Below are 143,331 nucleotides of genomic sequence, written 5' to 3'. Positions count from 1 at the left end.
ATCCCTGTTTGAAAACTTCTGTGCCAAATTAATTAACACGCAGCAATTTTCCAGAAGCCAGTGGTGGGAGTGGAACGGCACAGAAATGCATGTGCTTGCCCAGTGAAAACATTCAGGGTTAAAGGGAAGAAGTCTTTTCTCCACCTGGGGGAGAAATTGCCAACAAGAAAGAAAAAGAAACATGTCCCAGCTTCCCAGTCCCAGCAGGCAGGGAGCAAGGAGGGAAGGACCTGCTGCTCAGTCCAGAGAGCCTTCCCCTGGCTGCCAGCTCTACCCACTGCTTTAACAAATAAGTTCAGCATTTTAAATCATGAGCTACTTACTGTAAAATTCAGAGACAAGTAGAAACCAGTGGTTTTGCCCCAAAATGGTCAGTAGCCTCCAGCAGCAAAACTCTGGAACAGCCTGCCCTGAGCATCTGAACCTGCCAGACCTCCTGCCCCAGGGAGGCTTCTCTGGGTTAAGGCAGAAGCCTAATTCAACACCATCCCATATCTAAGAACCCTTCCAACTGAAGGTATTACTCAAATTGATACATTCCTGGAAAAAAAACAAACCCCTGTTACAAATTATCAGTGTTTTCCTCAAACCAGTTTTGACTAAAATATTTCAGACTCGCTCTGGGCATGAGGGAGGCTGACAGGCCTCCAAAGGTGGCAGGTAGCAACCCAAGAGCTGAGACAAATAAAGCAAGGAACTCTGTAAGGAATGAGGAAAACTGTGGCCAAAGTCATTTCTGTGGGCTACCAAACGACTTATGGGAATTAACACAGCTGCTGCCACAAGTCCCTTTTTGAAAAGCCATCCCAAAGTTTTACCTTTATCTAAACTTCCCACCTGATAATATGACCAGCTTAAGCATTTTTGATAGCTCTGTTTTAGCCTTATCTTACCCTTTTATCAACATACCCATTCACAATACAAATCTTTTTTCATCTGTTTGACATACAAGGGTTTCCATTCTTGTAGCCTTGCCAGGCTTTTATCAATTTGCTCCCTTTCAGTTTATTTTTTTTAATCATAGATAAATTAATATTGCCATTTCCTTTTACCCAAACTGATAATAGGGATAATCATAGATAGACTCTTACTGAAACAAAAAGCTACTTTTCTTTTCTTAGAATACACAAACCCTTTCCAGCAGGGACATAAAACTGCTGTACACTCAAAGAGCCTAAACCCCACTGGGTCAGTGGCCTCTTGCACAAGGCAGGGCTCCTCTCTGCAGGCAGTGTTTGCCACTGGAAGGGTGTGCAGAATCCAGCCCTTCCAGCTCATATTTGAGCAGATTCCTTCCCAAATTCCCATGTCACTATTGCATTTAGGATTTTTGTTAATGCAATGCCAGGACACACATACAGTTGATTCTACATCCATTTGCTGATCAGCAGCCTCTAGATCACTGGAGAGGTTTTTTTAAAGCAGATTCTCTGTTTTTAGAGTGCATATTAATTACCCTTAAGCAGCTGCAAAATCAACCTGTTCATTATTGTTTCTTCGAATCCTTAATGGTAGTTGCAAGGAAATAAATCCAGTTAATGCAATAAAAGGATTTATTGTCATCTAAATTTACGCCAACAGTTTAATCATAACACCTTTCCATCTGACAGACTTCCTCGGGAACAATTTGCCCCACAATTTGTCAGCAAGGAAATGGCCTTGTATAAATGCTGGGAGAAAATAAATGCTAATATGTGGCACAGTCTTTCATTCTTCTAATTGCCCAGGGAGTTTAAGGGAGACAGACTTATTTACTCACTGTAGGAAGTGTGCTGTAATAAATTATCACTATTACGAGCCTAAATAAGTCCCTGACAGTGACAGAACCAAGGGTGGAAGGGAAGTGAGGGGAGGTGTCAGCATCCAGAAGACATCCATGCTGGGGAGCAGGGGTGTGAGGGCACAAACATCCACTGCACATCCACATTGGAGCTTCAGCACCAAGGGATTAATAATCAGGATCCACACAGGAGCCCTGGGAGACATTCCTTGCATTTTAAAGGGATTCTTACAGGCTGTAACATCAGCATCCTCCTCCCTCCTTGAGCACTTGCTGAAGGATTCCTTGCCCTCTCCAACCGCCAGACCCATGGGCTGTGCAGCAGCATCCTGGCAGCTCCCACCCCGGGCATTGCCTTTGGCCCAGCCTGGAGCTCACAGCCCTCAGGGACAAGGTGAATGCACCCTGTGCTCGGGATCCCTGCACCAGTGCCCCGTTTGCAGCATCCTCTTCCTCCCGTCTGGGGAGGCAGGAGCTGGGGGCAGTGCACTGACCACAGGGGATCTCCTTGGGTTGGAGCCTCCAGAGCTGAGCCTGGCTCACAGCAGGGAGTAGCAGCCCCTCCACATGAACCCAGGCATGTATGAACTCAGCTTGAGAAGTTTATCTGCCCCCAGCCACTGCAGCCATTTGTGAGCTCTTTCAGATGTCACCCACGCCCCATAAATAACTGCAGGTGCCCCGGCGAGCCAGCAGGGAGGTGAGGGAAGCAGCAGAAACAAGCAAAGACAAACTAATGCTCCCATCCCAGACACCTCCTCCTGGGGTCCCTAATGAATGCCAAGGACCCCAAGCCTGTCCTTGAAATGAGATTTGCCTATTGCCATGACAACAGGCTGGTGTTGCCACAACACAGACAAGCTTTAGGAACTCCCCTCTCTTATTATTATTACTTTATTTTCTCTCCTTTTCTTTTTATTTTCCTTGTGTCCCTCTCTACAAAGACTCCCTCATTTCTCTGAAACAAATTGCCTGCAGCTTTCTTTCCCATACATCACAGAGTGGGGACCAGGCCTTATCAACGCTGCTCTGCTTTTCCCATCTATTACCCGGTTTGTTTGCACTTTTATCCCATCGTCCTTGCACAAGGGAGAAAACATCCATCATCCATACATCTGCCAGCTGTCACAGGGCTGTCAGCACGGTGACAGCCAACATGACAAAACTGTTGTAACGCTGCACCAGCGCTGGGGCTGAGTTGAGATTAAACAGGCAGGAAAAAAAAAAAAGAGGAAAAAAAATTAAAAAGTAGATTTAGCTACAGAGAGTAAAAGCGAAAAATTAGGAACTACACTTTGTGCAAAGAGAAGAGAGGAGTGAGGACACAGAAGCAAAGAGGGAGGCGAGTGAGTGAGTAGCAGAGTGAGGTTTGTTTCAAAAGATTTCAGAGAGCTGGTACAACACAGAGAAGCTGTGTTGTGTTTGTTACCTGGCTCACATGAGCGTTCCTGAAACACAAATGGAGTGCCCACCACTTCACCCTGTGTGGCCAGGAGCCACAAATCTCCTGCAGGAATGTGGCACGACTCAGGGGGCCAGTGCTGGACCCCAGGTGACACAGGAGGGACAGGACACCCCCCACAAAGCAACCACAGCAAACTACGGGGTTGGGGATCTTTGCTGCTGCTTTGGTTTCTCTCTCAAGCACTTTGAACAGAGCCGTAGGCCCTTCTTTCATGGCCACTTCCTTCCTGCAAAATCCTTCTTCACAATTCAGTTGTAGCTGTGCAGAGCCCTTCCCAAAGCTCTGAGCCAGACAGTGGGAAGGCTGTGACCCAAACCCTAAGGAAAACATTTTTATAGAAGCATTCAATGCCTTTAGCATGATTACAGCCCCAGTGACATGAAAATGCTTTTGAAAGCTAGAGTTAACTCCTTCCCATCGGAGGAAAAGTTGCACCAACATAAAACCTTTGGCTAATACAGCTGTACCCTAAATTTCATAACTACTGTCCAGCCATGCCCTGTTTTGAACTCCTGGAGGGTTCAAGACCTGCTGAGCATCTCTCATTCACTCCTCTCTTGATGGTACCTTACTCTCCTCATGCTTTTCCTTACCACCATCCAAAATAGGAAGTGCTTCGCCTCTGTCACCCCTTTGGCCACAGTAAGAATAGAAACCAGTAATAAATCCTCAGGATGCTCTTGTGCTAAAGTGAAGAGAAAAATCACCATCCATGTGGCCAGGGGATGATCCTCAGGTTGTTAAAGACACCTTCCCCTAAAACACTCAAATGGCAACGTGTCAGAGACACAGAGCAGCACTGCTGTGTTCTGGACAGAGAGAATGCACAGCACTCCTAACACCAGGAGTGCAGGCAGCCAAAGCCAGTTTGAGTTCAAACCTGTAGATATTTCTTTTCTGGTGATACCAAAATAGAGCTGGAAAACTTGCCCATGTTTATTTTTTACTGATTTGTTCCAAATGTACCATCTGAAATATATTGTATGGGAATATTCATTTAAAAAATAGAGATTTTCAGCTCACACTATCTTTGCAAAACTTTGGTTTTGCAACCAAAACACCACTCACTCAGGGATGCCTCTTTGCTGGCTTCATTTTTTCAGAACTTCTGAGTGAAAAGTGTTGAATTGAGCTTTAACCCACCCTTGATGCCAATGCACAAGAGTTGCTGCTTCAGCCTCCCAACCCCACAGCCTGTGAAGCCAAGCCCACCCTGGGGCAGCACCACATTCCCTCGGGAAGGGTTTTTGTCCAAAATCAGTAATCAGCCTGGGCTTCTCAGACTGGGAAAGGGATGGCCAGACAAGAGAAGGGTAGGAATCTTTAAGCTCACAGGCATCACTGGGCAGCTAAAGGGGTGGTGACAGAGCACAGCTCCTTGCAAAGCACAAAGTGGGGCAGCAGGTGAAGAGAGACAAGAAAGGAGCCTAAAAGTAGGAAAAAGGAGGGTTTTTTTCCACCACAGCACACGTTGCAGAGGGGAAGTCATGAACGTACATATGTTCAACTCAATAAATTCACAGAGGGAAAAATCCATCAAGGGCCATTAACAAACGTGTTCCCTTTGGCTCATAAGTTCCCACATAACAGATTGCTGGAAGGATATATTGAGGGAAATATGTGCATACACAGTCATACTGTTCCACTTCCAGCCACAGTGGACCACAGGTCTGAGACACAACAGCCACTTTTATATCATTTTTCAAATATTCCTACTATATTTTTTTAAAAAATTCTGAGGAGCAAAAATTATTCAATTTGATCTAAAAACAATCTTTCTTCCAATTTACAAATCAAATATATGATGCAAATATGTTCAGAGCCCTTAAAAAACATTAAGGGGTGAATAAAAAAGGGAAAAGCAAAAAAGGAGTAGATTGTTCAAGACAGAAAAGTCCAAGTCAGAACTGAGGTGAGAGCTTGTTCATCTGCCCTGTCAGATTTACAGTTAACAAAGCTCTTGTTCAATGTTTCCCTCTAGGCAAGACCATCTCATATTCTTTTTCTTTCTTATATTCAGGGATATGCAAAGTGGATCAAAGTGGACCAAGAAAATCCCTTGAGAACAAAATTCTTATTTATTAAAAAAAAACAAAAGGAAATTGTTTTTATCATACCACAACTCAGTGTTGATTTAAGCCATCAGAAACTTTGTGCCACCAGCAAAACCTTCTCAAAAAACCAGATGGTTTAGCCATGGAAACATTGACAAAGGTTATGGAGAAGAAGAGGAGAACCTGGACAATCCCTTTCCCCGTGCCTTGGTGGCACCACTTCCACAACACTGGGAGGGCCAAATTCAGCCAAGCACTGCCAACATTCAGCTTAGAATTCAGAGTTTCTTCCAAGTTCCCTCTGGTTTGGGACTACAACTAACCACAGCTTAGCCAAGGTTGTGCCTGACGCTGCAGCTCTGCAGGAAATAAGGATTGTTATGCTTAGGAAAGCATGGAAAAGCTTGTGTGTTCCTTTCCCCAACTACTTTAGTGTTTCTGCTAAATAAAAATCCATTTTTATCCTTAAGGGAGCTGAGCAGAGAGATGTTGTTTTACGTCCTGCTTTTTGCCAGTGATGATGTATGTCCCTTTTACAAACTTATCTCTGGGTTTTTGCTCAGTTTATAAGCTAGGAGCAATCTTTCTTTCCTAAAGCTTCCTTCTCTCACAGTCTGGAGGAACCTTGAGATTTCCTGCCAGTGATTTAAAGGGCTATAATACTCGCAGGCTAGATTTGTTTTAGTGTCCATAAAACTCAAAAATTTCATAAAACAATTGGTGAAAATAAAATTACCAAAAAATGATGTACTGCCAGCAGACTGTATAATAGTTACGGGGGAAATGGAGAATATGATTCACTGGGGTGTAAAAATGACAATGTATTTATTGCAGAGCAGTGACAAGAAACTAATTTGTCCCTTTTACTTTTCAGACAGGACTTGAATTCCGATTTTTCTCCTTTCCCTCTGCTGTGGCAACGTGCACATTGGCTGGAGGGACAGTGACAGCTGTGGCCACAGTGCCAGTTACTGTGTCATTGCAAGAAGAAATGGCAAGAGGAGTTGCTCTCTAGAGCTAAATAGTCATGGAAACTGCAGAAATGTTAACTACAAACAAACACCTTTGGCTAAAATAACTAAGTGTTCAAGTGTTAACACAGAAATTGGTCTATTTGTGCAGCTGAAATAGAGTTAATTCTCCCAAACCCATTTTCTCTTCTTCTTTAAGTCAAACCACTCCCAAGGCCCAGATGTTTTCCTCCTTAGGCTTCTCCAGAAGCTCACAGGAAAAACAAGCAGACTTCAAAAAACCAAAGGTCCAGAGTGAAGACACAAGCAGCAAGTGAGGGATTTGGCTTGAGGGACCACACCTTTTTCTCACCTCAAATTGTGCAATACTCAGCTCCTTCCCACCCTGCAACCTTTGGACATTTTGCCCCATTTTTCTCTGGCTGTATGCTCAGGATGGGGAGCTGGAAAACCTCATTAAAACACAGATCCAGAATGAGACCTGGAAACTGGGAAAGGGGGTTTTATTCCGTGAAAAAAATGAAATTATGCAACTTGAAGTATAAAGCAATAAAAAAACGCATTTGGTATTTCCAAACAAAAAATTCTTAGGGGAATCGGTACACAACAAAATTCAAACACTGCTACAGAAACTTCAACAGCAGGAAGTGGAGATCCCTGGCATAATCAAGCAAAATATGCTGGGCATGTCATCTTCAACTGCCTTTTTTTAAGAGCATCTCTCTTGTTTGAGCTGTATTACCTAGTGTAAGCAAACTTTAAAAAGTTCAGGTCCTGGAGAACAGAGAAGTTCCCTCAAACCTTGGGCTGCAGGAAGAGGCTCTGCCCATGCCACAGCAAAGGTTATTTATGTCTAAATATGCCTTTCCTATTGATCACAAAGGTGAGCACAATGGCTCTGCTCTATGTCCCATTGACATTTCAACTCTATATCATAAAGTGCTTCTGCTGGCAGTCCCTGCTCTGGAAAGCCCAAAAGAGAACAGGATTGATTCCAGGACTGTATAACCTGGGTTTTATGAGGCAAGCAAAGCAGCTGAACACATTGCCCAGGTCATTGTCCTAAAACGCACCATAAAAGTGCTCTAAATTCTCTCTGTTTTGGGGATGGAGTGGAAAGCTCACTTTTCTCCCCAGGTCCCTGAAGTTAATAAGTTTCTGTGGATTATAAAATCCCAGAATTGGATTTCAGCACAATTTCAATTTGTTGTTTCATTCTGTGCTATTAAACGTATTTATTTTTATGAGCCCCCTTACTCTCCTCAGTCCCCAAAAACGAAGGGCGCATCCTGCCTTTTGCTCCTGGCCCATAACACCGTAAGTTCTCCTGGGTGCCTCCAAGTCCTGCCAAGAGCTCCTGAGAGCGGCTCTGGACCAGCTGAACACGGGCTGAGTACAGGCTGATGGTCTGGGGATAACTCCAAACGTGGGATCGTAACCTCAGGAAATCCAGTCACTGTCTTGCAGCAGCACTGCCTCTGGAAAAGGCCCTGCACACCAGCCTAAACACATATCCTTAAGAAGTGCAAGTACTGCATAATTCTTAGCATTTTTCCAGTTTCCATTTAAGTCAGTGGGGATGAGAAGGAGGGAAGCTCCTGGCATCTCACCAAGCAAAGCCAGAGCACTGCACCCACCTCCTTTTCTCCTAAACTGAGTGCTTTGGGCTCATGTTGGTCATTTCAGCATTGCCATGGACAGCAGAGCATCACAGCCAACTCCTCTGGGTTCAGAGTGGCAGGAAGAGATGGATCACTCCCAGCAGCTTGAGAAAATACATTCTGCTGGGCACAGTTTGAGATTATTTAGTCAGAGAACCTGGTGTTTGACATTCCAAACCAGCTTGGAAGCACAGAAGCACAAAATCATTAAGGTTGAAAAGGACCTGGTGAGAGCATCTGGTCCAACCATTAACCCAGCACTGCCAAGCCCACCACAAAACCACGCTGAGAAGCACCACACCTACCTCAGCCAGAGCTTCTCCCTCAGCCAGTTAAGGACTTCACATATTTCCTCCTCACTCTTTCTCCTTAAACAAGGAGGTGCCAGATTTTCCTCTTACCAAATTGCTTAGCAGACATGTTTATTCTGTCATTGTCCTTGAGATTTTATTCATTTATCTGCTAATTTTGATTCTATTTTCCACTGTAGTCCTGTGAGATGGAAACTTAATTGAGGTTCCTTCCTCAGCTGTAACCTGATCAGAGAGCAGATCACACTTGACACAGGTTGCTTTTGCCAAAAGTGACTTATAAACAGGGAGGAGGCCAACAGTGTTAGTGTATAAACTGCCATCCACACTGCTAATCACACTTGTTCTAAAATTTAGGGAGGAAAGGCTCCATTTTTATAGTTATTTAATTCAGCTCAATACGCAGAAGGCAAGAATCAAAAGGTTGGCTGTTGCCCACAGAAGACGAGTCCAGGTGAAGCTGATACTCTCCCAGGTACTCTGCAAACTCCACAGCAGCTGCTAAAAGCTTTGCCTGCAGTAAACCAAGCTTCTGGCACTCCCAAACTTTCAATCCTGCCATGGCAAGATCCTTATCCACCTAGCAGGCATAGGGGAGCTATTTTGTGACTATTTCTAAGCAAAGAAGAGAGTTAGTCATCCATTATTTTGCTTTTTGCCATGATGTGTAGATGGTTTTGATTTTGGGTTAAGGGGTTTGGGTTTAAACTGTTGAAACCCAAGAAAGCTCCTTGTACAAGAGCATGAAGCACTCAAACAATTAACATTTTCCTGAGATGAAGCAGTTTGGCTCTTGAGCATTTTGGAGGCAAAATCACTATTTCTCACAGCTGAAAACAAATTAGACTGTGCTAACATGTGTCTCTTGCTCTCCACAACAATAAAAATTAAAAACATTTTCACAGGAGAGCTGGCTTTAAACCCAGAGCCAGCACTGACCTGTGAGGCTCTGGCAGGGCAGCAATGTTCGTTACCCCACTTTTCTCAGCCCACACCTGATTCTCTCCCTTCTCTCAGTAAAGAAAGTTTCAAAATTACATTTGTTCTTTTTTGTACTCTGCTGGCCAAGGAGAGCACTGGTGCAGAGTCAGATGTTATCAGATCAGCACAGATTGTAGATGTGCACCGTTTCTGTGTCTGATGGGGGAGTTTGAAATCAATACCAAAGCAAGAAAAAGGGGTTTATTACCAAAAATCACAAGTAGCCCCTGCCTCAGTGATGTCCAGAGCATCTCACAGTCTACACTGTTTTTCTGGAGGATTTTAGCATTCCCCTGCATGGATTTTTCAAGAAGCATTTCGGGATTACAGGTGTATTGCCACAGGCAGGTAACTCACTGCAAAGCAAATCACTGCCATGAGACAGGAGAGGGAGGAAGAGCTGAGTGTGACCATCCCACGCAGCCACTGAACCCATCTGCCTCGACTGCTGCAGCTGACCTGGCCAGACAAACCAGCTCAGGCAGGGAACATCTCCATTGCCCACCTCTCCCTGTCTCAAACACTCTCTTTTCTGGGCTGGCTCAAAGGGCTGACACAGAAGTAGCAAGCAGTGTGTGGCAGGTCCGTGGTGGGTGCTCTGCACAGGGGTGTGCAATGATGAAATTCCCCCCAGTGCTCCAACCCTTGGCTGCCCTTTCCTCCTCCCTCCTCTCCCCTCCAAGAAGTTTCTTTTCAGATGTTATTGTATTTGCACCATTAATGTCACCATCTGAGCTCCTCAACCTGCACACAGCAGCCCTGAGATGGTGGATTTATTATCCAAATGCCAAGAGTCTTGTTATCACTAATGAACTTTGGGAAGCAGGAGGACTCGTGCATGATGGTCTGGGTTTATTTACCCAGCTGGCATCTTTTAACTACTGAAAAATGTTACCCCTTTAAGTCATGTAGCACCAGATATGTGTGTCTGCTTAAAGCCTGGTAACTCTGCTGACAGAACACGAGGTGACCTTCCCCAGCACAGCTGATGACTTGCAGATATTAAACAGGATCCATTGTCTTAGACTTTGTCTGAAATCACTTTCACGGCCAGAAATCTGAATTATCCCAGTCCAAAGAAAGGAAATCTGTGAATTTACATGGGAGATGAATTTCCTAAAAGACCAGGAACACAGGCATGTGGACACTGAGCTGAGCAAGCCATCCACCTCACTTTGTTACCAAAAAAAAAAAAAGTATATTTTGATCAGCTAATAATTTATCCCATTCAAAACACTTGATTAATTTATGCTCTTTCCAGCAGCAAGTCTTGCTACGCTTCAGATCCCAATTCCACAATATATGAGGCAGCTTTGTGATTGAACAGGTAAGTGACACACTGAATGTGTCACGTTATAAACATTGGCTTTGCTCAAAAACTGTGAACTTAATACTTTGATTCTCACATGCAAACTATTAGTTCGGGATACAGAATACTGCTGCACACAACTTTAAACTTTATAGAAGAAAAAACTTTCATACCAGCAGGGTTTTATAGTCCCAATTTTCATGGGAAGTACTTGACAGAGTGGCGTGAACACAGCTGAAACAAATTCACCTAAGATGTTACACACTTCCCTCAGATTGCACATGTGTTTAAGGGTTCTGCTGGGCTATGGACCAAAAAAACAATCACAGAAATCCTTCTTATTCACTCTGAAATTTTGTTTTAGTACTTCTGGCCCATCCACACACAGGCTGAAGTTTCTGAGAGAGGTCTGCAAAAACAGAGTTAATGTTCACCACAAAATTCTCCCATTTACATGGTGGGGCAAGGCCAGCTGCAATAGAATGGATAAAAGGTGTTGGGAAATGTCCCATACCAGCAATACCCCCCAAATTCAGCCTGGTTCTCTTTAGAAACCAAAAACTTTAAAGATCAAAAAGTGTTCTGGAGAGATGGCAGGTACCACAGCTTTCTCACCAAGAGAACAAGAGAGCACTTTTGTGAACAGAAAAATTCACAGATAAATTTCTGTGAACAATTAACTGCCCCAATTCTGTTTTCTTCACAAGTATTTACCCTCCAGCAGGCTACTCTGACACTCAGCAAATCTTCAGCTACCTCTGATTGTCTGCATGAAGTGTAACATGACAAAAAAAACCACAGATGCAGAAAAATTAATTTATACCATTTTCATGCCTAAAAGAAAACAAACCCCAAAACCAGCACTGGTACAGTTAAGACTTTTTGGATAATAACAGTCAGTTCTTTTTTGACCACAATCATCATCCAACCACCACCATCTCCAAACCACTCAAGGTCACGTCACCTCTTGCTCATCCCTTTAGAGCCCAAGGTGCATTTCCTCAATTCCAGTAGCAGAAGTTCCTACAGCCACTTCCAACTGGACATAGATTCACCATGAAAAGTCATTTCCAAGTCCAGCATTCAGCTGCTTTGGCTTGTGTTGGATGTGGAGCAAGTGAAGCAGCACAGGGGGAAAGCAGTTTCAAATATTTTTGTTGTAGTTCATGGTAGCTGCTTGCCAATTCTTTACATTACACACAACTTTCCAAATGAAAAAAATCAGAAAAAATTGGAAGTGAATAGCTCCATATATATATTATGATATATATAGACACATATTGTGAGTATATTGTCCTCCCACCTAATAAAAACAACATAAGTAGCTCAAAAATTAATTGGGTTTGTGCTTTTTTTAACTTCAGTTTTTATTTGTCTTCTAGTTCCTGACTCTTTACAGTGGAGCCAGATCACATTTTAAAGCCATTCTCACATACCACAATTACTAGAAATGCTTAAAACAAAAGCCAAGATTCTCTTGTAGCCCCTTGCCTCAAGGAGCTGGGATAATAAACACGAACCCAAATAGCCCAAGACTCAGTAAAAGCACAGGAACAAGCAACACTGTCTCCATTCTGAAGCGTTTAAAGGTATTAAAAGCCCTGGTCGCTAGAGGGTATAAACCAAGCGTCACAGGATCTGTGACTGGAGATCCTATTACTCAAATGGATTTGTGCAGCTCTAATTTTATAGCCAAAACTAGAAAAATAAATATGTCCTGCAGAGTGTTATTGATAATTCACCCAGGGCAAGGGAGCCCTGTAGATGGGCAGAGGGAGATGTGCCAGCTGGGTGTGAGCTCCAAAGACTCAGCTTGGCTTTGGGGGTGCAAGATCCAGGCTGGCCCCTTGTTGGACTTCATTTGGCCAACTTCAGGGATTCTGTTTGGTTTTCTTCCAACTGCTCAACTTCTTTTGGAAAACAGAAAAAAAAAAAAAAAAAAGAGGAAACAGAGGGGAAAAAGCAGGGGGGATTTAGAACAAGATGGGTATCTGGGCAGAGTTTAAAAGCCTCAGCTGAATGCAATGGGAGTTGGCACACCCAGGTTTTATCGTTGATTTTACCTTCACAAAAAGTTTTACAGCTGCAGATGACCCAGCCAGCTGCCCTGTGCCTCTTGCCATAGGCATGCTGGAAGTGACCTGCCCACTCTGCTCCCACATCTCCTGCCTCTCCACAGGTGATTATTGACCAGCTCAGGGCTGAGATTTAATCCTCATGTCAGTTCACTGTAAGAGAAGAGCCGGGGGCAGCAGGGATGAGGATTTCCCCACTTGGGATGTGCATTAGGACTAAACTCTGCACCCCGGTGTGACAGACACCAGGCCCTGAGCATCACCTCCCACCACAGCCAGGGACGGGCCAGGAGTCAGCCTGGGGTAGGGACTGTCCCCACTCCTCTCCTGCCACGTTGATAACTGACTGACCTCTGTGTCCACCTGGCAGAGGTAGAATCATTGTGGAGCAGCTGCCTCAGGCACGACTGAGATGGACTGAGGATTCAAACCAACTGCTTATGGAAGTTTGGGAAAACAGTTAATCCTTTCCAGCACACTGTTCTGAGAACTGGAGCAGAGTGAGGTCATTGCCCAGTGAAATCCTGTCAGGCTTTCCCCTGACACTGATGGTTTACTCAGTAGCATTAATCACCTCCTGATCGATGACTGACTTCAAAGCAGGACACCCCCTTCACTAGAGGATCTCCAAGACCTCTGCCACCATTAATGCCTTTCACAGGATTCTCCACTCCACTTTAAAAGGAGCAAACACAAGTTAGGAGGAGGCCAGTGCTGCAGCCCCATTTGAGGGGAAGAGCTAGGAAGGAAAGGCAAGAGCCCTGACTCCCAGCTCTGCACTGCAGGTCAGCATTTCTGAGGCTCAGCTCACGGCACTGGGAATAAACATCCAACCACCCAGCTTGGGTTACCCCCTGAGGATCCTCAAAGTGCTAAAAATAAATCTGAAAAACAAAAGCTCCTGCCTGGCGCACCAAAACACAACAGGCATCAAATTGCATTAGAATGTTTATATTGAGGAAAATTGCATCCTGCAAACTTAAATTATCTCTCTCCTCCCTCTCCCCTCCCACCTGCCATAGCCCATTTCCTATTATATTTTTCTAACAAACCAATAGATGCTTGAAATCATGGAAAGCCATAAAGAATTGGAATCAAATTAAGTCTACATTCTAACTGCATTAGGTGCTGTCAAGCATAGTTTACTCACTCTTCACAGTTCTATCTAGAGGCTAAACAATTTTGTACCCTTTCTCTACTAATCAAAACTGATTACTCTGATAATGGACCCCTGACGCTGAACACTTTATGAAGGTAAATTATGCCATATCGAACAGGAAGGGGAATGGAAAAATCACCCGGAGATGAATAGGCCTAAAGACGCATATATTGATCTCACACTCATTCCTTCTCTCTCTCTCTCAATGTCTCTATGGCTAAAGGTTCAATCAATACCCCCAGTGCTGTAATGCCATCCTTTATAATCCCATCATAACTGGCTGTTACCATCCTGTGCCCTCGGATTGGCTCGAGCTTTTTAGAGCTGAGATCTTTTGTTTCTTCCCTTCCCAGGTCACGTTACTGAAGGGGCAGGTTAAACCCAGCCCCAGAGGTCTCTGAACCAGGACCTGCCTGCAGACCAGGGCAAGGGAGGGCAGGGATGCTCAGCCACAAGCTGGGATGGCTGGGAAATTCTGCCAACAGTCTTCCAATTCATTCACCAAGGAATGCTCAAGTACAAGCAGATCTTATGCTTGGGCATGTTGATTTTTGATTGAGAGAGACAATACACCTTCACTCTTCTGGATCTTCAAAACTCTTCCTGTCCCCAGAGAAAAGGATGGCTTTGCTTTACAAGGTTTGGCAGTTGGCAGAACAAGCTGCTCAACGGAAAGAAATGCTCATTTGGTGCCTACCCACCATGAATTTCAATAATTCTGGACTGTTCTGGCAAAGGACAAAGAACAGAACTACTTCCCAACCCTGCCCACGCAAATTCCCAGCACAGTGCCCCAGTGGCCTCCCCTGGGGTAGATTTAGGGTTCTCAGAGACAGGGTGCTACAGGGAGCACAGTGCACACATCCAGAGGGGAGGGGAGTCAGGGAAAGGTCTGTGAGGGGGGTTGTTTTCACTGTGGAAAACCTGTATTTGGTCACACCAGGCTGTGGCTGTACTGGTTTCCAAACACCCTCCAAAGCTTCTGCTTGAGACACCACTGGAACAAAGTTGTGTTACCCTGGGGTAGGAACCCCTCTGGTTTTGAACCAGGCCCAGCATCTTCCTTCTCATCCAACTGTTTATTCACTGTAAGAAGATGCTGTGTTTTTACAGAAACCAAGAGCATCCCAAAGGGTGGCACATCAGATGCTGGTTTCACTGCTGCCTCTCTGGGGCAGAGTCAGAGGTGCTGGGTTGTCCTGCAAAGGCCTCACCTTGCTGAGCTCAGTTCTGATCAACAGCAGAAGCCTCTGCTGTCAGAACAGCCCAAAATCCTCCACAGCCACAGAGGGCAATACAAGCATGAAATTCTCAATATCACAGGTTAGGGCATGATATGAGCTGGTGCAGGTATCAGTAAACCTCTTATTGGGAATCAGGTAGCAAAAAAAGAAACCCAGGTAGAAAATAAGAACAAAACAGAAAAACTGCATGAAAGCACACACTCCACAGAATAAAAAGGAGCCTTGATAAAATTCCTGAATTGCATCTATAAATGTTCCATAGGATTCCTTCACTGCACCTATAAATATTCCACATGTAACTCACATACGAGACAAGAGAGATTATAAATTGTTGGGATTTCTTGGGCCAAGATGTTTAAGCATCACCCAAAACAAGAGGAAAGTTTGTTGCATCACATACAAATTCTACTACAGAAGGTACAAGCTGCTCTTTGCTACCTGGATGTGGCCAAAGAATTCCACTCCCCCTTACTGATTCAGGGATTTAGACTGTTGCAGGTGTTTAAAGGCATCACAACAAACTTGATGAAACAAAATAAAAAGGCTCAATAAACAAGAGCCTGGTTGACCTGATACTGGGCTAAATCTTCTCTCTCAACCCATCCAGATTTCTCGTTTATATGTCTCTCAGTGAAGTAGGAATTTATACTCCACTCTCCACCCTCACAAAACATCCTGTCCTCTCCCCACGCCTGTGAATCTCCAGGAGGCTAAAATGCTTTGCACTTCACTAGAACAGGATCACTGACTCCAAATTACACCATAGGAAAGCACAGGGAGGATCCCTCTGGGAGGCCAGCAGGACTATTCTGGGAACTTCTTGATCAAGAGGAAAAAAAGGCAAGGAACACTCTCAGAACGCAGGTTAATGCATACACACAAAATAAAAAGATGCATCAGGGTTCAATTTCCCACCCATAATTACACCCAGCCTAGACAAGACCATGGAATATCCTAATGAAACCCTCATGCCTCACCAGCTGAAGGGTTGTTTTAGATCTACGTCTGCTGTTTGAATAAAGATGTCTGCCCTGAAAAGTCCAGGATTATCTTTGGCTCCAATAAGAGAAAGTTACTGTTTCAAACAGTTTGATTTGTTAAACTAACTCTTGGAACAATTGGGAGATTTTGCTTATCAAGGATGAGCACAGTAGCTTCGGGTCTCCTGGGGAAATGGCTTTCAGAACAATTGTGGGCTTGTTGTGGAATATTTAAAAAATTAAAACATGAATAACTGGCACTTACAGGTCAAAGCAATCTTAAATCCCACCACAGTCCCCACCCAAGCCACCCACTCAGGCAAACAGCACACACCAGCAGCCAGGGCTGCTCCTGCATGCTCAGCCAGATCAATGTCCCCCCTCTCCAGGATGAGATCCCCATCCCACAAATCACTGCTCTCTTACCCCTGCACCACCCCTTCCCTCTAGGCCTCCTCCATCGCTCATCCACCAGAAGAAAACGCAAAGATTAATGATAATTAGACAAGTACAAATAGCAGGGTGGTGCTGGGGATGGTGCTTTCCCATAAATACCCAGCTGTTCCCATACCAATGGGCCTGACTGTGCTCACAGACCCTCCAGGGCTGGCACAGCAGCCTTTATCCCCCTTCTGGGGTGGCACTGCCCAGATCCTCATGTCGCCTCAGTTTCCCTTGGACTGGTTCTCCTCAGGAAGGAGATCTGGGAAAGGCTCCATGTGAGCAGCCCATCAGGAGGTGGCTCAGCTTTGAGAGGGGGTACAGGCACAGAGAAAGCAGTTATGGGATGGACCTTGAGTCCAGAAGTAGGGGTGGGACAGCCACACTCTCACCTGCACTTCTCAATGTCTGCAGACAAGCTAAGCAGGATGTCTAAGCTGCATGAAAAAGTGGGTGCTCAAAAGGAAAGGAAAAGTGCTTTGTTTTAAGAGCAGATGTGAGAAACCCCCTTTGGGATCCTGCTAGCAAGGTTAACAAGTCAACTTGAGATATTTGGGGAAAAAAGCCTAGTGCAGGGCAGTGATGCTCTTTGGAGCACAGCAGCACCCTCCTGCACCTGGGCTGCTCCAGGGTCATCTCCTTCATAATTTTCCCTGTCTGCCTGAGCATCTCACACCTGATTTCCTAGGAAATAAAATTATGAAATTTAACAGGCTCAGTGAGTACAGAACCCAACAGGGTGTGCAAGAAATACTTGTGCACCCCACAGTCACACGCCCAAGATCCCTGAGCTTTTAAAAATCTTGATCATTGCTCTGAACTTAGGTAGTGAAATCTGGTTGAAAGTCAACACCTGAAAACACCAAAAGAAGCACAATTTTACCTTTCTGAAGGGACAGACATGCAAAGGGTTGCAGTGGGGGTTTCCTCTTTTTCCCCCACTACGTGTTCCAGCCTTCAAGGCTGGAAGACCCAACAGCTAAAGAAAAATCCCAAAACACCAGAGTGCAGGTTACCAGTTTTTCTATCAGGTGAAGGGATGGGGAAATGGGAGAGGAAGAAGTCAATCATTTTCTAAACCTTTGCAAAAGTATTTCATGAACAAACTGTTGCTCCATTTTATACCCTGCAAAGGTAATCAATTTTTCTCCCCAAAGTTTTTATTTAAGGTTTTATTATGAGGCTTAGCAATCACACATTGATTTAATTTATCTCTCTTTGCTGGCTGATCTGACCTTGCTGTATATAAAACAGTCAACATCCCATTTAAATTTAATGCTTCCAATGGCAACCCTACCCATTAAAAAAACCAGAACAAAACCAGTCTTCTGTGTTTAGGGTCTTCAGCTAGGAATTTAAGGTCCAGTTGTTCCTACTATCATAGAAACCTGATGAATCCAGCAATTGCTTTAACCTCTCTTCCCTGCAGCTGAGGTACATAAATCCCTTCTCCTCTGTCAGCTTCCTTTGTGGACTCTTCCCCAAAAACACCTCCTTTGGGGGGACCTGCCCGTTCCTGTGCTGAAGTTATTCACAGCACACATGCTTTTAGGACACTACATCATCACCACAACAGGGATCTCATGTCTACCTTCAGTTAGCAAGTCAGTATTTATTTCATCTTCCTTTCCTGCTTCGCTGCACGAGGGAGGGGGGCAAAAGCCAGAGGAAAGACAGGAGCCAGGGGAAGCGATCTTTCAAAAGAGACTAACAAAAGGGTGGGGTTTTTCCTTTTCTTTCGCAAGTAGCTCTGTTTTCCCAGTATTCAACCACAATAAAGGCAGGTAAAAGTGCACGAAGAAAACAGTTCATGTGAACAGATAATGGTGCAAGTGCTGGGATAACTAAAATAGCTCAACAAAGCAGCCTAAACAGACCCTCTCCGTTGTTTCTGACTGGTTCTGGAACACTCCCCTTCCCAGACACACTAAGAACTGGAATAAAAGGGCAGAACGTTTAGTTCTTAACTCACTTATTCCTAAAGTATGTGAAACAACAGAGATTTTGTTAGAAGATAAAAATAGTAAACAAAGGAGCTATTCTGATTCACTGGGTTTTCACTGCACAGATACACATGCCCAAGAATTACTCACTCAAAATCCACATACCTGCAAGGGACTAGCTCAACCTGTGTGAAACCTTTACATCAGATATTTCCCAGCAGAGAGCAACCACTCAGAACTTCACTCCTTAAAAAACAGGGGAGGTGAAAAGACTCTCCTGATTCCTTTAATTCTAAGAAAACAGGAGAGGAGGTGTCTTCTTGTTTAACATACATCATCAAGACCCAAAATAAAGTCATTCCAGTCCCCCCTGTAGCCAAGAACACAACGCCATTCATCTCTAATTGTACCTTACCCAGACAACACCTTCAAACACATTTACTTTCCCCACAACTACTTACCTCTCTTTTCACACTGTCCTCTCACCATAAAAAGTATTTTTGAAGCATCTGGGAGTTGGAACAGTTGGACAGTTCCCAACACACAGCAGTGCACAAACACCCTCTCACCCAGCTCTGGGGCAAGTTTTGGTTCATGAGGTGGTCAAAGATAGCTGCAGATTGTGCCCGAGCCAAGCTGACCAGAGCCTACTTCAAACAGGAGATGAAAGCATCAAATCCTCCAGGCACAATTTGAGATGTTTCAAGGGGGAGGAGGCAGGGAATAAACTTTTGTTAATTTAATTATTGGTCCTATTTGAAATGCCTGTGTCCTGGGAGAGGCCTGTCCTTACCTGCCTCCCTCAGCCACGGGCAATTAGAAGAAATCAAGGAACACAAATCACCTGATGTTCCCTGTGTGAACCCATTCAGGGCTTGTGCTTTGGGGGGTGTTGAGGTACATGTGCACAGGTGTCAGCACAGGTGCTCAGGTGACCAGACTGACCCATGTAAGCCTTGGGCCAAGACCCAAAGCTCAGGTGGCTCCTGTAGGTGTCCTGATAGAGCTGCTGTCCCTCCCCAGCATCACGGGCTCCTCTTTTCTCTCCACACAAAATCCACTCAGTTTTCAAATAACACAGCAAACCTCATGCCTCTCCTCTGTGCCTCCCAACAAAGCTGCTCTGTCTCCTTTGCACTTAACAAGACAAAGAAGATGGTTAACAAGAACTTTTGCAGATATGTTTTATTTTTATTTTTAAGACCTTCGGAAGCCAACTCATCTGCTCTCATGGGCTTCTTGCTGATACGTCTCACTTTATTAGTGACTTTGGCCTTGAGTATCTCAGCTGTTTGATCAATACTGCAGGGGGTCAGTGATATTTTCTCACTTTTAGTGTCTCGCTGCCTTTAACTTTGTCACCTGATGAACAGCACTACCCCTGGAACGCTTATCTCGTATCGATTTTCTCCAGGCTCCTGCTGCATTTCCAGCTGTCCCACCATTTCCCTCCCTGTCACCACATGCCCATTTAATGTTAACTTATCCCCTTTCTCCCAGGCTTTTCATTCTTACAGGGCCTTTTGCCTCCCCCCTCTGCCCAACAGCAGATTGTCAAAAAAACAATTTCCTTTTTTCACTTGACTCATTGTTATCCTTCAGCCGTTCATTGTTTGTCAGCGGGTGCCCGTGGCTGGGCTGGGGAAAGGGGCTGAGTTGAAGCAGATGTTTCAAAGCCACCTGCACCCAGCCCGGGCTGGAGGGCTCAGATTTACCACAGAAAGTTTGTCTCCCTCACCAGCAGAACTTTTCCTCTCAGCTCAGTAGCTCAGAAAGCAAAACAAGATTATTTTTGCACAGCGAGGTAGAACAAAGAGCACTGTTTAATAGCTTCTAAATGATACCAATTTAAAGACCAACGGTGGTTTTGGGGAACACTGGAAAGCAGAGCACTCCTCAGGGCGTGGGGTGTTTACTCCACTGTGCCTGGCCACAGGATGGAGAAGCCTCTCCAGCCATGTCTCTGGAAGCAGGGAGATGGTTTCAAAACTACCAAGGTGCTTCCTGAAAAGAATCAACTCATTCCATGCTCAACATCTAAGAAATGTACCAGGTGCAGGAAGAACCACTCCTGCAAACAGGCTCGTTTCCAGAGCTCTGGGCTTTCTGCCCTGTGCACTTCACCCAGCATTTGGTAATGGCATTTGTTAAGGGCAGAGTACTGTTCACATCTTCAGGTGAGAGTGAGATAATCGTTTCTAGTGAGAGAACTGTAGAAATGTACCTCAATTTAGAGATAACTAAAAGCAAACCAAAGTAACTCATCTGGAATTAAAACCAAAAAATAAATCATAAGATCCAAACCGGTATTTCTGATTTTGCATTCCAACAGAAAATTAAAATGTAAAAGATGTTTCACCTGATACTTGCCATGTGAAAGTTCAGTTTATGAAGGAAAAAGATAAAGAAGCAATGACTTACACAGTTCTATTTTCAGTCACATAGGTGGGAGCCCACTGGTTTCAGCAGAGCAGATCTAACAGGTTTCTGTGTTGTTTCCCTGTTACCAACTCTGATCTTTAGCCTTTCAAAGTCCTGAGCTCAGGGCTGGAGAGATGGTGAAAGACAATTGCTTACCTTGTTCTACTTTTGTTGTATGTCGTTGGCTTGAATTGCTCCAGTTTTAGGCAAGTAGTACAGTAAATCTTAGGGAAACTATTCCACTGCCTGCATTAACATAGGAACAGTCCTCTGCAGTAATTAGCCCAACATTTTCCTGATTTATACCTTTTGAAATGTTTATTTTCAATGAACACACCACCCTTTAGCAGCTGAGTATCTTACCACAGGTTCAAAAGCTGCCAGTGAAATCTGGGGCACTGAGCAGTGAGTGGGGTTGGATGGTCCCCACATCCAGGAATTACCAGAAGGGAGAATTTATCTGTAGCCCAGCCAGCTGAACCATCACTAAGGAAGCTGGGGGTCAAGGTGAAGGAGGTAATCACCACGCTGTCGGTGAAGCAGCAAGGCTGGCCAGAGCATGCAGGAGGGCCAGGGAACAGTTTTTATCAGTGAAGGGGTTCACAGAAGCTTGTTTCCCCACTGGGACTAGTGGGACAGGAATCACAGGCAAGCAGCACACTCTGCCCAGCAGCAAAAGCAGAGTCCCAGCGAGTGGAGCAAGAGTGCAATGGCAAGAGCTGCTGACATCACCTCCCATCACTGCAAGGATGCTCCACAGATCCTGGCCTCCCAACTCCCTTCTACAGAAGCCACCCAGTCCCAAAGGAAGTTATGGACTGGTCTCACCTTCTCCTTTGCACCTGTGGTGGGTGAGGACAACACACACACCCAGGACTACAGGGCAGCTTGTCCCTGTCCTGCTCATGGGGAGCTCTCAAACCCCTGGTGTCTTCCCGTGCCTTCCCCCGAGCCATCCCAGAGGATGGAGCCTCACAGCTGAAGGGCCACCTGCAGGTCCCTGTCCAACACTGAGCCCTTCCCAGGGCAGCTTTACCCCTGCCCACTCCTCAGCGAGGAGCACAGCCCTGCACAGCCCTCTCAGTCCCTGCCATTAGACCCTGATTTAATGCCCATGTGCTCTTTTATTCATCTAACAAGTTTATTCCTTTGTCAGGTGCAGCCTCACGTCGGACTGCTGCGCTGGGACAGACACGGGGGGGATTTATTGCGCTCGCAGGTTTATTCCTACAGCAGCTATTCATTTATGCAGGCTCCCCTCTCCTGGCGTCCCTGTGCATAAGTGGAGGCAGGAGGCTCCTGCTCAGAGCTAGCCTGCATTGCCCTCCTGCGGCCAGCACCCGGCTCCCAGAGCCCGCACATTAATCATAGCAGCAGGAGTGTAAAATTCAATTTTACCTCTCCATTCATTCTGAGATGAGTTGAAGGCCGGCCTTGTACATATAAACCACACTTTACTTCATCAGAGCCCTGGTAACAAATGGAGTGTCTTCTTCAGGGAGTTTAACCATCAAAAAACACCGCGCCATTTAATTCCACGCGTGCCGAGGGTCAAAGAAGGAGCTCTTGGCATCAGCAAATGCTTCAGCCCTCAGCTGCGCAGTAAACTATGTTTTAGAGATTGTTCCTCAATACGAAATGATCAGCCCATTTATCTGCTAAAGCAGCCTGTCTCTTTGTTCAGTCTCCCAATATTTTTTCCGCTGACCTGATCTGGACAATAAACCAAAGTCATCTTAAGATATTCACCATTCAATTTGTTACTTGAGTGCCTCTGGGCCCGGCTGGCCCTGCTGTCAGCATCCCAGGCTCCCCAGCCTCCACCATTAACCCCAGTGCCTGTGCTAGGCACCCCTGGCCCTGGGGCTGCACCAGCTCTGCCCAGCTCACGGGGCCAGGCTCCAGTCCCAGCTCCTGCCATGTCCCAAACCCCCAGCCAAGTGCTCTGCCCAGCATCCATCTCACACCAAATGCACCCCAGTCCTTGTAGAAGGATTTGTGAAGCTGCTTTCGCAGAGGTGCAGCCTCAGTCCTTCCCCAGGGTGCTGTGATGGTGGTTCCCTTTTACAAGGGGGAGCTGGTCTGTACTCAGGGGGTGCCCAGGGCCCCTCTTTGCACCCTGACCTCTCTCCTGGAGCCGGTGAGTGCCACCACTTGCAGCTGAAGAGGGCTCGGAAGTCTCACCATATTTTCAGTGAGCACATCTGGGCCATCATGCAGGGCAGGAATTTATCACTTACCTATCTCCTGCTATAGCTGGAATTGCAACTGTTTTGCAGCAGTGTGGTGCAGGAACTCACCATCCTTGCAGTTCTTTGCACACTTACTAGCAAAGGCCAGTGAAATGGTGTGACTGTGTCCCTCTCCCTCAGAAGGGGATGTAACTCATGCACAGCCAAATCACTCCTGGCCATCAGCAGCTCACTGGTGTCTGAGTTCTGGGCTTCCACTTTTAGAACTGGTTTACCTCTCTCTACATCACTTTATGGGAGGCCTTTAGAAACTCAGTTCCACAAGAGGTTTCACAGTACCTCAAAGAGATGAGCTCTCACAGGCACTACCACCTCAAACGCTCTTTTCCCTGGCTATCTCAGGTATCTCAGTTAGCAAACTGGGTGTCATGCACCTTATCCTTTGGCATCAGCAGTCCCTTTGCACTGCATGGAAGATTAGACACCTACACAAGGCTGTGGTGTGCACTGCAGGAGCCAGACACCCAAAAGTCAGCCCTCACAGATCCCTGACTCACGCCCAGAGCCCTTTCATGCACGTAGCTGTAAACAACTAATGCAAGTTTACACTACAGTGGTGGAAGGATTTAATCTTTAAAGATGTTAAAAGACCTCCCAAACCACCAAACCATCCTGGCTGCACAGACAAGATGCTGCCCAAAAAAGCTGCTCCTTATAATGATTAATTTTGATTCACTTGCCATTTTTCACGCTGTGTTTGCCCCATGTTGCTCCATGAGCAGCTCCATATCACCTATTCAGCATCACATAAGCAGCAAGATTTTAACAGCAGCCTGCTGGCAGCAGGAGCTTTCTCAATGCTTCCCACCTTGGCTGTGCCACACCAACCCTTCAGCCAAAACAACACCGGCCTGCAGAAGCAAATGAGAGGGGCTGGAAGTCTCTAGAAGGGCATTTTCATCTCACTGCAAAGGCCCAGTGGGTTGGACTGTTGTGAGTGTGTGTGAAGCACAGCTTGGAGAGACACAGCTCAACAGCTGGGCAGTGGCAGACAGTGCCACAATCTTAATTTGTGGGTTTTTTCACTGAAATCTTTCATTAAAAACATTTTGATCTTTTTTTCCCAAGGAGGATTCTAAGCCTTTCTCCATGTTTTGAAGTTTCACCCTGCTTCTTTCACATTTTTTTTTGAACAGAAAGGGAAGGGAAACAAGCTTCCTTTGCAGGTCTGCATCTTTCTGCAGTGGAAAAGCACAGCGAGGAGAGGGCTGTGGCAAAATACTTTCTTCCACTCAGCCAGAGAGAGTGAAGTGAGGAAAAAAGTGTGACTGAAATCAAGCACAGCATTTAAAGATCAGTCAGCACTGAGAAATATCAGATGTCAGCAATCTGCTCCTTCCAGTTTTAGAAAGAAGGGTTTTCTCTCAAACAGCCTCAGCCAGTTTTGGTGACAAAATTCCAAACATGCAAACCCACTTGCCAAAACCATTTTTGCCTTCCAGAAAGCATCGTGTTTGTGGGTGTCAATAAATCTGACAGACACTGCCATCTCCTACTGCTATAGGAGATAAAATTTCACCCGTATTTACACTTCAGTAAAATGAACTACAAGTGGATTTACCCAGAGAGAGACAAAGTCAACAGCAAAATTCACATGTTCCAGTTCTTTCTGTTTCCAACCAAAAAGTCATTCCAGAATAAAATTCGGAGGGAGGAGGTGGATATACAATGTTTACCTACTAACTTTGGTAAAAATACACAGAACAGCCTACTCCAAAGTTGTCTATAGTGCCTCTGGAGTTCTTGAAGGTGTTTTTCCCTGGAGAAACCACCTTGGGAAGACCTGTGATGGTGACAGGCACTGCACCTTCCTCCTTGGCTGTGCCCTGGGCAAAGCTCTGTCAGGCTCAGCTCCACCCTCCTCCCACTGCACCTGATGCAGGAATTCTGGCAAAGCCTAAAACTCCTGTCTTGTCAGAAGTTATTGCTTGCTTAGGTACAAGGGCTCCTGGAAAGTTTCCAAACCCTAATGGGAACTTCACTCAAATGACTGAGTAGTGGGTTCCCACATATTTCAGCCTCCCCAGTCGCTGAGATTTCCTCCTACAATACATCTTCCCTCTGTATTCCACTCCTCACACTCACAAGACAACCCTTAAATAGACTCAAGAGGACTTTGTGACAAAGGGACAAGAATTAGGAGGTGTCTGTGAAAAGCTTTTGGATGGAGAGCAGCAGGAGGACATTGAGCAGATCCAGAGCAGCAGCTGCTCTTACCAGCATGTACCAATCACTGCTGCCATCATTCCCTGTTTAATGAGGAGTGCTTCCCACTTGGAGATCCTCACAAGCCTTCCTTGTGGCGCAGCACATCCTCAGGAGGTCTCCAATGGTGCTTACATTGAAAGGTGCAACGATGAATAACAGCAAGGGCACCAATACCCTCAGAGAGACCTGCACGGAGTGGGTGACACACTGCTCACCTGCTGCACATCCTGCTCACAACTTGGCACCAGCGGGGACACTTGGAGCAGGGCTTCACGAGGTTTGAATGGGGCCATTTGCCATTTGCAGACATCACTTTAAATTAGCCTTTTCTGTATATGTTTTGTGGACAGAATGAGAAACAGAACATAACATAAGTTTTGACAGCTGCTTGGAAAATCAGCGCTAGGGGATGTGAACACCTTACCAGCATCACCACGTGGGGACCCTTGGCCACACCAAGGGGCAGTGACAGCCTGGTTCCCCTCAGCGCAGCAAGAGAGACGTGCCCTGCTGCCAACAAAACACACACACACACACACCCCACCATAACTGCCTCCTTCACTCTGGTGAGCCCTGCAAGGCAGATCATGTGCCCAAACCCTGGGCTGACTCCCTGCCATGATGGTGCTCAGACAGGCAAGCTGTGAAGGCAGGTTTTGTAACAGAGCTAGGAATGAGCACCTCTGGAAATGCTCCAGTGCAGCAGGTTCCCTGCACACAGCTGCAGGAGGAATCACTTTCTGCTTCTTTATCTAAACCAAGAGGCTTAAAGGCTTCTCTGATCGATCCCTCACCACTGTAACATGCTGCTTTCCCACCAGTGCGATGCAAAGGGTTAAATCAGCACCAGCTGCAATTTCAAAAAAAACCAGATTTTGAGTAAGAAAAGGCACTTGTTCAACCCTGCTGCGGTTCTGACACAACCCCCCTCCATGTGCCAGACTGCCCAGCATCCCCAGGGAGCTGCAAAGAGCCTTCCTGGTATCCTGACTGCTCTGACAGCTCCTAATGGCCATCCCTATTTCACACTGTCCCAGCCTGTATTTACATCCAGAGCTGTCTCTGTGATCGATGCCTCCCACCAGCACTGCCCAGCCTGTGCCAGCACAGCAGCAGGGCCAGGCAGATCCTGCTCCCCGTGGCAGAACTAAGCATGATCCTGGCTCTTCCAGGTCCTAGCACATCCCAAAGGATCCCTTCCCCGCCCTGGCTGCAGCAGGATCTCTGCACAGCTTATGAAACCCTGGTATCTCACCAGACACCAAAGGGAGATGCAGCAGGACTTACATAAAACCTGGCTCATGGAAGATGTTTCCTGACATCAAAACATTCCCTGTCTGATGGGATCCTCTCTCTGCCAACAGGCATCTACAATAAACAATCTATTTCTCAGCCTGCAGGGAACCAAGAAGCTGTTGTGATTTGTTGGTGTCTGTCCTGCTCTCTCTCCTGTAAGTTTTCACTTTCCCAAGCCAATAGTACAGGATGGAAAGCCTACAGGGATCTGGTGGGTGATCCCTGGTCAGGTGGGAGACTTTGAAGGGAGCCTTGCAGGCAGAGGCTGCACAAGCAAACCCTCTTCCAAGCATGTGTGGGAAGAGATCAGAAACGCCCCAAGGACAGGAAACATCCACCTCTGACTGCTTCTACCTCAGCTCTTCTCCCCCTCTGCCTCTCCCCGCAGCACTCAGCTTGGGAGGAGAGCACGGGGAGCAACCTTGGACCTGGGAAAGCAAGGAAACAGCAAGGGTGGGATGTGCAGCTGCATCCCAAACATCTCCCAGTTCCACAGTGAACTCATCATCAGGGATTTCCTTGAGAGGTGCTCCCAGTGCTCCTGTGCACTCCAGGAACTGCAAGGGAGAGTTCAAATAAATCTGAGAGACAAATTAAATGCATTTAGTTATTTTAAATTCTAACTACTATTCTAGAAAGGAGAAAAGAGATTTTTTTTTTCCCAGGCGATTTTCTGATCACTCATAAGTGGCAACACAGCCAAATACAACCCCTGCATCTCACAGCCTTGTAAAAGCCAATTTTGGAATGGAGCAGGAAGGTACTCCTGCATCCTCTAAGACAGATCAAATATGCCATGTGGCCACAAACAGAACAGGGATTTTCTTTTTGTTTGGTTTGGGGTTTTGGGGGCTTTCTTGCACTAAACTGTTAATTTTGTTTATTACAATAGTGGCTAGAATCCAACACATCTCAAAAATTCCTTTGTAGTGAATATGAAGTGTGGACAAACTGCCATTTTTTATGACTCAGTGTGTAAGTGGAAGAACCACCACAGAATTTACCAGTTGGGAATTTTGGGGGGTTTTTAGGGCATTTTGTTTGTTTGCTCTAAACCAGCAGGACATTCAGAGCTCTGGGCTATTCATTAATCTCTGCATTTCAAATACTGCCTTTATCCCACAGCCACCAACAGCTTTTTCCTTTACCCTTTCTCATCCCACTTATCGTTAAACTAATTAAATGTTGAAACTGAAGAATAAGGGAAACTTTTGAAGAATCGGCCAATTCGTTTTTCCCCAAGACACTTCTTGAAACCGGTGCCTGCCATCTACTGGCACTTTTCTCAAAATGCAGCCAGTTCTAAGCCAAAAAACAGAGAAAACAGCTTTTCCACAAGCTACTTAACGTCCATCTTCCAGGAACTCGTTTATTCCAAGCCCCAGCCGAGGCACTTACTCTAAATGCTGAGTTGTGGTGTCGACTTTCTTTGCCAATTGTTATCGTATGATCACTTGATAGAGATTAACACTATTAAATTAGAGGAACAGACCTGGTTCCAAGCTGCTTTCAGTAAAATTGCCTGAGCCCAGTGACACTTACCAGAATCCCGGGATGACCACAGTTCTCCATGATGCTCCCAAAAGAAGGGATTCTGGAAGGCTCTCTGCTTCCCTGCTTTTTTCTCTCCCTCCTTCCCTACAACCAAGGCTCACAACCTTTAATTACTTGTCTCTTTCTTCAGATTAACCAGGAAGAGTTGTGACTGTTGCCCCATTCATTTATCAGAATTACCTTTAATCCACAAGATGGGAACTACATTTCAATGATGGCTGAATCTTTTTCCCGTTTAGCTTCATCTTCTTCTAGAGCTGCCAATTCTGAAGTCCTGAGTAGTAACCCTGACATCACTTTCTGAGGGCCTTGAGGAGTGCACCTTTTTTTTTCCCCCCCAGTCATTTGATGTCAATTTACTTCTTAAGTAATCTGTCTCCTTGCCAGCAGTGGAATGACTTCTATTCCAAGCAGTATTTTGATTCAACAGGCTGATATTTTAACCTCATTCTCTAAAAGCCAGGGCTCAAAGCCTTAAGTGTTTCATAAACTCCGGACAACCATCTCCAAATGACTCCAACCTCCCCTGCAAGAGCCTGTTTATGCAGCAAAGAGCCACCAACAAGGCAGTGACCCAGCTCCTTACACAAAGCTATTTAAAGCAGAATGCTCTGTACAAATCCAGCAGGGAGCTGGAGGCCAAAGCTTTACAAAACAAAGAGATTGTCAGGGTTTTTAAAGTTTTCTGTCTTCAAACACCTCCAAAGGGCCCACATCTCTGATGTGAGCAGTGTTTTCTCTCTAAAGGTGTGACCTTAATCTGGATCCTAAAAACACTTATTCTTGGCCTGCATCTCTAGTATAAGGTCTGCCTGCTCTGTGTGTGGTGAGACCTCAATAGTTTGTAAAACTGCTAAAAAGACAAGTCTCAATTTCTTTTTTTTTTGTTTATAAAGACCTTCTGCACTGATAGAAGTACGATGGCTTGCAGCATGTGGCAAAGCTTGCACACCCCTGGGTTCTGAACTCAGCAGGAATCACCAGCATTCTTAGAGGAAATTTTGCAGCTGTGGAGCCTGGTAAAAGAACATCTGGACAAGTTCAGACCCACCTGAAATTCTCAGAGCTGGCAAATGCAGTGCCCACCCACTGGCAGCCCAGCCCAGCCCAGCCCAGCACACCCAGCACTGGGTAATCAACCCCTGCTCAGGCCAAAGTGATGCATTCCCAAGCTTCCTCAATTCAATGGTTTTATTTTTTCTAAGAATACTTCCAGAGGACAGAGAAACACAGACAACTGGCAAGTCTTCATATTCAGTTCTTTCTCCAATCCTTTAAGAGAAAAAAACCTGCAAATTGAATCTTTTCAGTGAGTTCCAACACTGTTCTCAGCTCTGCCTAGGAGACAGTCCCTGCCCCGAGGAGCTTCCACTCTAAGAGAGTAATACAAAGGTGAGGGTCACAGGGACAAGAACGAGGAAGGTGACACAGTTTTCATGCTGCTGGTGCCATTCCTGGAGACTGGTACATGTGTTTGTGCTGGCAGTCAGGATGGACACACTGAGGAGACCACACAGTGCACCCGGCACAACGTGTTCTCTCTGCAGGTATTTGGAAGGGACAAGGTAAAGAGGATCTCAAGAAAGTTTTCAAGGCAGTCCTGTGATGAGGAAGGCATTTGTTCTATGTAGAAATTTTTGCCTATTTACATACTTTTTTTTTAAGAAGAAAATAAAATAGTTATTATGCCAAAAAACCATTCTTCAAATCAGCTGAATGACAAAAATAAAATTTTCAGGTGATGTCTTTCTAAAATAAATATCAATAGGTAAAAATAGAAAATGGAAATAAATAAATACATGTATCCAAGCTATCTTGTTAAAACACAAACAAGCATAATTCCTTATTGAAAAGTAGCCATGGAATCCTGATTAAAGCAGCGACTGTTCAGAGCATCCTTCTCCTCAGTAACAGAGAAAAATGAGTCCCAAGCAGTAAATAAAAGAATTTCTTTTAATAAAAGAAATATAAAGGACTGTGTTCTTTATAGGAAAGTACAGAACACTTCCCTGTTTGCTGATCAACAAAGGCTAAAAATCAGTGTTCCATGATGCAGCCCAGATGAAATTTACTGGTATTTCCAAGCAGTGGAAGGTTAACATTTTTTCTCCCATAGGATAAAAAAGAAAAGTAAAGCCCCATCTGTGATTGATTGTGAACACACACGTTTAGTCCCCTGATTGAGCAGAAAATTAATCCATCTTAAAAATACTGAGCTGCTCTTTGTCCCCCTCCCCAAACAGCAACTCCCACGTACAGAACCAGACATTTCAGGACACAGGGACTGCTCAGCACAGCGAGCTGGGCCAGCTCAACCTTGGGCAGGACACTTTTACTGCTTGGGAGCACAAGCTGCACCAGTTTGGGATGGTCCAACACGAGATCAATGTTTCCATGGCAGCACCTTGCATTTCAAGGGTAGTTGATTGCCCTGAGCTCCTGCTGGCAGGAGCCAGGCTCAGTTTGGCCGGTGTAAGTCACAGTGCTCTGGGTGACAGGAGGCAGGGTACCCTACTCCCCACACTCATAAGGCAGTACCACTCCAGGAAATCTGTTTCTTTCTTGAAGGTTTCAGGTTTTTTGTGGTCCTGTATGTCCTCTTACTTTTTAAGTTGTTTTTCTACCTATTTAAAAGGAGCAACATGCCCAGATTAACAACAGAGGTCAAGTAGGCAAAGATTAAAATGTCCACAATGCAAGCTCTAGGTTTACAATGTACTGGTCATGCATAAACCCCTACAGATCCTGGCAGGCATTTAAACATTTAGGTTGATGGAAGATCAAATTGCTAATGAACTGACTGCTGAATGGACTGTAGCCAGCTTGAAATCACTGGTAGGTTCTCCTGCTGATGTCACAACAACTGAAGTCACGTCAGTGGTCATCTACTTTAGCCCTTTTTGCTTTCAAGGAAAGATGCTGCAAGAAAAGAAAAGAACAGAAAAACTGCTTAGCAGACACACCAAATTTAGAAAAAAAATCAACTACAATGCTTTCAGTCCTTAATAACAACTCAAATAAATTCTAACATAAATATCCACACCCATCCAAGCTCTGCTAGTTACTGACACAACTAAAATAAACCCATTAAATAAGAACCCACATGTACCCCAAAGGGATATTCTAGGTTGGTATAAAATAACTTCTTCTGCACTAACTGCAAGCACAGGAACAATTTCCCACTGGAAGCAATTTTCCAAGTGTAAAAATGTGCAGAAAGATGTGCTCCCAACAATACACCTGCAAAAAACACGAGGAGAATGTACGGGAAGGATGAGATTTTAACAACTGTATTAATCCTGAAGCTGGACTGGATCTTTGGAACCTCTGTGCTCTTAAAGGCCTACAAAAATGTGGGATTTAAATATGAAGGGAGTTCTACAAAACTTGGAATGAGAAATAACTGACAAAGATCAAGCTGTAGGAGAACATTTTTTAACACAGAGTCCTGTTCAGTGGTAATTTGTTTTTAACTTGACACAGAAATAAAACCTTTATTATTTCAGGAATCTCTTCCTAGCACAAAGATGTATCCTTCAGTAGAAAAGGGGTCTGAATACCTATAAATTAACATAGACCTGTTTGATTTGCAATGGTTCACTTATTCACATTTTACATATATGACTCAAAGTTTTATACAAGAGAAATATTTCTAATTTTCAAACATTTTATAAGGACACCCTAGCCTTTTGGCTGATATGGATAACTGACCAGGCTGGAAAAGAGAATTTTCCTCAAAACCAGCACCATCCTTCAGAGCTTCCATTTATTTTAGGATGAAAGCAATGATTAGGTCATACTGCAAACTGAGTTCACTTGATCGAATCAAAAGCATGGCAATGGTAAAAATTAGGTTTTGATGTAATTTCATAGATTACCTACAAGAGAAGCAGCACTACCCTGAAAAACATGTTCCCTCAGTCAGGTAGGCAGCACAATTCAAGACAAGTCGTCTTTGCTACCACCTACCTAAAGGAAAACCTCATCCCAAACTTCAGCCCATGGAGAGGTCACAATGGGATTTTGTGTGGGTGCAGGATGTTAAATGTAAATTATGTGACAACATGTAAATATGTGAGTCAAAGGACTAATTATTGCAGGAACAGATTTGATACAACATTGGCTCAGCTCCTTTTTACACCATGTCTGCAGATCATCTCCCAGCAGCTGAAGGCTCAGGGGTCTGCCCCACAGGGTCATCACTGCCTTTGTTAAATGTCTTATAGGAAAAAGGCAGAAAATATTCAGATACTTAGTAAGTCCATTTATAGATGGGAATTGTCTGGGTAATTGAGATGAATTATCCAAAATCAGCATAAAAAACCCTTCTCTCAAGTCGGTCACATGAACAGATGCCAGACTGTTGGGAACTGTAACCACAGAGCTGTCCTAAGGTGCTCCATGCACCACAGGATTCTCTACTCTGACAAAACCCCAAGGAAGTGAAAGAAAACAAATCAGATTCTCCAAAAAGTCAAATAGTGTAGCAGATATATAAACTGGAAACAGACCACCTTTTTCACAAGTCTGATATGCAAATGCATTTTCTCACTCTGATTTTGGAAATATTTCATTAATTTAGAATATAAAGCTCAGTAGTTATTAATGTCCCATGGGAAATTCAAATACAAGATCAATTTGGTAATCTGTACAGTATTTATAGGCTATGTGGTACCAACAGCTGCAGCAGAACTAACATTTAGATAATCTTTCATACCAATTCAGTTCTCAGAATGACCAGTGAGTAAGTCTGGATTGACAGATTCACATGGGACAGAGTCAATAAAGGTTGGTGACAGCTGTTAAAAGATACTTGTAAATAAAAGGTATCTGTAGCACACACAGCAATTTGCAATAAAGGTTTGCACAAACGGCAGCTGTTCTTTGCCATTACACATTTGAACAGATCAGAACTGATTTTTCTGCAGTAAACATAATTAAGACTCAAAAAAAGGCTCAGGATTTTCACAAAGATTGGCAAGCATACAAAGGCTCTCCCAAAATTATTATGCAAAGTGTGACCACTGCCAACCTACAGCGCTGCTCAGGGGAGTGCTACCAAGTGCCTATATTCAAACGTAGAATGGCTGAAGGCTTCATTTCCCAAAGTGATACGACGGAAAATGCAACTTTACCAGCAAATGGATCTCATTTTGTAACTCTGAGATCCACTGGCTGGCTAATACGGAAAAACCTTTCATGCATCAACTTACTATCCTCTTCCTTCATATTAAAACCACTAGAGCTTCATTTCTGTCCCATTAGACCACACCAAAACATAAACCCTTAGAAAGTTCAGATACAAGAGCTGCTCATGCAGCAATGGTACCGTTTGGCCTTTTTGCCGATTCCGTACCGTTCCTTGCTGGTAAAAGTGAGGTGCCAGTTCCAAGAGCCAGGAGGATTCAACAGCTGTCACATCTCTCATGTAATATTTAGCAGTCTGTATGACTTCATTGTAAACTACCCTGAGAGAAAGGAGACAAAAATGAACAGTGTTTGCTGTAAAGCAATGAGGGAGAGCTATTAACAGCACAGTTTCACACACATGCTGCGAGAGGTGGCACTTACAGAGGGACAAGAGAGTCTTTAAGCTGTAATTCAGCCTCTTGCCTCTTTCTCTCTGGTTGGTCAGAGTTCTCTACTATCTATCTCTAAGGGGATAAGTTAAGACAATCTTTAGAATGACATGAAAACAACTTCCCATACTACCAGACCATATGGATGCAGGTATATATGAAAGAATGGTTCTTATAATAGGGTCTAGGGGGACTCGCAAGTGATGCTTTGGAAGACAGAATATGAGTTACTCTGTGATATCATAAGGAAAGATGTCCAAAGCACCAAAACCCTGGACCCACAACAAGGAGGGCACAAACCCCAGCATGACTATCCCTGGCGCCAGTCTGCAGACAAGTAAGATAAGCATCAGAGGAAGAAATCAGCTTTAACTCCTGCCAGAACATCTCCTGGGAAGAGATTTAGGAACAGCCCACCATGTGGACTCATCCCCACTGCCAGCACAGTAAGGTTGCCAGCATGGGCAACCTATTTCTGAAGTCACCTTCAGCAGGGAAGGTAATTTTCCCCAAGGAAGTGCAAACCCCTGCACTGAAGGGGTAGCTACCAAATCCTTGAGTCACTATCTGCCTCCTATACATGGCAGAGCTGCAAACACCTGAGGTTTGTGGTTTCTCATTAATTGGTATTTTGCTCTCAAAAGCAAAGAGGAAAGAGTCCAAAATTCCCTTTGCCAAATGCAGCCTGAGACATGGCAACTAACACAACTAAAGAGAAATCAGAGGAAAACAAATCAGAATGAGAACGTATTTTCTATACATCTATAGCAGACAGAGAACTGAAGCCCTCAATAGAGGATGGTTGCCCAAGCTGCAGTAGCACTGAAATTTAGGTTGCTAAGTTAAACTCCTATCTGACAGGATGCAATGACACCAGGCCAAGCTTATCCTTCAAAGTCTCAGCAGCAGGCAGTGAAGGACAAAAGTCCGAATACTTCAGGTTGACCACGCTGACCTGAGAGTCAGAAACACATTTCTGTTCATTATCTGAGCACCTCTGACCTGCAGATGGAATGATCATATCCCAGCTAAAGGGAACGTACAACCAGTTCTTCCTTCAATCTGCTGGACAGCCATAATTTTTCACATCATGCGTTCTATGTGTAAGCCCTTTCCTAGCAATCCATTTGCCATTTCTGCAGCAACTGTTTGACAGGATATTTCCTTAGCAGGCTTAATAAAAGTAAATTAACCCTAGCTCTGTCTAGGTACAGAGACTACTTGGAGAACAATCTGCAGTGCAAGGTGTGGTGCCCACTAAGCAGGGGCACCTGGCTCTGCTTTCCAACCTCTGCAGGCTCCTTTGGCAGTAAACATCATTCTATTTCCCTGATTTATTTGGATACTCCCTACAAAATGTTGCAAAGGAAATGCCATTTGGATTCCCTCTGTGGGAACTATGACCTTCTACATCTATTCCTCCACTGATGGAGAGAAGCAATTCAATTTGGAAGCTGCAAATCCCTTTAAAAAAATCCCCAAAGAAGAGAAAGCAGCTCTAACTTACCAGCGTGGAGGTTTCTCTGCATACAGCACTGAGCTGGGGTGGATATGAAGCTCGTGGTCATCACGGATAGTCCTTGAAAGCAAGATACTATTTCAGACTGTGCCTCTCTTTATTGCTTAACATTTGGTTCCTTTCTGCCCCAGTATGAATGTTTAATAAAAGCAAGAATGAAAGGGCTGGAGTAAATTAACAACATTTGCATTTAATGAACAGATAAAACCAGGCTTAAATCCTGGACAAAGGAACAATCAACAATTTAATGTCCTAAAAGAGTTTTACGTTAAATTAAAAAGTAGCATTTCAGGCTTTTATTCATTGCTCTGGGAGTGCTACAACACTGCTGCACTACAACTGTACTTTCTTAACTTAAAACAATCTAATGACTACTAGTGGCAGTTTCCCACTATTAATAATTTTAGTTATATTTGCCAAAGAGAAGAGATAAACACTGAAGCAGTTTGCAAATACAGAACTTAAAATAATTAGTGTATCAATTGCCACATGTTCCTAACAGCAAATGTCTAAAGAAGCATCTGCTTGTTGATTAAACTTAGATTTATTCATCAGAGGAGCTTTCCAACCAAGCAACAGTGGTACTGGAATTGTATATAGTCACCTGTAAGCTCCCGTGGAGTGGAATTTAGCTGCATTAGCAAAAAATCCAGAAACTATGCACCTCAAAACAGGATCTGGATCACCTAGAAAGAAGAATTTTTCTGTAAGATGAGTCAGTGGAATGCCAAAAGTCCCTAAAATACCACTTAATCATCTCAAACAACTTTTCAGAGCGCATCAGACTTTGATAGCAAAGGTAAGAGGGCAGACAAACCCTGCAATTCCTTTTGACTTTCCTTTTGACAATTTCACAGCAAATCAAAAATTGCTACCTAAAAAATGAATGCTGCCACCTGTATCTCCATGAAGAGTTTCACAGTCCCTACAGCAGCCCACTGTGACAGCTGAGCACTGAAGGCTGATTTTTCAGAACAGGTAGACACAAGTGCTGAGAAGAAGTCCTGGCACCCGTGCACTCACAGCACAGCTGGAAATCACATCCCAAAGACTGCACAGCACTTTGAACAAAAATGGCCTTTTTGAAAAGACAAACAGGGAACAGGGTGACCTATTTATGAGTCTTCTGGAAAATCTGTCCATTAAATATATAATCAGTGGTTATAATCTCTTGCTGGAAATCTTAACTAATGAAGACCGAACGAAAATTTAACTGCACAAATAGGCTAAAGTGCCCTGCTGCAGCCATTTTTAGGAAAAAAATAGGGTCTAAATCAACGTTATTTTGAAGCCAGGATAAAAATACTCCAGAGGTTACAAGAAAAGCAGGGAGCAGACTGACAGTTTAGAAACTACCTTCAATATGTATTAGACAAGAGCTTAAAAAAATTTCACCTTCACTGGACTTCTTTGGCACTTTAAAGCGGACGAGAAGTTTTTTCAGCTGCTCTCTTACAACAGAAGCTCTAACAAGCCCTTTGTAGTTCAGAAAGTGTTCCTGACACCACTGGGAGCTCTTGCTGTGCTGTACAGTGAGAAGAGAAAAAAACTGCAATGAGATACCATCAGCAAAGCAAACCCAGTCTCTTTTGGGTAGCCTTGCTCTGTTTTAATTCTGTCTCCTACAACACATTTATTGTGGTTTTCCCTGAAAATTACCTATTTACAGAGCAACTACCGAGGGTATGTAGCATTAGTAACTGCAAAATGTGTCTCAAACAACTTCTAAATAGTAGCAGATCAAATGCTAGGGGGTATTTTCAAACAGATGTGCTTCATTTCTTCATATGTGGTGAAAGAGAAGAGCATCAGTCATTCCATTTAATTCTGTCAGATCATAAACTCGTCTGTTTTTAACCTCAAAATGTAAACAACCTTTTCAGTGCTGTTTTCATTGGTCTTCTCTCTGCAAAGAGCTGTTTCTCCAGAAGCCAGCACTCACTCCAAGACCTTTTGCATCTGACTGTTTCTAAGAGAATTACACAGATACAAAATGTGAAGGGCAACATTTCAGTTGGTGCCGGCCTGGCTGCTTTGCGGCTAGGGGAAAAAAAGTCATGTTTAAACACTTGGGTGGTTATACTGCTTCAACTCAGCACTGCTGCAAGTATTTTATTACAGAAGTGCTTTATACCAGCAAAATACACTTCTCCCAAATAGGTGTAGCACTTCAAAATTATTAAATAAACCTCAGCTTACAGAGCAGTACTAAGGTTGGTGTTAAACCTTAGGGAAAATACAATAAGGTCAATGAAAAACAGGGTATGATGATCAATGCGTTAATTTAACACCAGAAAAAAGACTACTAGATTTAAATGCAGATTATAATCAGTAGAACATGAGAAAATATTAATTTCTTTAGAAATTTGGATATTTGTTTTCCCCAAGCCCCAACACAAAATCCCTGTCTCCTTGAAAACACAGCTGTCTACCCATGTGATTGCCATGCTGTAACCCAAACAAAATTGTCTTTACTCCCTGTTCAAAGGAACTATGGAGGGTCTGTGGCAAATGGTGACCAGAGAATCTTTTAATGTAGAATTATCACTTGATAGGCTTGGTAAGTCCACAGCTTTGAGGACTCTATATCCAGAACTTCCAGATTCAGAAGTGAGAACCTCAAGTTCCTCCCATTCCTGCAAATCCACACCCACTTGAACTGACTTACTTTGACAAAGGCTTCATAAACATTCAGCATGGTGAGATGATCACCCTCCTCCACAGCAAACCTTCTGTGTTGCCTGGCCTGCAGAACAAGAAACATTATATTAAAGGAAGACTGATTTTTGCTGAAATCATGTCTGACATGCCCAGTTCCCTTCAGCTCTGTATTTTCTGGGGACTATTAAAGTTCTTACCCATCTAGGGCAGTTCCTCTGGACAACAGCAATATTTTACTAGCTCCCCTATACTCAGGAACACTTCTAAAACTGAAATTAGAAAAATGAACAGATAAAGAATCTCCATTCATTAAAATCAGGCTCCGGCTACCTATTAAGAATTTGCTACATCCTTCCTGTTTTGTTCATCCCAAAAGGAAGTGGTGTGTGGGAAGGTTTTGGGAGATTTTTTTGCAAACCCTTACACTGACCAGTACTGGTTTATAACCTTTCATGTTTCTGGCCCTCAGAAGGAGGTTTTTAGCACTACTGAAAGACTCCCTTAGGTTCCCCTGTTACTTGATTTCTTCTTTTACCTACAACAAATAGATACAATTCCAGACTTTGTTTTATTTTCACACTAAGTTGCAGTCTGTAATAGGCACCAGTAAAATACCTGCCAGAAGTCCAGAAATGTGGAAGCAATAAACAGAAAACGAAACACAACTGAACTTACAGCCTGAGTTTTTTGACTTGGAGGGATCACAAAGATGTTTTGAATCTGCATCATGGCAGCAATTGTCAAAATCTCCTGGGAGCAGCCAAAATTTCCTGAGGAGTAAATGGAGAAATTCAGTATAGGAAATCTTCCATTCAACTTGTCCCCATATAGAATAAAATGAAAAAGAAGCAGAAAATGTTTTTACAGTATTTAAAACAAAAATACATAAACTCCTGGATTTTTTTTTTAGTATAAGTCTAAATGTTTTCAATGGAAAACTTAGACAAAAGTGTTAGACTTATTACACTGTTAAATGTGAGGTGTCCCTGAGCTGAACCAATTCTTTTCACTGCACACCACACCAAGATGAAATATAGTGTGTCTTGAGTTTAGCAAACATCTAGTAATACATAACAGTTACATGACTATGAAGAAACTGTTACTTTTTTCCTCCTACCTGATTCCAGAAGCATCTTTGCAAACATAGGATTCAAAGGAAACTCTGCTATTCTCATCCCAAGGGGCTCTGTTAATCGGCAGTGCATATCCAGACCTGCAGCACATTAATAAGTGTAGCTGGGACACAGGCACAATTGTACAGCAAGGCTTCTTTTAGACTTAAAATATACTAAAAAGCAGAATTACAAGCTAAATTATAGCAAATGCACCTTAGAGTTGCTGAATGTGTATTACATGAAGCTTAAAGGCAAGCCTTGATACCCATTTACTCTCTCATGGATCACCAGAATTTTTTTCCAAAAATACTTGAATACACAAGTTTTTTAATTTTGTGCAAGTTTCACTGTTACTGTCAATAATTTAGAAAAAAAAGTCCAAGTCAATGCCATGGCCAGAGGGGATATTAGCTGTCAGACCTCTGATCCCCTTTTTAAATATTTAGCAACATCTTTGTTCATGGGGATGTAAAGCAGATGAGAATGAAAATGGGGATAAACATGGAACAGGCATTACTGCAGAAACAGGAAACACTGCTGGGGGTAAGGTGTCATTTTTCTGAGTACATCTACTCAGGTCATGGAGCAAAATAATTTATTTTTATCTAAACAAGAGATGTACAGCTGATTAAGGTTTTCTACAGTTTAGTCTGCCTCATGTATCAACAACTCAACTGTCAGTCATGTTCCAGCTGTGCCTTTTCCCTGGAGATGGCACAGAAGGGAGGCCTGACAGCTTGATCTGTGATGCCCAGTCCTCACTGAGCATCCCTGCACATCTACCATTTTAGAGGTCTAGCTTCCTACAGACAAAACCCTGCAGCATGGGTGACCATGCAAAGCACCAGGTCGCAGTCTAACTCTGAGCTTTATGCTGAGATTTCAGGGAAAGATTTAAATGGAAAAGCATTTCCTGTGCAAGAGGACATAAAGTTTAAAAAATACAATACACAGGGAGCAATAATAAGAAAAAAGCTTGCTAAGAAAGGCAGCAAAGAGTAAAAATTGAAAGAGAAAAGAAAAGCTCAAGAGGCTGAGTTGCATGAGGTATGACAAGTAGGCAAAGCACAAGAGAAAGGCTACACAAGCAGGGATGAGTGAGAGCCCAAAAACAAGACTTTGGGGCACTGCAGGTTGCATAACCAACCACACCAAAGTGACCTGAGGAAACACAGCCATGGCTCACACATTATATAAATACATTATTTGTCAGACTGTGTGGTGGTAACAAAGCCACAGCTGCACTGCAGCTCTGTTTCACAGAGAAAAGCAAAACCACAAATCAGGTCAAGGAACGAGATCTCCTGTAACTCATGTCAGCGTATCTGAACCCACAGATCCCTCCAGCCAATGTTTATTATTTGATATGCTATCAACCCATGACAATGTAGTAATTCACTCACCACACCCCTACAGTGTTCAACAAAACCTACCAGGTTCTTCACATAATGTCCCAGTGTTTTCCTCAGAAACAGGTACAAAAGGCAGCTTTCGTGCAATGATGAACTAACATAAAGTTATAAACACAAAGTCACAGCAACTGCAAAAATTAATGTATGACAGCTTTCATTTGACTAGTGCCACATGAGAAGTTTAAGTTCTACCACAATTAATAGCTTAGATAGGCTGTCATATACACAAAGACAACTGCATTCCTAAGTAGGAAAAAGACATTTCCCTATATTCATGCACCACTTTCTACAGGTGCATCAAGCCAAAATCCTTTGGCTTCTGCTGCATCCTACAAATGTCAATACAATTTTGCATGATCTATATATGGCTTGTGCACAGATGTATTTGTAGTAGTAAGCCTGAATATAGCCTGCAATGGATACTAGTTTGGAATAGGTAAAAGTTTCCTTCAAATAATCCTGGAAGCAACCACTGAATCTGCATATATACAGGAAATTAAAGATTTTAGAAGAAGATATTACAAAGATTTTAATTGAACGTGCTCAGGAGAGATGATTCAAGTACAATGACACTAAAATGTTTCAAGTAACCAGTCACCAGAATGTGACAGGCTGAGGGATTAAAACACTCCCTTTTAAACTTGGGTAGAGTGGTTGTTTCTGGTAGGTGACAACTCACAAACAAATCTTCAGCAAAGACCTGAAATAAAGCTAAAAGTAAAGCCACTTTTTGCCTGCTTATTTACCTCTTAAATTATGCTTAAAACCAATAAACTCCAACTGACAACTCAGACTCTCAAAGGGGCATCAAAGGGAGAAGGCTGAGGAGAGAGACTCCTGATATAATCAGTCTGCACCACTGTAAAAATAATCCCTCTAAAAACAGTGATGTGTTTATTCAACACAACTATCTCAGCCTTAGGAGCATCTGCCCTGCACGAGTTGGCACCACACTGGCACAACAGGGGCCTGACCCCAAACTGCCCATTTGCATGTGACTGCAAGGCCAGTGATGAAATTCATGTTCCTACTTCCATAAGAGAAATTTAATCCTCACTGCACCTGCAAATGCTTGGGCAGCTTCACCTCTGCACCTTATATAAAATCTTCCTAATATACCACCTAAAACCTTATACTTCAGAAAAACTGGAGAGTGAATCTGTGTATCACACATATGCACACACATTTCTTCCCATCTGAAACACCAAGATCAGTACTTCTCTGCTCTGCTACAAAGCTGTGCAGACAGAGAATAAGAGCTCTTTGAAGCTACACGAGCAGAACACTTCTGCCAAAACATCACCCAGCTAATCAGTGAGTTTATTGAACTTTCCTCTCCATTTCCCTAAGGTGGTTTTTGGCTGTGAATTCATCCTTGCAACACGTTCCTGAGCCACTGTGAAAGTCCTTGTTCCAAGCTTGCAGAGGTTGCCAAGAACCAAGTGCCTTAAGTGAAACCCTCCTTTGCGAGATGGAACCCAACCAGCACAGGGCAAAATCCTGGCCAAGCAGAGTTCCAGCTCATGAGAATAGAAAGAGAGCAGACTGCCACAAGTTACAACACAGCAATTGTGAGACCGCCACAAACCTCTGGAAGCTTCCAAAACTTGCACAATCTCCTTTATGCTGCCTCATGTTTACATTATGGAGCAAACATTGTCAACTTTGAATTAGCTACAAACAAGAAGCTTAAGTCAAACAGAGCTTCATTTTGATTACTTGGCCTCACGTCAAGTTTCTGTTTTGTTTAGTTTGTTGCATTCAAAAAGATTAAATAGCTGTCAAAAAACTCAACAATATAACAGTTCTTCCTATAAACAAAATTAGGCAGCAGGCATCCCACTCACCACACAAAAAGGAATTGAAAACTGTGTATAAAAACATATTACTACAGTGTGATCTGAGTGTTAAAACTATCCAACAGCAGCATAATGAATAAAACCAGAACGAACACACTCAGAATCAAAAACTATCTCAAGTTGGAAGGGACCCACCCACAGGGCTCAAGTCCAACTCCCTGCTCCTCACAGACCACCTAAAACTAAACCATATGCCAACAGTGTTGTTCAGGCTCCACTGAATTTGAGAACAAGATGTGATTAATAACTCAGAGAACAGAACGTTTAAATATTTTAAGTAGCTAAATAGTAGAAAAGTACTTTGAATTATCCTCTCAAGATCTGTCAGACTAATCTTTTCTTTTCATTACAAGTTTGTGTGTATCTGTTGACTTGTCCATAACTGGCAAGTTCAATACTAAAATTAGAGCAGAGTCTTTGCAAGCTGCATGCATTTAAAAGCATGAAAAAACAGCAAGCTGTGCACTGCAACACAGACTGCCTTGAGAAACAGAGTTCCAGTTCATCCAGGAGAAAATGTGCTGGTTTTAGGGATAATTGGGGGGTCTTTTTAGTGGTTGTATCATGTAATCACAGCTAATAGAATCAGAACAGTTTGACTTGCTGTGGGTTTGAACTTTGCCTCAGCTGCAGGACCAACAGCACCAACACCACCAAGCACTACACTAAAGCAGGTGTAGCCCTTCAGCCACAGCCCATCCTGCATCCACAGCAGAGAACAGACTGGAATTTATTTTAAAAATTACAATTAAATTAGCTCTTAATAACTTTTGTCAGTCAACCCTTCAAAATCATAGCAAGGAAGCAATTTGAAAACTATCACACTCTCTGTGTGGTTTCATGCACAACCTCCAGGGACTGAGCTCTCCCAAATTCAGGCATCACATTTGACTCACAGTGCTCAGGCAGAGTTCCAGCACCCACACAGCAAGATCAGATAATGACTGCAACGTGTTAACAGGAAAGTTACAATAGACACGCTATGCTTTTTAAAGTCCCACTAAGGAACAAAGTAGCAATTCTATCGCCTTGATAAATTCTAGGTTGTTACAGTCTGATCCTGAAAAAGATATCAAATCTTGGCTTTCAACAATTTTTGTTTATACCTGGAAGTGTTACATGTTTCCATTGGTGGCACAGTAACATGAAATAAAAGATGACCACACCAAGTCTTAGGTATGTAACAACTAACAGGATGCAGGTAAATTTAGTGTCTAACTCCTCTACTGGTCTAATTAGTGTCCAAACTCCCATCTTTATCTTCATACCACTCCGTAAGGACTGAAGGAACACAAAGAGGATCTGCCAGGGAACAAACACCCTCATCAGCTCAGAGCCCTGTTCCGAGCAAGGACAAATAGCTGGTTTCCTCCCATGAAAATGCAAGGAAATACAAAGAAAATAGCTATAAAATACTCAGTTACCCAATCTAAATAGTTAAATTCTAGTTTATACTCTACTGCTGCAATTTGCTTGCTTACCTGTCTGAAATAACCAAAAGAAAGTAAATCCAGAAGAGACTGAGGTATACTCTAAAAACCCATCAACAAAAAGTTTCCACCAGTCACAGCTGTGCTTCTTTCTTTCTCAAAGCACAGTTCTCAAATGCAACTTTGATTAATATCCATCCAATCACCAAATACAAATTACAATTTTTTTTTCCACAACTCCTGTAATACAGCTACAAATAAAGTAAAGCATTACAATCTCACCTCCTAAAGCGTACAGCAGTTCTAAAGCTTGCACCATTGACTGTGCAGGGGGGGGCTGTGAAGAGAAAATGTGCATTGATTGAAGTTATCAGCACAGAACATGAGTTCATAGATCTTCCTCTTTTGCAAAATCCTTAACTACCTACTCTCTGCTGCAAAATGAAGGAAGAGATCTCATACTCTTCCTTGTTCGTAAATTCAGTGCAAAGGGACCGCAGTTACAGTTCTACAAAACTTCACAGTTTGTCTTTTTAAGACTTTCTTGACTTCTCAACAATTTTAACACCAAACTCTGAATATAAATGGTCGTTTCTAAGCTGTCACACACATTATTTGCACTATTGGTTCCCAGGAACATGCTTTGCTGCCTGACAGGGGACAGAGCTTTCCAAATCAGCAGGGCAATGGTGAATCGTTCTGTGGACTATCACCAAGTCATCTCCTGATCTCTCTTCACCCCAAGGAAAGGTGACAGTGTTTAGAGCCTGGGACTCACCGAAAGGAAGGGGAACCTGAGCACGTTGTCGATCCCCAAAGCCTTGAGCTGCAGGATGACAGGGGCCAGGTTACTGCGCTGCATCTCCGGGACCGTGGACTTGGGCAGCTTCTCAAAGTCCTCCTCTGGGGTGGGAGAAAAAAACAACTGGGGACTGAGCTTCAAGTCCCATTCTGTGCAGTCACCATGACACAATCATACCCATTTCAAGTTTAAATTATCACATATGGATACTTAACAGGTGTTAAAAGATGATCTCCAACCCAAAGATGATCTTTCTCCAATTACTGTATTTCACGTTACTTTCATTTAAATAGAAATTCAATGGTTTTGGCTACAGTGCTGATTCTGTAGTTGATCCACCCACATTTCAATTTGAATTGAATGTTATAAATTCTTCACAGAAATCTGGAAATGTTTTCTTTCTCTTCTGTTAAATGTTTTTGTCAGAAAATAAAAGGCAGGATGGAATACTACAAAAAAGGCTTTTTTTTTCTTAAAGAGACATGGAAAAGTTCCAAACCAGCACACTTTCAGTACAAGAACACTATTTTTGTAACTGCTTGAACAAACAGAGTATAAAATATATATTTTAAATAAAGATTAAGGATGGAAAACCAATTTATTTAACAATGCCTTTTTAAAATCACATTCACTATGAAGTCCAAGTCTGGAAAAATATTCCATATAAGGATAAAACCTCTGTAAGCTTCCACTAACCAACTTTTCTGCAGTAAAGAAAAAGGCACATTCTACTTTATTTTCACCCAAACTATTTTTCTACAAAACCCTTTTCTATCTCAAATGTTCCCTAGGACAAAGACAGTGCATGTTTCTCTGCTGTTGTTCACTCAGTGCACTTTCTCCTTTTCTATTTTATTGTTTCTTCCTTTAAAACACTTCTTAAAGCACTCCCTAGACCAGTCCTTGAGCACACAAAAATATCTTCAGTGTAGCCATGGTTTCTCCAGTAAAACACTGACAAAGCTATGTAAGCTTGGGATATTGTGTAGCACACATTGTCTCCTGATTCTTACGGGATACATATAAATTCAGAGCATAAATCATGGCTTGGTTTAACGTGGCAACTGCTGGCAAGCACATATACATTTCAAAGGAAAATGCTTCATTTCTCAACGTCTCAGAGCTCCAGTAAAACTAGAGGGGACCTGAAGCCCATCAGCAATGTTCAGCAGTGTTCAGCTGCAAAGCCTTTTCTCATTAAGCAGCTGAGAACGGACACTTTGACTGCAGCTTTCTGGACAGTGCAAGGTGGCCAACAGATTTATTTATAACAGTAATTTTTGTGCACTGCCAGGGTGATTGATTCAAGGGAAGAATTTGGGGTTGGCAGCTATTCCTAGGAAAAAAAGAGAGACAAAGAAGTTTTCTCTGAGTCATCTAAAGGATTTCCAGAGCCCTTTTGTTAAATGCAAGGTCTAATGCAGACTTCAGTCAGAGAAGAGAGCACCACTGGTAAGTATTATAAATTGAAACAACTGCTCAGAAACCAAAATCACTAAAGAACAAACTTCTTAATAAACTCACCACTTTAAGAACTGCATTAACAACACAGGTTTGCAATTGCTGACTCTGCTCCATTTGTGCTTCTGATTCATAGAAAGATTCCGTTTCTAACACTGAGCACATAAGAACAAGCCAGAGGAATAACACAGGGAAATGCTGTTCTCTCGATGAATGAACAAACAGTTTTTCCTTAATCTCACACCACAATTAAAACCATAGTGCACAGAACTGGAGCTCACAGCAGGAAGCTCCCCCTGAAGCTCCTGACCTGTGTAGAGCCTGTAGCACTTCCCGGAGCGGTTGCGGCCGGCACGCCCTGCCCGCTGGTTGGCCGAGGCTTTGGACACGGGCACCACCACCAGGCACTCGATGGCCGTTCTGGGGTTGTAGGCCCGCAGCTTCACAAAGCCACAGTCGATCACAAAGGCGATGCCATGGACTGTGATGGAGGTCTCAGCGATGTTGGTGGCCACGATCACCTGCAGGCACAGGCACAGAGAGGATCCTGTGAGCTCCCTGCTCTCAGTGACCCCATCAGGCCTTTGCACCAGCACCCAGATATCAGCCATGTGAGACATCTCAGCCGTGACGGGCCCAGGACACACTCTGGAGCACAAAAGGATATGGTACAAGCAGCAGAAAGAGCTGTCAGCTTGAAATAAGCCCAGTTTGCATAGCAGTTTTCACAGCTTCACAATCACTTTCTTATTCAAATTTATTCTCTCTTCATAGAAGAAGAGCTTGGCAGTGTTTGCAGAGAAAATCACTGGCAGTGTTTGCAGAGAAAAGGATTAACTGACTGTAAATCAAGTGTTCTTATGTAGCAAACTAAAGATATTTTCCTTCTGCTTCTCAGTTACTATTCTTTGTACACTGAGATGAGGTGGGGGATAAGAGGGGAACAGAGTTGATTAGGAGTTCCACATTCAGCATTCCTGCAGAGATTCACTTATATGTGTATGTCCTAAAATATTAAAAAATAATTGTTCCCAGACAACAGTGGGAAATCCTTATTTCACCTGAAATTAAAAAGTAAATTTTGAAAGTTAATTGATTCATGTCATATCCTGGAGAGAAAAGGAAGTATCTATATGAAATGTTCTTCAATGCCAGATGAACAATTTCACTTGCCAAACTCCAGTAGGTACAAGAACTATAACAAGTTACTGGTGTAGTTTTGTCAGCTTATTTCAGCCCAAACACAGGCTCTGCATAAGCAGAAAGCACTAATCATATCCAATGATACACTTCTCTGACACTAAATGTCCAAACAAGACTTGCAGAAGTCAAAACAGAGCTTTTTTTTTTGCACTGAAGTCAAATAAGTTTGAACTTGTTTTTTAGATAAAAATACAGTATTTACCCACTTTGTCACTAATTTTTCCACTACTGGTGGAAAACAGCCATGGACATTTAGACCACAAAAAGAAAGAAAAAGATAAAAGCAGAGGAGTTCAGAGTGTAAGAAGCTGCAGCTGAATGAAGACAAATGCAAGCTTGTATGGAGACACTTAAAAATTGCAGAGTTGATGTGAAGACAGAAGAGCTGGAACTGACATGTCTAGGAGTGATCAAAGATGAAAAGGGAAGCCAGGGAACATGTTCTTGGTTCCCAGTTTGAAAGCTGACAGGCAGTGATGGGACATACAGAAAGCCTCCCTCAAATCAGCATTTGCCATAGTCCCATGATGTGAAGCTGATAAACACAACCTGAGTGCAGCAGACGCCCTTCTGGGTGGTAGAAATTGAGACACACACAAGAGCCTCACCTTCCTGACAGTGTGAGGGACTCTCTCAAACACTTTCAGCTGCTCAGGAGAAGGCAGCCCGGCATACATGGGGAGAACACGGAGGTGCTTCTTCATCCCAGTGCGAGCGAGGGCCCGAGCCTGTTCTATGAGCATGGAAACAACAGTCTCCACTTCCTCCTGGAGCCAGAGCAGCACAGGTCACAGAATGAGAGAGGTTTCACTTTAACAGCACATTCCTGTCACCTAGATACAACAACTGCACCAAAATAATACCATTGTAATTGTCCAGACTCCAGGACTTTGACTAGCTCACTCCATGTTGTAATAGTCTTAGATAAATTCCTATTAATAATAAATAAAGCTTGACATGCCTATTTATGTTCACTGTTATTTGAGTCAATGTCACACCACAAACACACGAGCAAAATCACAGGGGAAGGACTGAACCAACCTCAGGAGGAAGCAGGTTAATTTTCCTGTCTGTCTCAACTGGTGAGAGCAAAAGGGGAGGTCAAAATATTTTGACAGTGTAGAATGCTGCGGGCCTGGATCAGGAATGGCACAGGAACGGCATTAAGACCTCTTGCTAAACTTCACGTTTAACCTCAGCTGTGGCACCTCACTCTTACAGACAGAAAACAAAATGTTCAAACAATGCCTCATAAAATACCAAATTCATTATTCCAAAGTTAAATCAATAACAGGGATGAGGAATTGCTTTTGAAAATATGCAAGATGTTATTGAAGCTCTTCAAGGTGGCTCCTCACTGGAGAAATGATGAGTTACCTCCCATTTGCTCTTCCCCACTGCAAAGTGAGCTGACAAGCATAAATAGAGCAGAAGAGACCAGTACATTTTGATCTCATGGCAATTTGTTTTTCTGTCAAACACTTCGGATGTTAAGCCTAACAAATGTGAATCCATTTGCCTTAAGTATTAATGATGACTCACTGTTATTTTAACAGCTGGGTATGTGTGACTTGCACCAACAAACCACACAATATTCTACTCACTACCACGGCTGAGAAAATACAGTATTAAATGACAAAAACTATCATCCCTCTCTAGCTTCAATAAATTCAGGCCATATATTGTCTTCACATCTTTGGGACTGGCCTAGTTTTGCTCCCATCAGTACAGAAATGTTTGTCATCTTCACTGAGAATAAAGTAAGTACAACTAAGGAAAGCCTCAGGAGACAGAGGCAGCTTTGCAAAGCTCACAATACAGCACTGTAAAGCAAAAAAAAAAAAACTGCTTATGTCTATACCTGGCCAGTTAAAAATGCCAGTATATCACCATCATTCTCCATCTGGTGAATTTTCATTGTAGTTTCCACAGTTGACTTTACGTAGTCAGGAACAGGGCTATGGGGAGAGAAAACAGCAGAGACGTGAGCAGAAAAATAGGTACAGACTCCTCCCCTGTAGAAGGGACAAACAGAGCAGCTGTTGGACACCAGAGCTCTAACCTAGACAAAACGATAGCACAGTTGCACATTTTCACTACTGCTAAGAGCAGACGAGAACACACCTCTGCAAGTAAAAGATGTCCACTGGAAACGTCCTCCCCTCCACAGTAAGGATCACACTGGTGTCTTTGCTGGGGTCACCGGTATCATTCTGATTAAAGAAATCCCTGAATTTCTACATTAAAATAAAAACAAACACTTTCAGTTTGACAGTTCAAGGAATGGAGGGAAAAACCTAAAGACACGAAGAAGTTAAATTACTACTACTTGGATGTTTACTTCATCTATTTGACAATGTCAATTCAAAAATGTGAAAGTTTCATTTTGTTGCCTTCCATTCTGTTTGGGGTTCAGGCATTTAGCACAAAAAGTCTTGCATGTTTATTACTTTGAGAGGTAAAAATTGAAAAGGGACATTAATTATATCAGCTGATACAAAAAAGAAAGATAAAGAAAAAGAAGATAAAGAATCTTTTAACTGGATTTATCGCATTAGCAAAGTCACAGCTAAGAACTTAGAAATGATTGGTGCAAAAAGATTTGTATAGGGTCTGCATATTCTCATCCATTTTTGGATGAGCAAGTAAATTTTCCAGCTCTTACTGAACACCAAGATCTCACTTAATAAAAGCAGAGTTAGGCATGATTTATGTGAGGTTTTGATTTATGAATTGTGAGACACCTTCATAAATTCAGATTTATTGTCATGAAGTATTTCCAATAAATAACAGCAAGAGGATGAACTTAAGAACCCAAATAACTCATTTCAACTTTTACAGGCATTGTAGAGATAACCATCAACTCTCTGTATTAAAAAAATGTTTATATAGTAACACCAATCATTTTGCTCCTATTAACTCATTTTATATTAACTGTCAACTATTTGAAATGTGATTTCTGGCAGTTAAAATTTTGCACTGTGACATACAGAATATATAGAAGTGCAAATACTACCAAAGCACAGCACACTACCAACATTCATGGCATATGATACTTGTCACTAAAGGAAATTCTCAGTGTGCCCACATCTTCAGTACCACATGAAAGCTTTCACCACCGCATCTTATTATGGACAGACGAGTTAGGAAAAGTGGAGATGAGGAATGAATATGATGCAGGAGATGGAGCAGCTGCCATATGAAGAGAGACTGAAAAGGCTGTTCTTGGGGAGCACAAAGTTGAGAACTGAGAACACACAGCTGAAGTTTACAGAATCAAAGGTGACAAAGTAAATGTAAAACTGGTTTTGGGAGTGCTTTTCTTAAACACAAATCCCCAGTACAAGAACTAGGAGATCTTTGATGAAACTAATAGGTTTGAAAGAACTTAGACCAACTACTTCATTATATAACAGGTGGCAAACATCTGAAAATTACTCTCACATGGTGTCCTGGAGACTTGCAGCTTCATTGAGCAGATTCAAAGACAAATTAACAAACAGCAGGCCCATAAACACACAGTAGAGGGGAAACAGCAGGAAGGTGCTGACTAATATCTCTGTTACAACTACTGCAGATGCTGAGGCAGCTCAAAGAGAACAGACCCACAGCAGGTGCACAGGCTTGCGTGCTCTCCCTAAACAGAATCTCCTGTTGCTGCTGCTACAAGCAGAACACAGGGCTGGGTGAAACACTGCTCAGCTCTAAGAGAGATCTTCTTCTGTTCAAAATCAAATTAATGATGTTTTTGCTAAGTTTACATAAGTGTTCACAGGCCACGAGTCAATCAGGGATCTAGTACGATCTCACTGAAATCAAATCTATTCATTTATCACTTATTTTTACTTGTGTGTAATTGCCTCAAATTATTTCTATCAGCAACACTGAGCTAAATCAATGCCTCTTAATAAATTAAGCCAAGAGAACATATTTAATAAAAAATACAGATAAGGAGAAAAAAGACATCAATACATAAAAAAGAGATGCATTTTTAAATTCACATACAAAACAGTTTGCTAATACAACATGAAAACCAGAGCAATTGATCTACAGCAGATTTTTTTTCCTGCAACCTTTCAAGCAGCAAAAATGCTCCCCAAGCAGCACAGAGGATAAGCTGTACACAAATAGCAGTGGAGCTGCCACCTAATGTCACTTCATCTCAACCCAAATCTCTGAGCTGTACCTCTGCATCCAAGGTGGCTGAAGCCACAATCAGGCGAAGATCCCCACGCTTCTTCTGAACCTGGGAGAGAAACCAACAACACCCAGAGTAAAAGCTGTTTTCTGAAATACAAGACTAGAACCAAGAATTAGAGAATCCAGATTACCAGAAACTTCTCCATAAAACTACTTTAAACTACAAGACAGATGATGAATGAAGCAGCTGATGCCATGATGATTTTTTGCCTTTTCTTTTATACCCCTGTTATACCTTTTTACAACTTCTGTATTCTTGGTGCTTTTTGCCTACATTCTTGGCCTTGTTTGTCAAGCTGGGAGACTGAACATTTTAGAAGCTTCGTAGCTGGGGATCAGTGTGCCCCAGACCCCAAGGTCCTCTCCAGAACATATTCTGTAAACCAAGATAGAACCATCCAGGGGAAGGCTCCTTGGGAAGGGGGGCTCATTCAAGCCTCTCATTGGGGAATCTTTGATAGATGTGCTAATTAGTAACACCTATAATGTTATATCAGATCTTTTGAGGGTGGGCATTGCAATGTGCATTTGACCTGGATGTGGTGCACCAAAGGATCCTTAAAATAAATATCAAAGTAAAATCCCTTTTCCCCTTCTAACCGTGTTTGACTCTTGATTTTAAGATCAGGAAAAGGCATCACAGCCATATCATCCCATAAGTTTCAGAACCTGATGACTGTTTGGAGTTTTATGTATTTATTTTAAGGGCATTCAGTCTGTTATTTTAACTTACTCTTAATTTCTGGTGGGAGTCAGAGCTTTAGTAGGTTGAAAGTCAGCAACAAGCCCCTATCAGATCACTTCACATGATCAGCAGCAGCAGAATCAACACTGTATTTTTGGTACTATCAGCTAAGGAGAGATTTCAGCATCAGGGGGAAGAAATAGAGGATCCTGAATGTCAGACAACCAAAGAAAATACCTGGGTATGTACAATAGGCTGCAGGATAAATGAGGAAGCAGCAATCACACTCCCTCAATTACCAGCCATCAGGATCAGAGGTTTAATGAAAAGGATGGAAATTAAAGCAGTTACAGAAAGCTATAATAAAATTACCAAATTAAAATTACAGAGAACCGTGAATTAAAAAAGAATTACCTTTTTTAGTAAGCCAATGGCAATGTCTGTATAAAGAGTCCTTTCATGAGCTTCATCCAGCATGAGGACACTGTGAAAAAAGCAGAAAGATGAGGTTTCAGAAATGACTTGACTGACATTAGAATCAGTGTCTCCCTGTCTTCTAGAAACACCATTATTTGAAGTCTGCTGCTGGACTTTTACTGTTCACAGCCACTTACAAAACTGTGGAAGTTAAAAAAAACTTGCAGCAATGGAACAGGGAGAAAAATGTACCTGACGTCACATGGGACATACACACTGTTCTCTATTCAGGTTAATTTTTGGAAAGGGGTAGAAGAAAACAAGTTTATGTTTACTGTACTGCATAGGTCTTCTGGATATCAGAAAAGCCTGTTTGTTGTTGATTTTTTTTTTATTAGTATAAAGAAGAAAAAATAATTTAAAATTGGGAAATGAAACAATTCGGACTCCATAAGGCCCCCACTTAGCTTTTGTCCCAAAACTATAGAATCAAATCCTATTGGTTTTGGTGTTGCAATGATCAACTAGCAGTCTTTACAACATAAAGAAGTGAAACTTCTACAGTAATTTTCACTTTTTTGGTATTTAATTTATAATAACCACTAATAATTTACAAAAACCGCTATTCTAACAGGTAAAAAAATGCAGGTTTTTACCAAATTGCACTTCAGCAAGCACTCATTCCATGTTTTCTTACCTGTATCTTGTTAATAAAGGATCAGCCATCATTTCCCTCACCAGCATACCATCAGTTAGAAACTAAAAGTGAATGGAAAAAAAAAATGTAGAAAAATCCTTAAAAGATAGTCTCAGCTAACTGTGATTTTTAAAGATGATTTTCTAGGCTTTTGCCTGAATGTTTCCTTGCCTTTAATTTTCTAATGATCTATCAAATTAGACTGTGACTGCAACGGTGGTCTTGAACTAAGCAAGAATTGATGGTAAAACCCTCCAAATGTCCAACTCTAAATGAATAACCATCATGCATAAAAGAAAAAAAAATTAAGTTCAGCTCTATTTAATGAACAAACATCTCCATTTCTTTCACTGTAAAAGGAACACCAGCCTCTGGGAAAAAAAAAAAAAATCATAAAGCAAATTGTCTCATTCATCATCACTGCTATTCCAGCACAACTAAAGCACATCATCTTCTGGAGGAACAAAAGCAACACTAACATTGCTCACAGCCCTGAAGAACAGCTGCAAAGCTGCTATTTAATCTACCAAACTGTCTCTTAGCCTACTCATTTGGGTTTTATCTGTGCTTTTAATCAAAATCTATTTTCAGGGTAGGGAGGATACTTTTAACTGTGATTCACTGCAGCCTTTCCCAATGACTTTGAGTGACACACAGGTCACACCAGCGCCGTACCAACAGCTGGCCATACCTTGGAATTGTCCTTTAGACTTAAAATGGTGCTTGTCAGACTATCAGAACAGAACAGGTACTCGTCTTATTAAGGTTTGGATCACCACAGTCATTTCAAGCACAATTTTGGGGTGCCCACCTGGGAAACTGAAATGTTACCTACTCTCTTGACTGGGCATCACATGGTTCTCAATAATTTTGCAAAAGTACTTGAAGAGTTTCAACTAATTCCTTCAGAGTAACCACACAGTGTTCATGTTTCACCTTAATTCTTGTAGCCTGTGGGTCTGTGCAGTCATCAAACCGAATACAATATCCAACCTCATGTCCCAGCACTGCACCTCTTTCATCAGCAACTCGGCCTGCAACCTGGGAAGAGAGATCCTCAGAAGCAAGAAACAGCTCAGCACACTTCAGCCTTGTGTCATTACAAACTACAAAGACATCTAAAGACACAATAAAACTCCACAATACATAAATTAGTCCCACTAGAATTCCAACAAGAAGCTACTGTCAGTCATTTGAGTGACATTCTAAGCCATACCTACAGGCAGTGAACTCATGATTTCAGCCGGAATCGTATCACCCCATCACCTTCAGCCCAAGAATCCAGGGTAATTGTCAGTAATGCAAGCAGAAGTTCAGGAATTTCTGAATATATCTTTGCAACTAGCTATCTTTATTTCTAACAACCCCCATGTTCTAGATGGGAGAGCAGATAAGTCATCTATTAAAATAAAATATCACTTCCAGTTCAAGACAAAGCAATAAATCACCAGTTATATTTCTCATCTTCTGTAACAGCCACAGTCCAGGCAGTCTGCAACAACAGTCTCAAGAAAAAACCCTGCTGTGTCTATGTACTAAGCCTGAATGGAATAATCTATTTTAGGCTTAAAAATGACGCATTAAGACATGAAAGGGAAAAGAGAAGTGAGTTTGCTGTGAGAAATCATTGCAGCACTCCCAACATCTCCTGTAGAACTTGTGCTCTGTCAGCTGGATGCCCTATGAAGGAGAAAAGGGAGGACACTGCAGGCAGACTGCCCAAAGCACAAGATGCAGAGCACTGCTAGAGACTGTTCCCTTAACCAGGCTGGATCTGGTCAAAGAATACTGGATTCTACAGTATTTACCAGAGGTAGATGCTGGTGTGTTGTAGATACCATTTACTGCATTACAGAGAACAGGCAAAATGCGGGTTATAAAACAGCACCTCAGTTCTCTGTATAAAAAGAATGCTGCAGCAGAAACTTCACCTAAGTCAGGGGCTGGCAGCAGTTGTGAAGACAAGGAGCACTGGATGCTTTCTGTGCACACTGTTACCAGAGAGGAGAAGTCGTTGCCCTCAGCATCTCCTCTTTTCCCTCTCATAGCACATCCAGCGGACATTACGTTCTCCAAGACATAATATGTATATGCAAAAATTTCTCACAATAAAGCTGTTTCTTCTTCTGCCTGACATTTTTACAAGGGGAAACCAAAAAAACCACACCCCATAATAACAACAAAAAACAAACACAGAAAAAAAGATTAAAAACCTAGTTATGAATTGCTAGAAAGAGGTACACAACCTCTTGTTTCTTCCACTGGCTGCATAACTGTATGCAGATTTACATCACTGTTTCACCTTGTGAAAGAAGTTGAGGGTCACACAAGCACAGTTCTAGTTCTGAGTCAAACACAGCTCAGCCCTAACTTCCGTACACAGTTCTGCTGACATCAGTCAATTTTACTTCAAAGCTTCTACATCTGCAATTCTGGAGCTGAAAAATGTTTGGCCAGACCCACTAATGAGGTTGAATTCAGTGTGTAACACCAGCAACTCTTACAGAAAGATAAGCAGAAACATCTATTCATTCAGGAGCTCGTGCAGATTCCTGCTATTGAGCAAAACCTGCTGATAAACTGGAGGTTATAATGACAACAGGCTGGGAAGATTTGGACACTCACTGAAACAGCAGCGACCCGACGAGGCTGTGTCACCCCAACAACTCTTCCTTCAGCTGTCCAGCCAGCTTCTGCCAGGTACTGCAAACAAGAATGGGGATAAGAGAGGCCCTGGTCATGCTGTGGTTATACCAAAGTGTTAGGCACTCACACTTTGTGTTTTGACCTGGTTCTGTTCAATATTCCATGTAAAATCCCCTGAGGGAACACCTGATTTTACCAACCTAAACAGACACTTACTTGTGGAATCTGCGTTGATTTTCCACATCCTGTTTCCCCAATAATCACCAGAGTCTGGTAATTCTCCACTAGGTAAAGTATGTGATTTCTTAGCTGAAAGAGAAAATGACATTTAAACATAAACAGCAGATTGTACAAAAAAAAGAAAACAATTAAAATGACAATATTTACATATCTGGCAGACACAGTAACTTCTTATTACATGGAGTTCACTGCAAAAAGCTGTGTCCTTTAAAATCTCTAAATGACATGTACAACATATAGTAAATAATATACATCAACAAAGCCCTTAAAACTGTGACTTACAGTTGTCAAACAGGACAATAAATTCCAATAAATAGAGAGCAAAGTCATAAATTTATTACTTTATGTTGCAAAGTGATTTTATACTGCCCTTTAAAAAAAAAAAAAAGACAGACAAGCCAGACATCATACAATGCATTTAATATATCAAAAAGAACTTCTGTACCTTAAAAACAGGCAGCTTTTGCCTTTGCTGTTCAATGGAGAGGGAAGCATAAGGGTTATAGATGACGGTCACAGCACTGCTCTCAGCAGGACTCTGCCTCTCCTCCGAGACACTGACACCAGGACCTTCTGAGCCTACATGACAGAAGTGAATTTTAACTGGAACAATACACTACTGCCTGCTGTATCACAATACAGCCAAAATAAATACGTTTCATACAAATAGGAATCATGGGTGGCAGCATACTAAAAAAAAAAAAAAAAAAACCAAACAAGTTTTCTGTGAAAGCAATCAAAATACTAACGATAAACAAGGGATACACCCCTCTCTTCAGCTCTGAACTTACCTCAGGAACTGAAATTTGATTTATTCCTGCTGCAAATCATCACAATACTACTGACACCTGAAAATGAGGAATCGAGGGATCTAGAAACAAAAACTGATCTCAAGAACAGAACGTGTCATCTCCAGCTACAGACTCAATTGGGAAAGTCTGAGAGCAAAGAGGAGGATTCCCCATTTTGTAGGATTTGCTTGCTTTCATTTTTCCCACTGTTAGTCCCTATTCAGAACTGCCAAGCAGTTTTACCACAAATTAACTATTACTGTGATTGTTCCCAAGGTCCTTCTCCATTGAGCTGCTCTCCCTGCTGCTCACCAGGATTACTTCCACCCAAGCCCAGGATTTTGCTCCTCCCTCAGAACTCCTTGGGATTCCCCTGCACACTTCACAGCCCGTTGAGACTCCCCAAAGGGCAGCACACCCACCCCACAAACCACCCACTCCATCCCCTCCCCTGCCACCCCATAGCGGGCACCACCCAGCTGGAGCCACAAACACCCCCTGCTCTTTGGCAGCGAGAGGACAGCGATTTCCCCACTGCCCTCATTGAATCATCAAGGTTGGAAAAAACCTTCAAGCTCATCCAGTCCAACCACCAACCCTGCACCAGCACTGTAAGCCCTAAACCACATCATCCAGCACCATTCAGACGCCTCTTGAAAACCCTCAGGGATGGTGACTCCACCACCTTGCCGGGCAAATTATTCTAACGTCTGACCACCCGAGCAGCGGTAAAAAAAATTATAATAGCTAATCTGAGTCTCCCGTGTCGCAGTTTAAGGCCATTTCCTCTGGTTCTCTCACGGCAGACACCGTAGAAGAGACCGGCTCCCACCTCACTACAGCCTCCTGTCAGGGAGTTGGAGGGAGCGATGAGGTCACCCCTAAGCCTCCTCTTCTGGAGACTAAGCAAACCCAGCTCCCTCCGCCGCTCCTCGTAAAACATTTCCAAGCCTCCTTTCCGAGCCTTCTCGCCCTTCACTGTAAACACTCCAGAGACCCCCAAGAGCCGAGGGGGGCAGCGCTGCCGGCTTTCGCCGCATCTCTCACCACAGCCAGGCAGGTCGAAGCTCTGTCCCCCACACCGCCCCCCCACCACGGCCAGCTGAGGCTCCCTCCCCCGTATCCCTCACCGCGGCCAGCCCGGGTCGGGGCTCCATTCCCCGCACCCCCCACATCCCTCACCCGGCTTCCAAAACTTCACCGGCCTCACGGGCGCCGCCATCTTGGGGTGAGAGGGCAGCCGGAAGCGGAGCGCGGGGCCCACGTGACGCTCCCCGCGTTGCCGTGGAGACCGCGCCCCCTCCCGGCCCGGCCCGGCCCGGCCCCGCCCGGCCCCTCCCGGCCACTCCCGGCCCCTCCCGGCCCCTCCCGGCCCGGCCCCGCCCGGCCCCTCCCGGCCCCTCCCGGCCCGACCCCTCCCGGCCCCCCGGCCCTCCCGGCCCGGCCCCTCCCGGCCCCTCCCGGCCCCTCCCGGCCCCTCCCGGCCCCTCCCGGCCCGGCCCGGCCCGACCCCTCCCGGCCCCGCCCAACCCGGCCCCGCCCGACCCCTCCCGGCCCGGCCCGGCCCCTCCCGGCCCGGCCCGGCCCCTCCCGGCCCTCCCGGCCCGGCCCGGCCCGGCCCGGCCCGGCCCGCAGCGCGGGAGCGGCTGAAGCGTCCCGGCAATAACAACGGGTTCTCTGTCTGTCCTCACACAGTCCGCAGCGCCAAATCTTTGCAACCAAGAGACAATGGAGTCGTTGTTAACACTTAGTAACGTTTAATGTCCGGCAAACTACGATGAGAGTGCGCGGGTTGGCATCGCTGCCGTGGTTGTCTGAGGAGCAGTGGCCCGTGAGGGATTAAGGTGCAATTTTGGATTAGGTGAGGCCCTGGCGCAGAGAAGCTGTGGCTGCCTATCCCTGGAAGTGTCCAAGGCCAGGCTGGACGGGACTTGGAGTAAGCTGGGATAGGGGAAGGGGGTGGGATGAGATGAGCTTTAAGGTCTTTTCCAACCCAAACCATTCTGGGATCCCCTGGTGGAGCACATAGGATTTAACAGGACTGGGAGATCACTGCCCAAAAGTCGTTGCTCATTAATTAATTAGAGCTGATTCATTCTCCAGTGGAGGATGCCTCCACACTATCCATGCCACAGCTGCTGCACTTTGTACCAGGGAGCTGAAGGACAAGAAGGAAAATGATCACACTAATAGTGAGTAGATGCAGCTGTGCCCCCCCACAGGCTCCTTACAGCCTGCTTAAACCACAGACACACCCATGAAGGCCCATGGAAGTTAGTACTGAATCAAACTTAATGTAGGCTTTGAGTAAATTAAGTAGAAGCTAGAGGAAATATAAAAAATAGAAAGCCCAAATTGCTTCTAGTGAGTTCAGTAATACTGTCAAATATTCATGCTTATAGGAAAAAAAATAAAATCACATTTTATATTCTTATAACTTCCCATGCTAGCAGTGCAGTTATGGTGATTAACACAAACAGCACCTCACGGCACTCTACCTCCATGGCCACTTGTTACGCTGAGTAACCACATGTAAAAGAGGTTATTAAGTTATAATTACGATGTTCCTAAAGTTCTAGGTATATATTTCAATATACTTTTGATATTAAGTCCACACTGTCAAAAATAAACACAAATCGTAGTATTTTGTATCATCAATATATTAGCAATTGTTGAGAAAAAATCCCACATGGAAAGAGCTGCCTATTGATAACATGAACAACAAAGTGGAAAAGTTATATTTGAGAAAATCTATACAGATAATTATTATGAAAATAAGATTGCACAAACAGTATTTTGCATAGAGTACAACACTGTATGGGTTTTGTCTTTATGGAAAATACAGGTAAGAATAAAAATACATATTTCAAACTTCTTTACATGTGGATGGAAGTTAATAGTACAAAGCTATAAACTATTGAATATTTACAGATTAGGAGAGCCAGAATGATTACATTTCAATGATTGTAAGTGCAGAAGAAAAAGGGCCCAGATTAGTTGCATATTAATCAGTACATTATTGCATTGTCCATAAAGACATTTCTTGTAAGATCCATCTGTCCAGTTTAATGCTATCTTGCTGCTAATTAGCTGAAACCCATGTGAAATTCCCCAGCTAAGTTTTAATCTTCCTTTCTGAAGCCCAGAACCCACAGGACACTCACACAAGCATATACCCGAGTATTTTGCAGTAGAAGAGCCACAAGAACAACCTGAGAAATGGTAAACCTTTGCTTTGACTAACGAGTATTTGCACTGGCAGGCTGCTGGAACTTCAGTACCTCAATGTGCAGCTGTTTGGGAGGATAGCTTATTCATTTAAGGGTGGTTTTGTACCTCCAGAAATGAATGGATTAAAAAATAATAATTAAAAAAATTGAGCATCCATGAGACCTTAAAAATGGTTCTGTTGCTGACTTTTGTGTCATTGCATTTCTGATGAAATTTGGACTTTTGTGAAGATGCAGCAGCTTCACAGATTTCAGATCTACTCAGCTTTTCCCACAAGATCAGACTGTGGCAGCAGCCACAAAGAAACCAAAAAGATCTGGCAATGCCAAGGAATTGGTCTCATTTGGCTCTACTACAAACATAGTGGGACCTTTAGAATATTATCACTTGCACACATTTATTGCATGATGTCCAACAGTCCAGTCTAATATAAAGGTCATTTGAAATTCAGTGACTACTAAAACCTTGTTTGCTGACACATTAGCTCATTCTGCCTGCCAGCACAGCTTTGTGTGAAGAAAATGTAGCATTTGAGGAGTAGTAGTGTGGTACTGACCTACTAGTTTCTAGATTAGGGTTACTCCAGTTCTGTGTCATGAAACAGTTGGTGGAGAGTTTGTATAACACAAGACCAAGACTGATTGCAGAACTGAACAGCAATCCTGCTTTCATCCTTAGAACAGACTTTTAAGCAGTATTAATTTCAATACCCAGATTTCTTAGAAATAAGGGTTGAGCTACTGAGCCATGACGCTGCCAACCCATCAGCTTAAAACATGCATGAACAGGTTGAGAAATGAAAATTTAACAGAATAGTAGAAGTCAATAATGGCTTTATAGTGTTCTTCAAGCAAAGCCACAATTCCAGTTTCACTTTCTCTCTGAGGTTTCTTTCCCAGCTGCTCTCACAAACGCACTGCAAGATAGTGCTGGACAGGGATGGATGGACGTGGTTCCTGAGGTTCTGCTTCTTGCTCTGTGTGGACATGCAGTTCATCTCTCTATGATCCAGTGTGGCCTCATAACCAGGGAGCCATTCCTCTTAGTCAGCGGGGGGGAGGTGTGCATCGTGTTATTTGGGGTGTACACGGCCTCCCTGGAGGCGTGCAGCCAGCTCCTCTTCCTCTTCAGATCTCCTACAAATGCTCTCAGATACAAAAATTCCATTCTCAGGAAGTGTTCCCTGGTCACGTCTCTGGAAGCCACTGTTATCCTGAACAGCTGGTCCCACACCCTGTTCTTCTTGCAGCTGAAAAACTCTTTGAAGTTGATAGGCTTTGACCGTGAATGAAGAATCCGAAATTCCAGGTCAAAGTGCGCAACTGCAGGGCCTGACAGGATCAAAATGTTATTGCTGTTCAGCTTCCCATCTGTCCACGTAAAACTAGCAAAGGAAGAGCGGAAAAATTATGAGTTAATTCAAAATAATTAGTAAAGAAAGTATTCACTGAAAATTCTCCTTCATCACATTTAGTTATGTTGTTCTTGCAACCCAACTGATGAGCAGTGGGGTCTTTTAAGGATAAATGTTAGTCATAAAATCTGATAAGGAAAGCAACATTGCTGGCTTTACTTTCCACGTAGAGAAATTATGTTAAGCAACAGAAAGAAATCAGCACTTGCCTGTAGGAGCCTGTTGTCACTCGAATGCCATCAATTAACATGAACTTTTCACGGACTTTTCCAATGATTTTGACACCTGACCTGGTGCAGTATGTGCTCCCCGTGATAATTCGAACCCTCATCAGCTGTTAAAGACACAGCAAGAGTCAGGTGGACTGCAAAGTTCAGTGATTGCATTTAAAGGAGTAACACAGGAATAACCATCCCTGCTGAACTGCACACTGGCACAAGACTGACCCACTAGGAACCAAGTGATGACTTTTGTCTCATTTTTGTAGGAAAAGAGGTGACACTAAGGGGCAAACCCATAAACTGACTGTGCAGAATGTGACTGTGAAAATTCCTGTCACGTAATTGTCAGGATCCAAATTCCACAGACTCCTGAGAACCTGCTTCTCCATCAGCCTTCAAAGTCTTGGCGAGCCCAAGCAACTCCAGTCATGCTTTAGGAACTGGACATTCCTCCTGCATTTCCTTGAACATTCAATTAGTATTTGTGCTCAGAAAGCAGCTGTAACATCCAATTACAAATATTTCAGATTTTCTATTAATTGCTGCCTTATGTAAGAATTGTTAAATCTTCAAAAAAAGAGCTGGAGCTACATAACCCCCATTTTAAGTTGTGGCAGCAGGTGTAATAAATTCTTCTTTTGTCAGCTCAAAGATTACACTCATGAGAGAATCAGTTCCCTACCCCTATAAATATGACAAGGCTCACCTTTTCCTGCTCAAGGTCAACTCCCAGATCCTTGCACATTTTTAGAAAGTGGGAAAACGAAGACTGATCTAGAAGGATATACACTTTAACTTGCCACTGGCTACAGGCTTCCAAGAGGTCTGTGAAGATATCAGTATCTGTGAAGGAATCCATAACCAGGGCAATCATCTGCAACGAGTTTCAGAAAAAACCATTAGGCTGTTTCCACAGCATCGCAAGGGAGATAGCACATGAGAAATTTGATTTTCAAATTAAATATTCCCCCCTGCCTTTTTTGCAGGTGGTTATGGAACATGGTACAGTCTTCCGTGGTACAATGCATTCTTCCGCACCCTGAAATAGAACTAGACCCCTGGTTTTGCTCTATGTTAGGCAAATTTGATCTCTTCCTAGGCAAAAGGGGATTTTTCCGAGAACAGGTGTCTTTTCCTCAAAAGCATTGCCCGAAGAAAAAGGTGAGCTTAATTCCAATGCTACAGTTTTCCAGTCTTTCAACTTTTCAAATATGAAAAGAAACAGTAAAAAACCCCAAACCCACCAGTGTCTGACTGCTCTTTACATCTCACCTCTCTGTTTAAGATAAAAGGTTTGTCTTCAACTTATTATTCAGATTCTCATATTTCAAGTCAAGAGCTGAGCAAAACGTCCATTGAGACTCAGCTCCTATCCCCGCAGATCTTCCCCATGGGCTGAACCCCAGGGTGTGCCGTGGATCCTCTGCAGGATGGGGAAGCAAAGGCTATTTCAGAGAGCCGGGAATGGGCACACTCGGGATGTATCGCTCACAGGTACCAGCTCCCTGAGGGAGCTCAGGGGCACCCAGAGAGTCCGGACTCGGTTACCAGCAGGAAGGGGGGAAAAAGCTGGCAAATAATGAACGTGTTAAAAAAATAACCAGAAAAGACGGTGGGAAAGATATAAAGCAATACGAAACAGCAGAGTAAGTAAAATCGGGAGTTTATGTAAGAGTAAAGTGAAGCGGGGAAGGACGAGGTGGCCCCCGGAAGCTGCGCAGGGCGGCGCGGGCGGGAGCGGGGCCGCCGTGGGCACTCACCTGCCGCGCGGAGCGGATCTGCCGCCGCACCGCCTCCTTGCAGCCGTAGATGCTGTCCCCGCAGCCGGGCTGGAAATGCGCCTCCACCCGCGGCAGCCCGCGGAAGGCGCCGCTGGCGAAGCCCGGCCAGCCCAGCTCCAGCGCCGGCGGCTCCAGGTCCGAGCGCTCGGGGAAGTAGGTGAGCGACGAGGCGTCGAGCGAGGCGCCGGCCGAGAGCTCGGCCGCCGGCTCCGGGCCCGCGGCGGGCGGCAGCGCGGCCCGCGCGATGTCCTGCACCTCGGGCTCCGACAGGAAGGGCGGCAGCTGCTCCCGCCGCAGGAAAGCCCGCAGCGCCTCGGGGCCGCCCGCCACCAGCTCCTCCAGCGCCAGCCGCTGCGCCTCGCTGTACGGCCCGGCCGGCGGCGGCCAGCGCCCCGAGCCCTCCTCCAGACACTGCGACGCGTTGGCCATGGCCGGAGCGCCCCGGCGCTGCCCCGGCTCTTTATAGCGCTCCGCGGGCTCCTCCGCACCTCCCGCCCGGCTCCGCTCCTCCCGGCCGCTCGCCCACGGGACAGTCACGGGTGGCACAGCCGGCAGCCTTCCCCACGCCCAGGGAAGCGCCCGCAGAAGCGCCAGTCTCTAAGGAGGAAGGATAAGCCCAGCCCTGGACCTGCTGCCCAGCCCGGATCAAAAGGCTGCTCCTAAGGTTGGAGAGGGCAAATGGCCCCAGGAGGAAGGCACCAAGCGCCGACGAAATGACTTAGTCACCCCGATTTAAAATGCCAAATAAACAGAAACAAAGCTCGGCAATGATCAGGTGAAAACCCCATGGCAAAAAGGAGTTTATTTGTAAACTGTTTCTTGTTCCTGTTAGAGTACCTTAACAGCTGCACGGTATAATAAAGTTTAAGAGCACATAGAACAAACAAGGTGATTTTACATACATTCAAGAACTGAAGGACTTAAGCTCTTAAAAATACAACGCGCTGTTGGCTTTGAAGGTGTATCTTGGCTCCCTGCAACTTGGTTTGCTGCCAGTGTTCCAGATTTGGGGATCAAGCAATAAAGTACCTTATCATTTTCAACAAGTGCAGACAAAACTTTTTTTCCACACCTCCTACTTTAGTGAAGGAATGGCTGCTTTGAAATCCAAGTAATAAAAGTAGCTAAGCCTCTTTGTCCATAGAGATTTTGGACAGTTAGTTAGAGATTTCAGTGTTAGTTGCTCTCAACACTTGCAATCTTTTGGAGTTACGGATATTTTTATTCATTCATTCAATAATCAAGCCAACAGCTGAAATGTGCCATCTACTGGACACATGTACCCCTAAACAATAAAATACATAACCCAGACTCTGATTAGATTTGGCAGAATTCAGTGTGGTTGGTCACTGAAGTATTGAGATGCAGGTCTAAGGAAAAACAGTACAGGTCAGATCTCAGGCAAAGACTGCACACACTGCTCAGGTAAGAGACCCAGCAAGCACAGACATGCACAGAAATCTGCAAACAGTCAGATAAAGACTTTCCAAAGCAGCTTAACCTAAGGTCTACTCAATATTGAAAGTATCTTCAAAAACTAGAGTGGCACTTCAGCTCCTCAAACCAAGTTAGTAGGGTAAAAATGATAGACAGTGCAAGAAAGAGTATTTCAGATAAGACAGTTAAAAAGAGAAAAATGTTTATTTAACTCCTACAGTTACTTGTAAATTAACATTACCCGACATAACCCATAACATTTCGTAGTGCATTTGTCAGTTTACTTTTGAACAGGGGCTTTGTCACATGCCCTCAGTGATTGCCTCGCCACAAAGTTCACTGCAAAGAAGGAAGCACACACATACACACACATATATATTTATATATCTCTACATAAAGGCACGAGAGCATGATCAAACTAAAGAGATAGCTCAGTCTGTTTCAGAAGGCTTAAACAATGAAGGAAGAATACAGTTGAAGGTAACCTGCAACTGTTTCAAGAGACCCTTTGCAACTTTAGTGGAAGAGTAACATATATATCACAGAAGTTAGAATAAAATCAGCTTTATGGCTTTTTGTAAAAGCTGATTCCTCTCCTGTCAAAGATAAGGTAGAAATAAAAGCCAATATTGGGAAAAAAGATTGAGAATTCCTTGGTATAAGAAAGACCTACAAAGCCACTCTGAGCAAGTTCATTGTGACTCAGATTTTTCCAAGTCTACCTAAACTAAAACTAGGGCATTAACAATCCCAGAAAGCAGTAACAAGTTCAGCTTTGAGGTTAAATACCCAGAATTAAAATGATCTTCACCACTCATGCATACAAGAGGAACCTGTAAGTAGTTACCATATAATTCCTCTTTTTCATCGCTTACATTGCATAGTGTAAAACAAAGTGCTGGAGAGTGACGTACACACCTATTGAAAAAGTAAAAGTGCTGGATGGAAGTGGAAGAATCTTTAGATACAAAGTGACAGCAACTTGAGACTGGGGTTTGTGCGTTCTGTGGTCAGGGCAGGAATCATTTATTCAGGGAAAAGAGCGAGGCGCTGCGGAGGCTGTGCAGGCTGGCACTGATGTCCCGCCTCTGCTTTAGGCTGCACCTGCCAGGGTACTGGGTCATGTAGCTCCCAGGGACACGACCCCGCCGGGACAGCATATCCACCATGTGGCTCAGCTTCGACCTGATCGTGGAGTAGTGGAATTGCCTCTCTTTATGCAGTTTTTGGAAATATTGTGCCCTGTGACTGCTGGAATATTCAAAGGACCGGAGAGAAGATATTGAGCCTGCAGAGCTTGCAAGAGAGCATTGGGATGATGATGAAGACAGCGAGTGCAGACTAGAACTGGATACAGCCTTTCCAGACACAGAATATTCTTCTTTTGACAACTTTCTGGGAAGGAGGGGTGTTTCTGTGCTCTCTTCCTTGGTCTGTGTCACTGCAGTCTTCAGCAAAATTGATGTCTGAGTGCCTGTCACTCTGGCCATGACAGAAGCCTGAGTGCCAGCATCTGCTGTGGCAGCACTGGCCTGAGTGGCTGCATTACACGTGGTCACAGCTGCCATCTCTTCCCACGGGCCAGTTTGAGTTGATGCACTTTTCTGTTCCACTGTGGCCCTTTGATTGCTGAATGACTCCTCTTCACACAGGCAGGAATGCCCCAGGTTACAAAGCTTTCCTGCAGGAGTATATTCAGTCTGATCTGGTTTTTCCAGCAATTTCTTTGGAGTGCTAGACAGTCTGGCAAATTCTGCTCTCAAGTTGCCTTCCACAGTATATTCTTTAGAGGACTCTGTTCTGGTCAGCAGGTGATCAAACATGCCACTATTCCTGCAGCTGGACGGTCGCTTAGGGCTGATGGGCAGTGACTGGGCATAAAGAATCCTGAACTGGAGGTCAAAGTGTTCAACCACTTGACCTGACAACACCAGCAAGTTGCTGCTGTTCAGTTTCCCATCGGACCATGTGAAACTGTTGAAAACAAACCAAGACTCGCAGTTAATCTCCAGTGCATTTCAACACATACAGCTACAGACAGCAAGAGAGCTTAAAAATGAAGGCAAGGTAAGAACAACAGACTATTCATTTCTGCAGGAAGAACTCTATTTAGCCATGGCCAAGCCCCCTGCTAGCAACAAGTTGTGTAAACCAGTTCTCCAAAGGTGTTTTCAGATTTATGTCAGCCCCATGTCGACTCAGCTAGTCCATGTGCCATTGGCACTCATTAACACCAAGCAAACAGCAAAATTAATACATCCTTCATGCAGCAAATCCCCCTTCTTGCAGCAAATCCCCCTTTCTACAGCTTCACTGGGCACCAGCAGACCCCAGTACTTGCCTGTAGGAGCCTGTTGCCACTCTAATGCCATCAATCAACATGAATTTCTCCTTGGCTTTCCCAACAATTTTGGCACCTGACCTCATGTAGTACGTGCTCCCTGTGAGAGTTCGAACTCTCATCATCTGGTTCAGAAAAGAGAGGAAGAAGTAACATCAGATTTAAGTTAACTTCAAAAAGCTTTTAATTAGCAATTCTACTTAAAAGCAGCTACACACACCATGGAAGATAGGAATGAAATGAACTTTTTTATACAGTCTGTATATGAGTATTATTAATCACACAGTGCTAAATTTCTGTTAGATTGAGTGAGAACAGTCAGTTCCAATTAATCATTTCCCAGGAAGGGCATCATTCCCTGTCCAGAGAAACTTCTACTGCAGTGAACATAAGCCTAGCCAAGCCAAGCCATAACACAGCCATGTCAGTTTATATTCACAGCAACTAAGCAAATCACCTGGCTCACATCATCCAAATCCTTTTAAAATAAAGTATTAGGAAAGAAAGCAGATGATACCAGAGCTATACCACCCTTGAGCTTCCCACGTTTCTGTTTTCCTTAGCAAGCAGTTCCTTGAGCCAAAGAATAAAGCTATTTAAATATTGCAAAATTAAATCCCTGAAAATTGTTGCATCTTCAGGACAGGGATCCCAGTGCACACTGCACCCAGCACATGGGGCTGGTGCACACCATGGCTGTAGCTCCTACATATGGGTAACAGACAGGTTGCTTTAGCCTTTCAAGGCAGTCTGATGCTTTACAGAAGTGTTTCTTTGATATATATAAAGTGTACCACAAAAATAAAAACAAACCACCCTGACCCTAATTTAGTACTTACACTTTCCTGCTCAGGACAAACTCCCAAATTGTTGCACATTTCCAAGAAATGGGGTACAAATTCCCGGTCAAGAAGGATGTAGACAGGGACTTGGCGGTGTTTATAGGCGTCCTGAAGGTCACTGAAGATCTCAATGTCTGTGAAGGAATCCATCACAAGGGCAATCACCTGCAAGGAAAATCACAACACTCAAGGGATTTATTTTACACATGGCCACTGCCTCCCACAGCCATTTTCTCCTGCTGCTATCATCAGGGCCACATGCACAATTCCTTGTCCTGCTGCGCAGGCCCAGGCAGGTTCTAAAAGATTTCTATATTCCCACAACATTCCTGTAAATTCACTGTGCCCCAGCATGCAAAGCATAGGCCTGAATATGTTTTTCCTCATGTCTGCTGCTTTTGTACACTTTCACACCCTCCTTTCCTACACAATCCCCTCTAATGTGGCCACATTGAGGAAGCTATCACAGCAGAATTGGGACTCCAGACAAACCATCTCCACATGTTCTCCCAGTGTTTCAAGCAGCTACAGGAGAATTAGCTCAAATGGCCTCCTTGCTGTCACATCTTACAAACTCCAGCTGATTTCCAGACTCCTCCTGGTTTCTAGATTCTTACTGAGTTTCTATCCCATATCTTCACAGGAAACCCCTCCACTCACCCAACAGTTCTTTAAAAAAGGCAGATCCTAAGATGGGAAGGTCACATATTTGAACCATCTCTCCAGCTAATTCAGAGCCACCTCACACACTGATGTGGTGCTAGAGTTCTCACCCTTCAAAACCACCTCTGTGTAGGGACACAGAGGCATAAAGGATTCAGCTTCATTACTGAATTTTTCATTTTCCTTCTATTAAACCAGCATAAAGAACAATGATTATACAACCACTGTGGGTACCTGGCACCTGCCCTTACCAGATGGAGGCTGCTGCAGGACACCCAAGGTGTGTAAGCACACAACACAGCTGCTCTGTGTGTGGCATGGCCTGTACTCACAGGAAACATTTCCCACAGGAACAGGCTGAGCTCTGCATTCCCAACTCTGTCCTGCTCCCTAAGGGACTGGTTCCATTTGGCTGAGTTGTTACATATAACCTGCACAAGCACATGGGTATTTCTACAAAAAGTTACTTTATGTTGGTGCTTCTTGCGTGCGTCCTATGCTTCTTGCCACCCAATCACTTGGCTAAGCGTTGAAGAAGATAAAAAACCCAGTAAGATGCTTTTGGCAAGACCAGACAAGTAAGAAAACCATCCCTGAAAACAAAACAATTCACACTAAATCCTTGGGAACACTGACACCTTCACATGACTGCTCAATTCACAGCACGTTTGAGTTCTAGTCCCAGAATTAGCAGCTGAAAATGAAATACAGTTTTGCCCAAAGTGCTTAGAGGAAAGAGAGAAAACCCTTTTCTACATTCATTTATTCAGGATAGCAAGGACAAGATAGCAGCAGTCACTTAAACTAACTGCATTTGAGTGCGCTAGTCAGGGAAGAAATTATGCAGCATCTGAAGTTTTCCCAGTCTTCACATTAACTTGTGGAACTCAGAAACGATTGAGAACTATCACACAGAATCTGACATTCAGTAAATTTTAGGGTGTCAAAAATGTCCTTTATGTCCACAAAAACGCTCCCTGGATCAGCCACAAGCCACAGATAGGGCAGGAGCAGCTTGCCTGGCTCTTGGGTCAGTTTGAGCAAAGGTGTTTGACAGGATGCTGCAAGGAACAATATTACAAACAAGTACAGCTTTTGGGGGGAGCAAATGTTTTTATGGCGTTTACTCGAGTTACCAGACTGGTCTCATATACCTGACAGGGATTGTTTGAGAACAGAGCTTCCCTCTGTGACCGTTTCTGGCAAGGAGCCCGTCGTTCATGTCATCCTCACACACACCCTAAGCTTCTGCCTTCGGAAGGGAATAGAGACCAAGCTCAGTTGCTGATTCAGGGTGTGCCATGTGCGAGCACGTTACACAAAGAAACAAGGGTTGCTTCATCTGGCCACCCAAAAAGGAAGCTACAAATTTAAATTTCAGCTGAGCCAATTGAATGGCTGCTAAGGAGAAGGGTGGTTCCCGGCTGGGGATTACGGTTGGAGGCTACGAACTGCGGGAATGCAATGAGTTACAGGGAACAGTTACAAGTTACTACGCCACGTGATTTTCAAGCCATACAGTGCATCAGAACAAAAGCGTCCACTCCTGTAGGAGGAAAGTCCTGTCAAAAACAGGTCTGTACGTCACTTGGGGGCAATTAGTGACCTAAGGAAGGGAAATACAATCATAGTGTTATATCTGTAGGTAATGTTCTTTTATAAAAGAGGCCTGTTCTGTGTTACACCCTTTAAGGGACAGTAGGAGGTTTTTGCAAGAGAATCTATCTGGCAGAGCACATCAGTAAGGAATCTTGAATAGGAGACCTTCCACTCCGGGTGAGATCCAGGATCAGCTGGATACAGCAGCCGGTGCTCCAAGGCAGCAGCGCTGCGGGACGGGGAGCTCTTGGCGCATCACCTCCGGAGTAGCCGGGAAAGGGAGAGTTCGCAGATGCAGCATACGGAGTGCTGCCACTCTTTGTGTATTTTCGAGCTTGTCTTCCTTAATGAGACACTGTCTGCTCGACAGGGTTTTAAAGCCACTTGGCTTTGCTCGGTGACCCATGGAGACGCTTATCGATGCCGGTGCCGGCTTTTGATGTGCTTGGAGACCCAGGGGAGAGGGACCCCGGGCAGGGCAGGGAGGTCCTCGGGCACTCACCTGCCGCGCGGAGCGGATCTGCCGCCGCACCGCCTCCTTGCAGCCGTAGATGCTGTCCCCGCAGCCGGGCTGGAAATGCGCCTCCACCCGCGCAGCCCGCGGAAGGCGCCGCTGGCGAAGCCCGGCCAGCCCAGCTCCAGCGCCGGCGGCTCCAGGTCCGAGCGCTCGGGGAAGTAGGTGAGCGACGAGGCGTCGAGCGAGGCGCCGGCCGAGAGCTCGGCCGCCGGCTCCGGGCCCGCGGCGGGCGGCAGCGCGGCCCGCGCGATGTCCTGCACCTCGGGCTCCGACAGGAAGGGCGGCAGCTGCTCCCGCCGCAGGAAAGCCCGCAGCGCCTCGGGGCCGCCCGCCACCAGCTCCTCCAGCGCCAGCCGCTGCGCCTCGCTGTACGGCCCGGCCGGCGGCGGCCAGCGCCCCGAGCCCTCCTCCAGACACTGCGACGCGTTGGCCATGGCCGGAGCGCGGGGCTCGGCCCGGCGGGCGCTTTATGGCGAGTTTGAATCCAAACAGCGCGGCCGCCGCTTCCCCGCCCCGCGCCGCCGTTGGCTCCGGCAGGGCGGCACCGCCTCCCCGGGCGGGACGGGGACGGAGCTCCGCGGCTGGGACACAGCCCGGCCCCGAGCCCCTGCTGGCCTTCGGGGGTGGGAGAGATCGCCGAGCTTTTGCCCGGAACAGAATCAGACCCCTCTGAGAAGGACGCTCGTAATGATGCGCGCTAACAAATGCTGGAGCCGAACACTCGGACACTCCCAGGTCCACGGGAGGCAGACACAGCTTGGGCTTTCCAGCTTATCTCCAGCACCCACTGCCGCTGCTTCACCGAATCACAGAATATTCGGTGGTGGAAGGGACACCCAAGCCTCACCAAAGTCCAATTCCCGGCCATACAAAGGGCAGCCCCAAGAGTCCCACCATGCCCCTGACAGCATTGTCTAAACGCTTCTTGAGCTCTACATTTGAAACAAAAATTTACACCCACCCACTGCCTAGATTTCCTCTTCTAGACATCCCCTGGCTGTAGAGAGTTGAGAGGCAGAGACATTTAACAGAGTCCCAAGATGTAAACCAATTGAAAAAAAAAAAAACCAAAACAAAAACCCTCAGTGGCATTTTTGTATTATTAAAAGAAATTTAATATAATTTTTAAATTAAAAAATTCAATCTCTCTATTAAAGACACTGAGTCAGGTGCTAATACTGTCAAACATACCCTTTTGGCATGAGTTTTACATAAAGTTTAAGATTTTATGCATTGCTTCAACATGTTAAGAAACCATCTTCATACTTACAGTAGCAATAAAGTCAATTCCATACAATATCAAATATCCTTTTTTAAAAAAAGTTTTAAATATATTAGACTCTGATTGCCAAAATGCCATTTTTTACACAAAGCTGCTAATACAATATACAGTTCTTACATTATTTTTTTTCTTCACATAAAATACATCTCATCAAGTTTTATTTGTACATCGTTTACTACTGATCAATGGAATTACGAGTTATTGCAGAAGGCTTGCCATCATCTCTCACTGTCCTGTACACGCAGCAGTCCCGCCAAGCTGTACCAGGGTTATCCACACTCCTGCAATCTCACACTGCAATCTAAAGGCTGAAGACATAATGGTGGCAATACTAAGGCTGCATCTGCACTGTTTAAAAACCCGTATCTCCCCTCCTGCTGCGGGTGGAGATCATTGCATTGGTGTAGCTTTGGGAACAGGTATCTTGAGCAGAGTCTCCTCTACTACAGCTTCCACGGTTGAAATACAGCAAAATATTCTAGGTTGTAATTGTGCCATGGCAGATGTTGCCCAGAGAGCCAGCCCAGTGGTACTTGAATTGTGTGAAGGAACTGAAAAGTCCATTACCAGTTTGGCCAACATGAAAACAGAATAGAGGTGAAAAACAACCAGGGAGAACTGTGCTGTTGCACAGCCATGGGCAAAACAAAACGAAACAAAAAGAGGAAATGTGTTCTGTAGTAAGAGGTGAGACCTTGCTGCTACAAGCATGTTCTGGATTCTGCCTGTAGAGAACTGCTACACCAAAGCAGTCAACGTGATTTGTTAAAATAGAATGAAGCCCCTGTGCATTTCTGTTCTGTGTATTTAGGAAGAGAGAAGTGGCAATAATGAGAGAAATTGAAAGAGCAAATAACAATGTCAAAATCTGGCATGCTCTGAACTGTTATCCCCTTGCAAAAGTCTCCAAGTTAAAGATCAGCAAGAACTGTATAGTCACCACAAACCTTCCAGAGACAAGTTACCTTTAGCAAGTATAAGGCACAGAAATAACCCAGGTGTAGGGAGAAACCTTCCAGCAGACAGACAGCAGTTCATCCATGGCTCACTGGAGATCAGTGCTATTGCCTTCTCAGGATATTCCCTTTTCCATGGTAATGCTGATTTTGTTTTAGCAGGGACAATGTGGGTAATCAGAGCTCCAAGACTGAAGAAAAAAGGACACTAGACAGAAGCTGTAATGCCATTTGGGAGCTTTTAAGGGACTTCAACCCTGTGAAATAAGACCCTGCTCAATAAGCTCAAGAATTCACTGCCTCCACTGAGTATTGCACTGTCATTATTGCTGTTGCCTTGTCATGCTCTTCTCCTTCCCTACCAGGAGTTCCTCATCCAGGTGGTTCTTCAACCACACCTCCAAGATGGCACAGAAACATCAGCGAGAGTCAGTTCTTCCCAAAACTGGGAGGGTTTTAAGATTCGGGAGCACCAAAGAAGTGAAATTAAGTGGGCTGAAATCGCATCATGTGGTATGTGAAACACAGATCCAGGTCTGATTTCAAACAGATCCCAGCAATGGTACTTAAGCCCTTATCTAACTTTTCAGTGCTGGGGCTTCCTTGCCTGAGCTCAGTAGAGACACTGTTTTGAAAGACATCTTTTTCTCCATCTAACAAATTTCTTTCAATATGGAACGTAAGGCTGCTCTCATCAACCACTTAGTTTGCTAGAAACAGGACAAATTCAGCACACAGGAAAATGTTGGGAGCAGGAGGGTTATTCTTGTGCAGCTCTGCCTGCAATAGACCTGTCAATACATTCCCATTCACAAATCTTTGCACAGTCTCTGTGAACAGCTACAACCTTTGGCTCACTGGTAACTGAACTGGGATTCTAATCCGGCCTTGAATCTGTAATTAGATATTTATTGAGCCTATAAATATCATAAAAACCTCAAATGTTCCTCTAATAAACTAAGATATGCCAGTCACAACATGACTTCTAGTTTCCACAGCTTTTTAGCCATATTAAGATCCAATGAAACAGCCAAGTGCCCTCTGCTTTGTACCTCAGAGCTTTCCACTGGGATGGCCTTTAAAACACACATATCAGAACCCCACTGTTGTTGTAATGATGCTAAATTTTACAGTGAAAAGCCTTATTCCTAGAGGTAGGCTCCTACAATGCCCATGTAAGAGAATCTATGTGTTTGTCATTCCCCAAAAGCCTGTTTTTCTCCACAAAACAGTTCACCAGAAGCAGGTTAATCCACTTTACAGAATCCCTCATCCCAGGCCCATAACCAACAGCTCTGCCAGAGCTCCACAGGCAGTGACCATTATATCTCAGATGTCAGCACAAATAAACACAAATCCATTCCAGGCCATTCTTCGACAGCCTTCCAGCTCACACCTGGGTGCAACTTCAGCCCAAAGCCAGTGGTAGCTAAATACTTGGCAGGGCTGTGAAACATATCCTGGAAGATTCATCCATTACTGACTTTCACCATTAATAACTCTCCTGTCTGAGCAAGAATGGATTGCATTTGATCAGACACCACTAGACTTCACAGCTAGGATGATGAGTTCCTAGAGTTTTACATATAAACAGGGCAAAATACCAGTGGAAGCCAAAAAGCTCTTATCTAAAACCGACTGGATTCCTGCAGCTTTAATGTATTAACAGCTCTCAGTGAAAGCAAGCCCCAAACTACTTCACGTTATTGCATTCTATGATCTCCTTTTCATTTCCTTGGAGCTAGGCAGGGTTCAATACACTTGCTAGCACAAAGTTGCTCTGAGAAGGAAAAGGGCCCTACTCCTCCTTTGCTGGGAGGGAAGGCAACATCTGGGCCCAAATTTTGCACCATATACAACCTAGTAGACAGCGGCACCAAAATTTGTTACAGTGAGTTCAGAAGTCTCATTAAGATGGATGTGGAGAGACAAACCTCACCACCATGGGAGAAGAGAGGCACCTGAAAGATCATCTCCCCTGTTCTGTAACAGCCAGGCCACACTTGGTGTTATCCCAGAATAACTGACTCAAGGTAATCAGAAAATCCACTGTTAACCACACACAGATGCAGTAAAGTCTTTCCAGTTACCAAGCCATCCTCTTTCTACTAGAGAATGACTTTAAAAAATCCCTTCACCTTAAGGTGAAGCACAAGGAATATTTTCTAGTCCTATAATTAGCATCTGTTTCAACAATGGAGGGAGCCCAACTTCTTCAAATGCTTCAAACTCTGCCTTTAGCAGAACTGGGGTTTTAGGTGAATCAGATCAACTGCTACCACTTTCTAGTTTGCACCTAAAACTGGTGAGGAAAGAGAGGTGTATATCCATACCATTCAAACCAGTAAATTGTCAGCCTGGTAACGACCTCACAGGTCCAAAAGTGTCTCCTGCACAGCGTGGCAGTGGTGGTGACACAGCCACCTCTGCTGACTCAAGGAGCCCAGAGCCCAGTGTGGTAATGTATCCAGCCCCAGCAATGGGTGGATTTGATGGGGGGCAGAGGGTAGCACTTAACAGTCACTGGCAGCCTCAGTCAACTTTTTATAGCCTAGAAAAAAGTTAAGGCTGTGAGGATTCCTCCAGAGGGAGAGTACATGTGAAGGGGCATATTGATGTCTAACAGCCACCAAATAAAAGGAAAATGGGTGGAAGCTGCACTTGCTGTTGCTTGGCTGAAGCACATCTACGTGAGCTGGATGTAATCCACTGATGGCTTACAGAGACCCAAACAGGTTTATGTCTTCAGAGTTTGGAATTGAAGCTGCCCAAGAAGACACATATTCATGCAGGCAAACAGTTACGTGTGTGACAGCCCCTCTGAGCAGAGAAGGGTTTAAAGATTTACAGTTACTTCTGAGATACAGCTGAAGTGTGGCCAGGTCCTCAGAGCTGTCCCACACTCTCCTCTCACCTCCCCCAGGTACACAAAGCCTGAACTCGCTGCAAAGCCAGTGCCAAATGCCCAGGTTACACCGTGCCAGTGCTTCCCAGGAGGCTGTCAGAGCTCACATGAACTGCACCAAGACACAGTGTTGGCGCTGCAGCTGCTCCTCAGCAGAGAGGCTTTGTTAGGTACCGATGGTGTCAGGCAACTCCCACAGACACAGAGGCATTTCAACCTTCCTCTGCCAGCTGCTACCCACTGCTGACAGCTTCAGCAAGGGGGCTGGAAAACCGAACAAAACATCTCCTGTCCTGCTGCAGTGTTCAACTACCACAGCAATGGTTAAAGTTACTTCTCAGCCAAAGACTGCAGGTTAATGCAAGTGTCACATCTACAGGATTAGAAATGCTTTCACGGCGTTCCTAGGTTAGTGTTGGCAAGCCTTTCCTTCCCATCCCTCCTGAGCCCTGTTGTTCTGGAAATCAGAAAGAATCAGAACGCAAAGCATACTGCCCCTAGTATCTGTGTTGAGCGTACAGAGTAAACAAACAGAATCAATAGGAAAGTGAGACCAACAAAAGTCTTTCAGTTTTAACAAATTAAGAGTCTAAATAGTACAAATAAGTTTTTTAAATTACTTATCCCAATATAGACCTTTGTCAGTATTTTATTGCAGTAAAATTCTATTGCCAGGGCCCCTTTATTGCAACATCAGTTTTAAAGCCTATTGAGTGAAGCCTGTTCCAGGAAAAGTTCTGCTTCAAACCTGATGGCAGTCTGCAGTGACAAGCTGACATGAGCAGAACAGGACCCAGCCAGTGCACAGTTTGTCATGGTGAGCTGTCACTGCAAGGAGGTAACACCTTGGATACTTCCTAAGTGCAGCATCTGTGCTTGCTTGTTGCTCAGGCCTAGGAAGTGCTGGATCCAGCTGTGTGGGAAACAGGTCTGTCCACTCTTGCAAACCTCATGTGGGGGCTGACCTCCCCTCCAGGATATGTGCATCACCCAAGAGTGAAAACACAGGAACTGTCACCTTCCAGCTGCTCGGTGACTAACAGCAAGAGGCTCAGACACAAAGATTTGAATTCAGATCCTTTCTTTGTTCCGAGGCATCTCATGACTTCCCAAGGATGGGGAGGCAGTGCACCATACCTTCTTCCCCAGGGAGCAAGACTAAGGAGACTCTTTTGACATCGTACTGATGTGCATCCCTTCCTCTCCTAAGAGCCTTGCTCCACCTGCGTTACTCATCCAGCTGCAATGGAAATAATTGGCAGGGTAAAGTACAATTCGAGATGAACGAGGCTGCCACAGTCAGGATGTCCATAACCAAATTCTCCCTTTGGAATGCAAACAACCTGGCCACTGCGATAGCTCCAACCAGGCCACCCACGTCTTGCTTCCTCTGGGGTGAGACACAGAGCAGACTAGGAAATCCTGCAGCACCCATGCACCTTCTCTTCCATTTCCTCCATGGGAGCTTTGAATTTCAAGAGCGGTGGATCACCACTGGACACTGTGTAATACACTGAGGTCCCATTGGAGCTGTAGGGAGAAGTCCTGGATTCGATTAAGTGCGACTTGGCCTCGCCCACGTTCTCAGCAACTCCTGCCATGCCGGTGCTGAAGTGGGTGCTGAGGAAGGGGTGCTGGAGGAGTTTGGCTGCAGCTCGCTGCCGCTTCAGTTCCGAGAGCGTTTGGTGGTTGTGCTCCTTGTAGGCGCCCCAGAACTGCGGGGCCTCGGGCAGCGCGGGGTTGCCGTAGGGCAGCACGTGGCCGGGGTTACTGTCGGGGTCAGCGTGCATGCTCCAAATGTCCCCGTTGGAAAAGGTGTACTGGTAAGGGCTGGCAGATGCCATCAGTCCGTTCTGGAGCGGGATCTCGGTGTCACACTGGGTGCTTTTGTTCGCTAGCTCCGGGAGGAGGGAGGAGTTCTCCAGCACTGAATTCTGTAACAAGGAGACATGAAAGAGCATTTTCTCCCATTGCCCACAGCAGGGTTCATCCCTGTGACAACATCCTGAGTCTGCTCACACTCAGCCTTTCCACCAGACAGGCACTGCAGCACGAACACGGAATTCCCCCATGAACAGGACCCTACAATGCTGCAGGCCCCAACCAGGAACTGGTTCCCAACCAGGACACTCGGAAGGTCTCACACACACACAAGAATACTAACATGCTTATCTCTATAATATGACAATAACTTTATTAAAAACAAGTAACTGCAAAGCAAGTTTACAATTCTTTTGTGCTTACCACTTTGTGAGCTTTAGAATGAAAGGCACAGGCTATTTTTTGGAGCATCCTGGTTCATTTTTATCTCAAAACTATGTATGCAGCTGTAAATCCAAAACACGCTTTCCACTTGAGTGGGACAGCTTATGCCAAATGAGAATTTGGTCTTTTGCTTACATCTGATGGATGAGGTCTACAAATTTTTCAGCCACCTTCCACCCATTGCTACTGAACCCGCACCACCAGCCCTCCTCAGTGACTCCCATGAAGAAGAAGAGATTCCTTACAGGGTCTGTATTCTCCTGGTCAGACCGAGTCTCCCCAATTTCTCCAATGAGACCTGAGTTTCTTCCTTCTTCTGATGCCCCCAGTTGCTGCCACACCATGGCCTCCTTCTCACACTCCTTCCTGTAAAGGTTTGTCCGGTCCGAAAGGCTGGCCCTCCTCACCACCTTCCTGTGGGACAGGGACAAGGGGCATCAAGGCTGTGAGCAGGACATGACATTTCCTCTTAGCCTGAAGCTCTTCTCACCTCCTTCTCCTCCTCACACTTCACAGCCTCTCCCTCTGGAATGGAACGTGGATTCAGCTTCCTGGCACCCACACAAAGGGAAGGCACTGGCATGGATACTGAAGGTGGGAGGAATTTTAAGGAGTTCTAAACTAGCACTGCAAATCTGTGCTAGAGCTCATACGGGTCACCTTATGGACCTATTCTGCAACCAGTGGAGTAAATGTAGAAGGAAATGGCCCACAGGCTGTTTAGGGAGCTTTGTGGTCTGCAGGACTGCTTTGGTGTCTAGTAAACATCTTAAAAAGACCTCTGCAAACTGTGTCTGGGCACTGTGCCTTGGCCATGTGACATACTACTGAAAAGCTCAAGTTAATGCACTTGAAGCACTGATTTTCCAACACCAGTTTCAGTGGTTTAACAGGGTAAATTCTCACCATTTGGTCCTGTGCTCCGGGCAGTTCTTAAACCACACCAGCACAAAACCATTTTCCCCCCAAGAAACAGCACCTCTCCCCAGTGATAAAGGAGCTCTGCTTTCAGCAACCAAGGTGAGCTCCTGCCTTTCCTGAGTTCACCCAGAAAGGACAGATGGGTTGTTCTCACTGGCCTCAGGGTGCTCTGCAACCACACCTGGGTGGCCAGGCCAGTGCCCCAGGTGAGCTGCAGGGAACAGCACAACTCACCCCCGGCTGCCAGTGCTGGAGGTCCTGCGGCTCAGGGAGGATTTATGCCTCATCTGAGACTTCATGATCACGTCATGTTTGTGTTTCAGCTCCAGAAGCAATACTTTGAATTCCTCCTCTTCACACAGATCTATGGCACACACACAGACCAAGCCCTTTATCAGACAGTTCTCATTAACACCATGTTACTAATTGTGCCTTCCTAGTTACACACCCAGGTCTTAGGGCTGCACACAACAGCAGGGAGGCTCCCAAGCACAAGGGATAACATAGGAAATGCACAGGAGGAAGACTTGGGGCTTGGGAAATGTCTTCTTCCTTCTTTTTATGAGCAGGAAGAAGCATTTTCAGTAGTAAAGTAGGTGCTTCAAAACTTCAGCCCCAGTTAAGTAACTTTGATTCTAAAGACACCTAAAAATTTATGTTAATGCTTCTGAAAGCACCACGTGAGGACTTCAGCCATTTCTTAACCATTTCTTTCTTTAAGCCTCATAAACTCACCTATGGGCATCTCATCCAAAGATGTCCTGGCACTCAAACTAGCCCCATGGGACACCAGCAATTCAGCCATCTGCATCTAAAGAAAGGCAAAAAAGCTAGGTTGACAGAGATATTTTAGACAATTTAGGCTTTCCTCCCCAAAGCTGAAAGGTTGGGATAAGATGAGAAGCAATGGCACTCGCCTCAAGTAACTCTGGCATGTGTGTGATGGGAAACGCTGTTCCCACCATGCACCTGCACAGACATGCTCTGCCTGAACTTTCTCAGCAACCAGTTATTTTTGGAGCCCAAGATGCTGCCCAGAGAGCCCAGCCCAGTACAGATTTATTCCATTTGCAGAGTACTCCACAGTTTGTCCAGGCAGAAGGAAATGCCACCCTCACACGTGACACTTGCAGCGAAATCCTTACCTGTCCCCAGAAAGCAGCAGCATGAAGAGGTTCCCAGCCATCCCAGTCCTTAACATCCAGGCTTGCCCCCTGGTCCAGAAGCACTTCAGCTGCATGCAGATAGCCATTGGCTGCAGCTATATGCAGCTAGGAGATAAGGAACAGAGCATGAGCCACCTACCTGCAAGGGCCACGAATGGTTTCATACGCCGAGTTTCAGCAGATTTTCTTGGATAATGTTTGAGCCTAGAGCTGGACAGGCAGCACATTTCACACTGGGCAGATGGCACCAGGTCAAAAGCAGGTCGTTCCTGTTACTAAAGCTCAGTACTGCCTGCATGTAATTCGGTTTGGAGAGGAAATTGCTTAACAGTTCTTAGAATAACTTAGATATATGGATGAGAAAAATAATGTATTCACATTTTAAATCAAGGGCTTTTAAGTGCTTCCCAATCTGTAGGGAAATAACACCATCAAAACATGAGCCTGCAATGCAGAACATCATCCACTGTAAGCTCTGTATTCCTCATGCCAGTGGAACATCTCCTCTTCTCCATTAAAGTGCTGTGCATGTGATTTGTTTGAATCAAATTAACAGCCTGCTTTACTCAGGACTCTCTCTGTGCAATTGCACTTCCAATCACACTATAACTATTTTCACCATTTGAAAGTAAAAAAAATTTAAACCTTGGCTACTTTAAATTAAGGGAGTATGATTTTTCAGATATTGGCTTCCAACCACAGGCACCACTTTGAAGACATCAATAATGGTGTCTTTTAGTCCCCCAGCTTCATGTCTCTGAAGATTTTCATAACTGCAGCCTGCTGTTGTATGTCTGAGCAAAACATTGACCCATGCACTGCTCTGAAGGGATTAACTCCACTCAGAGCTCCTCCTATTTCAATTGTGCTAAAGGGGAGAATCAAAGCTTCTTTTCAAAAAATTTTCATGGGGATTCCACCACATGAAGTTAAAACTTCATCTGGAAATAAACTCTGATGCTTTCTGGCAACTCAGTTAATTTCTACATAGATTTTATGCCACTCAGTCATACCTTCTAGAGGCCACATGAGTTAATAAGGAGTCACTTGGGGGTGCTACAAAAGGGGGAGCCAAGAGGCCTGCTTAAATTTATGTATATAATCCTTGTTAAAGCGGAAGATGTGTTAAAAAAATAAGCTGCAATAAAAACTTCAATCATCCAAGCTTACCTTGGAGGGAGCCTGCCCTCCCCTTACACTTCTGGTATATGCTAAAGGTGACATTTAGATTGAGAAACTGGAATGCACTGCCGTGAACCAAGTGTCTGTTTATCAGTTATGTCTGGACCCAAGCATTAAATGACCAAGGTTGTATGAAATTCCCAGCACATATGAGCTCATTACTGAACTTTCCCTAAGTTGGGACTGTTGTAAGACACAGTTTAGGAGATACATTTGCAGGGGAAAAAGAACTAGGATTGTTCAGCCTCCTCAATCCCTGTCCAGACAAACCAGATGCCAGCCTGCTTTGTGCTGTTCACTTGTCCTGGGTGCCCTACTCTGCCCAGGGGCAGGTGCCACCCTGTGTGAACAAACACAGCAGCCACTGACTCCGTGTGAGCCAGATCCCACACAAAGCAGAAAGGAGGCAGAAAGGGTGCCCAGCACCGGATCCTGCTCCCATGAAAACCAGAGGGCTCTCACATCTCCTCCACAGGAGTCCACAGCACTAAGTGAGAAGCAAGAGGTTACTGGGAGGTCTCCCAGGCCCAGTTCCCTGCAGGTCAGCAGATGTGCTATGCTCTGTGGGATTTCTCCTCTTAGTGACTTGCACATGTTGATTTTGTGTAACTCCTGCTCCAGGGCAGGTTTCATAACCTGTGGGCTGAAGGAAAGCAAAACTGAAGTCGCTGCAGTTTCACTCACCAGCGTAGCACCTTGGGCATCAGTCCTGTTCAGGTCCTGTCCAGTCGCAAGAATGTCATGAATGTCACAGATCATGACCTGCTCCGGAGCAGCCCGCATCTCATTGATCCTTTCCTGGGTAATCCCTGTTAAAATTCCAGTTAGAGGAGAGTTGGAAAGGGTCGCTGTCTCCACAGGTTGAGTAAAATAAGAATTATGATCCTGGTTGATAAGACCCCACATCCTTTGCAGAGGGCACTGTCAGCAATCCTTCACCCTCATGATCTTTAGGAATCAGAATAACTAGACAGAGTCAGGTCCCAAGAAATTATGCCAGGAGCAGCTCTCTGCTTTTCTCCAGAGGCAAATGAAGAGCTGAGAAACAAGGTAATTTTTAGTACCACATTGACCCATTTCGGTATTTTACATAAACTCAATCTCCTTACCTTGATAGGCCATGCAAGTCTCAATGACATCCAGGGTTGGCTCATCTTCACAGAGGTCATATGGCATGTTGCCATCTGCATTTACTGCCAGCAGGTCTGCTCCACTGCAAGGGGAAAACTGAGTTACACAAGGAAGAACCTCAGATATCCTAGAGCAGACAGTGCCAAACACTGGGATAAATGCTTAGGAAAAACTAACTGGGGTTTAGTAATTGCCCAAATGCCACCAAGGTAGGTATGAGGTAAGAAAGATTTGAAGCAAAGCTATGGAGATATGAATGGGGAAGATTAATTCCAGAACTGGATGAAAGGCAGCACACTACACCTCTTTCCTGAGTCAGCAATGCCCTGTGTTCCACATCTGCTCCATTTTTACAACCCTCATCCAAAAACTTCCTAACCCAAGTGGGAGCATCCTCCAAGGGATGCTTGACTGCATCCTCTTCTCTCCTTCATTATACAGTCAAAGAAGAGCCGATTTTCAATGCTCATCTCCCAGATGACAGAGAAGTCTCCCTCCCCGAGGAAGAAGCAGCAGGTTAACACTCCCAAAGCACAAGCACTCTGGGAAAGGGAGGAGAGGGCTCCACACACAGGCACAACTATCTGCTCCAGGCAGGATTCACCACAGCTGCTCATGAAACAGCTCAAAGCACACCTGGTGTCCTCCTCCTGGCTGGCAAGTCTGGAAAGACTTGAGCTTTAGGGCCTTGGTCAAGCACCCTGTGTCACCACTGGGGATCAAACATTGCAGGAAGTTTACTGATCGCTAATTAAGACCCAGCGAGACAGGTCACAGAGTTCACCCAGTGTCTGAGTTACACAAACACACTGCTGCCCTCCTACACCAGTGTCTGCTTGACCGGGGCTGGAAGATCTGAAGTGTTTAGGAGCTTGAGGGTGGATGCTGCTGGCTGCTCCTGTTTCTACCCACCCAGCAACCACGGCTCCACAAGTGTGCACAGACACACCAGAATACAGGCAAAAAGGGGCAATTTTTGGCCCAGTCTCCAGGAGCTTTATGACACTCAGCCTAGTCATCGAGGGTTTTATTGTCTCCTCAGCCTTTCTGCTCTTCCTCCTCCACCCCCTTCTCCCCCAAGCAGGAAGGACCCCCACGAGCAGCTTGAAAGCAGGGAATAATCACCACTGCTGGCATCTCCCAAGGTACTAAGCAGTCTGAGTCTCCATCCACAAAAGCTGTGGGTAGAATCAGACCCACAGAAAGGACAGACACAAAAAGCCACCTACTGCTGGATGAGGATCTTCACCAGGTTGATATGACCACACGTGGCTGCTGCATGCAGCGGAGTCCACAGCTCATTGTCCTTGGCGTTGACATTGGCCCCGTGGCTGAGGAGAAGCTTGACTATGTCCTCATAGTTGTCTATGCAGCACTGGTGAGGAAGAAATGCAGACAGATTGGGATTTTTGAAACTTTGGGAAGGTGAGGGCTCATACCTGCTCAGCTGTAAAATAATAAAGGGCACCTGGACATGGAGACCTACTTCACCCTGTGCTGCTTGGCAAGGAGCATCTCCAGCAGAGTTAAACACCAAATTGAGCACCAGCAGGTCAAAAAGGCAGAACACCTACACTGGACAGACCAAAGGTCACTGGGTGTTTTACAGGGCCTTCTGGTGTGGGGGCACAACCAGCAGGGAATAATAGCAAACACGCTCACAGCTTCTATTCCACTGGGTCTTCCATATTCAAGAGCAACCATAGCAGAAATTCAATGTAACCAGTATAACCACATACCAAGGGATGAGCTGACAGCTGACATTCCCTTTTCTTAGGGAAAATCCCACACACTGGCATGTGATGAGCAAGAGTCTTCTCAGGAGCTCATGCTGCCTTACCACAGTTATCTGGAGAGGCACAAACTGGATTCCCAGAGTTATGAGGTGCTTTGCAGGGCACCTTTCATTTCCTGAAAATAACCAGCTTCCTTCCTGCATTTAGAGTGTAGCCCAGCAGGCCAGAAGGGCCTCAGCCTCTTTCCTTGGGTGAAGGCGGAATTTGCTCTTTGATCCACCTCTTGCTCACCTCTAGACGTGAATGTGCATATGATAAAGACATTAAAATAAGATTCAGTCTTGTGCAAGAAGCCTGTTTGTGGTCTATGCATCGCTGCAGACCCACCCAGCTCAGCACACAGTATGGGCCATTAATGGGGCTGAATTCCAACACACAACAGGCATTTTAGCAGCTGAGTGACAAGGACCCTTCAGGTATTTCTATTTTGTTCACTGTTTGTACAAGGAAGTGAGGTTAAAGTCATGCCTGTCACACAGCCAAGTTATCACGGAAGTGGAAGGAGTTCACATGCACTGGAAGGAATGCTAATGTGTCCACTGAGGGGCTTCTCTGTGCTCAGGGATTCAGTTAATACCAGTGGATACAAAGCTCCCATCATAACTCCCAAATGCACTTTTACCATCTCTCAGTGGGCAAGGTGGATTCTCCAGGCTTCAGAGCCTGGCTGGGAAAGCAAGGAGGCTGTCAATGTTTCTCTGAGTGCAGGATAACATCTCTTTGGAGAGGTTTGATGTGCTCAGGACCTTTTGTTCTTCCAGGAGCCAGTTAGCATTTTTAAACAAACATTCATCCAGCTTTGAAGAGAGCAGGCGACTGGCAAAAGAATCCAAAATCCCAAGTCAATGGGAGCATTTACAACACAGAGTAGTGGCCAGAAACCTCTGAGTGCTCGGGTGACAACCACACCACTGTTGTTTGAGGCAGTGGAGGCGGCAGCTGCCAGGCACAGCCAGTCCCACGTGCCTGAGAGAGAATAGAAAATCCCTTATGGGAACAGCACAGAGGCTCCAGGGAAGGCCACAGACCCCACACACCACTGCAGCAAGTCTGTATTTCACTGGTGATCAGCTGCTGCCATCTCATACAGACTTTGGAAGTCCCTGAGCCTACAACCAGCAGCAGAGGATTCTTCAAGCATCTCATGTATCATTTATTCAAAACTCGTGGATTGCCAAGGTCCCTAAAATTGAGTTAATCTGCTATAAGGGTTTAGAGCCCAGTCCTACAAAGATTAAAAGGTGGGGAAATGCTGTTTGCATGTGAAGTCCAGCCCTGACTCCTGAGCTCTTATTATCACTGAATAAAGTCTGGGATACAGCAAGGAAAAGGTCTGATCTCAGTTTGCTCCCCAAGAAACCGGATCGCCAGCACAACATGGTCAAGTTTCACTGCTTTAACTGAGAAAAAAAATATAAAATATAAGAGGCCTCCCTGTTGGACCTGGGCAGGTGGGCTCAGCGGGCAGCAGGAACACACAGGGAGGTGTGAGCTCCTCCCACGCCTCACCTGATGCAGCGCAGTTAATCCATCCTCATTGCACAGGTCGGGGCTGATGTTGCTCTTCAGCAAGTAACACACTGCAAGGAAGGACAGAGGAGAGTCAGAGCAGCCACGCTGCCACATCTCTTGCTCTCAGCCAGCGCTGGACAGTTCAAGGCAGGGAAATTCACACCATCAGTGTGGGCAGAGCTGCAGGAGCCACAAGCCCAGCACTGGCTTGTCACCGCAGTGGGAGAAGAGCCTTCCTGGGTTTATCCAGCAGAGAGCACCAGCACACAATTTTCCCCCAACCTCCTTCCAAAGGAGACTGTGAATACAGTTTAAATTTTCATTCACTTGAGCTGGAACAGTCTCCATTTTTACCGTGTGCTTCACAATGCCCCAGTGCAACCTCTGCACTCTGTAGCCCAGGAGAGCTAAAAGGGGATTTTGGGATCCCAAGTTAGAACCATGAGAGAGATCCCTCCCACCATGAGAGGGATGAGGTCTTGCCTCAAGAAGTAATTGATCCATGATGAGAAACCAAATACATTCAGGGCCCTGTCACATCTAAATACACCAGGGTGGCTTTGGACACTTCGCTTGAGTTGCTGGGTGTTTGGAGAAAGCTTCCCAGAGGCTTTAGTTTTTAATCACTGCTTTAGGGGGAAAGGGTAAAGATTTATTCCATTAAAATGCAAATTTCTGAAACACATGAAAAGTCATTAGCCCCTAGGTGAAAAAACAAAGTTTGCTCTGAGGTACAGATCTTGCACAGGGCAATAGCAACAAGGTTGGCAGAGGCCATAAATTAACAGCAACACCAGAAACCCTTCAAATTCAACACTGCTGACAGATCTTGATGATCCATACCCTTTTTCTGCCATTTACGTGCTCATTCCCTGCTTCTTCTCCAGAAATTTCACCACCTAATGCTTTTCCTACCTCAAATGTCACTGACAGCACAAGCACAAGCCAGAGGTTCATAATCATCTCCCCAGGGCCAGAGCAGAAACAGATATTCACGTCACATCTGATTTGATGGCAGGGATGCAAGCACTGAGTGAAACCAGAGCTGCACAACAGGGCACACTGACAGAGCTAAAAGGGCAATAACCATCCTCAGAGCTGGCAATCAAAAACACCGCAAGGCTGCTCGCTCCAAAGCATCCTGCAGCCTCTGATCCTGTCCCGCTGTCAGAGGGAGCTCTTCCCCCAGCACATCCACGGGGAAAACCATCTGCAGGGCTGTCCCTGGGGACAGAGCACTTCTGGCATGCAAAGCAGAACATGGAAAACACACCCACCATGACATCACTGATGATTTATGAGGCTTTGTTTAAAAGATCTGGAAAACACACTTGCAAGAAAGGCAAATTGAAAGCAAAGTGAGATTTTGGTTGGAAGCCACTGCTCTGACGTTATCACAAAGGAAGGCAAAACCAGGCAGAAGTGAAATAAAACACATCACAGGGTTGTTTCACCCAACTCAAAACGAACGCTTGGATTTATTTTTGCTGGAAATAATTTCAAGGCATTGACACTTGCTCAGTGGAACTGCTGCAAAAAAGCAGAATACAGCAAAGACAAAACTCATCCAGCACCACAGTGAATCCAAAGGCTCTGTTTTTTTCCAGCTCAAAGGCCAGTGCAGGAAGCCCATGCCTACACCGGACTCACAGCCCCAACACTTGCATGCATAACAGTAATAAGAGCACTGAACCTCAGCCAGTATATCCAATTTAATGACTCTGCTTCTACCGTTTCTGGCCAGCCCTGAGCTCTTGCTCTCCTAATCCAAGCTGAGTGATAGACGAGTCATTCACCAGTGGCTCTGGTTGTCTCTTATTTACATTGGATGCTCTGCCATTAGGGTTTTAATTCAATCTCAGTCAGTTAAGTGCCATTGTGTACTAATGACACACAGCTCTGTAATCATGTTTTGCCTGATTATGGAGATTTGGACAAGTAGATGCTGGCAAATTAACCTTGTAAGAGCTGTCTCTCCATGGGAAGAAGCAGCAGCATAAATCCCAGCTTGTTACAGGGTTCTGTGTCGAAGGCACTGTGATCATGGCTTGACAGAGCTTGTGAGAGGCCCTGAAGGGTTAAGATTCAGGAAAGTTTTAATCTTACCCTAAAGAAGCTTTGAATCCTTCACTAACCCCTGCAGCAGCCCTTGTGTCCCCAGTGCACCTCCCCTTGGCTCCCTTCTGCCCTTAGGACAGGCTCACCCTATTTCCCAGTACCTCCCAGCACAGTGAAGACTAACAGCCACAAGACACCAGAAATGGCACGGAGAAGTCAGATAATGAAGCAAGGTATGGACATGGTACCACTGAGTCCAGGCAAACAAGGCATGAAGAAGAGATCAGACTCCTTTCAGACCCGTCCTAAGCTGAAGCTTGCATTTCAGGGCTCGGTGGGGGAGCACAGGGTCAGGCAGCAAGAAGCCCTCATTTCCACCCACCAGCCCAAGTTCACAGCAGAACACAGCCCCATTCCTGCCCACCAGCTCAAGTTCACAGCAGAACACAGCCCCATTCCTGCCCACCAGCCCAAGTTCACAGCAGAACACAGCCCCATTCCTGCCCACCAGCTCAAGTTCACAGCAGAACACAGCCCCATTCCTGCCCACCAGCCCAGCAGCAGGGCACAGGGTGGCAAAGAGCAGCTTCATCATCCCCTGCTCCCTGTGAGCTGCAGAGGCACATGGAGGGAGGACAGGGACACCTTCCCCATGCCCACTACCCAGGAGCAGCCCTTCCCAAACAGCCAGGAAGAACGAGTTCTCCTTTCTGATAAACTTCATGGGACATGTGCATTTGTGGGTTGTCCAGTGCCCTAAGAATAGGAAAGGGGGGCCAGAACTGTGATGCTTTGCAGTGCTGGAAGCTGCGCCCTCAGCTGTGGCAGTGCCACCAACCTGCTCTGCTGCCTCACACACAACATAAGGGACAGGCACCTGAGCATGCAAAATGCTCCTCTCTTCAAGCCCTGCCAGGGTCACACGCTTCTCTGCAGAGCCCAACACCTTCTCCCCCATCTCCAGGCATGACTGATGCTGTACAGGTAGGAAGCAAACACTTCAGCTCCCAAGGACACAGATTAATCACTCAGTGCCAGCTGATCGCCTTCTGTCGGCTCAAGCCTCGGCCTCCACTCGTGGAAGGACCATCCCCCTGCATGCCTCCGGAACAGCACGGAAACGAGCCCTCTGCAAGCCCCTGAGCCCGACAGAAGGGGCTCTTTGGGGTCACATCAGCAGCTTCAGCAGCATCAGCCTCCACTCTAACACTGCGATTAACTTCTTAGAGAGCTCAGTGCCAAAAATGCTGAGCTCTGTCGAATCTGTGCGCTGCGTGTAGGCGGAGGCAGGTGGGGAGCAGGGGCTGCGAGCGTGGAGATTCTTTATTGCGTGTCGAGCGCAAGTTGTGGGAAGCAGTTCCAAACGCATAGCAAATGAAGGAATGAAAATGATCACAATAAGAGCTGGGTGAACAAATTGTTGTGAATAATTCATTCCAAACTGTATTAACTGAGCAATCACTCAAATGTATTTTCCATTATTCTCCTTGATCTGCCGATAATTGAACCTCTCACACACCACGATGGTGTACATTAATCTTCAATTTATATTTTATCATTCACATCTGTGCTGTGTTAAATGGAAAAAGCTCCCACAACAGCTGTGAAAATACAGCCTCGGTTTTAAGCCGCCTTCCATCAGATGTCCTGGGGCAGCCTTAGAAAGATTCTCCTCCCCAAACATAGCAAACCACTTCTCAGGAGCTCCCTCTCCTCCCAGCCTCACTTATCCCCCCCAAAACTCTAAAAAGCAGGGGAAAGGCAAAAACAACACTGCAAAGGTCCTAAGGAAAACTCAACATGGGGCAACCGACCCCCACCTGAAGAGATATTACAGCGCTAGCATTTTTTATTGGTGTTACTTCCCACTGAGTTTCCACGAGAAGCAGCTTTTCCAGAAAAGCTCCTAAACCAGATGAAGAAAAAAAAGCCTTTGTCAGTGCAGTTTCCCCTAAGTCAATAAGCTACACCATAAAATCCTGGATACTATTACACTCCCATCTATCCCAAGCACTCGCATACCTCAAGCATTAATAACTCATAAGAGAAAAAGCCAACTGGAACTGATATGGATACCATGGAGGGATTAAAAAAACCCCAACAGACACCATCCTGCTAGGAGGTCCTGATTCCTCCCAAAAATATATAGTGGCAAACTGTCTCTACTGGCAAGCAGCCTCACCTGTGTGTTCCAAGTTTATATACACACACAGGCCATTACTTTTTAAAAATCCAGGTTTATCTCGATCTTTTACACTCAACAACTTCTTTTTAAAGTCATTCAAGCCCTTCTAGTTCACCGTCTGGTGAACCAGGCACTTTCAGGTCTCCACGGCAGTAGAATAATTTCTGTATGTTCACACATGATTTCACTGCATAAAATGAAGTTTCACTTAGGTTAATAAAACATTTTTACACATTACTCCAAGTCCCTTTCACCCAAATGAAGTGTAGCTTTAGTCAGAGACCCAGTGTAGCAGAAGAAGCTCCTTCCAGCATTATTTGTAGTGACATACACGCAGGGGTGTTGGCAAACGTCTGGAAAGGCTGATCCCAGCCTGCCAGGCATGGGACTATGGATGGGCTCAGCTACTTCAAAGCTGCATGTTTACTGCTGTGGTTTTGCAGGGATATTTATTGCACAGGAGAAACAATGCCAGGAAAACAGCACTGAAGCTGTGAGCACTCTGCCAGCTTCCTAGCCCAGCATACAATGATACTCACATTTTACAGCATATCTAAACTCTGAGCAATAACAGGATGAACTCGCTCAGCCTTATCCTCCACTCCCTGCAATGTACAACTGATAGCCCATGCTGGTCCATTGATAAACTCCACAGCTCCCTAAAGCTTTTTGAAAGACAGAAAAACCCCACAGAAAGCAAAAAGCCGCACTCAGACAGCTTCAAACACGTAGTACACCTAAAAATAAATATGGCCCAGTTTGCCTGCTGAGCCAGCGACGGAGACATCCCATCCCGATTGATCACTGAGCTTTCTCGGGAAAGTTCAAAGCCTGTTAAACACTTCCCACCCAGTGTACAGCCGGGCACACACATTGCTTCTAATAGATCCACAAAATCTGGGAAGTCTGGAGAGAGGCCAGCAGAGCCCCATCTGCTTCATGCCACGTTCACACGGGCAGGGACACTGCACGCGGCTACACTCAGCCCAGGTGCTGCTTCTCTCAAGGAAAACCTATTTCTGACTTTGATGCTTCTTACTTAAGAGGGCACAGCCCTCCTCAGCCCCGAGGAGCCTGTTCTTCACAGCAGGCTCCTCCTGCAGGGTTGGGGGCCGGGCTCATACAAGTTTTATTCTGACAGCAAGTCATACATTTATTTAATGCACAGGGTCCGATTCTTTCTCCCCATGTTTGTGCATATTTCAATCCACTTCTGCTTTATGCTTTGACCCTTATCCATCACTGCAGCACCTGAGCAACAAGAGGAATGCTACAAAGGGACAGCCTCCTACAGCTGCTTCTCCAATGGATGGGCCATAGCCTGGCCCCCACAGCCTTCTGCATCCCACGTTTCTCTTGTTCTGCATGCAGGACTCCGAGCTCTGATAATCCACTTAGTGCTACTGATGATAAACCATCTTTCTTTAATGGCTGCCATCCACCTGGGATTAGTGGGATAAGGAAGCGTGCAAGTTACCCATCTGCAGCCACAGTGCTCAAAGGGCGCAGCAGAAACAAAGCGCTCAAAGGGCGCAGCAGAAACAAAGCCAAATTAATTTCAGCTGGGAAAATAAAAATTAGAGGACGCTGCCACCTGACACACCTCTCTAAGGATGTAGTGTCATGTTCAAAAGTATCCTGATCCTCTTCTCCTGTCAGAGTAACAGTGAAATTGGTCCACACTGGAAATGTTAAATACATAAAGCAAAATTAAAGTCAAAGATTACTTCCCTGGTTTCCCATTTGTCATCTGGTATTGGAAGAATAAATAAATCATTTCAGGATGGTTTTTAAACAGATGATGGGATTTGAAAGGGATGAGTGTTTTATATAACCTTTGGGCTCAGCTGCCTTCAGCAGGATTGCCGTGGGCAGGGAGCCAGGAAAGCAGATTCCCCAATATCGCTGTGACAGAAACACCTGGGCTGCCAGAGAGCCTCTTCTCTCTTTACGAGGCATTTTGGAGTAGTTATTTGAACGGTCCTGATTTAAAGAGTACTAAAAAAATACATTAACTCAGACTTCAGGAGGCATGGACCAAGCAACCCAAGGCCAAGTTTCCCAAGGATGACTCAGGAGATTGGCAACCAGCAGAGCAGTGCTGGCTTTTTGGGTTTGACAGTTCACAGAGGGAATGGTCCTGCTGTGGTGGAAGCCACATGAGGCAGTGGCCTGAGCAGGGAACAACACCACAAAGCGAGGGATGATGGACAGCCACGTCCTCCAGCAGCAGCTCCAGGGGCACCTGCATCCCCCATCTCCGGAGTTCACACCTGAAATTTTGGGTTTGGTGGACCCAAGCAGGTCCACATCTCATTTCTCTTTGACTTTCAGGCAGAGCGAGACAAAGGGCACCTAGAGAGCCAGTATCTCAACCAGGACCTCCTGTTCTCCTACTGCTCTGGCTGCTTCCAGCTTTGCTCCTACAAAAACCACTTCTTGGAAGTCAAGACAACACATGCAAATCCATTCAGACAACACAATATCAACACAACATGTGCCTTTTATCTGAGCAGCACAGAGGATCTCACTTATATACACGTTCAGAAACAATCTCTGATGTGTTGGACCAAAATCCATCGACTGCGACATGGAGCAGTCAGCACCTGTCTGTACTAAGCTTATTAGAAATTAAGTCTTTCAGGGTACCAAAAAGGAAATGCATCATAAAAGTTAATTGGCTTTAATAGAAATGACAGACTGAGAAGTGTTTAGATAAAAGGGAGCAATGTTGTCAGGAGGGAAACTTCTGCAGCTGTCTGAGTCCATGAACAGCCTCCCAGCTACAATAAGCTATTGTGTTATTATTAACACAACAACCTAACAGGTGATCAGAGGAGCAGAATTGCAAAGGCCCCCTCCAACCTCTGTGCAGAGCCAGACTGTCAGGATTTGCAAGAGGATACTCTGATGTGCTCTGTGCAGCAGGAAATAGTTCCTATTGCCATCTGAAAGTGCTCTTAGGTTCCAGAGCCAACAGCCTCTGCCCCAGCTCGTATTTCAGGCATCCCATGACCCCAGTTAAGCAGCTGTATGATGACCTGAACCACATGAATGTTTTTAAGAGTCTCAATTATAAACCAGGAAACTTTCTACTTAGAGTAACGGAAGAGAGGTTGTGGTGGAGGGTGGGGAAATACAGATCTGCTTTTCAGGCTGCCCTGAGTTAATACTGAACAATTCCCTGCAGTGACAGCCTGCAGACCACACCCCAGGAGCTGGTGGCACACTGGGCTCCCCTCCTCTGCCCCACTTGAACGACTCCTGCTCTGTGTCGTGCCACTCTAACCCCACCCCAGGCTTTAGAGAGTCCTGGCCTCCTTTCTCCATCTGCTCTGGCTGTTTCAGCACCTTCTCCACGCTGACCTCAGTCAACACTGCTTGGTTTGTTTTTTCCCGCCTTCCAACTTTGTCTCCTTTTAGTTTAGGATGGGTACGCTGGGGATGAAGATCTTTAAGAGCTACAGATCCACGTCACACCCTCCGGTCTGCTCCCATGGGTGGCTGCATTCCCGACCCAGGGTGCCACGAGGCCACGGTGTGAATGCCGGCGAGGGCAGAGCGCGGTGTGCCAGGACACGCGCCCGGCTCTGTGCCACAGTGCCACAGTGGGAGCTGCTGCCAGCCCACACGTGGGAGACCACAAGGGACATGCCAGCAGTTAAAGAGTAATCTGCTAAAACCTCACCCTCCGCTCCTCAGCACTGCTCCTAACTGGAAATGCTGTGCTGCTGCGCAGTGCAGGAAGGGAAATGCCTGTAAAAGCAGAAAATCATCCCCCCCGCCCCCTTCTTTAGTATCAGATAAAGACAGAACATGGTTTCATTTTAAAAACAAACATTACAGCAAAAACCTTCATGCAAGTTTAGCAGCAATCTGAACTTTACCGGAGAAGCACTCGCAATCCTTAGCAACCCTTTTGGTTTTGCAACCTGTAATTATTCAGCAGCAAATTTTACACATTTCAGAGATTTGGATTTCAACAGCACCTTCCATCCAGAGATCTCCCAAAGTGCAGCTGCACTTAGTGGAGTGAGCTCCAGGCTGTCCTGGGATTTTACCATCAGTTTTTGCCTCATTTCACAGCTGTGACATCTCAGCCCAAGTTAGACCAAGGCTCTGGAGGCTCAGGGATCTTTCTTTGCCAAGGTCACAGTGACAGTCCATGGCATAGCTGTGACACTGCCCTTAAGCACCAGGTCCCAGCTCTGTCCTTTAAGCACAAGAAAACTCTACTCTCCCCCATCCTTTCCGTTGTTCAGCCAAGAGCAATTGGACAAAGCAGCTGAAGCCTCAGTGCTAACAGCTCTTTTTTATCCCTCCTGCCACATGCCCAAGTCCCAGAAGTTTGCAATTTTAAGGGCTGATCAAATCTCACTATTCCCCCAGACTTTCCAATCACTGTTCCTTCAACTTTCACTTCAGCACCAGTCTCACAGACAAATCACACAGCCCACAATTTAGTGTTCGTATTAACAAAGCAGTGCATTCAAATTTGCTCTCCAGGTCAAGCACCTCCAATCCCAAAGCAATCCCCAAGGTCCAGTGTCCCTCGGTTACCAACGAACTCTGGCCAGAGAAGCCAAGAGAGTTTATCTGTGAACGTCATCACCAGAGGTATTCGGCACTGCATGGAAACCAATCCATACATTTAAGAGTGGAATCAAAAGTTAGCACCTGAGCTTGGCAGAAATGCAGGTTTTTCACAGCTAGAATAATGCTTATAATCAATGAGACAGACACTGAAAAAAGGCCTTCAAATAAGGCCAAAACAAGCAGGCACACAGTGCTACAACCTGGCTTGGCCTATAACCTGACTGTGAGTGCTGTGCACACAGATCACCTCGTTTTAATAATTATCTCACCTGTTCCATTACACAAAGTTGAAAACTCCCTCCAACAACTTCTGCCACAAGCTCCATGTGATTTCTGCTTGCCACCACCTCAAGAAGCAGAAGATGAGTGTTCCCAGGCTGGGGGATGCAATACAGCTCTGTGACTGCTGGGAGGCCCATGGAGAGAGCTTGACAGGTCATTTAGACCTTAGAAAGGCAAAACAAAGCCCAGCTGGCTGTCTTCACCCATCCCTGCCATGTGCACAGACACCAAAGTGCAGCCTCATGTGAACTGAGGACAGCTTTTGCTGCCAGCCCTCCTCTGCTGAGCTTCCAGCACTTTGATGCAGAAAAGAAAGGAACTGAGCACAGGGTTGGCAGCACTTTCCTTTTTCACCTCACTTTCAAAAGCCACCTCCATCAGCTTCAATCTCTCATCTGCACAATGCAGCCTGAACTCAGCAAACCCCTCCAGATTAGTAATGGGCAGAGAGAGAAAACCTCTCCATTTCCTGGCAGGGCAACAAGGAGGCTCCCTCGAGGAAGGAGAGGTCTGCGGTCCAAACCTGCAGCAGCTCCGACTGGAGCTCTGAGCTCAGGACTCTACCAGCCTTCAGGGGCAGTCTGGGAGACTTTTACTTAACCTGAAGAGGAAAAGAGCTGGAAGTCTCCTCCAGAAAGTGCTCGGCCTTACTGCTTCAGGCCAGGGCACTGATGTGAGACGAGCACTTCAGTCTCTGTGCATGCACTGATTTTTTTCTTTTTTAATTCATTGCTTTGTGTTTACACACTGATCTTATTATTATTATTATTATTATATCTATTACGTGTTATATAACTATATTATTATTATACATTTTTTAAGAAGACATGGTTTAAACCACCAAATTAAAAAAATATGTCATTCCTACAGCTCTTACACAGGTTCAAAGCACCCCACTTATCAGAGCAGTATCTCTGAACATTGAAGCCACAACTCCTTGATGCTGGGAACAAGGAGTGACAGGCAACAGCAGGGAGCAGAGAGAGCATAATATATCCCACTCAGAATCACAGAATTGCTAAGGTTGGAAAAGACTTTTAAGATCCTCAAGTCCAACCATCTGTTGACTTCCCTCCCTTCATCCCTGCGAGAGGACTCTAATCCTGGGATGAAAGACCAAGTCTCCACATCAGTATTGCAAGTGAAATGCCTTCCCCAGCCTCTGCAGCAAGAGGCAGCTCAGAGGAGTTCTAGTTTTCCTTTCTGCACCAGTGGAGAACTGCTTCAGTTTTCCAAACTATATCACATTTCCCAATAAAATAGCAGTTTGCAAAATAATTAACAGCCATTAAAATTCCCCATTAAGTTTTGCCACTAACAACAGCAGGACCATTCTCCTCCCAGCAGCAGTGAAAACTGCTTATTTCTGTAGTAAACCCAGTGTTGTTAATGAGCCATTTTATCCCATCCAGTTTGCTTCTGAGAGCTCCCCCACCAGCAGATCCCTCTCACTGGGGAGTTTTTCATTACATATTTAACACTACCAAGAGCCTGAGCACACGGACCACCTTTGAGCTGTCACAGTGCAAGAACGGGGACATCCATCTCCTGGTTAGTGGCAGAGTGCCCTGTACTCACTGCACCCCTTACACCGAGGAGTAAAGGGGGAGAGAGCCTCTCCCCTGCCATGCTGCTTGAGGAGAACAGGCTACATGATCAAATTAACTAAAATAACCCCGATTCTGAAAATTAAGGCAAGAGGAAAGCCAGGCTCCAGCTTTGTGCCATCTCCCACCGATTCCACCCTCTAATATTTTGACTTGAACATTTACAAGAACAACAAAATGCTTCAGTAGCTCAACCCACCTTGGTAAGTTCATCAAAGAAATTAATGCTGCAGTGGCTGCTTACACCACTCTGCTGACAGCATTAATTACAGGCTGCAGAGGTGGATCCCAGTGACAGCAAAGGGGTCCAGGAGCTGGCTGGGAATGCATGGGAATGGGCAGATGTGCAGCCCTGTGCCACTGCTTGGGCTGGACCCAGCACTGCCCTGCTTCCTCCTGCTCCTAACCCCAAAATGCAGCATCTCCAGCACTGAGCGTAACTGAGCAACTCTGGCAGCTTCTGCTGTTTTTCTGCCAACCAACACCCAGCAGAAGAGGCCTGGAGCATCCTACTAAACACCTTTTTGAGAGCAAGCCCTACATTAACAGGAGTAGGGCTGGCTAACCAAGGTGACAGGGCCCTTACAGACCATCACGAGGATAGCAATCCAAGTGTTCTGGTTCCTGGAGACATCATGGACCATTTCATCTCCTGTGAAATTAAGTGGGAGGGTTGTACTCTCCCTCACTAAACACAGGGTATAACCTTCCTCACACAAGAAGTCCTGTCCTGAAGGCATGGGCAGAAACCCACAAGCTCAGCGTGACTTGTGCCAAGAGCACTTGTGTCTGTTTTGGGAGATGCAGAAGATCTGATCCTCATTGCTAGATCTGTGACCAAGCACAAGGTCCCTCCCCAGCTGTTTTTAGTTCACCTTTGTCTGGGAAAAACACAGGCTTAAAAAAATTTATTATTTTTCCAGTCAGCCGTTTGTAAAAAAATGCTTTTGAGATGTTTCTCACATTTCACAGGCTGAGGCAATCCCACTCTAACCCTCCATCAGCACCCAGTTAGTGCTACAACAGAGAAACCCATTTCTTTCTGTTCATCTGGTCATAAAGAATCACTCCCAGGGAAAGGAGCCCTCCCCACCAGAAGCATCCAACGAGGTCTGGATCTCACACAAGCAGCTGCAACCAGTACAGTTGTATAATGGAAACCTGACCTACAAACCCTGAACCAAATTCTAGTTGTTCCCTTTGAGAAGTGAGCACGTGAAGGCCACACATGTCTTCTGCCCTGGGTGCTGCCTCCTCCCACAGCTGTAACCCCAGCTCGGCTCCACATCCTGACAGGACTGTTACCTCTCCTCCATCCAGCAGAGCTGGGAGGAAGGGGACCACCAGCAATAAGTGAGTTAAAATGGGCCCTGGTTGCATAAATTGCATCATCTGTGCCACCTACAACTGAGGGATGGCCGTGTTTTGGTGGCCGAGCTCTCCACACATCACCACCCACTTCTGGGTTGAAGGAAAGGAACACAAAGGAACAGCTGGTGCTGCCTCTTCCACCCAACAGGGCACCAGCAGCACTGGAGCAAGGGAACACATCCCTCATGGAGCAAACGGCCCCGTACCTGCTCTGGGGACAGAACAGCTGTGTGGGCTCTAAGGACAACAGGGTGACACAGAGAGCTTTTGGGACAGACAGCATTACCCTCTCTGCTGCTGGAGCCTGGCTCTCCAGTGCAACCCCAGTTCCCCAGGAGGGCTCTTTCTCTACACAGACCCAACAAACCAGATGGGTTTGAGGTGTTTTGTGCCTGTAACGCACAGCAGCATCAAAGACGTTAAGAAGAAGAACATATTGCACCAGAGAGTCTAACAAATAACACACCCATAAAAGCAGAGAGGAAAGCTCAGCACAAGCAGGCAAATCACAGCAGCTGGGAACTGCAGAGTCACCCTGGGAAGGGGACAGGAGGCAAGGCAAAGCCATCTCCTCCTCCACCACAGCACCAGCCAGGAGGGTCCCGGTCAGATGGGAATTCGGACACACCTGAGCCCCAGAGAGCTCAGCAAGATGCACAAACCTTCCCTTGGGTTTCTACTCTGCAGTAAAATTCCAAGAAGCATTAAAAGGAGGTTCTTGAAAGGACTGTGAAAGGAACAGGAGCTCTCACAAGGAGGTCCTTACACTGTCAGCAGTTCTGAGATGCTTTGCAACCATCTGATCCCTCCTTCCCCCACACAAAGTATGCAAATCAAGGAGTTTCTTCAGAGAGTGAACTAGATTTGAATGACAAGGTTTCCCAGCTCCTTGGCTGGAAATCCCTTCCTTTCCTACAGTCTTGCTGGAAATACGGAGAAATCTGCTGTTGATGAAGCACATTCCCAGCAGCAAAAGCCAGCAGTGATGGAGAGGGGCCAGGCTACGCTGACCCACTGACCAGTCCTTCTCGGCCACACTCCTGGGCCAGCTCCCACGTGTCCATGCCACACAGGGTACAGCATCTCCCTTCATGGATGACGCTTCCCTCTCACAAGAAAAACAGCTGGATAAAAACTGCCCTGTTGGACTTGCCCCAAGAGAAAAGCCAACCCAGTCTGCAGTCGGGAAGGGGCTGCATGAGCCAGCAGGGAAGATGCTCCTTCACCCCCACCTGCCTTTCCCAGCGGGCAGTTTGAGCGTGTTACAGCCACCAGGAGCACAGTGAGAGAGATTTTGGCCATCACACATAACCACAGTGGATAATAACAACTCACTGAACACCTGATTTACTTAATGACTGTATCAGCAGCTTTGCAAGACATGGGTGATTCCAGAGGCAGTCGGTGCTTTGCTGCTGCTCCAAGTCACAGCAAGTGCAGCCAAGCCCCACAGCAAGGCAGGAACACTGAGACTTCCCCCAACTGTTCTTATCTTGTCTCACAGTATTGAAAACTGGGACCTATCGAGACCAAACAAGCCATGGCATTCACTGAACTCTGCTGTGGCTGGGAGTGCTGTAAATCACATGCAGGGACAGGCTCCTCATGCAGAAGTGACAAGGAAGATGCATCTGCAATGATTTTATGGCACATCAGCATAGAAAATGGTTTTGTGTTCCTAAAAGCAGGTGATTAAAATTCCAAGATGTCACAGATTTTAATCCTGAGCTAATTTTTTCCTCTCTTCTATGCTGTATCATACATCACCGCTATCAAGAGAGCAGAACTCTCAAAAATCAGATGTCCTGAAGCTAGAGTACAAGAAAATTATGTTTTCTACAGCAAATCAGTTCAACAGAGGCTCAATAAAACATGATTGATAATTAGTGTTTTCTTTTTGGCAGCTAGTAGCAATTGTCTTCTCCTTAAGCCTGGTGCATTTGCCAATTTAAAACTAATCTGTCCAAAAATGAAACAAAACATCTGCGAAAAAAAATCCCAGTGAATATTGGTTAAGATTTACAAAGTTCTACAGCAGAGTGTCACCTGCTACAGCATCGGACAACTCAACAGTAATGAGGGTAGAGCTGAGACAGCCTTGTGGAAAGAGCCATCAGGCAAATGGAAAATGGATGGCAATAGCTAAATCAGTTTAGATTTCCTTAACAGAGGTAGATCAAAAGAAAACTAACGTGATTAGGAGGGAGAGAGACACTGATCCAGATTATGGAGCAAAGCAGAACAGCTATAAAGTGATATTTATGCCTGTTTTCCTTTCCAGGGCTGCACAAAGCACCAGCATGTACCAGTAGGTCTGGCCCAGATTTATGAGCTAAGGGTAGACCCTTTTAAACAAGGACAGCTTCTCTTCCCCAGCTTACTTTCCCAGTTAAGCAACGGTCCAAAAAAAAAAAAAAAAATTTAAATAGGCCATAAAAAAGCCTCCCCAATTTAATTAAATAGAGTAAGTGATAGTCACTGCCTCCTGGCAGTGCCATTCTCCCTGCTCAGGGCACCTTGTCCTGGTTACAGCAGGGCAGGGATGCACTGCCAGAGCCCGGCTTTTGGCTCAGCCCAGTTCACACAGCACCAGATTTGGTGCCAGCACTGGCTGTGGCCATGCACAGGCCCCTGAGCATCCTGCCCTGAGGGTGCAGGCCGGTGTAGTTACACAGCCCCTGACACCAGGCAGGGCACATCCCTGCTGCTGCTGGCATGCTGCAGCACTGAATACTGCAGGAGTACAACACACACCCACCCCAGGAGCACCGTGCCTGCCTTCCCGAGGAAAGCCTGACACAGATCCTGGTCCCTGAACCTGCCACCACCTCCTCCAGCAAACCCTCTGCTGCCTGAGATGAGCCCACTGCTACTCAGAGCTGCCACCACTGCTGCCAGGGGCTCATTTCAGCTGACTGCAGCGTTCAGTGCTTTGCTGGGTGTCCAGGCTCCTCATTAGCCACCACCCCAGCACCCTGTGCCATGGCCAGCACAGTCACCAGCCTCTCCCTTAGTGCCAGGGCCCCTTTGCAGCAACACCCACCCGGGCTGCCAGGGTAAAAAGCTCCCTGAAGCCACTCCTGCTGTCCCCAAACCCCACGGGAAGGACTCACTGCCCAGAGATAATGACAGCACAAAAGCTCCCCGCCACCAGCAGTCTCAGAGAAGGCCACCCTGGCTGTGTCCCCGCATGCTCTTAGCAGCCTGCTGCTTTCCAGAGCTGTGCATGTCCCAGGGGATGTGTGAGCACAGGTACACAGCTTTTTTCCATAGCAAACGCACTCCCAGGCTGACACTTTTGTTCAGGTTAAACACCTATGCCCCCAAGACAGCATTTTACACCATCACTCTCCACACCACAAATTGTGCCAAATCTAAAGAGGTTTTTGTTGCTGAGGAGGCTGCCCCAGAGCCAGGGCAGGCTGCACCACTCACCCTGATCCTGCAGCTTGTGCCTCCTGCTCTGACAGGGAGACCTCCAGCCTCCCCTTCACCTACCCCATAAGTATTTCCACCAGCAAACCCTCTCCACTCACAGTTCCATGTTTCACCCTCCTGGCTTCCACCCCAGCTGTGGAGAATTCAGACATCGCAACAAAAGCAAAGGGATGCCCCTAATAAAACAGCCCAATGTCCTCTCGCATTTTAGTGAGAGATAATAAACACAGCCAAGGCTTTGCATGAGTCCCACCAAACCTCCACACTCCTGACACGAGTCAGACACCACCTGACACCTCCCAAGGAGCTGGTATTGCATTGGATGTTATTAGGATCTAACGCAGAAGCTGTTTTGGGAAAGGGCAAAACCAACTTTGCCCACTGCAGTGACAATAAACACCCTCCTCATGCCCTCCAGTCCCAAGATCCTGTGGTCTCTGGGTGACCAAGCTGTTATTTTCATGTCCCAGTCACACAGGAACCAGTGCTGGGCTCTTAACCCCATGGCTCAGCCCGCTGGGTTTCGAAGGCCTCTCCAGCTGTGACACCTCAGGACCCCCACCCACGATGCTCCATGAGGAGCTCTTTGCAGAGGGTCCAGCAGAGAAGCACAGCTGACAAATGAGGTGCCACAGCCATGAGCAGTGTGGATGAGGAGGAGTTCTAAACAGATGTGAGCAGCTCAGTGGGTAGGTAAACAGGATCCCCACTTCTTTCCTGTTCCACGGCTGGAAAACCCACAGGCCCTTCCTGCAGGAAGGGAAGGAGGAGGGTGGGGAGCCCACAGCACTGGGGTCAGCTTCCAAAACTGGGAACTGGCTGTCCCAGGGATCTACTCCTCCCCATGGCACACACAAGATGTTTTCACTGCTGCTGGCAACTCCTGGTTCTGCTCAGGGTAACCCCTGAGGGATCATGCCATGCCAGTGTATTTTAATACCATGGGGCTGTGATTAATGGGGTGGTCTGTACAGCAGCATCCAGCAGGAAGGAGCTGAGTGCTCTTCACGTGGATTCTGTGCCCTGTGGAGCACAGTGCATTAGGTGACCAAACCAAACTGACTGCAGTAAAGTCAAAATACCCAAATATCTTTGGAGGTCTGTGCCAAAATGCTCAAGGATCCACAGGAAACCCCGAGTCAGTGGTAGCTGAAGGTGTTCCTATCAGAGCTTGGTCCAGGATGACTGAGTGAGGAATGTATTTGTGGAAGCATGAGAATGACACAAGGATCAAGCAAAGCCACATGGCCACACCTCTGGCTCATCACCCTTGCCCTGCTCTGGGCACAGCTCCTTCCACCTCTATCTGCAATCCACGCTGTCAATCCCACCTCACAGGAGAAAAATCAGTCAACAAATATTGCCCTTGAGCTACAAGACAAGTCTCTGGATGTAAGCAAAGCAAGAAATATTTCCTGTTCGCTTGTTCCCTGTAGGGTAACTGACAGATCAGTGCTGCAAACATTCCCATTACTGAACACGTGGCAAATCCTGGAGCACCAACTGATACAGTGCAATGATGACCCAAGTCCTGAATTCATGCTACAGATCCAGTGCTGACCTGTACTCAGATGACAGCTTTCACGGCTCTAAAGAGTGGTAGAAAATTGCCACAAATGGGAGTAATTTGGGTCAGGGGACAGAGCAGCAGCTTTTTCATAGCTATTTCACAACTGCATGATTGAAGTTATAAGAAATAAATTTCCTGGGAAAGCAAAAGGAATCCTGCTTAGGTGCCCTTACAGAGGAAATTTTAAACTCATTTGCCCTTTTAATAAAAGCAAAATGGACTTGCAGCACCTCTCCATGACCCACTGTCACCTACCAACCAGCCAGGCTGTGGTTTTGGCACAGCATCCAGCAGCAGGTTGGAAGCTGGCTGGTTACAGCCTAGACTGGAACTTCATCTCACATTCAGGACGTGCATCACTGTTGTGACAGCACCAGCTTTAGGGGGAAAGAAACCCCTGTGATAACTGCCTGACAGGCAGGAGGATGCCACTGCAGATCCACGGGGACTGTCCTCCTTCACTGGAGCTCTGGCTCTTTCTAACGCCTGCTATTTCAGGCTGTTAACACCAAAATTTTAATTAAAAGAAGAGGCCCATTTAAGCTCCTGTGGAGCCCTGATCCAGCCTTGCTAATTAAAGACAAACTGACAGGATCTGAAATGATAAAATAAACCAGGTCTGAAAAGTTTGAGAGGTACAGGACGAGTCTGAGCTCTAAGTAGGTTGAAACTTGCTCTCCATGTGAGCACTGTGTGCTGTCCAGCCCCAGGTTTCTAAGTGAGGTCCTGGTCTCTGTGGAGCTGACAGACTCTCCAGAGGGTTCATCAACGCGCCCCAGGTCGGATCTCACCTGTCTTCTCTGACAGGACATGGGATCTGACCCCAGTGCTGGCAGACACACAAATTCTCTCCATGTCCTTAACCTGAGTGAAACAGCTGTCCTTTACGGCAGGGTCACTGCACCTTTCCAGCCCCAAGAGGCTGAGAGCTGCAAGGGATTTCCAGGTGGATTCCTTGTCCCAAGTCATGCGGCAAACCACAAACATCCTGCAGCAATGAAACCTTGGTGCAGCAGAGTTTCTCCCTTCCTGCGCAAGGACTTTGTGCTTTTCATCCCGCATTATTGAACAGGGTAAAAATTTGCTGTTATTGGTAAGACAGACACAGAGAATCCTTCAGATCAGATAATTTAAAAGACCATGAATACACCAAGCCATCATGTCTTAGTCCTTATCGTTGCAACCAGAAGCACGGAAGTATCAGCACCTCGCCCCTCACCCTTGCTGCTCCAACTGGAAATACTTTGGAGGTGCCACCCACTAAAACATGGATGTGTCCAGACAGATGCAGGTGTAACACAGGACAAAACAGGAGCTGTGTGCAGGTAACTGCCATGAAAACCATCAGCTGCCACCAGGCTAAAACAGGGCTGGTGCAAGCAAGGAGAACGGTGTGAGAGTGACTTTGAGGTTAATTCCTCCTCTAGTCTCCCATTTCTAGAGGTTAACTCTACAGCAGTAGCCCTCAGAACAAAAAAGTATGAGTGCTGTTTGGTGGGGGGGCATTGCTTGGGGTTTTGTTATGGAGGAGGATTGTGGTGCTTTTTATCTAACAGGATTTCTCATCAGCCCAGGTAAAGGCAGACAAAGCTAAATGAGACTTTGGAAGTTTCCCACTACATTTCAGAGCTTGATGCTCTTACACTCAAGGCAGAGACCTTCTTGCCACTTTGAAAGCACAGCCCAGCACAGCAGACAAGACCACCAGGGAAATGTGAATTAAGGCCTAGCTTGAAAACCTTGACTAAGCTGAGAAATGCTGCAAACTGCTATAAAAACATATTCAGAACAGGAGAAACACCCTAGAGTAACTAAAGCCCCTTTCCCACATGAGAGGCATTTGCAGCCAGCCTACCTCATGCTATCCAGGGAACCCAGAAGCCACATCCAGCAAGAAAAAGTTGCAAATTGCAGGGACCTCAGTGGAAACTGCATCCGCTTGCTAGGAGCTGCACATGGGCTCTTGTTCCCCGAATTAAAAGGGAGGGCAAGGTGCTTGATTGCATCTTGGCTCTTGATTACAAATGCACCAGCAGCCAGAATTAAACAGTTGGCTTCCTGGCCTAATATTTAGCAGCCTTTAGTGCTGGGTTAGAGGGTGGGCAAGGCTTAGGGGATGTTTTTATATACCAGCATCTTTTTTTTTTTTTTTTTTTTAATTTTATTTCTTCTCAAGACATTTGCAGTGAATGATAACATTTCCCAAAGATCTGGGCTGGCTCCAGAGGAAAAAACAAGCAGTGGAAGTGTCTGTAGAAGCAGCTCTGCACTAGGCTATAAGGCACTGCCTGAACCAGCTGCCATAGCAACTGCTATTAAAGAAAGAATTACAGCATTCTTCACGGAAGTAGGAAAACTCCCAGTCAATAAGTGTAAGGATGAGATGCAAAGCAAAAAAAAAAAGGAGGATAAATACAAGCAAGTAGGAAAAATATGTACAACTGAATGAGAAGCAGGGCCACTTGCACAGGTAGGTGTGCTCTGGTGTTGTGGAGATGCCTATAAATACACTAAGATACCTAACTCCACCCTCATTAGCAAACATTTTAGATACAGTTGATCCTGCCTTGGGGCAGGAGGTGGATTACATGACCTCCTGAGGCCCTCTCAACCTCTATTTTCCATGATTCTAGGAGGGAGAAATCTACACCAGCTGAGCTGAGCTGGCCCCATTCCAGAAAGCCAGGAATTTAAATCTGGAAAAAAAATAGATTTAATCCACTTTTCAAGTTCTCCTTGACCAGGAGAAAGGGGCAGAAAGCAGAGCCTGCAACCACAGCTTACAGGCAAGTTCTTCCTGGCCGGAAATGCATTTTCAACCGTACCAGGGGTAAAGAAGCAACATCATGTTTCACCCTTCAAGAAGGATTCACCCCCAAAAGTATTCATTTTCCCACCAAAATAAATTTGCAGAGAACAATCATATACGTGGCTGCAGACCTGTGGTTTTGGTTGTGGGCTGTTTTGCAGGGGGTTGTTTTACAAAATACACTTGAAAACAGAATGATGCTGCAAAAAGCCAGAGAGCTCTCGGGATCGATCAGGCTCATGTCCTACATCCCTGCATTAGACCCCACAACACAGCCCTGCAGCAGGACAGAGCCTTGGCTCTCAGAGCTCACAGCCAAGGAGAGAAAGCAGACGAAATTTCACTCTGGGTTGTGCTGCCTATTACACAGAAGACACCAGAGGTCCCTGACGGAGCTGCTGTTTATCCTCTCTGGTTCCTCCCTATCGGAGTGGGACAAAACACGCGGTGAATGGAGTGCAGGAAACAGCACACACCTGGGAAGGCAGCCAGGCAGGCAAGAAACACACTGCCTGCACGAGAAAACCCCGTGTCCCAGCCCCTCGAGCAAGGACCTGGCTGGGCTGTAGGGTCTGCCCTTCCAGGCGTTATCCCACCGAGCAGGCAGCCAGGCGTGCTGCTCTCAGTGCTCCATCCCATCCACGGCCATGCCTTGGCCCCCCTCGTGCACATGGCAGGCAGTGGTCCCCTCAAGAGAAAACACAAGAACAACCAAGCTGGGAAGTTACAGGCTATAAAGAGCCACTGACGTATCAGCAAGTAATTCCAGGCTCAGACTGGGAAGTGCCGGCTTCGACATTCGGAGGAGACACCAGGAAACAAGCAGGCATGCAAGGCTGTCTCCGTGTCACAGGAAGCAGAGCAACCAGCACAGGGAAGGGAAAGGTTAAATGCCACTGATTTAGCACCTGTAGGCAGGGACATCTCCAGGCACCTGGTTGAATTAAGGTCCCATTGATAATCTGCCTTGGGCTCACAAAAGTCTGACGTTCCTGGCGAAGGCGGCTGCTGCATCCTGAGCCCTCCCTGCCGTGATTTGGCTGGGCAGGGTTTGAGAGCAGATGGTGACCTTACATATCCTACCTACTGCACCTTGCAGGCACAACCTGAGGAGTTCCAGCCTCTCCTCCCCATTGCCCAGATCTCCTTTGGAGGCAGGAATACTCCTCACACACAGCCACACTAACACCATTGACAACACCAATAAACCAAAGAAATGTCCAGTTTGTATTTAGGTGCACGTGCAACCAAGGAGAATCAAGTTTCTCCTCCAAAACACACTGTAGCCAAATGTTGGAAGGTGATTAAGTGACTTAAGCTATGTCTAGTAAGAAATGAAATCTTGACAACAGTCATTAGCCAATCCCTGTTTGATTAAAAACACCTTAAACCCAAACAGTCCATTCTTACTGGCAGGACAAGCAGTTTGAATGCAATGTTTATTCATTACCCTGTAATTCTATTACAAAATACACCAGAAATATTTTCAGTGGTATCAGAAATGGTGGGAGGCAGCACACATGTAAAAGCCAGAAAATGAAATGATGTGGAAATGACCAAATTTTGGGGGGAAAAAAAAAATAAAATTTTCTGATCAAACTTTTTTGTTTAAAGAAAAATTTTCAAATGAATTGTTGAAGTTGAGTTCAGATTTGGGGAAGGAGAGGGCCTCATGCCAGGAAAACCTGAGGTGGACTTCCACCATTAATTTCAAAACAGAAAAGCTGGCATTTGAAGTTCTTATGAATATAATTTCCCCACATGATTGAATTTCAGAGAGTAGGGGAAAAAAATTAAAAAATATTTATGTGTTATGACAACAGAGAAAGTTGCTGATTCAATATTGCTTACACTCCCAGATGCCTCTAGTTAGCTGCCATATGCAAATCACCCCGCGTTGGCATCACATCCAAATTGCATGAAAAAGCCAAGTTAAAATGTGGCCAAATACGTGAGTCTGCTTTTGGAAGACACACCAACCCCCATTAACAAAATTAACGAAATTCATCATTTCCAAGGGCTCCCACATGCAGCTTCCTAAAGAGGACAGCTCTCATTTCCATACCCAGTGAGTTTAAAGCTCAAGAAATGCCTTTGTTATTGAAAAGAAACTTCTCATTTCTGTCTCAAGCCATTCCCAAATACCCAGATACACACTCAGACTGATGGTGATAAGAGATCTTTTCAGAGCCCTTCAAAGGGCACAAAACCCAGGGGAAAAAGCTTCTCAGACAGATAAATGCACTTACTCACAGACCTGGACACAGAAACCCCACAAAAAAGCTTCAGTAGAGTAATGATGTGGATGGAAAATTAAGGCACCTCATAAAAGGTTTGAAGTAACAAGGGAACAGATCACATCAGCTTGGAAAGGTTAAAGAAAGCAATTTATAGACACTAATTAGGGCCTCTTTTAAAAGTGCCTTTGCAAATGACAAGGTTGGGTTTATTCCAGAGAGGTGCAAAGGGAGCGTGGTCGGGGTGGATGAGCCTCGCTCGGCATCACAGCACAGGAACGGGAGATTTGAGGGATGGCACAAAGGGAACAGGGGGAATGTGTTTATATGAACAAGTTGCTTCCTCCCCAGGGAAATCTTCCCCCACAGGACCCAGTGAGCCCCAAGCTTACGCCCTCTGCTCTGCCGCTGGGAACTGTTTTGCCGAATGCCAAGTCCAAGGTCACCAAACTCGCGTTTTCCTTCGCTTTCAGGCTCACCAGCCATAAGGATCTGCACGGCTGAACTCCTGCAGAAGCGCTGCTTTATGCAACTCTCTGGCTCTGATAAAGTTTTGCTTGCAGGATGAAGTGCCAGGAGGTGGGAGCTGAAGGACTCTGCAGCGATGCTTCCTGCAGCCATCGCCGGGGGGGCAGCGGCTGCCTGTGGGAGGCACCTCTCATCCCAGAGCAGGAGAAACCAGGGCACCTCCGGCACTGCTGGAAGGTGAATCAGTCCTTGGGGTCTCTACTTCCCTGCTGGCTCCTTGAAGGGAGCCCAGCTCACCCTGAAGCCAATTCCAACACCTCCAGTTGGTGTCATTCAAGCGGGAGCTCCCCCAGCAAACAGCCCAGGTGTGCAAAGGGACCTCCAGACAGCAAATGCCACACGTCTGTACAAGCAGCCACTTTACCCACCTCTGGGATCTGTTCTTTCAGTTTACAGAACACCAGCTTGTCTCCCCATGTTCTGAGGCTGCTTTTAGAGGAACTCAGTGATGTAGAAAGACCTGGACACGACAGCCCTGGCTGCTTTTGGGGACAAGGTGCTGCCCTGGGAATGGCAGGACCAGCTTCCTCTCCATGGTTTCAGTCCATCACCTCGCAGAACAGCCTCAAAGGGCCACAGCCCTCAGCAATTTCTTATCTTCTCACAAATCCTTTGCAATCAGTACAGTAGCTCATAAAGCATTCTTTTATTGCATTATAAAGCAACTCCTTCGCAGCCATCGGAGCAGCCCAGACGCTGCATCCAGCACCACACTCCCTGTAAGCTCTGTGTGGGCTGAGGGTCCTCCCTTTTGCACCATCCCTTTGAAACCAGCTCGGATTGAGCCTAGAGCCATGTGAAGACTTGAACATATTTCCACTTAAAATGGTGCTGCTGCGTGATGCCTTTCCCCAGCATTCCCACAGAGGAGAGGGGACCAGGTCCAGTCTGGCAGCTGGGAGTGCTCTGGTCTCCCACCTTAGAGCTCACCGACGAGCTGTCTGGAGCTATCTCAGCTTGCCAAACTGAAGGTCCAGGCAGCACCATGCAGCCCAGGGGCACTGCTGCCCTCGGTGTGGGGTCACTGCCCATCACCTCGCTGTCCCCAGCACGACTGTCCGCTCACATCTGCCACCAGCGTGTGTGCAGCGTGCTCCTTACCCCGGTTCTGTCAGCAGAGATCCAAAGGAGCTTTTAATAGCAGCTTGTTTGTGAAACCTGGGATGTTTTGACAGAGCTGTTGCAGAAGATGCAAGGCACAAACTGACAGGAGCCATCACCCCTTCGCAGCTCCTGCCCACGCTGGGGCTGATGGTCCCCAGGAGCCTTCATTCCTGCTTGGCCACCAAACTGACACCATGGAACCACAGAGTCATTTAGGTTGGAAAAGCCTTCCAGGATCATCGAGTCCAACCATTCTCCCAGCACTGCTAAGGCCACCACTAACCCATGTCCCCAGGGGCCACATCTATGCATCTTTTAAATCCCTCCAGGGATGGTTACTCAACCACTGCCCTGGGCATTTCTTTTGGTGAAGAAATTTTTCGTAATAACCAACCCAAACCTACCCTGGGGTGCAACTTGAGGCCATTTCCTCTTGCCTTTCACTTGTCACCTGGCCCACAGCAGCTCTCTCAATTACACCCTGGCAAGAGGACAGTGAAAGCAGCATGTCCAGGACCTCAGGACCCCTGAAGAGCGGGGCTGGGTTCTGCACCCACCAGCTCCATCCTACAGGGCTCAACTACCACCTCAGGAGGTGGTCATACACACCACAGCCTCAGCCATCACCTGGACAAAGAGCCAACTCACTGCCCAGCTCCACTTTCTCCTCCCTGATTTCATTGCACAGCACCTACCACCCTCCCCTCTCCCACTTCAGGGGTGAGAATGATAAAAATAAACAGCAAAGTCACAAGGAATGGAAATGGCACAGCCGCCCAGAGGCAGCTTGGAGGTGACACGTGCCAGCTGTGCCCCCAGCTCCAACCTTCCTCACACTGACTTACCAACCTCTTAATCATTTATATTTCACCTCCCCCTCCACATCCCACATGGAAACAAAAGATGATTCATATATCAAAATAATCACCTGGGACCTCTGAAAGCCCACGAGTTTCCTCACTTCCTTGATAAGGAATTTTGCCAGTTTGGCACCTGGGTTTGACTGTCCCCTCCTCTCTTTATACTGGTCCCACATCACAGAGGGGGCAGAGCAGGCACAGAACCTGCCCACACACTGATTAATTAAATCAACTGAGCACAAAACAAATTCACTGTAAAAACGTGAGGCATCTGAAAAATCCAGCTACTTGGGAAGCACCTGTGCCCTGGGAATACTGCCCCTCGTCCTCTCCATAGGGTGGGGAGGTCGATGTTCTATCAGCAAGGAAGTGGCTTTACAACATTTGAGTTTTATCACCAGCATCACATTGGAAAGAGCAACTGCTGGTTCAAGCCCACCATGGCAAGCCCATGGAAAAAGGTCAACAGGATTATGGTGCCAGAAGAGATCTTCAGCAATGGATTTTCCCTCACAGGAGGAAAAGAGTGAAGCTGGGAGCTGAAAGCTCAACTCTGCAGCTTCAGCAGTGAACTATCCACATCCACACGCGGTGCAAGACCACTGTCCAGAGGACCCTGCCACCAGAACACTGCTGTCACTGCCTGCACACACGGCAGCCCTGCCTGCTCGCTGCCATCAGGGAGCACAGCCATCCTTCCCCAGGCCCTGGTCACAAACACCTCCACCACTCCTGCACCCCTCACAAAATGAGAAAGCATCTGTAGGACAGACAGTGAAGGAGCTTTCCTCCTTCCAAATGGCCCAGATCCCACACCAGAAAGAGCTAAAAGCAAAACTACGAGGTTGGGCCTCTCACAGACCCATCACACCCCCCACCACAGTGCTGAGCAGAGGCACCAGCGCTGCACAGAGAGGAAGATGGTAAAACTCTCATCATCTGCCCCAACACTGTCAGCGGCAGCTGAACAGCTGGGTATGAAACCCAAACCACAACCTGCCAATACCTGCCAGCACAGGCAGAGGTGCTACAAGTCACAAACCTGTCCTCTCAAGCAATGCCAGCACTCACAGCTTCACAGCTGGCTTCACTGTAGGAGCCCTCCTAGAAGACCACAACAGCTCAGAGAGAGAAACACGGGATCACTGGAGCAAAGAGCTGGAAAGAGCTACAAAACCTCTAAAGCAAGGAAGGAACAAATAAAAGCCTACAGTTCCAGGGCATTATCACAGGTCTGCTGTCCCAGGGAGGTCACAAACGCACACAGAACCAGAGCCACAGCAGGGCTTGGCTAATGCAGTGACAGTGACCAGGCAGTGCCACCACTGTCCATGCTCTGCTTCCAAACAGGAGCAAAACACACACACAAGGACAAGTTACAGTGCACAAAAGGCCTGCTCAGAAACAGGGACATGACTTTGGGGAGATTCTTCACGAGACAAGATGAGGTCCTCGCCTTCCACTCACACCAGGCAAGGATACACCGCCTCTTGCAGAGGGTGCTGCAAACTAGAGCAGCATTCTCTAGCAGAGATGCTCAGCTGGCCAGGTTTCCTAAGCACCTTCCTCTGCCATGCCAAGGGATCAGGAAGATCACACCAGTTTCGCTACCTTGCAGAGCACCAACCCCAAAGGCTGCTCCAGCTCTGCTGCAAGAGATATTTTTATTCCTCTGCAGAGGAGCACTCTCCAGCTCCCCAAAGCTCACAGGTTTTCCTCCATGTTGTGCTGAGGCTAATGGTTATCGACTTTTAGACATTTTTTTCTCCTCCCCTCAGATTTTGTAGCAGAAGCAAAGCACTTTCATCCACTTTGAAATGGTGCAATTAAACCAATTTCTGAACAATTTGCAGTTCTGTTCTTCAGGAAGCACTAAGCAAAGCCACGCTTCCCAGTATTTTGGGAAAAAATTCATCCATCCACATAGCTCTGAATCCATGCCCTCAAGCAGGGAAGCTGAAGAGATTTACACTGACATGTAAATCCCTTCGACAGACTTCCATAAAACCACTGAGAGGCACACCCAGAAGGCAAGGAAGTGTTTCACACCTCCTGTAAGTAGGAAGTGTGAGAAGGAAAGAGATGAAAGCTGCCTTCCTTCACCCAAACCTCAGTCACAACTCCTGCCCTATCCTGGCACTCATGCACCCACTCCTGATGCCAACCAAGGTAACGCTGGTGTCACACGGGGCTTTGGGGACCTCAGAGCTGTATCAGAGATGGCAACGCTTTAAACCCCAACACCACACCAAGGGCAGTCCATGGATGACAGCACAGATGCCTCTGCACACCAGAGAGGACTTCACACCACATGGAGCTCACAGGCAGCCAGACAAAACCCGCCAGGCACAAGTGCCGTACCTTCCTCCACGTCATTCCTCAGAGAAGCCTCCAGCAGAGCAACGCTGGCTTCAAAAGACACTTTCTTTCTGTTCACAGCATTTCTCTTCTTTTCATGCTTCCTCTTCTTGTGCTGCATCTCCTTCTCATACTGGGCCCATTTCTTCAGCTGCTGAGCCCTCCGTTTCTGGGCTGCCCGCAGCCTCTCCAGCGTGGGCACCTTGTCCAGCAGCTGCAGCTCGGTCAGGAGGTCCACATGGGCATCCATGGCTTCTGCCGAGAGAGGGGAGCGGGAGGATGTCCCAGTGGGAAGGGATGTCCCACCACAGGTCCTCTGGATGGCAGCCACCTGCTGCTATACCAGCATCCTGAGCTGGGGAGGGCCCATGGCAGTGTCTGCTGAGAAGGAGGGGGGACCTGAAATGAAGACAAAAGGAGGAGAGATCAGGTGTCATCAAGCACATGAGTGCAGCCTGCTGGAAAACACAACAGGCAACATCTACCACTGCAAAAGGCAGCTCAGTTAACTGTGCTTTAATTGCTTTAATTGTTCTTACAGGCCTTGGTGATTCCCCCCTTCCCCCACTCCAAACATCCCAGCAAAACCCTCTTGATTAAGCAGAAGTTCTACTGAGACACTCATTAATTCTTCTCTCACATTAACCCTCTCCTACAAGCAGAATAAAGTCTTAGTGAGCAAAGATCTTCCACATGTTTGATACCATTTATCAGACAACTCAGGAGCAGTCTGAGTACTGAGACTCGCATCCTTCCCTGGGCTGCTCCCCTCCATCACCCCTCGTTCCAGGTGTCCCCACCCCGCTGTCCTGCTCCGATGCACACCAGCAGCTGCCTCCCTGAGCAGCAAAGCACAGGTCAGAGGGAACCAAGGCTGCAGGGGCAGAGCCCAGGGCAGCCACAGACACCGGATGAGGCCATTCCAGCACAAACAGCCCAGAAGCCAGAGGCTGGAGAAACCTCGGGCTGCCTGTCTGGTGCTCCGAGGCCAGGCAGGTTTTCCCAGAGGAACTCTACCCACCAGGAGCATCATCTGTGCTGCTCTTCTTCATCCATCCAGCCCCTTCTCAGCCCAGCCCCAGCTGAGGACAGATGGATAGACCTGGCTCCCATTAAGAACACTTAAAGCACCTGAGCTCTTAAAAACATGGTGTTGTGTTGATTTCTCTCTTCCTTCGGGTTTTCTCCTCACCACACACTAAATCACTTTGGTTTTGCTGTTCAGACTCCACAAGCACAGCAGTGAGAGCAGTCAATTCACAGCTCCTGACCCTCGGTGTGACCACAACACAAACCTCTGGGCAGGGCTACCCACAGAGTGACCAACCAGGGCCCCATGGGCAGCTACCCAGTCACCTGCTGCACAGGAGGAGAAAACACACCCCACATTCTGGGAGAGGTCCAACAGGTATATTTGAAATAAAGCCGACATCACAAGCAAATTGAATTAATCCTTTCCAAACAGATAATGTGCAAAGCACATTGAATGGCTCGTGCAAAATCCAGGTAAGCAGTAAACAACCAGGTCTGAAATGAGAGCTCTTGTGGTTCAGCCAGCTTGGAGGGCACAAAGAAAAAAGAAAAAGAAAGTGTTGATGGGAAAGGGAGACTGAGAACTTAAGTATTCACAAGCACCTGAAAAAGCCTCAATAGGACAGCTGAAGCTCAGCTCTGCTGCTGCAAAAGGGAGGAAGCAACAGCCTTGTAAGCACTGGATGCAGAGAATCTATGGGAAAAGCAGCAGAAGAGAGGCAGCCAAACCCAGCTGAGAGCCATGGTGAGGATACCACACCTTACCCTATCCAGGCAAGCCAGGAACAGCAGCAGCTCATCCCTCTCAGAGGGCAGAGCAGCCCATCGAGGAGACCTCACTCTGGGGGGCTGCAGGGAAGTGTCCACACCATGCAGCACATCCACCACATCCCAGGGAACTCCCCAAGGCTGAGGCATCCACGCCTACTAAACACTGCTACAGACCTTCCACAGGGGTTTGACCTTACCTATAAATATCTGAGAGCAAGACACGCCATTTCCTCCAACAGATAATTGGTTTGGGAACTGAAAACAAACAAACTCAGCCAGAGCACAACAGGCAGGTCCAGGCAGCTGCTTTATCCAGTAAATGGCCAAGGACAGCTTCAGCAGCACCTGCAAACCTTATTTTGAGGACTTCAGGATAGACTTGAACAGAAAAAAAAAAACCAAACCTGTTTAATCCCATAAGAATTTAGGAGTGCCAAAAAATGCTTTAGTTCCACACAAGGAAAAACCCAAATCCTTGCAAAGTATTTCATAAGGGAAATACTCCCTAGAAATTCAAATTCAATTCACTTGCTTGAGATGGAAAAAAACAACTTGTGGCTTTAGCATGGCACTGGAAAGCAAGGGAAGGGTGCCGTGGCTCCTCCACAGCACGAGAGCCACACACAGCTCACCCTGGTGGGTCCCTGCCCACAGCCCCCACGGGCTGGGACTCACCATAGTCCCCAGAAACCCCACAGAAAATGCATGAATGCACTTTCCAAAAAGCTTTTCTTTTGGGACAGACGCATTTCCCAGGTGCAGGCGCTCGGCTGGAAAGCTCTTCAGCACCTCCTGTGAACTCAGCTCCTGCCCCTGGCAAGCATTCCTGGGAGTATCTTTGTTGGCAATCTCAGTCTCTGCTGCAGCAACACAGCCTGCAGATCCGAAGCCCCAGTTACAATACCTCGAAGGAGGGGAGATAAGGGCAGGAAATGCCTCTCGGAATACCGCACAGGCACTCCCACCCTGCTCCTTTTCCATTGTTTGCTAAAAGATGAACAAATATTTTCCAAAACACACCTGGAGTAGAAATGAGGAATGCAGGATTATTAAAGCAGGAAACTTTTTTTCAGCATTTCATAAGACAGACTGGAAATTTTCTTGGTGGGTTTAAGACTGCACCCTGGAAAGAGCAACAGGACGTTGATTTATAAGGAGAGGACAAGTGTGGCTGGACTTGCCCATGTTTCAGCTTTCCTGCAGCTGCTCCTCTGCTCTCCAACAGAAGAAATGGGAGATTCAGATGGTCTGCAAAGGGGAGTAAAATGGAGAGGGGAGATCCACGGGCATCAAGACATCTCTGGAAGTACCAAACACCAGCATCTCCTCAATCAAACCAGAAGATGAACCTCTAAAGGAGCTAAAAGGTCACCCTGAGAGCTCTTCCTGGAGAGGACACAGTTCAACTCCTCCCAGACATAATTCCCTATCACTCTCACAGACCCCAGAGCCCCAGAAAAGATTTTTGAACCATCACTCTGGCTGCCTGTTTTCCAGTGACCTGGTTCCTTCCCTGTACCTAAAGAAATGGCACATTTGACTTCTGGCACAAACAGGTCAGGCTAACTATAGCACAAGTTCGGGCCCCAGCATCTGTTTACCTGCAAAGTGACACAGAAGTGGCTGTGTGGGTGGCTGTGGCTTGCAAGGCATTGCATTTTGGTTTCCGTTTTATTTAAAAAAGAAGAGGGGGGAGAAAAAAAGTGCCATTCCTCGTGTTGGAGCGAGCTGAGCAGTTTCCATGAGCTCAGCAGATCTGCTGCCACCACGCTGAGCACATCCTGCCACACACACACACAGCCCCTGGCCCTGCAGGGACAATGGGGACTATTTCAGGGGCCAAAAGGAAGGCAAGGCACTTGTGCCACCCCCCTCCTCCCAGCACTGCAGCAGGGAAAGGCTCGCTCTCACTGGGTCAGAGATTGGTTCCTGAGAAGGGCACACAAGTATTGGCCAACACCGTTGTGGGGTTTTTTTGTAAATTTGCATTTCCTGTATATTTTGTCTCACCTGACTAAGCCCAAAAGGGCTTTCAGGGCAAGGTTACTCACTGACAATACAAGAAGAGACGGCGGTTCCGTGAAGTGAGAGTTTACTGAGTGGTTGCAACTTGTGCCACCAACCCTGTCTGAAGGCGTCTCTTGCACACACTCCTTCCTGTTTCACATCTTGAAATCCCCCAAAGGTGAAAACCAAAGGTACTCACTTTCCTCCACCAGCACACACTCAGAGCTGCCCCCCTGACCTTTCTACAAAGCATTTGGCTTGCAGACACTTTGCCATAACACTGCCGAGGCTGGAGCTGGATCTATTAAAGCAGCCACACTGCTGAGTGAGGCTGGAGAGCCTCCTCACCCCCCCATCTGATGATGAAGCTGGAGCTGAGACCTGCAAATCCTCTGCCACATCTTCCCAAGGCAGCAGTTAAAGCACAGCATGACGCTGATGCAGAACACAAACACTTACAGAAGTCCTTCACTTAAGTGTCATCAACTAATTTCAGTTTTATTCCACTTAAAAAAAAACCAAACACAAACCATGGAAAAGCAACCCTTGAATGGGATACCTTGAAGTGAAAGACTGGAGATTTCTTAAAGCTTTCAAGTAAAGGGAAAACTGAAGGCCCAGGTATGTGAGTGGCCACTCCTGAAGTTAAGGAGATTGTTCCCAGTCACTGGATTGCTCGTGGGGAGACACCTGCAGAACAGGGCCCGGATGATCAGGTGAGGTGTCTGCAGCACAAAGTCAAGTCAGTGGCATGGAGAGTGACAGAAATAGCCCTCTCCTCCCCACGCCAAGCTAATCTCTCCACTGGAATTGGAAACCAAGCACGAAAGCCTCTAGCAGGGATCTGAGTGCATAAGCAGTCAGCAGAGGAGGTGGTGCCTGACTTAATTATTTTATTAACAGTCAACTCCTGCACCGTGGCAGGGCAAGGAGTTGCCAAACTTCACCCCTTCTGCTCCCTGCGAGGGCCAAGGCCAATCTGTGTGTTCCTGGCCCATGAAATGCTAGGTGACCAGCCCACTGCAGCCCTTCTGCTGAACCCATCCTCTGGCAATAGGCACCACTGAAGAACCCGCAGGCTTCTCCTTTGGGCATCACGTTCAGGATTGTCCCTGCTTAGGGTTACAGAGCAGCCAAAGACACATGGGTACTCCTGCTGCTGGCCAGGATCTTCCCAGGGTCTGGAGGCAGCAGCAGAGCAGCTCTTCATCACTGGGCCCCCAATGAGGCAAGAGCTCACTGGAGCCCAAAAGCCAAACACCATCCACAGCCAGCCAGAAAGCCACTGAGAGAAGGAGGTGACAGCCCAGGGGACAGGCAGGAGCAGCAGGGAGCGGCAGGCACAGGAGCTCAACCATCCCCAAGGGAGGACAAGGCAGGGGATGTGTCTTGAGGCTGACCATACACAAAGAGCTGAGGTCCTTTCCCTCCCTCCCACAGCCCAGACTGGGTGGGAAGGGCAGCAGCGTCCCCCTCCCACCCCTCCCAGAAGAACTCGCTCCAAGTCACTTCCTAAGCCGTGTCCCTGCAGAGCACATACCCACCAACAGCTCTGCCAAGGCACTCCCCACCCACCGCTGACACGTGAGCTGCTCTGATCTGCAGCACCTTCAGGAGGACGGGAAACAAGCCCCTCTCCTGTCCTACTGATGAGAACAGAGAGCCCTGTGCTGGATCAGGAGCTCTTGGCGTTTGTGGGGTTTATTTTTTTAATTAGTAGAGAGTGCATCAAATCAGGAGGGTCCTCCATGCTAAGATCACCACAGCCTAAAACCGTTTCTTATATAACTGCCTCTGTCACCTCCTGCCTTTTGGAGAATCATTTCATTAGAGCACCATCAGCAAGGACACTGCATCGAGCCCTACCTGGCAACTGCCCCAGCTGTTAAGAGCCTCACCTACAACAGGGGACCTGGCTGCTGGGTCTTCAAATGAAGACACAGTGGTGGATACCAACAGCGACCACATGGCAAACTGGGGAGTTCAAATCACAAGAGCTGCCCCTCCACCGAATCACAGCCCCAAAACACTCATTTTCACTGGCAGTGCCACAGGACACAGTCTCAGTTCCTACAGAGCAGCATTTCCAGCCTCCTGAAGGGTTTCCTTTTTTTCCTGAAGCTTAAATTTTTATTTCTCCAATATCACCCTCCCAGACAGGTTGTACCATCCCCTTTGTCTGGATCTCTGTGACGGACTGTGACACAGGTGGGCACCAACCACCATCTCCTCTGGACATCAGGGCTGGTGGGAGGGCTGAAGGCAGAAACCTGAACACAGCCCAAGGCAGCACATCAAACAACAGCTGGACACTAACCCCAGCCAGTGCCTTCACAATAACCTGCAACAAACCCTTCTCCAGAGGTCAAGAGCATCCACTGGTGAGCACATGAACACAGAACAGGGTCACTGGCATTTCTCTGGGCAACAAACTCACTGCAAGAGCCACACCACCACCTCAGGATTGTTATTTCTAGTCCTGTGCTCCTGCCACGAGGTGCTGGTGGAAGCTACTCGTCCCTCAGCGCTACTCTGAGAGCTCTGGCTATTGCTTCTGGTGGCAAATTCTTCTTGCACACACCGTGTGAGTCTCTCTGTTGTGCTGTGAGCCCCACAGCACTCACAGGTTAACCACACAGAGGAGTGAAAATGATGAAAATTGTTGCTGCCTCATTTAATTTCACCGGCATCTTAGAAGTAAACAGCTCCTTTCCTCACTCAGGGCTTCTGCAACACTTTAAGCAGCAGATGCTCAGCACTACCAGAAGAATGGCTCCTCCTGAAGGAATGACAGGGCAAGTAGCAAGAAATATCACTTAAAAAATTAAAAAGAAGAAAAAATATATATATTTTAGCCAGGAACACAACTCCTACATCTGCCCTGGGGTGCTTGTGGGGAAGAGCAGGTACAGAAATCTTCTGGGTGAGAGATCTCATCAGAAATTGGGGGTTTCAGGAAAGATTCTTGGCTTTCCCACAGGTTTCTTGTATGCAAAGTAAGTAACTTAATCTGTGCCCTAATTACCTTCTTAAAGTGAAGATACTGTTTTACCATCTGCAGCAAAGGAGCTTTCATTGCTGCCGGCTGCAATGGTGGTGAAGGTGCATCACTGTAAATTATTTTTCCAGCTTGATGGAAAGCTCAAAATTTCAAGCTAAATTCTTCTCCAGAGAACTAAAACCATTTTGGTTTGGCTGCTTTATCTCTATTTCCAGATAATCTCTCTGTCTTCAATGAGCCCATTCCCAGCAGACGGGATGAAATACAAGCAAGAAGAAAAAAGCCAAACAGCAAGTCAAAAAAAATCTCTTTGGAGCCAACACTGGTAATAGAAAGTTTTAAGTGCCTCTTTCTTTTCTCCTCCCAAGTGTTCCACTCCTAACAATACTGGCAGTTGTTTGAGGAAAGCCCCTCAGCATTTTCACTATATATTTCCTGTAAACACTCAACACAGCACAATATACATTCTTCTTCCTATCAATATTTCAACGTGGGCTTCCTCAAAAAAAATTTAAAAACAGCAAAAAACCTTCTGTGCCAAGCAGTCCTCCCCCACATCAGCGTGCCGTGAGGAGCAACACAAACCTGGTGGTGGTCCCCAGACACAAAGGGCTGGACAGCTCAGTCTCAGGGTTCAGCAGACACAGCAGGGAAGGGCTTTGCTTTGTGTCTGAGCACAGTTTACACACATGATTGAGGAGCAAGCCAGAGCATTAAAGCTAAACCAGCTCAGATCTCACTTCCCTCCCCACGTGGCTCCTGTGCAAAGCTGCTCCTGGAGTTCCCAGTGCAAGGCAGCAGGACCTGAAGGCGTTTTAAAAACCTTCCTCTAAAAGCTCTGTAGAGCAAATGCATCCTTCTGTGCCTGCTCCAGCACAGCACTTCAGAGCTGCCACTTTTCTGCGTTAAACTGCCCTTGCCTGGGTAAAGTTTCAAATCTAGAACTTCCATGTGGGTGGTTTTCCCACTCACTAATAGTTGCGGGTTTCTTCTCCCCTCTCTATTTTTATTCCCCATCATCTTCCTCACCAGCCAAGCTCCACTCTCACTGGCTCTCCCACCACATCCATGGGCAGAGGGGGCTGTTCCAGCCCCAGTTTGAGGTGTAGCTCTGGAACACCTTGAAGGGTACCTTGGAGCTGTAAAAACTGCTTAGCCCCCTTGCACTTCCCAAGGGGGAAGCCTTGGGTTCCCCTCCTGCTTTCAGGTCGATCAATGAATCAGTAAAAACAGACACCCTGGGCCCTTGGCCACTAAATTCCACAGGGAGAAGGGAGAGGGGCATTTCTGCCAGCTGGAACATGAACATCTAACGGTGATTTCGAGTTGAGTTAAACATCAGAAAGTAAGTTCAGGGCTCAATTTCAAACAAAACCAGAGCAAGGCATTCCCTTTTAATCCAGAGCAATAGAGAAACCCACTCAGCAGCGTGCAAAGCTGCAGCCAGCACTCACTAATTGTCCTGGTTCCTTTTCTCCCTGAGCTGAGGGCTGAGCACACATAACCAGGAGCAGAGCTCTCCCCTGCTCCCCTCTGACTGTGCCCCAGACAGCACACACAGCTCCAGGGAAGATGATGCTTGAAGACAAGGAAATTTTATTCCTTCAAGAATCCAGCACAAGCACCACTCCCCTCTCCCCTTTGCTCCCCTTAGCAGAAAAGTGCCTGCTAACAAAATTTATCTCCGGCATCAGAGGAGCAGCAGGATCCCTGCCCTTAGGCAAAGAGAGAAGGATCAGAATGGGATTTCTGTGCAAACATGAAGCGAATCCCAACTTCCCTCGCACGAGAGCAGCCCCATCCTCTGAGCCAGGCAGTTAAACATTGAAGGAAAGGCATGCAGCAGCTCCGATTATGTGGAACAAAAATTAATTGAGGGCATAAGTCTCTGGTTGGGCTCTCCATTTCTTTTTTCCACAGCACATTATATGGGAGTGGGGGTTGCAATGCAGACACCTGCAGGGAAAGCAGCCCGACCCATCTGTGACAGTGGTATTACCTCTTTTTATTTGTTTTTCTGGTTAGAGCTTCCATTTTTTATCAATCCTGTCACAGACAGATGTGTGGAGGCTTCCAAAACTGCATCCCTCTTCCTGACATTTTCAGCTACACACTGAGAGATCTGTAATTTGGAAAACAACAATTTTCCCTCAAAACAGGCTTTAAAATAAGACATGGGGAAAATAAATAAAAAAAAAAAAAAGCAAACCCAAAGCTAATTTCCAACAGAATCTCAGAAACACCACTGGAAGAGCCCACACCCTTTCCCTCAAGATATAAATTAAAGCCCTATTCACGCCTGCACCCCACTTTTTTTAACAGAAATCCTTCCATTGTTTAAAGCCATTTACACATATTTTGGCCAACGGAAAAAAAATAATCCTGGGAACAGCCCTATTCTGGCACAGCAACAAGCTAGATAAGTGCCTGGATTTTCCATTTGCAGCTCCGAGGCACCTCACGCCGTGCCAGCGTGGGATGTGTCAGCGGCAGGGCCCTTGTGGGCTCCCAGCTATGGACAGGGATGTGCCTTTCCCTGGGAACACCCACACCGGGCATCCCATCTGCCCCCAGACAGATGTGCACCCCCAGGGCTGTGCCTTCCTACAGGGAGTTACCATCCAATGGGACTAAATTCCTCGATTTTTAATGATTTTCTGGGGGTTTTGTCACCAAAAGAAAGTCCTGCCTTCATCTTCTCTTTCCAAGGCAAAGGTGTGATTCTGTCAGCTTTATGGCACCACGCTGACAAAGCCAGTGATTGGCAGGATTTAAAAGTAATTCCTACACACCTGACAGGAGGAATATTGATTTTGTGGGAGATTTATGAGAGGATTCTCTTCCCAAACATCTGATCCATCCATTTTAAATAGCAGCTGCATTTAATTACTGCTAACAAAATGCTTTCAACTCTAAAGCTTATGGACATTATTGAGTGTATCTATAACAATTCCAATAATCCTCAAAAGGTCTTAACTAAATAACATAAAAAGATGCCCTCTGACCCATCCTGCATCCATCAGGGTGCCGAAACAGCTACTCAGGGTAGTGTTACCCTCCTGCCTCTGCTGTGCAGGGACCAGCGGGGTGCCCACAGGCTCTGCTGGGAGAGTAAAGAGGTGAGACTTTGGGAAAAATTAATTATCCATGCTACAGTGTGGGATGCTTTGTTCCAGACAGCTCAAACATCTGGATTTGTTGTCTAGGGCTTAGCCCTTATACCTTGGTGAACTCCACAATGACTTATTGACCTACTAAGCCACGCACATGTCACCAAAAAATTCATCGTCCAGTCACCCCAGATTTTGCAGGTCATGGTTAGCCACCAGCATGCAAGAAAGGGGCCCTGAGGCTGCTGATCCAACACTTACAGAGTGGGCCAGGCCTCCTGCAGCACCCTACAGCTGCTACAGGGTACCAGGGCCAGCCCATGCACAGCGGCAGCCGTGATCAGCACGCCCAGATCAGGGAAATCCAGGCTGTTTTCCCTGGAAGCCTGAAGGAATATTACAAGAGCATCTTCTAGAAAGTGGAACCACAACACTTGGAGAGGACACAGGCTCCTTAAGATGCAGATGAGCAGACAGCCTGCACGGGGAAAAGCAGCTCCAGCACCGCCTCTCACTTCCACCTCTGCCCGAGCCCCGCTCCAGAGGAACTCGCCGTATCTCACATGCAAGCCATGAGACTGAAACGAAATGTTTTGCTAGCAGAATGCTAACAAAACGTTAGCACAGCCCTCTGCAGTGCCAACATCGCCAGTTTCAGTCTGAAATCAGACTCTGGGAGCAGCTTGCCACTGCCTTGCTGGCGAGGCAGATTTTCTGTTTCTGAAGAGCCTTATTTTTAGGCGCAGCTATCAACCCGCACGTCACCATACGTGCCCTACTTTCTGTGTTTTCTGCGTCTCCTCTTGGCCACAGTCAGGAGCTGTTGTTGGCTTGACTCGCTGCTCTGACAATACAACTGCTCTGACAACCAGTTCAATCAAATATTTACCACTTACTAGTTTGAAAATAAGATTTTGGATACTTTAGATTGACTTGACTTACAAGAATGGAAGCAGAATTGCTGGTACAGCTCTCCTCCTCATCAGTCCAGTTCTTACTTTGCTTCTGCCATTTCTGGGATTACCAGCACAAGGGCTCTGCTGCCACAGGCCAAGGAGAACCAAGGAAAACCTTAGGAAACCTCATCCACTCATGAGCCCAACGTTCAGCCATCCTTCTCTGCTGTCCCAATGTGCCAACAGTCAGACCTGCCCAGAAGAGACTCTTCCCAAAAATATCAAGATCTAAGGGCCAGAACTCGGCTGGGAAGAATGGCTGCTCTTAGGGGAGACTTTCTAGAGGGCTTCTTGGACAGAGGTGCCAACCCTGCCATTCGGTAGGTACCTCACTTGAATGTTTGTTCTGAGAAGCAGCGTTATTTGGACGGCAGAAAAATCAGTGTATAAGTCACATTCAGGTAGCAGGGGCACCTCAAAGCCTGAAATCTGATCTGATCCAGCAGATGGTGGGGATGGCCCTTCTGCATCCCACTGACAGACCTCCAGCACTGCTCCCACCGCTGCTTTGGGGGGTTAAGCAAGGCAGCAAGCAAAGCCCACCCAATACAAAACCCACTTAACTTCACGTACCAGATGAACTCTTGCTTGAGACCTCACTAACAAAATCCCTACATCTCAGCTTAGCCCCACCAAGGAGAGAAAATGAAGGTATTAATGGACACCCCATAGCCAGCACGGGGCTCTCCTGCCTTCTTTGGTCTTTCTCTTTGTATGGGTATTTGACCTTTGAGCTGCCGTGCCAGTCATCAAACAGAATCCGTGCCCGTGAAATGCTGCCAAACTCCAACATCACCACATGGAGCTGCCTTAGAGCAATGCCTCACACTTGGGGTTTTCCCATATGGATCATTAAGGATGCCGTGGCTATGCCACAACATCAAATGGAGCAGGTGGGGCAAAATTAAGGCAACTGGTCCTGATTAGGGAAGCTGTACATCTCCATCCTTCCCTCCTAGGCTGTCCTCTCTCCTCTCTTCCAGAAATACCCAACCTGAAACTTCTGCCCCTTGCCAGCTCAAGGGCAGAGCAGCAAGATACAGCAGACCCTCACTTACAAAGCAGGGGCAAGAGCAAACTCAGAAGGAAGATCTCTTGGCAACTCAGGGTGAGAGGAAAAGGGGGGAATTGCTGCCAGCTTGTTTGTGTGCACTTAGGGTGGCGTTTCTAACCCTGTAATTGTTGCATAATGAATTTAGCAATGGAGTTCAAGAGCTATGAATCATTCAGGCCAAGAAAGCATGAGTCAGCCCCCGAAGAATCATGAGATGTTAAAATTACATACATTTAACTTGAGCTTGACAAATCCAGAGGAGCAATGTCTCAGCACAACTCAAACCATCATGACAATATCCCCACTGCTCCTCCCAAGGGACACAAGGCCAGAGCAGCACCAGAGCAGTGCCTTTGGCCACTGCAAATAATTCACACCTGCCACCCCTGCCCAGCCCAAGCTATCAGCCCCAGCTCCCAAAAAGGCACCTGATGCTGCCTCTTAGCTGGTGCTCACATTGACTCACTGAGAAAGGTGGTAAGGCCCAGCCAGCCTGGGAAAAGCTCTTTGCACAGTCCTGACATGGACTGAGCACTCGGGATGCTCATTTCACTGTGTGTGACCTGCTCAGGAGCTGGATGGGGGCAGGGGAGGACAGCAGAGGTGGCTGTGGGAGCTGGCAGTCAGGGTGTTGGAGCAAAGCACAGAGCTGGGGGTGGGAAAAGAGTGCAGATCTCTGCACGGGATCGAGCGTGAAACAGGGCAGATTCATGACAGGGAAGGATGCCTGAGTTAGGGAGTGTATGTGGATGCAGAGAAGACTTCAGGAAGAAAGTGCTGGGGATCCTGCTTAAGCCAGGCCCTGTATTCTGCATTTACAGGGCCTGCATATATGGAAGGAAAGTTATTTTGAAGTGAGATAGGGTGCAAATTCAAAGCAGAACAACTATTCTGGGTTAACTCCCCAGGTGGCTTCTTATTCTAGAGTAGCAGTACCTTTTTCTAGTTTAATTCACTGTAAAAATAGATTAGGCTAATGGTTCTCATCTGCAGGGCCATGGTAGCTGGCCTGCTGCTCTTAGAGCACCCTTAATTGGAGCCTGGCTTTGGGCACATGGGGGGCTCTGGGATGCAGATGGGGTAGTCTGGATTTGGGAACATCGCATTAACTTAAACCAGGAAGGAAACAACCGCCTGCAGGAGGGTCTGCACAGGCACAGGGCTGTCCCTGCAGCAGGTGCATGGGACACAGCCGGGCAGGGGACAGCCCAGGCAGTGCTCTCTGCCCACCATAAACCCAGCAGCACCACACGAGACCCACAGCCTGCCTTCTGCACGCACCCCGAGGCCTCCGTGTAAAGCCAGTTTTGTTTGAGGTTCCTTTGAATTTACCATTTATCAAGCTTCCATTTAGCCCCGTTAATCACAGCCTATCAAGCTCTTTCAAATGCAAACATGGAAATGTACCCAGCGACTGCACTTCTCCTGTTTATCCTTCTCCTGCTGGAATTATGGAGGGCTACAAAGCAGGAATGCCAACCCACCTGTCTCACGCTTTTCAACCACTTCCCATGGGATAAAATCAGCTGACTATTCTGGAAAAAAAACAGACTGATCTCTTTCCCTGCCAGCTAGCAACATTCAAGGAGAGCAAACAATGTGTTGTGCGGGAGAAAGAGCATCCCTGTGAAAGTCAAGGGGAGAGGCAGACGGGCGGCTCCAGCACCTGCATCAGCACATGGATGCTGTCTCTGGAAGCAGGGACAGCCAAGCCACCTTTGTCAAAGGCTTTGCATTTCCTAGCTGGGCCTCTAGAGCCAGAGATCTCACAGCTCACTTAATCCCCGTCAAACGATACACCATTTGTTTGCTTTGTTTGGGTATTAAGGCTTAGCCTTCCTCAAGCTATTCATTCTTTTTCCTCAGTGCCTACGTGGCTGTTAACCCCAGTGCTGACACGCTTCTGAGAGCTGCAAGCAAAAGCTCTGTCAGGAAGAGCCACATCCTTCTGCAGGTGACGCTTGTCCCAGCCGGCAGTGCCGAGTTCTGACTCGGTCCCGTGTCTGCAGCTTCACTGACAAACCCTTTCCCACTTTGCCGTGAGACCCCGGGTGTAGCATTCATTCCCTCACTTCCCAAAGTCTGACAGCTTTTCTGCTGCTCTTTGCTCAAGCCGAGTCCAGCACTGCCCGGCAAAGTGGGATCTACCCCGATTCCAGGGGCGAGCTGCAGGTGATTCCCACCCACCATTACCTACCCCTGGTGCTGCTGCTGGTGGCCAAGCACCCCGTGCTCCACGCTGAGCCTGCAGCCAAGCAGGACCTGGCATAGGAGCGGGGCTGTGCCTTAATCAGAGCTGGACTCAGCTTGCTGCTGGTACCACCCTGCACCTCCACCCCAGCCAGCAAAGCACCCGGGCTCCGCACTCCTTTCAGGAGCATCACCTTCAAAAAAAACCTTTAAAAATACAGTGTCTCCCTCTATGTGTATAAAGAAAAAACGTGTTGAACAGTAAAAAGTGACAGTCCACAACTGTGCATGCCCTAAACAGGCCCTGGCAAGCAGCAGAGCTGGTGTGGGCCGGTGGCAGCGCAGCAGAACAGGGCTGTCGGGATGAATGCGCAGGGCAGCACTCGGGAAGGAGACAAGCAGATTAATAGAAGACAACAGATTTCTAGTAAGATTGCGATAAGCCTCTTGAAACTTCCCTAAAGGATGAGCCAGCTGGCAAGACCATCCTAGGAGGTGGTGTAAGTTGACTAACAGCCTTGCAAAAAGCCAACAGCTGACCCCTTTCACACGTCCCAGCTCACTCCTGCAGCTCCTCAAGCAAGGAAAGCTGAACAAGCCACACCTGGATGCCTGTACCCCAGCACTCACTCGCAATTCCAGCCCTCCTTGCAGAGAAGCCACTGGCCCTGAACTGTTCTGAACAAGCAGCGAGGTCGGGCTGACCGCAGCACGGGCAGAGCTCATCGTCCCACTCTCCCTGGCTGGTCACCCAGCACGTTTCACTGCCCGCAAGGGGCTAATCCTGACCCGTGTCCCCAGTGTTGGGCCACAAAGCTGCCAGGCTTCTTTGGGAAGCAGCACACAGCTCCTGGAAAGGGCTTTGCCAAGCCTAGATGGGAATGACGAGGAGATGAGCAGGGCTCCTGCATTATGCTTTCCCTTCCTTCCTAAATTCATCTCTGCTGGGATCCCCCCAAATCCAAGTCCTCCAGAAACACCACACCCCAGTGAGCAGTTGCACCCTCTGAAGAGGGAGGAAGAGGAGAGGGCTATCCACAGTGGAAAGAAAGCTTGAAGTGTTAAGGTTTTTATCCTTCAAAGGACAATACCTTCAAAACCTGCTGGAGGTGGAGCGGACACCACACCCGGTATAGCCAAAAGAAAGAGCTCACTATGTCCCCCTGCCAGTGCCACAACAAAACCCTGTCACCGTTTGAAACTGGAGGTTTCACCTGGAGCATCTTCTTCAGGATAATGAACAGCAGCAGCCAGTTTATTTGATATCAGGCAAGTTTTTCTTCTTAGGCCAATTAGCTGCTGATATAATTTGCCCACTGAGGTCACTGAATCATCATTTAGCAGTTTCAAAGGAGAGGAGATGAACTGCAGGCCAATTTCCCCCCTCCAGCTCAATGAGTGATTCAAAATGCAGTTAATGATAGTGGCTCATAAGTATCTGGCAGAGGATTTGAGAGAGCAATTTATTGCCCAAAAAGAGGCTGATCTCTTTCAGCCAAAGCAGCTCAGTTGGTGAAGATGTAGGATCTGATTTTGCCATCTTACTTGACAGTTGTTAAATACTCAAGAGCTGCTAAACTTAAATCAGGCACAGGTAAAAGGAAAAAGGAGAAGCAGACCCAAAATCAGGGTAAGGAAGGTCACACTTAAAACCCACTTTGTCACCAGCAGGCAAGAGACCTTCTAAAGGATGAGGGAAAGAACAGAGTAATAACCAACAAGACTTTCAGCACAAATCCTGCATTTTTGTGAGTTTATATAAGATAAAAATGAGACACCCCCTCATCCACAAAAGCTTCATTATTTGTCAACCTCAGGCTCCATAACCAGTAAACACTGGTGGATGTTTTTCTTCTTGCTGGATGAAATGTGCCTAGAGGCAACAGGCATTTTATAAATTATTAAACCAAGGGAAAATAAGGTTCCAACAAAGTGACTGCAGAAGCACCAAGGAGCTGGTACAATTGGTACCAGCACATTTACACAGGGTCATTTTTCCTGCAACAACCGACTCAACAAGAAGACATTGTTGGAAATGCACATCCTGAACACGTGGTCTTGATGGCAAAAAGAAGATGCGATATCTCAGCATTTCATCACATCCATCACACATATCTGAAGTTCAACACTTTAAATCTTATTTTTCTTATGAAACAGTCACTTATGTTTTCCAGTCAGAGGGAAAATAAGCTGTTTTTTTTTTAATTCCAACCTCATGAGAGATCTCAGGACATGAAGCAGACCCCATGAAAATACTGTAATAGGAGTATTTTATATCACCCATAGTTTTTGATCCAACCCATAGCATTGAGAAGGAAGGAAAAAACATAAATGAAAAAGTATTCTTCACTCTCAGAATTTAATACATTACATCTTTCACAACAAACAGAATCCACCTCCAAATTAAGTTCTGTCCAGCCAGAAAAACCCCTTCTGCTTTCTGCCATAACAGCACTTGGCCCTTCCATCTGTGAAAAACCACTTAACAGTAACGGCAGGGCTCAGGACACCAGGTCAAGGAAGGCTGGGTCAAGGTGAGAGCTAGGGCAGCCCAGGCAGCTGCTGCTCCCGAGGTTCGCTGAGCGTTTGTTAGGGAACAGGAGGGCTCAGAGATGGGGTTGGGTTTTCTTTTCTAGGTTATCGAACCCTCTCCTTTCCCTGACAATTTGTGAAAAGCCACTTTTCCTGCTACTACTCTACTGCAGCTTGAAGCATCTTCCCCCTCCTCGAGCAGTTATCATCATGCAGAAAAGATCTTTTCATGGTAAGCAAGCAGAGAAATAAACATGAATTCGGTGGCTTGTCAGAGTCAACCAAAAGCATCTCTACCACCACGGACACCTCAGGCCCTGGAGCTGGAGAAGGGGCTGAAGTTCAGCCTGAAGTTCCCCCGGTCTGCCAGTGTCTGAAGGAGACTCTCCAAGAAAGCCCTTCACCCCTCACAAAAACCAGCACTTGCAACCCCGATGCCATTTCAGGAATTACGGTTGCCTGTATTTATGCTACCTCGAGTAAATTTCTTCCACAGCCCTTTCGTGCCAGAAGGGAGAGGAATTCTACACGCACTAAGCAAAACCCACCCACGGGCAGCCCAAAACACCCACATCTACAGCGGGCTGGCTCTCGCACGATGCCCCACGGTACGCACGGCACTTCTACACGGGCGACAAAAGCTGCGCGGAGTCGGGACTGCCTTGAAAGGGGGAACCGCGTCCTCATCCATGTGCCACGATAAGGTGGCCGGGCTGAGCCGGTGCCGGGCTGCCCGGGGAGGGCAGCAGCTCCTGCAGCCCGTTCGGGGCTGGAGTTACCCAAACTCCGCGCTGCCTGCGGCGGGGACCGCACCCGCCCGCGGCACGGCAGGACCGCGGCAGCCCCGCGCAGCATCCCCCGGGCCGGGCCGGGCCGGGCCAGCCCCAATCCCGCTGCTCGCCCCCCGCACGGCCCCGGCCCCGCACTCACCGCGGCAGCTCCGCGCAGCGGGCCCGGCCCCGCGCTCCCGCGGGCAGGAGCAGGCGGACGGAGGCAGCGAGAGGCAGCGGCACCGCGCAGACCCGGTCCCCGCCCGCCTCCGGCCCCGGTTGCGGCCGCAGCTCCGCCCCGAGGAGGGGCCGGGGCCGGAGGCGGGCGGGGAGCGGCGCCCGCCCTGCAGGTGAAGGCGCGGAGCATCCCCGGGGATGCTGCGGGAGCGAGGGCTCGTCCGCATGGGGCGGGCGGGGCTGTTTCTGTCGCCGGGAGGGGTAATTAGGATAAATAAATAAATATTTTTTTTAGAAGAAACCTCTTTGAATTTCAGTGGAAGGTCGCACCCCTGCCTACCCGCCCAGCTGCCTGTGGGTAAGATTTACCCCGACTTCTGGCTCGGCACAGGGTGAGGGATGCTGCTGCCCCCACTGAGGCTGGAAGGTGGATGTGTGGTTTAGAAACTGTTTTGCCAGGGTTTTTGGCACAAATATCTGAGCCCGGCAGCGGGTTCCTATTTGCCACTGAGTGATTTGGTGCGAGGGATGGGATCCCAGACAATTTTTAGGAGGAACCAAAATCCCCCCCCAGTGCAATGTAACATCACATCAGGCTTTTAAACACAGTGACTGATACCAAAACCCAGTGCCATTCTTGAAGTGTGCCTTATGCCAATTTTAAAGGCAGATAAGACCCTTTGCCAGGGGTCAAACCAGTCACCAGAGCTGGGAGAGAGCCAAGAAGCCTCCTGGGCCAGGGAGTGGCACTGGGGAGCCCACACTCACCTACTGGGAGCAGAGCAGAGGATTCCTCATGCTGCTGTCAGGTACTGTGTCTGGGATCAGTTGCTTTTTCCAGGGTGAAATAGGTTTCAGAAGGTTTGGAGGATTAATCACCATGGACTCTATTTCTCCTGCGGACAGAGCCTCCTCCCAGACTGAACAGATCAACGGGGAGCATCTCTGACACCGAGCTGTGGGGTTTCACTGAAACCCTTCTAGCCCAAGAGAGGCCTTCAGGTTTGAAATGTGAGTCACTCCTTGAAATAGGACAAGGTGTAGGTAAGTGCTCGTGGGTAATAAACCTGGATCTTGCAATTGTACAGGAGTGTGAGAGACCATCCAGAGCGTGAAGGTCTGATTAAGGTGGGAGCTTACTGTGCCATGTGATTGAGAGCTCTGTCCAGAATTCACTCATTACTACTCCAACATGGCAGAACCACAGTTTAAGAGTCAGCAAGTGACCCACGGAGACATGGCTTAACTGTAAAACTTGGCTTATTGCTGCCTCTGTATATGCAAAAATCTGAAAAGAAAGCTGATGAGAAGAAAGCACATCTGTGTTCTCTACCTCTCTGGATCCAGAGAGCTATAGGTGCAGGATGGATGGAATGGGAAAAGCTTTAGCCAAGTTAGAGGTGAATTACAGCTCTGGGACTAGACTTAGATCACCAGCCAGGACCTCAGCAGCCCTGGGCTGCGCAGGGTGGAGGCAGCTTTCCAAAGCCCAAGTCTGGCAGCAGGAGCCTTAGCCCAGGGCACTGGGAGAGCTCAGCAACTTTGCATCAGTCTCTGAAGCCCATAATTCAGTTGTCTGTTTATTGAAATTGTGTTGTAAGCACAGCTGCTTTCTGAGGCACGTATGGAAATGAAGGGGGAGCCTCATAAATACCCTGGCTCTGTGCCAGACCAGTGAGTCAGCAAAAGAGCTGAAATGCAGCTTAACAGCTATGAGATTAAAAAAAAACCCCAAAAATATCCCCAAACAATGCTCCCCCAGCCCCCCCTCATTTTCTGTTGAAATTCGGGTATCAGCACTCTGATTGGGAAGATAAGGACAGCTACAACCTCGGCAAGATCTTGCAGTGCCCCTGGCCTGGGACTGGAGAAGGTGGAGACCTTCAGGGCAGAGGGAGGGCTGAGCTCATCTGAGAGCCCGCAGGCATCTGCATCATCCTCGGGTTTGCTGGCAAATCAAAGCCTTTGCTTCAGTTGCCAATACAAAGATTTGGAGCTAGAAGAGAAATACAATGTTTGTTTTCTAATACAGTCAAAATTCACTGCATCGAGTTTTCTTTTTTTTTTTCCCCAGTACGAATAAAATTTTGCAGAGACCTAGGTTAAGAAAAAAAGACATTTCAAAGGTGAACTTTCATAAAAAGCACCACTAAAGCAACCAGCATTTTCAAAGACCCAGTTCCTAGATTCCCCTTCCTCATCCAGCCTTCAATCCAATTTCACAGGTAGTTTTGGTCCCTCAAATTCCTTTCTTCCAGAAGCCCACTATTTGCTGGAAAGATTTCACCCAGGCCTAAGAAGGGGATTTTTCTCTTGTGCTTTTATAACACATAAGTTACTCAGCAGTCAGACGAGCCCCCTGGATTAAACAAGCAGGCAGAGAGCTGCAGTGGCTGAAGGACACTGAGCAGTCCCCGTGGCTGGGATGCACAGAAGGAGCTGCTCTGGGCTGTGCTGGGAGTTTAAAGTGAAGAAGTGAGGTGACAGCAAAACTCTTGCCCTGCTTCTGCAGGCATGCAGGGCACGTGTGCCTGTGGTCTCTGCTTCAGCCTGCAGCGCTGGTGTCAGCTTGTCAAACACACGGCTGAGCGCAGGTGGGCTGCGGCCCCACACGGCACTGAAGGTGCTGCTGGGTTTTCCTCTCCCCTCTTCAATTCACGCTTCCAATCGCCGCAGTTTTAATGCCCTGGCAAAGTTTTCCTTTCATGATGTTTCAAGGTCTCCTGGTGTAGTTTATTCCAGCTCAGAGCTGCTGTCTGATGGCAAGCGAGCAGACCATGTCCTTACTTAAACCTGCTGCAAAGGAGCAAGAGTCTCTGCAGAGCAGAGGAGCACGTCCTCTCCCTGCCTGCACATCCAAACACCTCTGGGAATGCCCATGGGCAGAGTCTGGCAGCACAGGGAGGGCTGGGCAGGAGAAACAAGTCATGAGACAACAAATGAAGGCAGAAGTTGGTCACAGTTGGTGGACATGGGCTGCTCCGAGCACTGGGGCTCACCCAGTGCAGGAGGTGAGGCCAGCTGGGCAAGGGAGGCACAGAAAGCACTGCAGGGGGGTGCTGGAAAGGAAGGTGGGTAAGAAAGAGATGGGGAAACAGAAGGAAATGAGCAAACTTGCAGATAAGGGCAGGTTTCAAACAGAGATGGTGGGAGGAAATCAGTGGTGCAGCACAAGGGGAACTGTGGGGTGGTGGGAGGGGAGGGGTGATCCACCTGTGGGGTGTGGGTTCTCCAGAAGGCAACAGCAAGGGACAAGAAAAGGAAATGATGCTCAGACCAGGGGGTTGCCAGTGGTGAAACAATATTTTAGAGTAAGATTAACGAGTAAGAACACTGACATTGATTATTCTCTGTGTAACAAACAAACAAACAACAGATTCAAGGGCTTGGAAAGTGCTGATGTCATGGGAAGGCTCTCAAATGTCTCACACATGGAATAACCAGGGCCTGACTTAAAAAGGAAAGTTAGATGAAGGAAATCAGTAAGAAAAGAGAGGACACAGGAGGACACCAAGGGAAAGCTGAAGTAGCAGCAGAATTGTGGGACTAAAAGAGACAGAGGAGTAGATCTGGGATACTCATGCTGATTTCAGTAGAAGGCCGGGAGAGGATATCAGAGATTAGCTGAAAAAAAAACCAGGAGGCAAAAAGAAGGTGCATACACCTGGTGCAGCTGAATTAGAAAGTGGTGCAGCAAAAAATAGTCCAAAGTAACTGATGTTTCATGCTCTGGCTTCAAATCAGTAAAAAACTTTGCAAAGGCTGGCAGGAGGGGCTGTCACCTTGAGGACATCACTCCACCTGCACCAGGAAAGTCCACTCCAAACTGGGCAGTGAACTGGCACAAGGACTTCCCAGCAGTCCAACAAGTTCTCCAAGTGTATCCTCACCACCCCTGAGGAAAAATTAAGACTTGGGGTGGAGCCAGTGCCAGTTTGTACCTTGTAAATAGACCAAAAGGAGAAAAGCGATTAATTGATCAATCCCCAATATTTGTACAACACATCCTTATCACAGGCTGCCACTCACTCCTCCTCCTCTGCAGGCACAAATGCCAACTCCCAACAGGCAGAACATTCAGTACCAGTCCCAGCACTCGCCCAAGGCAATGGAAGCTGCACTGTAACATCCAAGACTTTCCCAGCAGGGCCACCTGCAGACACAAAAGCCAGGAGCAGGTCTGGAGAGGAAAACCTCTCTAAACCCACAAAGAGCCAGGACCAGGCTGACCTATGAAGGATTTCAAGCCTTGACAGGAAAGAAATATTACAGGCTGGTGGGCAAAGATCCATGGCTTGCAAGGTTACAAGTCAGAATCCCTGTGGTTAGGAGCTGGCTGCTTGCCCAGGGTGAAACTGTATCCCAGTTATTAGCAGCCTGCTCCTCCTCATCCTCCGGCTGAAGGAATGGGCACTGCCTGCCCCACCTTGTCAGGGCTGCCTGTACCCAGAGCCAGTCCCCTGGTGTCAGGTGAGCACATCCATGGGATCACTTGAGGGCCTGGCCTGAAATCCTGTGGGGTTTGCTTTGATGGGATTTGCTCTGGAGGTGGTTTCCTCCCCCCAGCTCCGCACAGGCACTGCAGTGACAAGCAGGGATTGCACTGCAGCAGAGCACAGCCCTCCAGAGCAGTAGCAGTCCTGCAGCAGCACTGGTTTAACCTCACGACTAATCCCTACCTCCTTTCTAGTGCCTCAAGTCCCTGATGCAGCCTCCCTCCTGCTGCAGCAGAGCAGAGCAGAGCAACATGTGGGGTAGGTGCCACCTCCAGAAGTTTCTGGGGAAGACCACACAGACAGTCCAACACTTTTTTCTGTCCATGGGCTGAAAACCTTTTCTGTCATTACAGCTTGTTTCTTTCCTCTCACCCTCACATGGCACTTTAATACCTGTTACTTACCTTCTTCACAGCAGTTTGGGGAGATTAATTACAAAGATCATCTCAAGGTGCAAACTTTGCACCTGGCTGGAGGTTTTGAAGGTCAGCAGTAAGCTGCTTTATGTTTATTACAGACTAAAACATAAAAGCACAACCCTCTGCTGGTGCTGCACAAGCTCACTGCACTGACATTAGCAATAGATGCTGTCTCAGGGAGTTTAAAAGCCACAGCTACTCACGAGGAGGGAAACCTCAGAAAACAGTCTCCAAAAAGAATGACTCAGAAGCCAGACCCTCTGTCTACCTGAAATCAGGCATTTCTGGACAGCTCTGGTGTCAGTGATGAAGGATTTTAGGAAGAAAATATCACATCAGGCAAAGCAGGATGCTCCTAGAACAGCTCAGCACTGGGCTACTGAAAGATGGTTTAGCATTTAGATAAGACAATGATATTTTATTTGCAACTGTCACTCCTGATAGCATCCTTGAATTTCTCAGTTTCTGGCCTTGAAGGAAATCACCCAGCCCATAATTCACTTGTGGAACAGGGGTGGGCATTCACCTGTAATTCAGAAAACCGATGGAAATTTGGAAAATATTTGCCATGCTCCTGTTGTCCAGCCTGGGAACTATGCCCAGAGAAAGCAGAGACTTACACAGAAACCCAGAGCAGAGCTGTGCTACCAGGTTTGGTACACCAGCAAAATGGGGTCTGCACCATCCTCAAATACCCGCAGCACCACACATTTCTCTAACTTCTGTTTTCTTTAATCTGTTAAAAAAAATCCTGACCCAAGAATCTAGTCCTTGATCACAGGAACACAACAGTGTTGAGTGTAATGGCAAATATGAAGAACAGCACTGCTTTTGAAAGGAAATGTCACTTTTGTAGAGGACTGTGATTTAGAGGGATGGTCAGGGCACTACCGGAGGAAAACCATGAAATTTCTACACAACTCACACACACTGGTCCCATTAAAGGGCCTTCTGCCTTCTATTAGGCAGCCATTGATTGGAATTAATTAAAATATCTCCTGTGCACTGGACTTGAAACTCATCAGTGCTTTGTCATCATCTGTGAGCTTTCTCCCCAGTTTAAGCAAATTTTGTCTGATAATCTGGTTTGCAGTTAGCACACAGAACATTTAGCCACCAAATACCCTGTGGCATTCAGGTATTTGACAAGCTGAAGGGTTCAAGGGTGTGCCTGGCATTTCTGTTTAGATACACAACTGTGCAATGTATATTTTAATCCAAGCTCAGAGAGAAACTTGGCCTCAGAAACCTTTGGAACAGAAAAACTGCAAACACGTTTCTGGAATCATAACCCCAAGCCCTTGGCTTGTTCTGGCACTTAACCCTTGAGATGAACCAGCCATGCTGTGCCTTGCAGCCTGCTCAGTCCCCTGGTTCTGCTCTCTGAGGAGTTTCATCTTCCAGTTTCCAGGGGGGTTTATTCACTGGAATTTCTCTCCAGCCATTCCCATGGCTCTGGTGCCTTCACTCAGGTCCTGCTCCTCTCCCAGGAGTGACCACTCACTTTGTCCCCTGGAGCAGCACCCCAGAGCGAGCCTGTGAAAGGCTGGCACTGCCATCCCTGGCTCTGAGCAAGTCCTCACAGCAGACAGCTGTACCTGTCTGGGCCAGCTTCAGAGAGGCCCCGAGTTCAGCAGGACTTGACCATCTGTGAAGCAAAGGAGCACGAGGAGACTGTGAATGCTGGGGCTGCTGCTCCGAGCCCAGGCAGCGCTGCCCCGCCGGGAAATGATCCTGACAGGCCATGCATCTTTAATGATGCTCTGCACAGAACACACTTGATAGCTGAAGGCATAAAAGCCTCAGCAGGAGTGTCAGAAGCCTTTGTCCACCTTTCAGAGCCAGATCCAGTTTCTACAGTTGATGAAAGTCCCCCTGTTAGTTTTAGCAGGGCCTGAGGAAGGAAAGCTGCAGCTTGGACTTACAGCTGTGAGAGTCAGGGGCTGGGTTATAGGGATTTAAACACAGAGATTCTGTGCTTAGGACTTTCTCCTCCAGAAGAAGGGTGGCTTTACTGGTCAGCTGCCCTGACAGGGATGATGCTGTGCAAACACAAGACTCTGCTGCAGCAGCATTCAAATAACCTGGGTTGTGTTTTCAGAGTCCAGTCAGTCACACATGCCCCGTGTTTCCAAAAGGGAACATAATGCCTTTGCTCTTTAAATCCATAAATTCTCATTTAAATAATCAGCATTTAAGAACAGTGAGAATGAGAACAAAGCAACACCAAAAGACACATCAGGAGCCAGCAGAAACTCAGCCCTTTATCAAAGTTCCTTGACATTAGAAATACAGACTCAAGGTTAAGGTATCTTAATTGAATATTCAGTATTACACAACACAGACAGCTCTAAAAGCAACATCAGGATTCTTTTTTTTCCCCCTGAGGCTACTGAGACCTGGTTTAATGATGTATCAAGACAACCTAACAGAGCAGAACACACAGAACAAAGCCTGTTCCCTGGTTATGGCAACACACAAGTGGCTCCTGCCCCAAACTTGGGTTTTATTTTGCAACACCCCAGATTTTCCCACTTTTATTGAGCTTTTAGCAAAGCAGATGAATGGTTTTTTCCTTTCTCAGTGCATTCAGCCATTCATTTGGGCATGGCTCTGCATCTGTTGCAGGTCAAGATGTTCCTAATTGCTTTCACGTGTGTTCCAGTTAAGTTGCCCTGGTCATGTTACAGAACAAATGGAAGACCATTTTTTCATTGAGATCCTAATGAGTAGAAAAGAAATCAATGCAAACAATGTAACAAGAAAAGTGATGATGACAACATACATTGTGCTGCAGTATTTAAAATGAGGGGGGGAAAAAAATGGATTCTCATCAGTATTAGTTGGAAGTTTCCTGCTCTGATACTCTGAGTGCTTAATAAAAGTCTGGTTCACAGTTGTGCCACCTAGTCTGATCATGGACATCACTGTCTCACAGACTTTGTCTGATATTTTTTGACACAAGGATGAACTTCCAGGAAAAATAAATATTCAGAAAAAGAGGAACAAAGAGCAGGATGATGGTTGTTTCACAGATGAGTTCTGCTCACATACTTCTCCATTTTATAAGAAATAAAACCATCAATTTCTAGTTCCCTCTAGAAGATTTGATGCCTGACCAGACAGGGTGCAGAGGGCTTCATCTCAAGTTCTTATCAATGTCCCACATCCCCTCTTCAACTGCTGCTGCTTGTTTAACAAAAGCCATGTTTTAACCATGCAATTATTCAGCTGTTCTAGAGGTGACTGGATGGATAAAAACTCACAGCACTGGGGATGGAGTAATCAAAACTGAGCCTTTGCCACTTACATTACATAAACAACACTTATTTCAGTCTGAAAGCATTACAGGTGTTGACTCAGTAGCCAGGACAAACACAGAGCTACCACTATGCTCAAGTTCCCAGGAAAATACCAGTGCAGAGAGGAAGATGACATTCCAGAAATATAAGACAACACTGGGTAAAGTCATTGCAAAGCACACAAGACTCTTCTAAATGCTGATAACTGCTTAGCATTAATTAATTTTTTTTAATTCCACCCACAGGTGAAGGAATAAAACCCTGATGTTTGAAATGAGCACTGTTGAAGGCTCAGCAGAATTAATGGTGCAATGACTCAGGGCTGGTTACCAGAACAACTTGAACTGAGGCCTGGTGGCACTGAACAGACCCCAAAGGGACAGGGTCAGCTCACAGCAGTACCTGGCTGTCCCAGTGCTCTGCAAGCCTGACCCCACTCATTTCCTGAAGGTTTTTGAGAAGGATTATTCTGGAGGAGAAGGAAAGAAGGGAGGATCTGTGGTGGTTAATCTGAGTAGTCTTAATTTCTGAAGGAGTTACAGTATTGTCGTACTCATAAGAGGAATCCAATTCGGGTAGAATTTGGGATGTCTTTCTCCATGGCTGGGGATGGACCAGCTGTTCCCTGGTTTGAGAATATGCTTTGGCATCCATGCTAAATTATTCCTCAGGAGAGTGGTTAAAGTGGGAAACTTCTGGCTCTGCAGCCAGGTCTAGCAGCAGGGATGAAGCCTCTCAAAACAGCCACCAAAGCCTTCAGGTATGGGATTAAACTACCCATCCCTTCCCCAGAAACCCCTGCTCAGCACTTTGGGACACTAAATAACATACAACACAAAGTGCTATGGCTAAGCTTCTTTGGTAAGGTCTTAAATTTTCTCGGTAATAATGTTTTAGAGGCATATGGGGGGTGAGGCATCAGTGAAGTCACCAGAAACACAGATTTATGTCTATTAAGTCTCACAGCTGCAGCGAGTATTCACATTTTGAATTATTTTCTTGGCTGTGCCTTAAATCACACTCTAAGAAATAATTTTTATTTAATCAGGGCAGCCTGATGTTAAATATCAGTACCTTGTATCAAGGAGATATTCCTATCCCTGACCATGAAACAGTGGGGGGGGGAAAAAATCATCTAAATCTGAAACACAGTAGGAAAAAGGAAGGTTTCCAAAAGCAATGAACATTGGTTTAAGTCTGCTCCCATAGATATCAACACAAGCTTTGTCTTGTTATCAGGCTGGACACTTACAAATTGCCTCATAATGCCTGAAATGCCAATTTTGCTGAGCAAGGGGCAAAATCTTGGCTTTTCCTGTGGGTGGTAGGCTGTAAGTGCTCAGTCACGTGTGTGTACCTAAATAAAAGATGTATCCCCACGGAGTGTAGCTGAAGTTTCAGGTCTGACTTCTTTAAAAAAAAAAAAAAGTCAGATTGCAGTTCTCATGAACACACGGATATTGAGGCTCACTGGGGAGGCCAGGCTTTGGCACAGCTGGCTTGGCAGCATCGTCCCCCAGTCCATGGCAAAGCCCTGGGAGCTGCCTGGCAGAGCCCAGCTGCAGTTGGGAGATGTTGCTGTGCTCCCCTGGGAGCACAAGGGCTGCAGGGTTGAGGTGCACCCCTCTCAATTCACACCTGTAAGGAGGGATAGAGAAAAATCCTCTCCTGCTTCCTTTCACTAATTCATGCAGGCAGCTCCTTTCATTTCTTTAAGACAACAATTAATGGAGTTAATGGGTTGCTATAAATTCCTTATTGCTGGAAAGCTGATGCTTTCACTGCCTCTGCCCAACATGGGCACACAGCAGCATTGGAAGGGAAAAGTCTTCCCTTTGTGTGGTTTCCTTGGGCTCTCACATGGCCTGGGGGACACGCAATTTAGAGACCACCAAGAAATCTTAAATTACCTCTGGACAGGCATGAGCCCTGCCCCTGCCCAGAAGGGCTGCAGGAACAGCCAGAAATCCCAGGAGGAGGCAGGCTGGAGGTGTGCACCTGGCTGGCCCCAGGCTTGCCCAAGGTCAGAGCCTCATTTGTCCTCTGACCACCTCACCCAGTGCTACTGGACACCTCCATTTGCTGTGAATTTGCAAATAACCCAAACCACTCCTATTCAGGTTCCCAGGGCTCTAGCACTGCACACAACATAATGAACCCTCAGCAGCATGAGCCTCTCAAGATCTCAGCCAACACCCCTCCACCTGAGGGAATCATTCATTGCCCCTCAAAGTCCAACCAGCTGATGCCTTCCACAGTGTGCCAAGGCAGCCACCAAACAGGAGTGTCACCAAAACCACCCAGGACCAGACACATCAGCAGAGGTCACGAGCAGAGGAATAACTCAAATAGGTAATTTGTGTCCTGTGCAGCAGCCCCCTCTCACGGCACAGGTGACAGTCCCAGCCCTTCAGCAGTGGCACAGCCCTGCCAGGCTGCAGCTCAGCGAGTCCCCAGCAAACCTGGCAGGACCACACAGTGCTGCTGGCACACCTGGCTGAACTTGCTCAACCTGAACCCTTCACTTCAGCCCAAGCCTGAGCATACCCACACCACTGCTGGAGACAGGTCCGTGACTCCTGGCACTGAGCCTGTGAGAAACAGGCTCTGCTTTCAGCAGTGCTGCCAAAGGTGTTGCAATAGATTTTGCTTCTCTGCAGGGCCACCAGGCTGTTGTCCACATTGTAACAATTGGCTTTTTCCTTCCATCTTCCTGCCCTTAATCACCCCCAGTGCCAAGCCTGGCCACGCACAGCTATGGCAGGAGGGTGGGAGGAGGTCTGGGGGAGACAGTCCACAGCCCCAGGAGCAGCAAAGCATAACCCATGCTACAGATTACTTTCAGCCAGCAGAGAGATGGGGAAACAGTCCTGGTGATCCCCGGTGAGATGCTTCCCCTCCCTTCTTCTCTGAGCAGCTGCAGTAGGAAACACTCTCAGAGCCGTCATTAAGCCTTCTCTTAATTCAAGAGTGAGGATCTTAGGCATATCTACAGCTTTCTTCCCTGTTTACTGCGTGAAAACAGGTTTTTTCTACCTAGAGTGAGCCTCCTTTAAGCAAAGCAAAAGGGAGCCTGTGACCACTGCAGGGTTTCTGCAAGGAGCTCTGCTCACCAGGAGGCAGCGACCAGAGACACCTGTCCTGCAGAACCACCATTCCAATCCCGTCCTCAGCACCCACCCACCCCACAAAGCTTAAGCCATGCAGGGAATTGAGTCCAGGGTCTAACAGGAGTTACAGGAGCACCTGGGGTGGGGTATCACTGGGGCTACTCCACTACAGAAGGAAAAGCAACAAGTCACAGACACCCAGTACCTGTTTTGGAGGAGGCAGCCTTTTTGCCTTCTCTCCAACAGCCATCAATGCATACCAACAGACCCAAAATTTCTGAAATCACACAGCTGAGAATCGAACCCCTGTGGGACAAAGCTGATTCCCAGCTGGACAGCCACCACACTCATTATCCCCATCCCTCTGAGCTCATCTCCTGCCTGCCCACACCTCACCCCCTGACTGAGCCCACCACCAGGCACTCAAATGCAGCCACCAACACAGCACAGGCACAGCAGGGCAGGATCCCTTTTATTCTGCAAGGATTAGAAATGCTCCAACCAAATGTGCCATGTAATTACTGCAGTAATGTATAAAGCAGAGTGGAGGTGGTGAATAGTTCATGGTGCCTTATTTAGTGGCAGGTGATTAGTTAAGTTACAGGGTTGGGGTTTTTTTTCTTTCTTTCTTAATCTTTCACTCTTCTGTGGAAAAATTCAATTTGCCTTAAGGCAGCATTGAGAGCTGATACTGACCTAATCCCAGAACAGCCCAGACCTGACCTGCTGCAAATTCCCACCTCTATCAAAAACCACATTCCTCTCCCTGATAGTACAATGGCCCCTGGATCCTTTTACCTTCAGACTCTGCTTAAAATGTGGGCTGCAAAACACATTATATAATTGTGAATCAAAAGTCAAATCTGAGCCAGCAGGTGAAAATGTGTTTGGCTTGTTCTGGAAGCCTGAAAAAGCAGAATTAAATGTTTTCTGTAGTTCTTTCTTTGAAGGCTTCCAATTTTTCCTTCTCTTCCCTTCTCTGTTAGGATCTTAATCTTTCTGCTCAGCAAGCATTAATTCTCTTCTGTCCTGCTAGGGTTAAAATTGGCATCTCTGTTGATCGTTCTTCCTCCCTTCCCTGTGCACCTAATTGACCATTACCACTAATAATGTCACCAGAAATCTGGGAGGGATGCTTAATGGCAAAGTATTCCTGGGGAACGGCTCAGGGAGGAACTGCAGGCAGAAATAAGCACTCATTTCTTCTTTCACCCCAGCAATAACAGAGAGCTTGACATACACTCTCCTCCCTCTGCATTCAGAAGTTTAAGCAAGTAATTTGAAGGTCATATTCTTGAGCACAAGGGTGTTCCAACACCCTCTCAGTGGCACCCAGCTGTATTCCTGAAACACAAGGGTAATAGTGGCCTGGGACACATGGGTGTCAGCATGCAGCCATGTGGAAGGGAAAAGCACA

At 46.4% G+C, this 143,331-nt stretch overlaps 4 protein-coding genes across 5 annotated transcripts; all 4 read right to left on the bottom strand.

The window, feature by feature from the left end:
- Nucleotides 1-29,278: 29,278 nt before the first annotated feature.
- DHX35 (DEAH-box helicase 35) lies at nt 29,279-58,101 on the bottom strand. Of its 2 annotated transcripts, none has more exons than XM_039563568.1 (22): nt 58,005-58,101; nt 56,477-56,610; nt 56,008-56,100; nt 55,771-55,848; nt 54,082-54,186; nt 53,146-53,207; nt 52,446-52,515; nt 51,333-51,392; nt 49,271-49,383; nt 49,008-49,104; nt 47,755-47,913; nt 46,254-46,464; nt 44,459-44,583; nt 43,963-44,017; nt 38,982-39,077; nt 38,540-38,634; nt 37,872-37,949; nt 36,599-36,728; nt 35,808-35,889; nt 35,192-35,263; nt 33,435-33,573; nt 29,279-31,024 (listed from the first exon to the last, which is right to left on the bottom strand). In XM_039563568.1, exons 1-22 carry the CDS (start codon nt 58,042-58,044, stop codon nt 30,980-30,982), a joined length of 2,139 nt encoding a protein of 712 aa, XP_039419502.1. In that variant the 5' UTR covers nt 58,045-58,101; the 3' UTR covers nt 29,279-30,979. The 2 variants fall into 2 exon arrangements, with proteins under 2 accessions (XP_039419502.1, XP_039419503.1); XM_039563569.1 differs by having other exon boundaries at nt 33,462-33,573.
- Nucleotides 58,102-59,464: 1,363 nt separating this feature from the next.
- On the bottom strand, nt 59,465-64,140 carry LOC120411073 (protein FAM83D-B-like). The gene is made up of 4 exons (XM_039563637.1): nt 63,449-64,140; nt 62,395-62,562; nt 61,677-61,801; nt 59,465-61,437 (listed from the first exon to the last, which is right to left on the bottom strand). Exons 1-4 carry the CDS (start codon nt 63,896-63,898, stop codon nt 61,047-61,049), a joined length of 1,134 nt encoding a protein of 377 aa, XP_039419571.1. The 5' UTR covers nt 63,899-64,140; the 3' UTR covers nt 59,465-61,046.
- A 100-nt stretch (nt 64,141-64,240) lies between these two features.
- LOC104687890 (protein FAM83D-A) lies at nt 64,241-71,349 on the bottom strand. The gene is given in 5 exon segments (XM_010397150.4): nt 64,241-66,880; nt 67,248-67,372; nt 68,087-68,254; nt 70,854-70,945; nt 70,948-71,349. Coding segments are annotated over 5 exon segments (1,692 nt in total). The 5' UTR covers nt 71,303-71,349; the 3' UTR covers nt 64,241-65,928.
- Nucleotides 71,350-71,965: 616 nt separating this feature from the next.
- On the bottom strand, nt 71,966-130,676 carry PPP1R16B (protein phosphatase 1 regulatory subunit 16B). Its single transcript, XM_039563506.1, has 11 exons — nt 130,571-130,676; nt 112,991-113,386; nt 85,982-86,052; nt 83,906-84,051; nt 82,655-82,758; nt 82,230-82,354; nt 80,343-80,468; nt 79,933-80,008; nt 79,432-79,561; nt 78,522-78,690; nt 71,966-77,945 (listed from the first exon to the last, which is right to left on the bottom strand). The coding sequence occupies exons 2-11, from the start codon at nt 113,235-113,237 to the stop codon at nt 77,424-77,426; spliced, it is 1,716 nt and encodes a 571-aa protein (XP_039419440.1). The 5' UTR covers nt 113,238-113,386; nt 130,571-130,676; the 3' UTR covers nt 71,966-77,423.
- Nucleotides 130,677-143,331: the final 12,655 nt, after the last annotated feature.

This window comes from Corvus cornix, chromosome 20 (assembly GCF_000738735.6).
Source record: "Corvus cornix cornix isolate S_Up_H32 chromosome 20, ASM73873v5, whole genome shotgun sequence".
NCBI classification, from domain to species: domain Eukaryota; kingdom Metazoa; phylum Chordata; class Aves; order Passeriformes; family Corvidae; genus Corvus; species Corvus cornix.
Note: the sequence above shows the minus strand (reverse complement) of the source record. Positions and strands in the feature narration are given on the sequence as shown.

What these genes read in the sequence shown, in the direction of transcription:
- LOC120411073 (XM_039563637.1), bottom strand. Translation starts at nt 63,898, where the DNA reads ATGGCCAACGCGTCGCAGTGTCTGGAGGAGGGCTCGGGGCGCTGGCCG. An exon ending in AGATCCGCTCCGCGCGGCAG is followed by an intron (nt 62,563 to 63,448) that starts GTGAGTGCCCAC and finishes AACTCGTTGCAG; the next exon opens with ATGATTGCCCTGGTTATGGA. An exon ending in TTGACCTTGAGCAGGAAAAG is followed by an intron (nt 61,802 to 62,394) that starts GTGAGCCTTGTC and finishes TGTCTTTAACAG; the next exon opens with CTGATGAGGGTTCGAATTAT.
- DHX35 (XM_039563568.1), bottom strand. Translation starts at nt 58,044, where the DNA reads ATGGCGGCGCCCGTGAGGCCGGTGAAGTTTTGGAAGCCGG. An exon ending in GACATCTTTTACTTGCAGAG is followed by an intron (nt 49,105 to 49,270) that starts GTGTGTTCTCGT and finishes CTCTCCCCATAG; the next exon opens with CCCTGTTCCTGACTACGTAA. An exon ending in TTTATGAAGCCTTTGTCAAA is followed by an intron (nt 36,729 to 37,871) that starts GTAAGTCAGTTC and finishes CTCACTGTACAG; the next exon opens with CACAGCAAGAGCTCCCAGTG.
- PPP1R16B (XM_039563506.1), bottom strand. Translation starts at nt 113,237, where the DNA reads ATGGATGCCCATGTGGACCTCCTGACCGAGCTGCAGCTGCTGGACAAG. An exon ending in GAGGAATGACGTGGAGGAAG is followed by an intron (nt 86,053 to 112,990) that starts GTACGGCACTTG and finishes CCTTCCTTGCAG; the next exon opens with TGTGTTACTTGCTGAAGAGC. An exon ending in ATGCCCAAGGTGCTACGCTG is followed by an intron (nt 80,469 to 82,229) that starts GTGAGTGAAACT and finishes CTTATCTCCTAG; the next exon opens with CTGCATATAGCTGCAGCCAA.